Raw genomic sequence first — 109,226 nt, 5'->3', positions numbered from 1 at the left:
GTTCTCTCTCTGGAGGTGAATAGCATTTTTCATCATGGGTCCTTTGGAATTGTCTTGGGTCATTGTCTTGATTAAAGTACCAAAGTCTTTCCTAGTTGATCATCCTTACAATATTACTGTTGCTGTGTACAGTGTTCTGGTTCTGTTCACTCTGGATGAGTTCATATAGGTCTTCCCAGGTTTTTCTGAAATCATCTTGCTCATGATTTGTTATAGCACAATCATATTCTATCACAATCACATATCAAAACTTGCTCAGCCATCACCCAGTTGATGAGCATCCACTCAATTTCCAATTCCTTGCCACCACAAAAAGAGCTGTGATATTTTTGTATATATAGGTTCTTTTCCCTTTTCTTAGAACTTTTTGGGATACAGACCTAGTAGTGATATCGCTAGGTCAAAAGGGTATGACATTTTTATAGCCCTTTGGGCCTAATTCCAAATTGTTCTCTAGAATAGTTGGATCAGTTCACAATTCTACAATGCATTAGTGTCCCAATTTTTCCACATTCCCTCCAGCATTTGTCACCTTCATTTTGTGTCATGTTAGCCAATCTGAAAGGTATGAGGTGGTCTCTCAAAGTTGTTTTAATTGCATTTTCTAATCAATAGTGTTTAGATCATGCTTTCATGTGACTTGATACCTTTGATTTCTTTTTCTAAAAACTAACCATATCCTTTGACCATTTATCAACTGAGGAATGGCTCTTATTTTTACAAATTTGACTCAGTTCCTTATATATTTGAGAAGTGAGACCTTTATTAGAGAAACTTGCAAATTTTTTTGGTTTTCTGTAAAAAGCTTTTAAATTTCATATAATCAAAATCATCTATTTTATTCCCCATAATTCTCTCTTTCTCTTGTCTGGTCATAAACTCTTTCCTTATCCATAGATCTGACATGCACATTTTTTTACACTCCCCTAATTTACTTACGATATCAACCTTTATGTCCAAATCATTTATTCATTTTGATCTTATCTTAGTATATGGTGTGAGATATTGTTATATGCCAAGTTTCTGCCAAACTGTTTTCCAGTTTTCCTAGCAGTTTTTGTCAAATGTTGAGTTCTTACCCTAATAGCCTGGATCTTTAGGTTTATAAAACACTAGATTACTATAGTAATTTACTACTATGTTGTGTACCTAGGGGCAGCTAGGTGGTATGGTGGATAGAGCATCAGGCCTGAAGTCAGGAAGATCTGAGTTCAAATTTGTCTTCAGACTCTTACTAGCTATATGACTCTAGGCAAGTCTCTTAATCCCATTTGCCTCAGTTACTCATCTGTAAAATGGGGACATACGAGAGAAGAAAATGGCAAACTACTCCAGTATCTTTACCAAGAAAACCCCATGGAGTCACTTAGAGTCAGATACAACTGAACTACTGAACAGCAATTGTATGCTTAATCTATTCCACTGATTCACCACTCTGTTTCCTAGCCAGTTCCAGACTTTTTTAAATAATTGCCACTTTGTAAGATAGTTTGAAATCTGAACTTGCTAGGCCATATTCCTTAGCCTTTTTCACTGATTCCCCTGATATTCTTGACCTTTTGTTCTTCCAGATGAATTTTATTATTAATTTTTTTAATTCTATAAAATGATTCTTTGGTACTTTTGTTGGAATGACACCGAATAAATAAATTAACTTGGACAGGATTGTCATTTTTATCGGATTAGCTCGGTCTACCCATGAACAAATAACATTTCACCAATTATTTAGACCTGTCTTTGTTTCTCTGAAAGATGTTTGTAATTGTGTTCATATAACCCCTGAATTTATCTTAGCAAGTAGACTCCTAAGTATTTTATATTATTTCCCGTGATTTTAAATGAAATTTCTTTGTCTCTTGCTGCTGGGTTTTGTTGGTCATATAACAATGTTGATGATTTATGTGGGTTTATTTTACATTTTGTAACTTTGCTAAAGTTATTAATTGTTTCAGGTAGTTTTATAGTTTATTCTCTAGGGTTCTCTAAAATATACCATCATGTCATCTGCACAGAGTGATCGTTTTGTTTTCTAACTGCCAATTTGGATTCCTTCAACTTCTTTTTCTTGTCTTATTGCTACAGTTAGCAAATCTAGCACAATACTGAATAATAATAGTGATAATGGACATCCTTGTTTACTCCTGATTTTATTGAGAAGGCTTCAAATTTATCTCCATTACAGATAAAACTTATTCTTGGTTTTGGAAAGATTCTTCTTATCATTTTAAGAAAGGTTCTATTGATTCCTATGCTTTCTAGCATTTTAAATAGGAATAAGTGTTGTATTTTGTCAAAGGCTTTTTCTGCATCTGTGGAGATATGCATATGATTTTGTTATTATTGTTACTGACGTAGTAATTTATGCTCATAGTTTTCCTAATATTGAACCAACATTGAATTCCTGGTGTAAATCTCACCTGGTCATCGTATACATAATGTTTGTGACATATTGCTGGAATCTCCTCGCTAGTATTTTATTTTAAATTTTCATATCAACATTCATTAAGGAAAATGATCTGTAGTTTTCTTTCTGTGTTTTTGCTTTCCCTGGTTTGGGTATCAAAACCATATTTATGTCATAAAAGGAATTTGGCAGGAGTTCTTCTTTACCTATTTTTTTCAAATAGTTTATATAATACGGGGATTGTTACTTAAATGTTTGATAGACATTACTTCTATATCCATCTGGTTCTGGGGATTTTTTTCTTAGGCAGCTCATTGATGATTTCTTTAATTTCTTTTTCTAAGATACGGTCTTTTAAGTATTCTATTTCCTCTTCTGTTAACCTGGGCAGTTTATATTTTTGTAAATAATCATACATTTCACTTAGACTGTCAACTTTATTGGTATACAGTTGGGCAAAATAGCTTCTAATAATTTCTTTAATTTCATCTTCATTGGTGGTACAATTACGCTTTTCATTTTTGATACTGGTAATTTGGATTTCTTTATTTTTAATCAAATTAACCAGTAGTTTATCTATTTTATTAGGTTTCCCCTCCATATTTATTAGTTCAGTGGGATTTTTTACTTTCAATTTTATCTTCTCTCCTTTGATTTTCAGGGTTTCTATTTTTGCGTATTGTTGTTGTTGAGTCATTTCAGTCATGTATGATTCTCTGTGACTTCATTTGGGGTTTTCTTGACAAATACACTGGAGTGGTTTGCCATTTCCTTTTCTAGCTCATTTTACAGATGAGGAACTGCAGTAAAGAGGGTTAAGTGACTTGCCCAGAGTCACACAGTTAATTAGTGTCTGATGTCAGATTTCTATTACTACTGCTGCTGCTGCTACTGCTGCTGCTAATACTGTTGCTGGATTTGTAGTTGGAGGAACCAGGTTTATTTTCATCTCTAAAATAATGGCCCCCAAACCCCTTCTAGCTCTTAATTTATGAACCTATTAAGTACTTACTATTTGCTAGGCATTGTACTAGTCAGTCAGAGATAAGAACATGAAAGAAGCTATAGACCACAGGCATCTAATAAAGTGATCACTTTAGGCTGTTATTAAAGAGGCATACAGCTGTATTAGGTCAGGTCATTCCTAAAAGGAAAGTTGTTTGATATTTTGACTGATCTTTTGTTTCTCTTCTGCCTTGGAAGTCCATTCAAACAATGCTAAGAATCATTTACAATGCTGGAGGGAAGGGTAGGTGGGGGAGAATAGCCTGGGGGAGAGTTGGAGGAGGAGAGGGGAAACAGAATTTGTGAAGAAATTATTCTGGAGTCAGCTGAGAAGGCACTATTGCTCTCTACCCTAGGGCTTCAGGTGGATTATCAGAGGTTTTGACTTATCCTAACAGATTTAGAGACTAGGAAAGTTGAGGCCCACCAAGGTGAAGTGATTTGCCAAAGATTACAGAGAAAGGTAAATAGCAGATTTGAGATTTGAACAAACATCCTTTGATGTTAAATCCAGCCCTCTTCTCACTGTCCCATATTGTCCTCAGTTCAAAATCTGAAGATTAGTTAATGAGCTAACTTCAGATTCACTGAAAACACTGAAAGTAGTTGACGAATACCCAATAAAAGTGCTCCTCTGCCCAATTTTTTTTTAAATTTATTGCAAATTTAATTGGAACATTTTCTAGAACACTTATCAAACTTAGTGTTAATCTCTTATTTAGAAATTTTGTTTTTATTAAAGCACCTGGGTCCCACACAGGCTCAGCTGACTCTTGTTATACAATACCAAAGTTTTATGCAACTGTATGAGTAAGTTGAGAGAAAGGAATGAAAACATAACAAGAACATGTGCCCCATTATCTTCCTATAAAACTGGTGAGGAAACAGCCTTCCTAGTTTTACTAGGGCTAGAAGGTTTCCCAAACTGATACTCAGGACATACTTTAAAGTAAGTAAAGTCTCCCACCCCCTTTATTCCCTCTTCTGTAATCTTGACCCCTGGCTGTCTGACGTTGACTCTCTGTCTCCTGATTGCCCCCAGTCCATCCACTCTGACTTTGCCTTCAAGCCTGTTACACCCAAGCTTCAAAATGACCTCCACCTTTCCTTTTCATCCCACTCTATGCACCACCTCCACCAGATAAACATAACCCAATTCCCCTTCTTTCAGTATTAAGATCTCACCTGTAAATTAAGAGCATTAAACTGAGTTATGAAGAAACTTTTTAAACCCAGATGATTCCCTTATTGGAATTTCTAGTGGTATAATAAAGTGAGATGACTAACATATGCTGATGGTGGCAGGTAGGGAGAGATCTGGGGACTTAAAGGTCCCAGTAAGTACAGGTGTAAGTGTTTTCTCCACTTCCTGTGAAAAGCAGGTCTATGAGAGTTTATACTCAAATGGAAATCATTTTCGAGTTTCTAACCTTTCTATCAGATAGGATACCATTTCCACATCTGAAAATTTTATTTTAATTCAGAATATGAGTTTGCAGAGCAAGAAGTACTAGAGAAAGTATCCTTTCCCATAGTGCTTAAGGGTAAAGGAGAAATAGACCTGGTTTAAGAGTCAGAAGGTATGATTTTGAATCCAGTTTCTCCCATTTCATTACTATGCTACTCCTTGGAAGTCACTGTCTTAAACCTTAATTTACACATCTGGGGAGGGAATTAGACTAAATGATCTCTAACAACATTCCTCCTGCCAGTTTTAAAAACCTTTGATCTTATTGTAAAGTACAGATCTGTCAATATAAGATGTGTATGTCCATATAAGTAATCTAAATAGGCTCATGAGAGGCAATGATGGATATTTCTGGAATCTTGCCCACTGCCCTCCATGGGAGACAGAGATTCTTACCTTAAAGGGAACAAGAGAAGGGTTGCGAGGCTATTCCTTATTCTTTCAGTATCTGAGAAGGATACTGAGCAAGAATTATATCTATTTCCTTAAATAATTTTGGTCTAGGGGCACATTTTTAGGATTCAAAACAAAAAGCCAACTCCCTGGTCACTAGCCCTTAGCTTCCAGCATCTGACTTGACTCCCCATCAAATGTCAGTTACACAAGACCATCACAAATAGTGAATAGTGAGTAAACCCATTTCTCCCAGAAAAATAGAAATTATAATTCTACAGATTAGAGTATAATAGAAGATACCCAAGAGTAAATAAATTCTTCAGTTGAGCAAGTTGAGAGCTCAAAGCTCATCCAAAAGGGCATCCATGATCTCATCTACGGGGAAATTCCCCAAAGTTTCTGTGGATAGAAGCTTGAAATCAGGGGCATGTTGGGAAAATGATTTGTTCTACATGTTTAGAGAATCCGGTCTTTTTTTCTCTCTCTGTTTCTCTGGAGTTTAGTCCCAAAAAGCATATGGCACCATATGTGACTTTCTCAAAGAATGAATGTCTCTCACCTCAACTCCCCCCTCACTCAGGCACACAATGTCATATCTCTACCAGTTTGGACTCATAAAAACAGCATGTATATTTGAAAACCTGAGTTACATTCTGATTACAAGATAAAGAAAAGTTTAGCAACTAGAAGCAGAATCTTGATAACTAAGAAGTTTTTTAGATTGTATTATCTATAGCAAAGGTTACAACAGGTAAAGCAGAAACCAATACTTAACAGAGAATCTTAAAGTTAGAATGACCCACTGAAACAATTTAGAGAGAAATCAGAAATAAGGGAAATAAGGTCCATAGAAGTGAAATAATTCTCCTATGGCTACATAGTTGGTTACTACCTATTTTTAAGTGTGACAATCTCTGATATTTCTGTAGAGGGCAAGCATAAAACATCTCAATAAGGATTGAAGAAGGTAAACAATGAGACCTTTCATTAGGATTTTGATTATATCTTCATTGAAGTGAGGAGTATTCTTTGCCCGGTACTCTAAAGTTTAATAGTAATTTACATTTTCAATAAATGCTTTCTGTCATTCTTTAGAACTTTAACACATTTATTTACAATTTTTGGGAAGCAGATAGTTATAAATATTACATAAAGGAATATCTCAAAGCTTCTCAGAGAGTTTAGAATTGTTGTGTCTGCATATGAAAGGGCCAAGAATAGGTAGAGTAGATTCAATGACCTTTTCTCCTGGATTTGCTTGTGTCTCTCCCTTTTCTTTCCCAGTCATCTATATAGGTGAAAGGAAGGGTATTGTATTTGGAAAACTGGGAACTCTAAACCCCCATAGTTATTAAGCAATTATCAGGCAAAGAACCCCTAATTAGTTTATAGTCTAGCCCAGGGCTAGGCAAACTATAAACAAAGGATCAAACCTGGCCTCCTGTTTGTTTTTGTAGGCCAGGTCTGCAAGCCAGAAAGGGTTTTTACATTTTTTATAAATAATAAAACTTTATTTGAAATATAAACAATCTTAGCTCATAGAGCTGTAAAAAAAATTGCTCCCATATGGTTTTATAACTAGGCTTGGTCCCACTTCTTGTGTGTGCTCCATTTCAAGTACCCATTCTCTATATGTCCACTTTTCCCACTGTTGTGTATATTTGTAAGAGTGTGTACTTCAGGTGTTTGGATGGGAAATGATCTGTTGCAACTTTTTTTTACTGTGACATTTCACCATCACATGGGGAACTGGCTAGGACTGTGCAATAAGGACCCAGATAAGGACCCAGACCTTAGATCATGCACAGTATGCTCAGTCTGGTATGAATCCACATGTCTTTTTTTTGTTTTGTTTTTTGAAATGGTGAACCACTTCTAGAAACACGTGATGTGATGGAGGGGTCCCACCCAATTTGGAGCATGGACAGGTTTCTTGTGACTCTTTCCTGTTGCTTTACTGCTACTGAATGGAAAAGCTTTTAATTGGCTGCTGAGTGGGTAACTTGAGTGACATACGAAAGAGTACTCTCTTCCCTGGTAGTTTTTGAGTGAGGAAGAACTATTGTAAGCTTCTGGGTGGGGAGAGAAAGAGGTAATGACTGCCTTTAGCTCCAACCCCTGCCTGCCATGGGATATCAACTCATGTTTGCCTCTTTTTCTTCAGTCCTTATTGGATTTATTTTTTCTGAGCTTAGGTTTATAAGTATTAGAGATAGAACAGAGTAGATTATGACACTGTGAGATTTGTTAGAAGAGCTACCAAATGTCCAACAACTGGGGGTCATGATGGAGTCTGCTGTGGCCACTGCAGCTGAAGGAATATTTCATATCCCTTGAATAAAGTAATTTCACTCTGTCCTTTTGGTGACCTCTCAAGGAACATAACATGCGCGAGTTGGCCATGCCTTAATGTTTTGGGAACTAGCCACTCCCAGAACACATAGATAATACTTGGAGGATCTGGCTAGTCCTCCCAGTATATTATTAATTAGCTTATATCTTGTGGCCCCTGTATGATATGTCCTTGACGAACAAACACTTGCATTCCCATGGCCATGTGCCTGACCAGCTTGGAACAGTGTGTGGAGCCGTTGGCAAAAAGCCTTCTTTGTCTAGGTCCCTATAAAGTCCCCCCGCCTAGTGTAATTCCTCAGAATCTCACCCATGGAGAGGACGCTCTGCCTGGGACCTCTTTGCTCCCAATTTGGACCCTGAACGCTGTATCCCGGGATTCCCCAGCTGATGAAATTCAGGTGTTGGTGCTCCCCGAATTGGTGATGTTTTTCTATTTCCTCTTATATCTATATTAATATTGCTATAATTATATTAGTATTAGGCTATATTAATTATTTCTGCTGTAGCTCTAAACTGTTCATGCATTTGCCTTTTCTGTAAATCAATAAAATATCCAGCTTCTTCTTCTCAAATGTGTCTTATTGTAGGTGCGAATCTGAACCATAAATTTCCTTAATCATACATAATTGGACGAATCCCAACCCCTTTTGAAATCACAATACAGCAGCCAGGGCAGGTCAAGGGCCAGCTTTAAGGAAAGACTAGCTTGATGGAGCCCAGCAGTAACCGACACACCATTACCTGCAAGCAAATGAACAACACATCCACTAGTCACTACTAAATCTGGTGGGAGGAATGTGAAATGGAAGATACCTCCACAAGCTCTGACTTCAGAAGGGCCCCTACATCACATCACACATTTCTGGAAGAAGGCCTATCAAGGGTTAACACCACACAGAGAATATTGGACATGTTATAGGGACTGGGGCCTTATTGGCCAGCATCCTGTTACAGTTAAATGACTTTACTTTTAATGAAGTCACCATGAGTGTACCTCCTCACTCCCTAACCTCACTTCATTCAATTTCTCTGATCCTGCTTCCAGGACGGTGAGTGTTCCTTGAGAAAGCCACAAATTACATAAAATTTGAGAATTGGAAGGAACTTCTGCAGCCATCTACTCCAACTCATACACAAAAGAATCACATAATTTAACATGGCTGACAAGGACCCCTGCAGCCTCTGCTTACAGACTTTTCAGGGGTAAGAACCCAATTTTACACAGTTCTAATTAATGGGGATTGTTTTTACCAACAGTGAGCCTCAACTGAGCTTTTTGCTAGTTCTACTCACTGCTCCTAGCTCTATCCTCTGGGGCCAAGCAGGTCAAAGTGTACTCCCTCATGACAGCCCTGAAGATAGTTATCATGCCTTCTCCCCACCCCTCGGCTAAACATCATGCTTCTCACAACTACCCCTGGAGGGTAGGTGCTGTTATTATCTTCATTTTGTAGATGAGAAAACCAAGGCACACAGAGCTTAAGTGACTTGCTCAGGGTATGCAACTAGTGTCTGAGGCCTCACTGAACTTGGGCATTCCTGATTCTAGGCCCAGTGCTCTATTCAGTGAGCCACCTCGCTACCCATTTCCTTCAATAGTTTCTTATATATCTTGTATTCAAAGCCCCACCAACCTGGTTACCCTCCTCTGTGCACCCTCTAAATTATCAGTGTTCTTTTGATTTATTTATTTTTTGTTTATTTAAAGTTTTCAACATTCATTTCCATAAAATTTTGAGTTCCAAATTTTCTCCCCATCTCTCCCCTCCCCCACCCCAAAACGCCGAGCATTCTGATTACCCCTTCCACCAATCTGCCCTCCCTTCTAATATCCTTCCCTTCCCTTATGCCCATCTTCTTTTTTGTACTGTAGGGTAAGATAAATTTCTATACCCCATTACCTGTATTTCTTATTTCCCAGTTGTATGCAAGAACAATATTCAACAGTTGTTCCTAAAACTTTGAGTTCCAATTTCTCTTCCTTCCTTCCTCCCCACCCATCCCCATTGGGAAGGCAAGCAATTCAATATAGGCCATATATGTGCAGTTTTGCAAATGACTTCCATAATAGTCATGTTAGTCAAGACTAACTATATTTCCTTCCTTCCTATCCTGCCCCCTATTTCTTCTATTCTCTCTTTTGACCTTGACCCTCCCCAAGAGTGTTGGCATTTAATTGCTCCCTCCTCCCAGTGCCCTCCCTTCCATCATCCCCCCAACTCTGCTTATCCCCTTCTCCCCCACTTTCCTGTATTGTAAGATAGGTTTTCATACCAAAATGAGTGTGCATTTTATTCCTTCCTTGAGTCAAATGTGATGAGAATAAGCTTCACATTTTCTCTCTCACCTCCCCACTTTTTCCCTCCATTGAAAAGTCTTTTTCTTGCCTCTTTTATGAGAGATAATTTGCCCCATTGGATTTCTCCCTTTCTCCTCCCAATGTATTCCTCTCTCACCACTTAATTTCATTTCTTTAGATATGATCCCATTCTATTCAACTCACCCTGTCTCTCTCTGTGTGTGTGTGTGTGTGTGTGTGTGTGTGTGTGTGTGTGTGTGTGTGTAATCCCACCAACTACCCAGATACTGAAAAAAGTTTCAAGGGTTATAAATATTGTCTTTCCATGTAGGAATGTAAACAGTTCAACTTTAGTAAGTCCCTTATGATTTTTCTTTCCTGTTTACCTTTTCATGCTTCTCCTGATTCTTGTGTTTGAAAGTCAAATTTTCTTTTCAGCTCTGGTCTTTTCATCAAGAATGCTTGAAAGTCCTCAATTTCATTGAAAGACTATTTTCCCCCCTGAAGTATTATACTCAGTTTTGCTGGGTAGGTGATTCTTGGTTTTAGTCCTAGTTCCTTTGATTCCTGGAATATCATATTCCATGCCTTTCGATTCCTTAATGTAGAAGCTGCTAGATCTTGTGTTATCCTGATTGTATTTCCACAATACTTGAATTGTTTCTTTCTAGCTGCTTGCAATATTTTCTCCTTGACCTGGTAACTCTGGAATTTGGCTACAACGTTCCTAGGAGTTTCTCTTTTTGGATCTCTTTCAGGAGGTGATTGGTGGATTCTTTCAATATTAATTTTGCCCCCTGGTTCTAGAATATCAGGGCAGTTTTCCTTGATAATTTCATGAAAGATGATGTCTAGGCTCTTTTTTTTTTGGTCATGGCTTTCGGGTAGTCCCATAATTTTTAAATTGTCTCTCTTGAATCTATTTTCCAGGTCAATTGTTTTTCCAATGAGATATTTCACATTATCTTCCATTTTTTCATTCTTTTGTTTTGTTTTGTGATTTCTTGTCTAATGACTAATAAAGTCATTAGCCTCCATCTGTTCCATTCTAATTTTGAAAGAACTATTTCCTTCAGTGAGCTTTTGAACCTCCTTTTCCATTTGGCTAATTCTGCCTTTAAAGCATTCTTCTCCTCATTGGCTTTTTGAACCTCTTTTGCCAATTGAGTTAGCCTATTTTTAAAGGTGTTATTTTCTTCAGCATTTTTTTGGGTCTCTTTTAGCAAGCTGTTGACTTGCTTTTCATGATTTTCTTGCATCTCTCTCATTTCTCTTCCCAGTTTTTTCTCCACCTCTCTTACTTGATTTTCAAAATCCTTTTTAAGCTCTTCCATGGCCTGAGACCATTGAATATTTATTTTGGATGTTCGGGATACAGAAGCCTTGACTTTTATGTCTTTCCCTGATGGTAAGCACTGTTCTTCCTCATCCAAAAGGATGGGAGAAGATATCTGTTCACCAAGAAAGTAACCTTCTATAGTCTTATTTTTTTTCCCTTTTTTGGCATTTTCCCAACCAGTTACTTGACTTTTGGGTCCTTTGTCAAGAGTAGGGTATATTCTGGGGATCTGTAAGATCTCAGTTCCTCCAAGGTGGCACAGTCAAGCATGTACACTGGTCTGGGAGCAACCAGAAACTTTTGTGCCCAGAATCTGTGAGTAATAGAGTTTAACCTCCACAGTCACTTGGCCTCCAGTTCCACCAAGCCAGCCCTGGGGGCTGAGATTCAGGTAAGCTGCTCAATTCCCTCAGGGACTTTCGGCAGGGGCAGGGCCACCATTTAGTATGAGATAAAGATCAGCTGCTCAGTGCCCCTGTGGGTTTTACGACCAACAATGGATTCGTGCTGCTGTGGGAGGTGCTGTTGCTCTATGCCATTGCTTGAGGCCGTAGCTATGGGAACACCCTGCTCCCTTCTTGGCCAGCTAAAAAAACCCTCTCACTGACCTTTGGCACCTGTGGGTTGAGAGATCTGCAAACCACTGCTACTACTGCTGGGGATTCCGCCCCTAAGGCCTGCTTGGGTCCTCCTCCTGGCACCATGCTGCACGGCCAAGGCTGAGCTGTGCTCCATTCCACTTCCAGTGTGACAGACTTTTCCTGTCAGCCTTTCAGGTCACCCTGGGCTGGAAATCTCCTCCACTCCATAGTTCTGTGGCTTCTGCTGCTCTAGAATTTGTTGAGAGTCTTTCTTCACAGGTATTTTATGGGCTGTGGGGGAAGAGCTAGTGTATGTGTGTCTTTCCACTCTGCCATCTTGGCTCCACCCCCAGTGTTCTTTTTAAACCATGATACCAGAATGCAACTAAGTATTTCTGATGAAGTCTGTCAAGGGCAGAATACATGGGACCAACCTTTTTTCCCTAGAAGCTGAGTTCCTTTTGAGGCAACCTAAGATCTCATTAGTTTTTTGACTGCTACATCATACTGATAATTCATATTCACCTTGCCAGCCACTGAAAACACCAAATCTCTTTCAGAACAAGTGCTATCTAACTATGCCTCCTCTATCTAATACTTGCAACACTGATTATTTTGTACCCCACTTTTACATCTCTTCTTATTAAATTTCATCTCATTAGATTCAGCCCAATACTCTCCTAGACCCTTTTGGATCCTGATTTTGTCAATCAAGTATCTTAGGTGTTGCTCCCAGCTTATTGTTATCTGCAAATTTAATGAGGATGACACCTATACCTTTATCTAAGTCACTGATAAAAATGTTAAATAGCTTTGAGGAAAGCAAAAATCCCCGAGGTGCTCCCCAGGAGACTTCCCAGCCACTGAGATATTGCATTAGCAATTAATTATTCTTTGATTCTGCAGATATACACAGTTCAGAATCCTGATTGTATTATCATTTTTGTCATCTTTATCAATCTTATGAGTGTGAAGTAGAACCTCAGAGTTGTCTTAATTTACATATTCTTTATTATTAGTGATTTTTCTTTTTTTGAAAACTGCCTGTTCACATTTTTCAACATTTTGTCTTTTGGGATTTCAAGTTTTTTGAGGGGTGTGTGTGTGTGTGTGTGTGTGTGTGGGGGGGGGGGGGGGGGTGGGCTAGGCAATAAGAGAGAGGGGATGACATGGTCAGACCTTTACTTTTATATACATTTGAATCATTTTCCTATATATCTTGACTATTAGACCTTTATCAGAGAAATTCTTTGCAACCTTTAAAAAATGTGTTTCTCTTTCGAGTTTAACTATAATAAATATGTGCAAAAACTTTTAAATATTATATGATCAAAATGTATAGATAAATGTCAATGAAAAGAATAGACAGGATGACACAGAAGGATGAGTGATAAGCCCCTGGATGATAGCTTTAGCATGAAAGTATTGGACTAAGAGAGGCAGGTGCCAAAATGGTGCCAAATAGAAGTTTGCTTAACCTCTTAAAAAATCAACTATGTCATAAATTTGTCTGGGTCTTAACCTAGCCAGAAACAGGAGCAAAAAGTGAAAGTGGCAAAGAAGCAAAATCAGACTAAGTGTAAGCAAAAACATCCTAACAATTAGCTGTAGATATCAAAAGTGGGATGGTTTGCCTTAGGAGAAAGTGGATTCTTCCTTACTGGAGATCTTCAAAGACTGAGAATATTAAGGAAGGGATTTTTCATTAATGTATGAGTTGAATACTGACTGTCCATCTCTAAATCATGCCACCAGCACTATCTGGAGTTTTCCTCCTCCCACTAGAATTTTTACTCCACAGGTAGGGCATTGGTCCTGCTTCCTAATTGTATGCTCCCAGACCCATTCTACACTTCCTGATCAGTTGTTTTCAAGTCTTCACTCAGGCTCTCTCTTCCTTCCACTGGAACTCAAGCTTTCACCAAGGGCCCTAAGCTCCAATAGGTGATCTTTCACCTTGTCTCACTATACCCAGTCTCTTATGCACTACTACTCATCCTCAGCCTCTCCTCATATCCTCACTTCTACTCACCTTTCATCCCCTTTAAGTCCTGTCTTTCCCTATTATAATGAAAACTACTTGAGAGCAAGATAGGTGTATCAAGGACCCCAAGGGTGAAGGAATACAAACCAAGGCAGATCTCTGGAATTTGAGAATCATTTCACACAGGTTCCCAAAGTGGGAGGGGCAGTAGTAGCCTCAGGGGCAATTGAGCAGCACTGAATAAAAATAAGGGGAGGTAGAAGCATAAGGAAAGAAGAAGAAAATTCTGAAAAACCATTCATACATGTTTCATCTGTTGTGTAACCAAGTTAAAGTCATAGTGATTACACAGTTTTCCAAATAAACACACAAAATGCAAGTTATAACTGATCAGTGGTCAAGTCTACAGACAGGTCTTAACAAGCAAGTGTTGGCAGGCAAGAATGTCACACATTGTTAGGAAGTCCAGCATGTGTCAGCAGGATGTGTGAGTGTAATGACTTGTTTACAATACAATACTATATGGTTACATGGTGCCAATATTGGATTATCAAAATTTCAATGCAAACTCCACCCCCAATTTACAATAAATTATTAGATTATTGAATTTAAGATGCATTATTTTAAAAAATTATGTATTTTTGTAATAACACTAATTTCAAAAAAAAGTTAAAGGATTAAAGAAAATAGATTTCCAGGGGGGGCACTGAGTAATTTTTTTTTTTAAAGGGGGCAGTAGGCCAAATAAGTTGGAGAACCTGTGGTCTAATAACTATCCTGAAGAAACTCTTTTATTTATTTGTTTGTTTTTTGATTTGGCATTTGAGAAGCCATCCAGAATTTTGGTACATGAATTTTGCTGTGATTCTTTGATGCAAGTCATTGGGAAAGGCATTTGAATAGATAAGGCTAAATTTTCCCCAGGACCCCAGTGACATTTCTAGAGTTGGAGATGTGGACAGTTGTGTCAGTTGTACCCCATTTAATTATCTGTGGACAAGTAGAGATGCTTTTTCTGTTTGAAAAGTTTCTATCCTTGTTCCTAAACTATAACTCTGTCTCTCTCCCTCTGTGTGTCTCATTCTGTTTTTCTTTTTGTCTGTCTCTCTCTCTCTGTCTTTCTGTCTCTCTGTCTCCATCTCTGTCTCTGTCTCTGTCTCTCCCTCTCCTTATCTGTGTTTCTCTGGAACTTTTAGGAAGTACTTCTAGCAGAGTACAGAGTACATGATGAAACCACAGGTACTGGCTTAGAGGTATCTTTTTGCTCTGTATCTTTTCCCCATCACTGGCAAGCATAGCCAGACCCTAACAGTAGTATACCCATAGCATTCCTGCAGTGCACAGAAGGCCGGGGGCCATCTACCTCCCCAGCAACCTCCTACATGAATCTGCCTTGTAGAGGTAGAGGCTAACCTCTGCAATAGCAGTACAGTTATGCCCAGGCCTAAAACAACACTCTATCTATCCTCTCACAGGTCAGAAGGGATCAGGCCCTAGGAGTGGTCATTGTCCTGCACAGAACAGGAGGCAGCAGGCAGAGATGCAGGCCCCAGTGGTTAAAGACAATAACGGATCACCCAGTGACAGAACAGTGCGCACTAGTATATGCAATAATAAGCAGATCACTATAACCCATCACTTACCATAAAGTAAAACTGATTGGCCCCTTCACATTGCTGCCAATATAATGCCCAGAGATTGTTTGATAACATCTTCCTGGGGAGGGCCTGGAGGTTAAAGGGGTGACATTGTTAGGAGGAGGTTAGATTTCTGGTAACAAAAAAGAACTGAAAGTGTCTAATTAGACTCGTATAAGAAGGAGACAGCCTCTCAGGAGTAAAGATTTTGTAATCCCTCCTACTGCCATAGGGCTCCCAAGGAGGAAGAGCTTGTGGACCAGGGAACATTAAGTGGGTGGTGGCATAGGGCAGTTCTCCCACCAAGAAGATCCAGGCTACAACAAAGATGGTGGCACCTCCTTCATAGTCCCTGATCTTGGTGTTGATTCTGCTAATGGCCATCTTTTTACATGGAGAGATCTACAGTGAACCATAAAGATTTGGCATGATCAAAGAATGGGATCATTTAGACCTTAGGACCTGAGACTTGAATTCCCATACTCATTTTCTTCTGGGACTTTCCTAGACTCAGTCACTCCTTCAGGATGCTGTTCTACTCTTTGATTTGGTATTGGGTTTTTTTTTCTTTTTTGCTCTTTTTCTATTTTAGTTTTTCACTCCCTCTTAAAGTATTACCTAAAACAGGCTTATATTTCATGCACATGTTATTAAACACTGACTTACTCTTCCCAGTTTTGTTTTTATGACCACCTACATTATAAACTCTTCAAGGTCAAGAAGTACCTTCATCTTCTTTATTTATCTCTACATTGTTTGGCTGAGTATAGTAGACACATTAGGCCATGCTATGTTGAAATTTCATACTAAAAAATTGACCATTAACCATGTGTTAACCATAACCATTGACCATGTGTTAACACATAACAATTCAGAACAAGCATAGTCTACTTTTGGATTTGGATGTATTTGTCTGAATCCTGATCTTGCTACTCTAGACCCTATGTTATCTTAGAGAAGTCATTCAAATTGTACAGGCTTTAATTTTCTGCAAGGGATTGTATTAAATAAATGATCTTTAAGGTTTCATTCTGAGAGGTTTCATCTGAATCTATGACTCAGGAGGTGGTGACCTTGCACAACCCTCCCTCACTCAAAACCAAGTCAAGTGCAAGTCATGTCATCATTTCTCTGATGTAATGGTCTTCTTTGAAAACAAAGGATGAACATGACAACTAAGGTGGGGGGTAAAGATGGCAAGGAAATAAGCATTTACATGGGGCCTGCTCTGTAATAGGTATTGTGCTAAGCCCTTTACTAATATTGTCTCATTTGATCCCAAGGAAATAAATCTGAGAAAGGTAAGAAATCAATGACCAGAAAGAAACTCCATAACCTACATTCTTTTTCTGAAGTTAAGTCTATTCTCAATGAAAAAAACCTCTTTCTCTTGTAAGCTGTTTTTTCTACAAAATCACTGATTTGATCACTTCTGAGGTGCAGGGAAAATAGTTATCTGGGTAGAAAAATACCTAGTGATGGACAAGGAAAAAGTCCTCCCATCCTTACCTGCCATGCCCTTTAATGTACCTGGGGAATGTAGGAGCTGAAAAACTATATGTACTCTCCTGTCATGACTGTGGGAAGGACAGGTAATACCTACCCAACCACATCCCATATATACGAATAAAAGACTTATCCACTACCCTCTTCGGGTTTGCGCAAATCTGTCTTTTGACCTGAAAGTCAGAGAACCTGCTTTTCTGTTTCATACCAACATTGCATCAGTTTAAAATTAAGCCAAGGATGAATGGTGTTTTCAGATGACAGTTGGTTGATGAATGAATTGTTGCTTAATATTGTTGTTTTTTTTACATTTTTATTGGGCACCCACAATATGTTAAGTAATTTCAGTTCAATTTCTAATGTTTGGCTGATCATTCAGTTTCTCCTTGAAAACATTTAGTGAAGGGGAACCCACCACCTCGGTGACAGTCAATTTCACTTTGAAGAAGTGCTAATTATTCAAAAGTTTTCTATTATCTTTAGGTGAAATCCATTTCTTTCTTTGTAACTATAACATACTATTATTTCTAGTTCTCCCTGTTGGGGCTAAGAAAACTAAGTCTAATCTATCTCTCTCTCTCTCTCCTCTCTTTTAAAAAATTCTAAACTTAACACCAATTAGTATTTCTATACACATTATAGAAGAAAAGGAAAGCATTCTACATGAAACTATGATTGCTATGCAGAACCTGCCTTTTTTTGGTAACCATATAATAAATTCAACTCTTATGTTTGGAAGCTATGTTGCTTGTCTGTAGCTCCTTTCATAGGTCTTCTATTACCCTTAGCCTTGCCTTCTACTTCCCAAATTAAATAAAAGCACAATAATATTAAATTAATTTATATATCATGATTTGTTATTTCCTGATTGGCACCCTCTTGGTTAGTTCTTTGTCACCACAAAAAAAGGCTGCTATAAGTACTTTTATAGATAAGTAAGACTTTTTGTAAAAAGTCTTTTTCTTCTTTCTTTGAGATCTTTGAGGTATAAGCCTAGTAGTGGTATTACAGAGTTAAAGACTATGTCCTGTTTAATTACTTTTGGGGGCAAAATTCTAAATTACTAACCAGAATGGTTAATCTTATCACACTTCCACATGACAGTATTTAAATAAGTGAAAATAACTATCATATGCCATCCTTCCTAAGTCTCTAGGCAGCTAGGTAGTACAGTGGACAGAGCACTAGATCAAGTGCTACACCTGCAGTCAGGAAGACCTGAGTTCAAATCACTTAATTGATCACTCAAAATTGATCTGTGCTCTCAATGAGCTTATATACTATTTAGAGAAGACAATGTACTATCTGTGTGTGTATATCTATATTTATATATCTATATATAGATACATATATATGTATACAGAGACAGAGAGACAGACACAGGGAGAGAGAGAGACAGAGAGTAAAGACAAAATAATTATGGGTGGGGAGGTACTTGCATCTGAGGGTTGAGGAAAGGTCTCATGTAGGAGGTGTCATTTGAATTGAGCTTCATTTGAAGGAAACTGAGGTTCTAAGAACCCAAATCAAGGAAACAGTACATTCCACAGGACAGCATTCTAGGCATTTGGGACAGAGCCCTAGATATAACAAAGAGCATTGTATGTGAGAGAAAGAGAGTCATCTTGGTTTGATTTTAGAGTAGGTCAAAAGGAATGATAATGTAATAACTTGGAATGGTGTAGATTTGAGTCAAATTTAGAAGGTATTTAAATGCCAAGCAAAATAGCCTATAGTCAATACTCTCTAAACTTGCCTGTTAAGAATATTACTCTGGCAGCTGTAGGGAGGATGGATTGAAAAGTGGGGAAATTTGGGGCAGGGATATGAATTAGGAGATTAAGTTAAATTGGATGAAGCATTTGTTATGGGCCATGTACTGTGCTAAGCCAGTTGCCATAGTGGGCAGTGTTGGACCTGAATTCAGGAAGATCTGAATTCAATTTCAGCCTTAGATTCTACTAGGTGTGCGATCCTGTTCAAGTCAGTTAACCTCTGCTTGCCTTAATCCATTGGAGAAGAAAATGATGCAAATCACTCTAGTACCTTTGCCAAGAAAATTGTAGTGTCTTGTTATGGTCCACCAGTCACTGAAAATTTGGTCACAATTGAATTACTAAAGAAGAATTATGCTAAAGACAAAAAAAAAAAAGAAAAAGGATAGTCCCTGACCTCAAGGGACTTACTCTAACAGTTTTCCTGATGGAAGAGGGTAACAGAACAGGAGAGAACAGAAAAGGGACGTGGGGAAGGAGCATTAAAGTAGTCAGGAGAAATAGAGGTTATTGTAGTAATCTGGGTAAAGGTGATGGGAGCCTGAACTAGGGGAGTGGCTGTGTCAGTTGAGAGAAAGGGCCTGAGGTGAGATTGTGCAAGAAGAATCAAGAAGACTTCACACTCTTCACAAACTGGCTCCCTCCTGCTTTTCCAGTCTTCTTACACATTGTTGTTGGTGGTGTTTAGTTGTTTTAGTCATGTCCGACTCTTTGTGACCCCATTGGGGTTTTCTTGGCAAAGACACTGGAGCAGTTTGCCATTTCCTTCTTCAGTTCCTTTTACAGATGAGGAAACTGAAGCAAATAGGGTGAAATGACTTGCCCAGGGTCACACAGCTACTAAGTACTTGAAGTTAGATTTGAACTCAGGTCTTGCTGACTCCAGGACTAGTACTCTATCCACTGTCACATTTATCCCCTTCAAAATCTCTTCAGTTCAGCCATACTAACTACTTTTTGTTCCATATACTTGACATCCATCTGCTGCCTCTGAGTCTATGCCCTGGCTGCTGTCCTTGACCAGAATGTCCTTCTTTTCCCTTTAGTCTATTTAGAATTTCTAGCTTCATTTCTTGGCTAAAATGTCACCCTCTACAGGGGGCCTTTCCTGGTCCTCCCAGATGCCAGTGTCTTCCCCTCTAAAGGTCGCCTTCTGATTACCCTGTAAGACTCTTGTATGTACCTATTTAAATACATATTTTATCTTTTACTGGAATATAAGCTCCTTCAAGTCAGGGGCTACTTTAGCTTTTTTTTTATTTTTTAAATTTTCTAGAGTTTTGCAGTTTGATTTATAGGAAGCATTTAATAAATGCTTGTTGATTGACTTCAGAGGTATACTAAAATCACCTCAAATCTGTGCTTTCTTTACATTCCATTTAGAGAAAACAACACATATTCAAGTATATATGTAGCAAATGGTTCACAGTATGAATATTTATACCTTGGAAATCCCCAAATGCCACAAATTAAGATTTGATTTATTGATTGTTAATTGTCTAGACTTAAGTGACAGAGAAAAGTGTTAATGCACGTTAAACTTAAAAGTGTGCCTAACAAAGGGGAAGAGTCAGTTGTTAAATATTTACTGCACACTGCTGATTGAATTAGCAATAGACTATCTATGTAAAATAAGAGAAAATGAGAAATTGAGGTTGCAAACCCAGTATAAAATTAATTAGAGAATTAAAGATCTTCTCCACCCATTAATGGGCCTGCCCGTTAAGAGAAGTTTGATTAGGGAAGATATTTTGTAGAAAGGCCTATACTTTTTGTTAATTTCTAATGAGGCACTGATTCTCAAGGGTCATGATGCCCTCCGGCTCTGGAAATATATACTCTGAGGTGAGGTTTTACTTTGGGGGTTACTCATTGAAAGTGTTTGTTTGGCCAGAGGAGACTCTGGGTAGCCACTAAGGAGCCCTGGGCTTTGAAAACCCAGATGTTGGTGCTTCTCTCTCTGGTAACTATGAACATATGATCAGACAGTTGGATCTGTCTGTTAATCTGTGATGAATGGTCAGAGAGTTGGAAGCCTTGTCTGTTGATCTTTCTGTTTGTGATTTCTGTTTGTTTGTATTTTCCCTGAAGTTCAGGGTGCTTACTTTTTCCCCTGAACTAAATGAATGATATATGTGCTTGATTGAAGTAGATTGTTGACCCCTCAAAAGCTGCTTTCCTTTCAGAAAAGCAGATTTAAGAAACTGTACAGCAGCCCCTCCTATGTGTGCTGGGGTCCTTGCTGTTACACCCAGGAGACCAGAAAGACAGAGGTTCCTTTGACAAATAGGAAAGTTCAGAAGAGTATTGGGTAGGAGGAATGATAATCAACATGAAAGTGAACTAGCATTTATTATGTGTTTACCACGTGCCAGGCACTATGTGAAGTACTAAGGATTCAAAAGAAGGTAAAGATAGTCCCTGTCTTCGAGGGAGCTGCGGTCTTACTGTGGCAAAAGCATGCAAACAACTGTTCACAAACAAGATATATACAGGATAAATTGGAGGTAACCTCACAGAGAAGGCATGACAGCCCCTTGTATTCCTTCCTACTCATCATCCAAGAAGGAGCAGGAAAGGCTTCCTGTAGAAAGTTGGGATTTTAGCTGAAACCTGAAGGAAGGTAGGAGGCAGAGGTGAGGAAGGGAGAGAATTCCAAACAGGTGGGAAGTCAGTGAAAACGTAGAGTCAGGTTATGCTGTCAATTGTGGGAAGAACAGCAGTCTGGCCTTTGTCGCTGGATTCTACAGTAGGTGGAGTGGAGTAAAGGGCAAGGATGGAGGGGACCAGTTAGGAAATGCTTTAAAGTCAAACAGGAAGTTCTCTTTTGGATCATCAAGAAAACCAATAATCAAATAAACATTTAAAGAAGGAATAAGCTAATATATAAAAACCTTTCACATATTATACAAACATTTTAACGAAGTAGGTTCAAATTTAAAAATTGTTTGTTCTGTGTCTCCAGACTGAGTCTGTCAAAAACTACCAGTGGATATGATTTAGACCTAACTAAGAGTTTTGGTTCCATAAGATTATCTAAGGGGAACAGAAAGAATGAAAGTGGAATTGGGGGTTGAGGGAACGGTGCAGCAAAGGCAGGGGAGGGAATTTTGCCTGAAAGGAGAGAGAAAATGCTTATCCTCTTTTGATGGAGAAGGGCAAACAGGATAGTCAGGGATCAATCTTAGTGATAGGAGAACACCAACTTGATGGCTAATATTTATATTTGTAGTAGCTAGCATTTATATAGCACCTTACAAATCTATAATTTTAATCCTTACAATAACCCTGGGAGGTAGGTGCTATTATTATCGCCATCTCACAGACAAGAAAACTGAAGTCCAAGTGACTTGCCCAGGTTTACATGCCTCTTAAGTGCCTGGGGTAAAATTTGAACTCCAGTCTTCTTGATTCCAGGTCCAGTGGTTTATTCATTGTGCCACCAAGCTGGTGGGGAAGAAACTACTGGAAAATCTTAAGAGTTTGTTTATGGGTAGAAAAGGGACAGAGGTGCTTCAGTGTCAAGGGCAAGGTAATGCATTTGAAGGAAAACTATGCATATGGGGCTTTCAGTCAATATTTTTGACCTAAGAAAGGAATCATGTGGAGTTATCAAGACTGTTCTCTGAAGATATTTACCCTAAAGTCCTACAGAAATCCTGGGCATCATCAGGAATGGTATCTGGAAAATTATGTGGATATTTGGTTGCTGTGTAAAGAAAGACACATAAGACACTGTAGGAAGTCTAGAGGAGTACTGGCAGTCGGGTCAGCTGTAGGGAGTGGGTGTAATAGTGGGCTAAGTGAATGAAAAAGCTAATGTAGGCTAAACATCATCTAAAATGATGAAACCTCTTCAATTTGGAAAGAAGGCTAAGAAGGAATATGATTGGAGGCCATAAAATCCCAAAGGGCATATAAAGGAATGCAGAATTGTTTATTAAACCTAGATCATAAGGATTGGAAGGTAGGGGAGGAGCACTCCTTGAAATGTAACAGAAGTGATTTTAGAACAAATAGAAGGAAATGTGACTTTATTTATCAGGTAGTAAATTTATGGAACTCATTGTTTCATAATGTTACACAGACTTAAAATATCAATAGGTTAAAAATGTTCGGATAACCAATAATCATTTATTGAGTACCAACTATGGACATTAAATCTATCCTGTGCTACTAAGGAATATGTATACCTTACTTGGGTAGCTAGGTATAGCAGTGGATAAAGCACATGCCGTAGAATCAGGAAGACCATAGTTCAAATCCAGCCTCAGACACTTACTACCTGTATCATCCTGGGCAAATCACAGTTTCCTCATCTGTAAGATGAGGTGGAGAAGGAAATTGCAAATGACTGCAGTATCCTTGTCAAGAAAACCCCAAATGGGGTCACAAAGAGTGGGATATGACTGAACAACCTGTTAAGGTTGCTATAATAAGGAGCAACCAGCTTCTCCCACAAAATGTTATTCAGTTCCTTTGCAGGAAAAATTATGCCATATTAGTTGGCCCGGTATGGTAATTCCTGTAGGACAGTTAACCTCTAACATTGAGTCACTTGGCAAAATTAAGTTGAATTTAGAGATGTCTCCTTGTGCCTAAGTCCTTGGGAGTATACTTATGTCTACGATGGTACCCATCACATATCTTACTGCACATATGTGTTTATGGCTAAATAGGGGAAAGTAATGGCAACCTGACATGAGCCTCCAGAACACCAAGCTTGACTGGAATGTTACAGATTGCTGCCTCCCTCATATAGAGCAGAGTGTTAACCTGTAGAGAAACAAGTTATGACAAAGCATACTAGTTGCCTGAATCACTGAGACTAGAGGCAAAAAAAAAAAAAAAAAAAATCAGGCTCACTTTCTACTATCTCTGAATTCCACCCACACTTCTCTTGGCACTGTCATCCTTATAAATGGATTTGACCATTCATTTTATTCATCCATTCAGCAAACATTTACTGGAAACTTGACTGTGTACAAGAACTATAATGAAATATAAAAATGAATAAGTCACAGCTCCTTAACGAGCCTATAAATCCATACTAGTTGCACGCTAGTCTTTTTTGGGGGGGTTACATGGGTTGTATCTGTAACCAACGGTGACTAGTACAGGACTTTTCTGTTATCTAAGCAAATCAGATTCCCGTGTTAGGAAAAGGCACTCTACCTACATCTTTGTCTACACGTTTAGTTTGTGTGATCTTCCCAAGGAAATGACTTCTCCATTCTGAACCTGTTTCCTCTGCTGTAAAATGTGGATAATGATTCTTACGTTACTGTCTTCCATCTGGCGATAAGGAGGGTGGTCCATTCTTAAACCATAGCCCCTTCTGGGGGATCCTATCTGGGGGATATCAGATCTGAAATTCTGGAGTTTCCAACTTGTGTGGAAGGGGCGGTGCAGCGATCGGGGTCAGAGCCCGTCTCTGGGGTCACTTAACCTCTACCTCCCTCAGTTTCGGCATCGGTAAAGTGGAGATAACACTAGCTCCTACCTCCCTGGCTGGCTGTGAGGATCACACGAAATATCTGGATTCCATGGGGATGCAGAGGCTGGCCAGAGGGGGGCATCCAGCGTGCTGGGCAGACCCCGTGGGGGGGAGTCCCGCGGGAGGAGCAGGCACGCGTGGCTCCGGGCCGTCCGGAGAGCTGGCGGGAGGGAGGTTACCGCCGCGGGGCTGAGTCACCCCCTCGGTACGCGGCCCTGCAGCGAATGCTTCGGAGGATGGGGCTTGGCGGCCCGGCTGGGCAGCGCCGCTCTGAACGGCTCTCGGCATGGACCGTCCAACGCCGCCAGGGACCTGAACACGGGTCCGCCTTGCGCTCCCAGGGCCGGGACCGTGGGGCGGAGCCCACTTAGACCCCACTTCCTTTGCCCCCCAAGCGCCGACAGCCCCTGCGCTCACGTGTCCTCGGTAACCCGGCGCAACCACAAGCCGGGGAAAGCCCCGGCATCCGGGGGAAACCGAGGGCTCCGATTGGCTGAGGAGGGGAGGGCGGGACCTAGCGGCCTCGGGGGTTCACCAATGGGCAGGGCGATACGGGCTGGCGTCACGCGCGTGACGTCAGAGAGGGACTGCAGCCGGCGTGGGGGGGCGGGGGCGGGAAGGAGCAGGAGTAGTCCGGGAGCTTTATCAGCTTGGCCCCCGGGCCGGCAGCGCCAGAGTGCACTGGGCTTCGGCGAGCCTCTGGGGCACCCACCGGCTGAGGAAGGAGCCACGCTCGCTCGCCGTGTCCGGCAAAGCCTCCGCCGCCCAGGTGAGGGTCTCCCTTCCCTCCCCTTTGCCTCCTGGGCAGCCGGCGGCTGTCCGAGCTCTGTCCGTTGCGCTGGTCCGCGGGATGGCGGCGGGGGAGGGGGCGCCAAGGCCACGGTCCCCATCTCCGCCTCCAGTCCTAGGGGATCGGGGCCCGGCCCCGACGAGCGGCGACCCTCAGCTGGAGCAGGCGGGACCGACGCGCAGGGATTTAAATTCCGGCCACGTGCCGGGACCCCCCGCGGGTCGCTCCCACCGCCCTAGGGAAAGTTGTGCCGGAGCCACGGCCAAGCCCGAGCCCTCCCCAGGTTTGCAGAAGCCCGTGGCCCCCCACGTGCTACGCCGCGACGTGAGTGAGGGTCGGGAGTCCGGAGGCCTGTCGGTGCGCGCGGGGCTGGGCTCCCGTGGCTTTCCGAGGAGACCCGAGCCCCCTTTGGTTTCTTCGCCGACTTGTAATCTCGGTGCTAGCCGACCGGCTTTTAGAGAGTGCTTTAAAGTTACGCGTGGCTTAAGCCTGGACTGTTGGGCAAAGGGAATTTTTGGGGTACAGAGAAGGGCCACAGAAGTCCCCCAAAACTTGCCAAGGAGCTGTCTAGTCGGGGAAATGCATTGGTAAGCTGTGTAACTAAGGGACAGGCGGCGTAAATCGGAGATAATCAGTAGAGGAAGCCCGAAGGTGCTGGGGAAAAGCTTGGGTAAAAAAGCTGAGTCTGGGAGGCATTCAGGGAAGCCAGGAGGGATCCGTCTGTGAAAAACGTCCAACTTAGGGGGGGCTAGGAACGCTCATATTAAGTAAATATAGGCCTGGCATAGTTGGCAGGAGTTAACATTTAACAACCTTCTCCCTGTATGCTACAGTCGCACCTGTTTTTCTTTTCCATTTATGTTCTTGGAGACACTAGTTGAAGCACAGTTAGGGGGTGTCTGTGAATGACTTGGCCATAATGACCCGGGATCAGGATATATTGATGGGGGGTTGGTGCTAATGTAAGTAAATGAAGACTGAAGGGCTTTAGAAGGATAAATACAGTTAATAATGGGTGCTCCTGTCCCAGCTTCTCAGCTTGTAAAAAGAATAAGTGTACATTGTTTCTAAAAAGAGGAAATATCTATGGTTGCCTTACTTGGAAGTATGTCAAAGGTGAGGTCTTTGTTTGCTGTGGAAGGTGTGTTTGCCCTAACGAGATGGGAATACCAACTTATTGTCAATACTTGAATTATACTCATTAACTCTTTCAGCATTTCATAAGGAAGTCCTAGAACTCTGCAAGAGCAAATAACCGGAGGTATTTCAAACTAAATTTGAAAAAGATCAGTCAAGTGGCAGGCTTGATATACTTGATACAGTTACACTAGACTCTGGATATCCAAGTACAAAGAGAACAGGTGGAGTGTGTGGTAAGAGAGGGAAGGCTGGTTTGGCAAAATTGCAGTGTGAGAGGGGGAGTCATGTCCAGTGAGGACGGTAAATTGAGTTGGGGCATGACATGCTCCAGAGGAGAGTATCCATCCAGAAGATGAGGGTGGTGGGTAATAGCATCACGAAACAGAGAAGGATTAGGACTCAGAAGAAAAAACAAAATATCGGATTTGGATAATTAAGAGACAGTTGGTAGCATTGGAGAGAGCTGTTTCAATTGAGTGGTGAAGTGGGAAGCCAGATTTTTGAGAAGTCAGAGAAAAGGAAGTGGAGGCAGGATGTGTAGGCAACTTTTTCAGAGTTTGACTGGAAAAGGGAGGAAACATTTAGGATGATAGTTTGAGCAGTTAGTTGTATCTAGTGAAGGGTTTTATTGTTTGTGTTTTGTTTTGTTTTTAAAGGATGGGAGACCTATGAATATTTGAAGTCAGTTGGTTCAGAGGCAGTTGCTAGAGATGGAAGAATGATTGAGGATGCAGTCTGCTGGATAAAATGCAAGGGATCAAGTGCAAGAAAGGATGGGAGAGATAATATATGAAGGGAATGGGAGAAGAGGGCAATCACATCAAATGGTTTCAATTTTCTTATTAAATTAAGAGGCAAGATCTTCAACTGAGAGGGGAGAGGAGGCATGGGAGGCTTGAGGAAGGAAGGAGTTTCAGAGTAGTTTCTAGGAGGCGAAAGGAAAGAGCCAGTTAAAGAGTAATAAAACAAGCCTTGTTGCATGCAGTGAGGGTCCAGTTGAGGTTGGATAACATGAATTCCTTATTCTTCTAGCCTCCATGGTTGGGAGACTTCAGCTGCATTTTTTTTTTACTCTTTCTTTTAAAATTTATTTTTTTATTCTGTACTTAACCAAAAAGAGCATTTTCACATACAGAATAACAGATAACAGAATAACAGAAAAAGGCATGAAGCCATTATTTGCTTTATACATAGCTTTTTTTTAAATTTTAAAATGTGAACCACACATGTTACTTTCAAGGTTGTCTTGCTTGTTGTCTCATTCCTTCTGAACTTCCTTTTCTAATTCTCTACATTTCTTTTAACTGATTCATTGACCCTCTTTTTTTGCCATCTCTTTGGCAACAGTGTTGCTAGTTCCTCATTCTCCCTTCTAACACCCCCTCCCCATTCCCCCAGTGGAAAAAAAGGAAAAAAAAAGATCCTTGTAACAAATAAGCATAGTCAAGCAAAACACATAGGTCAATCGTAGGAAATTGTCTCATTCTCTTCTGGTGTGCACCACCTCTATGACAGGTGGTGAATAGCTTGCTTAATCATCCATCCTCTAGATTAAATAAATATTTGTGCTCTCTGCAAGGCTTCATAGGTGGGCCCTGGAGATAGACACAAAACTACCCAGCCCCTACTCTGTGAGAACGTTCATTTTACTAGGTGGATACCACATATATACTAAATCCTGTTAATCTGAGGAGGGAAAGGAGGTTTAGTAACTGAGGGCTTCAAGGACAGTTTCTGAGTTGAACTTTGAAAGAAGAAGCAGTCTCTGAAAGGCAGAGGTAAAGAGGGGAATGTATTTCGAGCACCCACAGAAGTGGGAGATGTGGTGTTGAATTTGGGGAACAAATAGTCCAGTTTGACTAGAGTGTACAGTTTATGAAAGTGAAATAAGGCTGGAAATTTAGATTAGAACCGGATTGCAGGAGATTTGAAGTGCTAGATAGATCAATAAAGTATTAAGCTATATGCTAGCGAGGTGCTAAGTGCTTACATAAACCTTAAGGCCTCAGTCCACAAGACATTTACATTTTAGTGGCAGAAGATGCTAAGGGGAGATTAGAAAGAGAAGGTATTGTGTGGTTTGTGTGGTGTGGAGATGGTGGGAAGTGGTCTGGTTCTGGGCAAGATGAGGTAATGACCTTCCAGCCTAGGTGCAGAGTCCAAGGTGTTGGTGGGAAGGGGATGAGGATGATGGCTGGAGTACATTCAGATTGCCTGGCATGGAGATGACAACATGAAAAGCTAATTAGCTAAGCTGATGAGTTTGTATTTTATTCTAGAGGCTGCAGGGAACCACAGAAGATTCTTGTGTAGGGAAGTGATGTGCTAAGATGTGTGCTTTCGAAAGATTATTTTGACAGCTCTCTGGAAGATGGGTGGGAGAAGTAGCCAGGACAACCACCAGGCAATTGTAGTTATCCAGGAGGAGAGTATCAAGGGGGAGGAAACAGTGAACAATATTAAATATTTAGGGGAGGATAAGGAGGTTGTGGACTGAGAAAAGGCCAGTGTCACCAATGACTTTAGAATGAGTTTGATGGAGTGGAGGGGACATAAGCCAAATTGAAATAGTCAGGTAATGGAGTGGATGTTGAGGAAATTTGTCTGTGAAAAGAAGAGAGAGTAGGGATGGCTAACTTTGATGGACTTGTCTCTTCTTAGCAATGTGAAGATCCAAGACAATTCCAAAGGACTCATAATGTAAAATGCTGTCCACATCCAGAAAAAGAACTATGGAGTCTGAATGTAGATTGAAGCATATTATTTGCTCTCTCTCTTTTTTCTCTTTTTTTGTTTTTCTTCTTGTGGCTTCTCCCATTGGTTCTTATTCTTCTAATTCAACATGACTAATGTGAAAATAGGTTCAAAATAAGAATATTATGTAGAGCCTATATCAAATTACATGCCTTCCTGGAGTGGGGAGAGGGGAGAGATGGGGAGAAACTCAAAATCTTATGAAAGTGAATGTTGGAAGCTTAAAATAAATAAATTTAAAAAAAAGAGAGAGCAGAGTTAAGGTTTTTTGTTTGTTTTGCTTGATTTCTTAGCCGTGGGAAATTTGAGCTCATTTGTAGGCATAGAGAAAGTTAAGAGTGTAGAGGGAGAGATTGAAGATGAAAAGAAATAGTAATTCTTGGCAAGAGATTTTGGAGAAGAAATTAGAGTAAGGCTGCATAGGTAGAAGAACTTAGCCTTGGAAAATAGGGCCACGTTTTCCTCTGAGATAGCTGGAGAAGAGGACTGGGTTAAAAACCACAACTTTTAGGGTATGCAAGAGGGAGGTTGAGGGAGTTATTTCTTACTTTAATCTGGGTAAAGGAGGAGTTGAAGTTATCTGCTAAGAAAGAGGGTTTGGGGGACTTGGGAATTGGAAAAAGTCTTTTGATGTTGGTTTTAAAGGTTGTCCTAAAAGAGAAGTTGAAAAAATATTTTGGCAGGACTGTTGGAATAAGTGTGGGTCCTTTGAGGGAAACTCCTTGGAAAATCTTACAAGAATAGTTTTAGGAGACCTAGAGGTCAGAGTATTCTGAAGTTGTTAAGGATATCTAAAGAAAAGAAAAAGAAAAGTTCTGGGGGAGGTGAAAAGGAAGGTCAGATAAAGAAGGATCACTACTTGAAAGGGGAGGAGTGACGCCAATGGACAGTGGAAAGAAGATTGAGTTGCTCAGTTCTTCTTTTCCTTTAGTTTTCTTTGCCAGTAGTCCTTAGGTTGTAAAGAACTATTAGGAAGTAAAAGCCTGGCCTAGATCATCAGGAAGATAAGAGTACCCTAGCTTCCCTTATGACTTCTAGTCGTCAGGCTTAGGGAGCAATTTCTATCCCAGTGTATTGAAAACCAAAAGGTATCAAAGGACTAGAGGATTTTCAAACAGGGAAGAGAATAGATTTTGCTGAATGAGTTTCGCCAATGAGTTTGTCATCTGTTTCTGTCTAGCAGATTTCTTGAAATCTAGAGGGTAATTACTGAACATCTCAAAAAGGAAATCATCTTTATGAAGAAAAAGTATACAAAATTGACTTACCTTTTTTTATGAGGTTATTAGATAAGTACATAAGAGAAATGCTATAAGTATAGTTTACAGAATCATAGAGATTAAATCTAATCTCTTGATGGTCTCAGCTTCTACAGATTCAACTATCATCTCTTTGTAAACGACTCGCATATCTGCATCTCCAGGTCCCATCTTTCTCCAAACTTTGCTTCCATCTCCATCTGGGTGTCCCCATGAGCATTTCAAACTCAAATGTCCAAAATAAAACAGAGTGTCTTTTACCCTACCCTACCCTTGTTTCACACTTCCTTATTTTTAACAAGGGAAGAACTATCCTAGTCACCCAACTTTGCAGCCTATGAATTATTACTTTCACCTATCTCTTCTTTAACCCCACACAGGCATTTGCTAGGTTTGTTGACTGTGCCTCTACATTATTCTTTGCATCTGTTCCCTTCTCTGCTCACTAGGATAGTGGCCACTATCCTAGTTCAGGATCTTGTCTCCCTCTGCTTTCTAATTGATCTCCTTTCATACCATTCTGGGCTCTTACAGTCCTCGTTAGTGAGAGCCTCACCCTAACTGACAGGCTCAGATTCACTATAATGTTTGGGCGATCTCCCTGGCAGTGCGCTGCCTTCTTTATACCACAGCTCCTTCCACCTTCCACCTCTTGATCCCAGCATTGACATTCCTTGATAGGGTTTGTCAATCAATCCGTAAAGATTTATTAAACGTCTACTATGTGCCAGCATTGTCAGTTGCCCCATGACACCACTCATCCTTCCCATCTCTGTATGTATTGTCTTCCCATAATGAAATGTAAGCTTTTCAAGGGCAGGGGTTTGTCTTGTTTTTTTAATTTATATCCATGTATATATATTATGCACTTAGCACACTTTCTGGTGCATGGTAGCTGCTTAAATGCTTAAAAGCTGCTTAAATTTTTATTCATTTTCCACACAGATGCCACTTTCTACAGGAAGTCTCTCTTAATTCTAGTGCCTTCCCTTTATTAACTATTCCTATTTATCATGTATAGAGCTTACTTTGTATGTATTTGTTTGCATGTTATATCGTCTCCCCCATTAGATTGTAAACTTCTTGAGGCAGGGACTCTGTTGCCTCTTTGCATCCCCAGTACTTGGCAGGGGAAGAGGGGGAAGCCTGGCAAATAGCAGGCACTTAATGTTTGTTGATTGGTTGATTCTAAAGTGCTTTCCTTAAGTATAAATGTGATCGTTCCCCTCTGCTCCCATCTCTTTCCCTACCCAAGAAACTTCGGTGGCTCTTCATTGCTTTGGGATAAAATACAAATTTCTGTTTGGCATTTTAGACTTTTCATATCCTGGTTGTGATCTATTTTTACTTTCCCTAGAGGTCCCAAACTCCAGTAAGTGCTGGTCTCCTCTTCAAGTTTCCTCATCTTCTCCCTACTCCCCTTCCCTTTCATATAATATTGTTTCCTGCCTCTGTCTTTGCCCACACTGGAATATTCTTTCTTCTCTCTTGGGATCTCGTTTCCCTTAAGGCTTAACTTAATGTACTATCTACTACAAGAAGCATTTCTGATTCTGAGTTATTAGTGTCTCATTCTCTACCCCTACCCTCAACAAGCTATGCATTTATTTTATATAAATCCTGTTGTTTGTTTATCTGTGAACAGGTTGCATATCCTTGAGTGTGTAAGCTCTTTAAAAGTAGGCTTACTTTTGTATTTCCATCCCTGGCACTATCAGTTAATAAATACTTGTTGATTAAATTAGAAGGGATCTCATCAATCATCTCATTGTACCTGTGCCTTAAAAAGAATCCTCATGAGTATAATTGGTTATTTTTTCAGGGAGTATGGGTAGGATTAAATGGCCAACTGAGATCCCTAATACTCCTAGAATTTTATAATTCCATAAACTATTTCTATTATATAAGATTCAGTGAGATAGTATACGTTCAGCATAGTAACTATTATTATACTCCAACATTTTTATTAGTTATTTAGACAGTAACTTTGTTGACATGCTTATCAGTAATTCACAGTTGATGTGATTAATCAGTCATCCACAAGTTGAGAGGGTGTAGTTAAGATGACTCGGATTAGAAAACCATGGAATTTAGTAAAATGAAATTTGATAGAGTTAAATGTGTCTTTATATTTGGGGCCAAAAAAAATAAATTTCTAAACAAGATGGATGTAGCACAGTTAGTTTAAAAAAGATTTAAAGCCTTTAGTGGACTAAAAGCTCAATGTGATACTATATATACCCAGACTAATGTACTTCACTGCTTTTGGAGAGGCAAAGCATCACTGAAGGAGGAGGCGATAGTCCTCTACTCTGCCCTGGGCAGACTGTATTTGGAGTACTTGTGTAGGATACATGATACTTTCATTAAGTATTCTGTTTTCTCCAGAGAGATAAAACCACTGCGGATCTTCAGGTCACTCTCCTTTTTCCTCGTGAGTTTGGTACTCTAGTCACAATTTTTCTCCCCTCCCCAACTCCTGCCTTTATACTAGGAGACTTTAGCACACACATTGACTTTTCTTTCAAAAAATTTAACCACTCAGCTCCTCAACCTACTCACTTCCCATGAGCTTCTTCTCTACCCCACCTCAGCCACGGATATACCACCTCCATGTTCAAGAAGTCTAAAATCCCCTTATCTGACAATACAATCTATTGGCTTCTCTTCCTTTTCTTTCTCTTACAAAATCCTACTCTTCATCCACACCATGATCTCCAGATGATCTGGCCATCTCCCCTGAGTTAGCCCCTTTTTCCCTGCCTTGATCACTTGATAAATCAACTTCACATTTTCCTCCAGAAGCAGAAGAGATTAAAAGTTATCAAGAATATGCAGAAAAACTATACAAGAAAGATCTTACCATCACAGATAATCAAGATGGTGTGGTTACTGATCTAGAGCCAGATATCCTGGATAATGAAGTCCAGTGAGCCATAGGAAACATTGCTAAGAATAGTGGAGGTGTTTGAATTCCAGCTGAGCTATTTAAAATCCTGAAAGATGATGCTGTTAAAATGCAGCACTCAATATGTCAGCAAATTTGAAAAACTCAACAGTAGTCACTGGGTTGGAAAAGATCAGTTTACATCCAAATCCTAAAGAAGGGCAGTGTGAAAGAATGTTCAAATTACTGATCAGTTGCACTTATTTCACATGCCAAAGTTATACCTAAGATTCTGCAAGCTAAGCTTTAGCAATATAAGAACTGTAGTAGAAGAGTAGACTGAGTTTTCAGAGGGAGAGAAACTAGAGACAAAATTACCAACATTTATTGGATTATGGAGAAAGCAGGGGGCTTCCAGAAAAACATCTACTTCTTCTTCATTGACTAAACTAAAACCTTTTACTATGTAGATCACAACAAAACATGGCAAGTCCTCAGAGATGGAAGTACCAGATCATGTTACTTGTTTCCTGAGGAACCTGTATGTGGGCCAAGAAGCAGTAGTTAGACCTGAACATGGAATTGATTGACTTAACATTGGAAAAGAAGTAGGACAAGGCTGTATATTGTCACCTGTATTTAATTTATATGCAGAGTACATCATGCTAAATGTCAGGCTGTAAGAATCAAAACCTAGAATTAAAGTTCCCAGAAGAAAAAGCAACAATCTCAGATGTACAGATGATACCACTTTTATGGCAGAAAGTGAAGAGAAATTAAAAAACCTCTTAATGAGAGGGAAAGAGGAGAGTGTAAAAAGATGACTTGAAGCTTACTATCAAAAAAACCCCCTAAGACCATGGCAACTGGTCCCATCACTTCCAGGCAAATAGAGGGAGAAGAAATGAAAGCAGCATCAAATTTTATATTCTTAGGCTCAAAGATCACTGCAGACATCGACTTGTGGCCATAAAGTTAAAAGATGCCCCTTCCTTGGATGGAAAACTGGCAAATCTGGACAGTATACTAAAAAGCAGAGACATTATCTTGCCAACAAATGACTAAGCTATAGTTTTTCCAGTAGCAATGTATGGCTGTGAGAGTTGTACTATGAGGAAAGCTGAGTGTCACAGGATCAGCACTTTCAAATTGTACTAAAGAAGACTTGAGAGTCCTTTGGACAGCAAGGAGGTCAAATCAGTCAGTACTTAAAGAAATTAATTCAGGCTATTTACTGAAAGGTCAAATGCTGAAGCTATTTCGTCCATATAATGAGAAGATAGGACCTCTGATGCTGGGAAAGTTTGGAGGCAAAAAGAAAAGGGGACAGCAGAGAAAGAGATGGAACAGATAGCATCATGGAAGCAATGAATATGAACTGGGACAGACTTTGAGAGATCTTGGAAGACAGAAGGGCCTGCCTGCTATGGTCCACGGGGTCACAAAGAGTTGGACACAGCTGAACAACAAGAACATCCCCTCCTTGACGCTACCCTCCCTTTTCTACCACGTCCTCCATCCCTATCCCAGCCCAATCACTTACTTTACTGTATTTCTATTTATAGTCCTTTTATTTATTTGATTTTTAAAATATCTCCTTGTGGAATTCAGTTGATCAAGAGATTTCATGAAATCTCTCCTTTTTTTGAATAATTTCTCTTAGAACCCATGATACAATAGAAAGTAAAATTTTCCCCCTCACCTACATTTTTCCTTCCTTCCTTCCTTCCTTCCTTCCTTCCTTCCTTCCTTCCTTCCTTCCTTCCTCCCTTCCTCCCTTCCTCCCTTCCTCCCTTCCTTCCTTCCTCCCTTCCTTCCTTCTTCCCTTCCTCCCTCCCTTCTCCCCTTCTCCCCTTTGGGGGATATAAACTCTTCATAATTTCTCCCCTTTCCATTTATTTTCCTTTCTTTAATCTGTTTTGCCCTTTGAATACTCCGTCCAGCCCATTTTTCTCCAGGTGAATGCTTGGAAGTCATTACTTCTGTTAAATCTCATCTTTTTTTTTCTTGTTGAATTATACTTCGTAGAATAAATTATTCTTAGGTACAGCCCCTTTCCTTCACCTTTTGATATATTATTTCTGTCTTTGCTTTTAGCAGTTGATGTGAAATTGTATAATCCTGATGGGGATTCCTTGGTATATGATCTGGGTCTTTTGTTTTTGGTACTTCCCCTCCACCCCTCAAGATTTTAGACTTGCCATTCTGGGTATGTTATACCTGGGCTTTCTCTCTGGTGAACTGTGGGTCTTACCAGTCATAGAATTGTAGATTTAGAACTATCTTGTCCAGCTCCCTCATTTTACGGATGAGGAAAGTGAGGCACAAAGTGGAGAAGTGACTTAGGTAGGTAGTTCTTAGTAAATATTTGAGGCAAGATTTGAATTTTGGAGTAGAGGATAGTTGGAAGCAGAGTGTGGAGCTAGTGGAGAGGGTAGCGTTCCAGCACAGGTACTCTGCTGGAATAGATCCTCGTCCCAATCCATGCTTCCCCATTGCGTGCAGTCACGGTATATGTTCTTCTGTAAAGACCTTTGTAGCACATCCTTCCAGTGTGCTAGTGTATGTAGTGTGTGTTACTATTCTCTCATTCCTACCATTTCACTGGCTGACCTGGTTCAGCCAGTCACTACTCTGGTCTCATTTTGTGTGTATTTAACAGTCTCACAGAAGTGTATTGCCTCTTTTAATTCTGAACTTTGATATTCTACTCTTTAACCACAACTCCTTGTCTGTGAACATTTCCCACTCTACCACTCCCTACATCTGGTCTCTAGCTTTATGTAGATCTGTGATTCTTTGACCCCTACCCAGCTAGTATACATGTCAATGATTTACTCTTCCCTTATTCCTGATTTGCTAATCCTAGTCTCTCTCCCCAACCATCTAGTTTCTGTTTCTGGGTTGTTAAATATTATGGACAGGGTCTATTAAACAATGATTTCATCCAGGGGTATATAAAACCTCAGATGGACGCTTCACTATTGACAGTCTTCTTCCCTACTGTTAAATGGTTCTAAGATATTTTCCACAGCTCCTGTTCCAAACTCTTTCTCAGCTTCAACCCCCTACATACATTTCTCTTCCCCTTCCTAAAGTTTATGGTAGAAGAGTTATTTCACTGAAGATTCTCCGCATCATCATCTGTCTTCAGTTATGTCCCTCTGTTAAGAGAATAAGGTTCTTCTACTGGTTACTAATCCTCCAAGATTAGAGCATATTGTGTTTCTATGTAATGAATAATTTTTGCTTTCTGTGTGGGCTAAAACTGAGTCATCTATAAAATGTGATTTAATTTTTACAGGTTAGGAACAGTTGTAGAAAGTCTTCAGTCTACCTCTGCATGTCTCTTCCATTACACAGATAAGGAAAAAGGTTAGAAAACTCTTCCATCGTGTCATTTGCAAAACCATCATCATCATCATCATCATCAACATTTTTATAAAGTTTACATTGTGCCAAGCACTTTATGGCTATTATCTCATTTGATCTTCACAACAGTCTTGGGAGGGAGGTGCTTTTTATCCCTGTTTTACAGATGAGGAAATGGAAGTGCAAACAGATTGAAATGATTTGTTCACAGCTAGTGTCTGAGGCCAGATCTGAACTTGGTTGTCTTTTGACTTCCAGGTCTGTCACTCTAATCTAACCTCTGTACCCTGGCTGCCCATACAGTAATAAATGGTCATAGAATAGTTTTCCTATGCTGACTGAAATTGTAGGATGGTTCCCAAAACGTTTGTGGCCGAATTCTGGGAGCATTTGAACAAAAGAAAAGCATCTGAATTAGTTATGAATTGTAGTAAAATTCCCTTTAAACATCTATATGTAGCTATAATGGGATTTATTCAATATTTTCTTTCTTTTTTTTTTGGTTCAGTATTTTCTTGGGGGCCACATATTTGAAGGTTGTACTGGAGAAGTTGTATGATGAAAATACTTCCTGTGACATCTTGAAAACCAATTATTAGCGACTGTTAATGATCATGTGATTTTCATTTACTAGCGTACTATATGTAGTTGAGTATATAAACTACATATAAGTGTGTGTGTGTGTGTGTGTGTGTGTGTGTGTGTGTGTGTGTGTGTGTGTATATATATATAGTATCTAGTCTGTACTAGGTATTAGGGTTACAAAGACAAAAATTAAACAATACTAACCTCTAGGAGTTTGCTTACATTCATATGGATAAGTATATAAAATATGTGCTAAATGAGTATAAGGTTATGTGTTTTTTTGTTTATTTTTGGTGGGAGGGAGAGACATCCTGGGCACTAACCTGGGAGAATCAGGAAGAGATTCTTATAGGTGCTTGAGCAAACCTTGACCTGGGAACTAGGGATTCTAAGAAGTAAGGTAAAAGGAGAGTATTCCAGGCATGGGAGGTAGTCTTGATAGTCTGTACAACAGTGTGAAATTGGAAAGTATAATGTCCTGTATAGTGAACAAAAAATAGGTTCATTTGGTTGTCATGTGGAGGATGTGGAAGGCATTATTCTGTAACTGTCCAGGTTTATTCTTCTGGGAAATAACATTCATACAGATAAGCAAACAAAACATATGCCAAGTGAATATAAAGTTATATGGGTGTGTGTGTGTGTGTGGTGTGTGTGTGTGTGTGTGTGTGTGTGTGTAGCTCTAACCTGAGGGAATTGGGAAAAAATTTCGCGGGATTTCTGTAGTTAGGAAGTTATTGGTGACTTTAGGGCATTTTCTCACTTCCTATTCACCTCTCAGCTCTTTCTGATTTGACTTCTGCCCATGACAGGGGAAGTAGACACCTCCAGTGCAAATAACTTTTTAACAGGAAAGAGTATAGCTCTAGGGGAGGTGGATTAAGTGAAGGTTTTTGTTTTTGCTTTTTTAAGGAATAGCTGAGTTTTTTGGCTTCTTTGTTTTGCTTGGTGCGCTGAGAAGTGAGTTGCCCAGGGTCACACAGACTTTATATCAGAAGCAGGAATTGAATCCAACTTTCTACTGCGCTGCATTATCTCTTGTACAGTTTTACCGACTATCTCCTTTCATCTCTTAGATGTTAAAGCAAAAGCAGAGCATTATATCCCTCTGTGTGGCACTTTAAGAGGGAACACAATGGGAGCTAGTAGGCACGTGAGGGGGGCTGTCTTGTTCAGGTCCCTTCCCCATTGGGGTACCTTCTATTGACTCTACAAAATCAGATCCACTTTAACCTTGGAGGGGATGACACTACTAGCCGGATAGTGGTACGATCTAAATTTTTATGGAAGCCAGGAGCTCCTAGATCTGGAGAATGAAGAGAGGAGAGCATTCTAGGCTTGGGAATTAGCCAGAGAGCAAACCTAAGAAGGAAAAAAGGACAAGTTAAGGAATAAGGAAAGATCAGGAAAAATGAGAAACTGAGATGGATAAATAGTGAATTAGTAAATGAAATCAGAGGACCTGAAATTAACAGGAGCAAAAGGAAACTTGCTGTTCCCAGTATTACATCCCCACTCTGCCCTGCCATTTTTGGTAGCCGAGTTAGGAGGGCTTGGAAGGGCAAATGTCTTCCCTTAAACAAGAAGAGTTAAAGGGAAATGGCTGCTGAACTTTGGTAGTAAGGAACTGCTAAAGTATAACTAGCTGACAGTCTCCCTGTCTGCATTTGAAACATCCCATAATCCAGGTATTTTGTTTGGAAATAACTCATAGTGTTACGGGCCTGGGCACTGAAAAGTTACCTGACTTGTGTGGGGTTAGATAGCCAGGTTGTGGCAGTGGCCAGACTTGAATTCAGTTTGTCCTGAGGCTGGTTCTCTAGCCACTGCTGTGTTAGTGCCTTACTGTCTGACTGGGTCAGTAACTAGAGTAGGTATGTCTTCTCTATTTAAAAGTTATATATACCTTCCTGTTGGGGGAAAGAACATGGCCACTTGCTGTTTGTTGAGGTTTCTTGGAGTTTGTCATGGCAGCTAGTTGGTACAGTGGATAGTCCATTGAACTGGGAGTCAAGAAGACCTGAATTCAAATCTATCCCCAGACTCTGTCACTCAGGGCAAGTCACTTAACTGCCCTTGGCCTCAGTTTCCCCATCTGTAAAATGGGGATGATAGTAATAGCACCTACCTTCCAGGGCTCTTGTGGAAATCTAATGAGATAATATTGTAAAAACACCACCTGAATGTGTGCTGCTCCATCCTCACTTTCCAAACTTCTCAGTCTACTTCCCTGTGACTCTACACCTTTTGACAGCATGACTATGGTCCCCTTTTGGGGGGCAGCTATGTGGTACAGTGGATAGAGCACCAGTGCAGGAGTCAGGAGGACTTGTTCAAATCTCACCTCAGACACTTGACACTCACTAGCTGTGTGACCTTGGGCAAGTCACTTAACCCCAGTTGCCTCATCCTGGGTCACCTCCAGTCATCCTGATGAATATCTGGTTACTGGATTCAGATGACTCTGGAGGAGAAGTGAGGCTGGTGATCTGCACAGCCCTCCCTCACTCAAAACAAAGTCAAGTGCAAGTCATGTCATCATTTCTCTGATGGCATGGTCTTCTTCACATATGAAGGAGAAACACACACACACACACAAAGTCGATTAAGAGTATTTATATGTAGATGGAAATGACAATGTGTAGGAAGATTTCAGCCAAACATCTGCTCTGTCCAAATGTCAGACTTAATCTCCTCCTTGTCATTTGCATTCTAGTCATCCTACATGATGGTGGGTGAAGAGAAATCTGTGAGAAATCGCTGGCTCACATCCAGAGAAAAAGATGAAGAGAAGAGAAATGCGCGTAAAGAAGAGACTCCACAGACACTGCAGGAGCCCCTTTGGAGGCCAGACAGTGGTGAGTGCATCTCTGTCATTTTGCACTAATAGTTTTGGAATAGAAAACAAGAACATTATCTTAGGGCAGGTCAGCCGTTTTGGGGAGGATTGATGACCATCACCAGTTGTTTCAGAGATTACTCCTTCACACCAGTGTCATAGGTTACTCTCTGGGTTAAATGGTGTGGATAGTTGAATCACTTTTTAAAGTTTAATGACAAATTACTTTCCAGAATGGTTGGCATATTTTCGTATCTGCACAAATAGTGCATTATCTTTCTGTGCCTATCTTTCTTTAGATCCTCCAACATGACCTATTTCTATCTTTGGTCAACTTTGCCTTGCTGTCCTTTTAAGGAACTCTTAAGAATCAGCTCTTTCTTAATGGTGTTTCAAGAATGTGTGTGTTGGGATCAAGGTCCATCCCTAGATGAGTTTTGGCAGAGTCCTAAGAGGGTATCTTTGTGGGATAATGTGTTTTATAATCAGAATTGTTATGCACATTAGAAGTTAATAGATTTTTGTTTTCCTTTTAGTGGATCATCAGGTCAGATTTATTAGTTTTTAAAGGGATCATAGAGGCCATCTAATCCACATTACCCATTTTACACTTGAGGACACCAAGGTCAAGAGAGATTAGGTGATTTGCCCAAAGTCAAACAGATAATTGGCAACATTTGGATGAGAACTCAAGTGATCCAACTCCAGATTGAATAATTTATAGGTTTTGAATATATCCTTTTAAAAAAAATCAAACTAAAAACAGCCATACTGTATAAATTAGGTCCACAAAATGTGGTTAGTTAACTCAAGGTTAGCTAACAGTACAGCATTTGAAAGGAGGACATTGATGCGCTGAGTTGGGAAAAGGAGCCTTGATCAGTTTCCTGTACCCATTTCAACTCCTGTGTATTGTGGCAAGTAGCTCTCCAGTGTGTGATTATGTGGCACTTTACATTGGAGAGGGGGAAAAGGAAGCCCACAAGGCTCACATGTCCAAAAGAGATTTTAAATGCTCACCTTACCAGTCAACTGAACATAGAAGTAGGATATTGTAGACCTTCAAACCTGTGCCCTAAATGGGGAGGTGTGGCGGCTGCTCTGTGGAGGGCTTCCCAGGTTTCCTTTTTGGTCTAGAAAAAAATCTGTCAGAAATGATCCTGTCCTTTCAGGCCTTCCTGGAGGGTGGTTGAATGAATGGAGAAAGCATTAAATACTTACTAGTTATGCCAGGCCCTGTGCTAAGTACTAGGGACACCAATAAAAAGACATTTGCTGTGCTCAGAGAGTTCAAAAGATAATGTAGGGGAACCCATGGAAGGAAATTTGCTTTGGGGAGTCATAGGTGAATGAGGCAGTTGATTGACGCACCCTTTGCAAGAGAAATAGGGGTATTTGTTCTTTTCCACCTCTGTTCTTTGGGATCTGTGAGCACAGTGATTGATTGAGGGGAAATTAAAGTACAAGATTGGATGTTTCCTTTTATACTCAAAGTTAACTAATAAGCAGGATGTGGAGCCATCCTATCTTGGCTGCCAAGTGCTCTGGGACTCTGAATATTTATTAAGTTATCGTTAGGGAAAGAGGGTAAGACTGAACTGGTTTTAGAGGTGAAAGCAAGAAACAATGATCACTTAGAGGATATTGGCCACTTGGCAGGAGGACACTTGAGATATTTTCTCAAGTTGAGATTTTATGGACGTTCCTGTAAGTTTACTTGGGATTCTGTATGTGAATGAATACTACCTTAGACTCCATAGGGGAAAGGAAAATAATCATCAAGTATACCTATAACCTCACTAGAGCAAAAAAAGTCTTAATTATTAATATAGATTTATATCAATGTGTGTGTTCTATAGCAAGTAATAGTACTCACCTCATTTTCATTCCCGAGAGGGAAGGTGACAGAAATTCTGAGAAGCAAACATATACTTCTACGTATTACAAAAACTAGCACTTCTATAATAATTGAAGGTTTTCAAGCACTTTAAATATATTATCTCATTTGATTTTCACAACAACCCTGTGAGGTAGGTGCTGTTATGATTCCTATCTTACAGCTAGAGGACTGAGGGAGAGAGGTTGAGGACCTGCTTAAGATCTCACACATCTGGTGTCTCAACCCTAGTCTTCTTGACTTCAAGGCCAGCACTCTATCCACTGTATCTCCTAGCTGCCTCTTAGACCAGGAAACCGCAAGCCACTAATTGGGGCAATTGTGGTTTTATAGACCCTGTCGCTCACTATGTTTTTGTTGTTATTGACAGTTCTTGGTCTTTCTTTCAGAAGTAGCTTTCTAACTGGGTATTTAAAATTGTGCCAGTCTTGAAGATGCTTCATTTTAAGAATCATTTCTTGCATCAAGCTGTTTTTCTGTCAGTGTTTGGCAAGAGTCCCACATTGACCCTAGTTTGAGGAGTTTATATAGTCCGGAAAAGTAAATTTGATAGAACTTCTTAAATTGTATTTACTTAGAAAACCTTTGGGAAATACGATCCTTTCTGTGTTTTACTATGGTGGACCTTTCTGTGTGGTTACTGGCATAGTCTTCCAAGTGTTTTCAGTTACACTTAAAACTGTTTCTTGCCACCGCTCCCTAAAGTGATTATTGCAGGTTTTCTACTTGATGTATTTTATGGAAGAGACTTTTATAAACAGGGAAGTTTAACAACTCTTTATTATCTCTGTGAAGAATCTAATATTTTATACTGAAAAGTTTCAAAGTTCAAATCAGTTGTAGAGTAGTTTTCTTTACACTTCAATGATCTTGATGAATTAGATTTTAAAGTGGTTTAATCACTTTTTCACTAATTTTAGTACTGATTGATTTTTCTTTTGTTCACTTTGATGCGCCCCCCCCCCCCCCCCCCCCCCGGCATTTCTTATCATGTAGTGTGGATTAGGAATCACCTGCTGGACAATGGCAAGAGCCTCCACTTAAAATCCATCTCTTGTCTCTGCCGCCTGAGTGTCCTTCAGAGGTCCCTGAGTCTCCTTGGGCTTTAGCTTCCTCATTTGTAAAAAGAAGGACTTGGACCAGATGACTTCTGAATTCCCTTTAGCTTTGAGTTTCAGGTCCCTGATTTTCTTGAGTGTTATAATGTTGCAAGCTTTGTGTTTGGGGGGGTCTTTACTTCCCTGAAAAATTACTAGAATTTTAATAGGAAAACTTTTGTGCATACTAATAAAAATACTATAAATAGATTTTGTATCTCTAGCATTAAGATTTTATTTTCCTTTAGGTAGTGTCCATAGGAGTAACTTGCTAAATGTTTAGTATTGTATTTTTAGGTACAACCTCTATATGCTTTGCTATCCTTATAGGCCTACAAGAAACTAAAGACTGTTTTGAAACTGGGTGTGAAGCTGACTAGAAGTGTCACATTAAGACAGAATTATAGAGAAGGGTGAAGCCAAGATGGTAGAATAAAGGAAGGGGACCCGCTTGAGCTCTCCCAAATTCCCCTCCAAACATTAGAATCACACCTAAAAATGAAATCTGGATCGGCAGAACTAATAAAAAGATAAAGTGAAACAGTTTTCCAGCCCAAGACAGCTTAAAGGTTGGCTGGAATGAGAGTGGAGTGCAGGCCATGTCTCAGCAAACCAGCAGCAGCTTTTGGAGCTTTTAACCCACAAATGTTAAGGGGAGTCAGAAAACTGGTCAGAAGGGACCCTTTCACATCACTAGGAACAGGACTCTGTGGATTGTTCATATGTGGATCTGGGTCACAGTCCTAGGTCGGTTTCAGTCTCAGGGCAAGTAGGAGCACTAGCACATCAGAGCTAGCAACAGAAGGAGAAGAGGGGACTCTGGTCACAGTTCTAGGGTAGAAAAAAATGCTTGTGGTTCTGCACAGGCCAGAGCACAGACTAGGAGAGCAGTGACCACACATTCCACCTTAGAAGAATTGAAGACTTACAGATACCCAGAACTAGCTCTGAAAACAGCACAAAATACCTAAACCTTGGGACAGGGCCTCTTCCACTTCTGGAATAGAGTCCAATTTTAGCATAAAGTTAAAAGTCAAGAAATACGCAGGAAAAATGAGCAAACAGCAAAAAAAGAACCTGACCATAGGAAGTTACTATGATGACAGGGAAGATCAAAGCACAAAGCCAGAAGACAACCAGATCAACACTGCTACATTCAAAGTCTCAAAGGAAAATGTGAATTGTACATAAGCCCAACAAGAATTCCTGGAAGAGCTCAAAAAGATTTTTAAAAATCAAGTAAGGGTGGTAGAAGAAAAATTGGGGAATGAGTGATAAAAGAAAATCAAGAAAAAAGAGTCAATATCTTGGTAAAGGGAGGCTCAAAAAATACTGAAGAGAACTTAAAAAAAAAAAAAAAGCATAATTGGCCAAATGGAAAAAAAAGGTACAAAAATTCAGTGAAGGAAGGAACTCCTTAAAAAGTAGAATTGTCCCAAATGAAAAAGGAGGTACAAAGCTCTTTAAAGAAAATAATTCCTTAAAAATTAGAATCGGGCAAGTAGAAGCTAATGACTCCATGAGACATAAAGAAACAATAAAACAAAATCAAATGAATGGAAAAATAGAAGAAAGTGTGAAGTATCTCATTAGAAAAACAACTGACCTGGAAAATAGATTGAGAAGAGATCATTTAATAATTATTGGACTACCTGAAAACGTTGAACAAAAGAAAAAAAGTTTAGAAATCATACTTCAGGAAATTGTTGAGGAAAAATGCCCTGATATCCTGGAACCAAAAGGTAAAATGGAAATCAAAAGAATTCACCCATCATCTCCTGTAAAAAAAATCACAAAAATGAAAATTCCCAGGAATATTATAGCCAAATTCTCAGGTCAAGGAGAAAATACTGCTTATATACAGAAAGAAACAATTCATACATCAAAAAGGACTGGAGGGCTTGGAATATGATATGAGTGGGGGTGGGAGGATCACTAGGATTACAACCAAGAATCACTTACCCAGCAGAAATAAGTGTAATTCTTTAGGGGAGAAAAATTGGACATTTGGTGAAAAGGAGGCTTTCAATCATTCCTGATGAAAAGACCAGAGCTGAAAAGAAAAATTGACTTTCAAATACAAGACTTGAGAAGCCTAAAAAAAGGTAACCAGGAAAGAGAAATCAAAAGGGAATCAACAAGGTTCAGCTGTTTACATTCCTGTGTGGGAAGATGATATGTGTAACTCTTAATATTTTATCATTATTAGGTTATTTAGGAGGAGTATAGATAGAGGTCTCAGGCATGAGTTGACTATGATGGGATTACAAAAAAAAAATTTAAGGGGTGAGAGAGGGATGCATTGGGTAGAATGGGGTAAAATATTTCACATAAAAGAGGTGCAAAAGAGCTTTTACAGTGGAGGAGAAGATGGGGGTAGGGTAATACTTAAACCTCACTGTCATCAGAATTGGCTCAAAGAGAGAACAATACACTCAGTTGGGTGTGGAAGTCTATCTTACCTTGTGATGGAATACTGTTGTGCTATAAGAAATGATGAACCAAGATGCTTACAGAAAAAAAAAAAACCTGGACTTAAATGAACTGATGTAAAGTGAAGTAAGTGAGGAGAACATTGCACATAGTTACAGCAATATTGTATGATGATCAGCTGTGAATGACTTAGCTCATCTCAGCAATACAGTGATCAGGACAATTCCAAACAACTTGATAAATACTATCCACCTCTAGAGAAAAAACTGATGAAGTCTGAATGCAGATCAAAACATAGTTTTTTCTTTTTTTTGTCTGTGTTTTCTTAAAGCATTCTTCTCCTCATTGGCTTTTTTTTTTTTAATTTGTTTATTTAACTTTTAACATTTTAACAAAATGTTGGGTTACAAATTTTCTCCCCTTTTATCCCTTCTCCCCCCCCAAACACCAAGCATTCTAATTGCCCCTATGACTAATCTGCTCTCTCTTCTATCATCCCTCTCTGCCCTTGTCTCCATCTTCTCTTTTGTCCTGTAGGGCCAGATAACTTTCTGTACCCCTTTACCTGTATTTCTTATTTCCTGGTGGTAAGAACATTACTTGACAGTTGATCCTAACACTTTGAGTTCCAACTTCTTTACCTCCCTCCCTCCCCACCCCTTCCTTTTGGAAGGCAAGCAATTCAATATAGGCCATATCTGTGTAGTTTTGCAAATGACTTCCATAAGAGTTGTGTTGTATAAGACTAACTATATTTCTCTCCATCCTATCCTGTCCCCCATTACTTCTATTCTCTTTTGATCCTATCCCTCCCCATGAGTGTCGACCTCAAATTGCTCCCTCCTCCCCATGACCTCCCTTCCATCATCCCCCCCACGCTGCTTATCCCCTTATCCCCCACTTTCCTGTATTGTGATATAGGTTTTCCTACCAAAATGAGGGTGCATTTTATTCTTTCCTTTAGTGGAATGTGATGAGAGTAAACTTCATGTTTTTCTCTCACCTCCCCTCTTTATCCCTCCACTAATAAGTCTTTTGCTTGCCTCTTTTATGAGAGATAATTTGCCCCATTCCATTTCTCCCTTTCTCCTCCCAATATATTTCTCTCTCACTGCTTGATTTCATTTTTTTAAGATATGATCCCATCCTCTTCAGTGCACTCTGTCTCTATGTGTGTGTGCGTGTGTGCATGTGTGTGTGTGTAATCCCACCCAGTACCCAGATACTGAAAAGTTTCAGCAGTTACAAATATTGTCTTTCCATGTAGGAATGTAAACAGTTCAACTTTAGTAAGTCCCTTATGACTTCTCTTTGCTGTTCACCTTTTCATACTTCTCTTCATTCTTGTGTTTGAAAGTCAAATTTTCTTTTCAGCTCTGGTCTTTTCATCAAGAATGCTTGAAAATCCTCTGTTTCATTGAAAGACCATTTTTTCCCCTGAAGTATTATACTCAGTTTTGCTGGGTAGGTGATTCTTGGTTTTAGTCCTAGTTCCTTTGACTTCTGGAATATCCTATTCCATGCCCTTCAATCCCTCAATGTAGAAGCTGCTAGATCTTGTGTTATCCTGATTGTATTTCCACAATACTTGAATTGTTTCTTTCTAGCTGCTTGCAATATTTTCTCCTTGACCTGGGAACTCTGGAATTTGGCCACAATGTTCCTAGGAGTTTCTCTTTTTGGATCTCTTTCAGGTGGTGTTCTGTGGATTCCTTGAATATTTATTTTGCCCTCTGGTTCTAGAATCTCAGGGCAGTTTTCCTTGATAATTTCATGAAAGATGATGTCTAGGCTGTTTTTTTGATCATGGCTTTCAGGTAGTCCCAAAATTTTTAAATTGCCTCTCCTGGATCTATTTTCCAGGTCAGTTGTTTTTCCAATGAGATATTTCACATTATCTTCCATTTTTTCATTCTTTTGGTTTTGTTTTGTGATTTCTTAGTTTCTCATAAAGTCATTAGCCTCCATCTGTTCCATTCTAATTTTGAAAGAACTATTTTCTTCAGTGAGCTTTTGAATCTCCTTTTCCATTTGGCTGATTCTGCTTTTGAAAGCATTCTTCTCCTCATTGGCTTTTTGAACCTCTTTTGCCAATTGAGTTAGCCTATTTTTCAAGGTGTTATTTTCTTCAACATTTTTTTGGGTGTCCTTTAGCAGGGTGCTGACCTGCTGTTCGTGCTTTGACTTCATGTCTCTCGTTTCTCTTCCCAGTTTTTCCTCCACCTCTCTAACTTGATTTTCAAAATTCTTTTTGAGCTCTTCCATGGCCTGAGCCCATTGGGTGGGCTGGGACACAGAAGCCTTGATTTCTGTGTCTTTGCCTGATGGTAAGCATTGTTCTTCCTCATCAGAAAGGAAGGGAGGAAATGCCTGTTCACCAAGAAAGTAACCTTCTATAGTCTTATTTCTTTTCCCTTTTCTGGGCATTTTCCCAGCCAGTGACTTGACCTCTGAATATTCTCCTCACACCCACCTTGCCTCCTGATCCTCCCAGCCAGCGCTTGGGGTCTGAGATTCAAATGCTGCTCCCCAGCCTTGGGGCTTCGGCAGGAGCAGGGCTGCTATTCAGTGTGAGATTAAGTTCAGGTGCTCAGGTGGGGGCAGGGCCACCTCTCAGGCTCAGTTCCCTCAGGGGGTTTATGCAGAGACCTTCAACAATGGATCCAGGCTCCTGCCTGCTTGGGGAGCCCTGGTCTGCCGCTGCCTCAGCTTCTGCCTCCCGAGGGGGCCTGAGTTATGGGGGCACCCCACTCCCCTCTTGACCCACCAAAGAGACCCTCTCACTGACCCCCGTCACCTGTGGGTGGAGGGACCTGCGCGGCCGCTGGAGATCCTGTCCCTGAAGCCTGCTTGGATCTGTTCCTCTCGGTGCCGTGGCCGCGGCAGGGCTGGGCTGGGCTCCGCGTCCACAGTGCAACGGACCTTTTGCGAGAGGTTTGCAGGTCCCTCTGGAACAGAAATCTCCTTCGCTCCACTGTTCTGTGGCCTCACTGCTCCAGAATTCGCCGTGAGTTACTTTATACGGATGTTCTATGGGTTGTGGGTTTGGAGCTATGTGTATGTGCATCTTTGTACTCTACCGTCTTGGCTCCCCCCCCCCCCCCCCCCCCCCATTGGCTTTTTGAACCTCTTTTGCCAGTTGAGTTAGCCTATTTTTAAAGGTGTTATTTTCTTCAGCATTTTTTGGGTCTCCTTCAGCGAGCTGTTGACTTGCTTTTCATGATTTTCTTGCATCTCTCTCATTTGTCTTCCCAATTTTTCCACCACCTCTCTTACTTGATTTTTAAAATCTTTTTTGAGTTCTTCCATGGCCAGAGACCATTGCATATTTATTTTGGATGTTTGGGATACAGAAGCCTTGACTTTTATGGCTTTCCCTGATGGTAAGCATTGTTCTTCCTCATCCAAAAGGATGGGAGAAGATATCTGTTCACCAAGAAAGTAACCTTCTGTAGTCTTATTTTTCCCCTTTTTGGGGGCATTTTCCCAACCAGTTCCTTGACTTTTGGGTCCTTTGTCAAGAGTCGGGTATATTCTGGGGACCTGTAAGATCTCAGTTCCTCCAGGGTGGCACAGTCAAAGGAGAGAAGTTTATTCCTCAATCCCTGCCACACCAGCACTCCTCCTTACCCCAGGACCATGTTGAGGGCTGAGATTCAGATCAGCTGCTGAATTCCCCCAGGGATTTTAAGCTGAGGGCTCCAACAATGGAAGCTGGCTGCTGCCTGCAGTGGTCACCACAGCTGCCACTGCCTGGGGCTGGGGCTAAGGGGAGGACCCTACTCCCTTGTCACTGAGGTGAAGAAACCCTTTCACTGACCTTTGAAGCTTTATTTGGCGCTTGTGGGTTGAGGGATCTGAGAACCTCTGCTGCTGCTGGGGATTCCGCCCCTGAGGCCTGCTCTGGTCCTGCTCCTCCCATTGCTGCGCAGCCAAGGCTGGGCTATGCTGTACTCTGTGTACCAATGCGACAGACCTTTCCCATCAGCCTTCCAGGTCACCCTGGGCTGGAAATATCCTCTACTCCGTTGTTTGTGGCTTCTGCTGCTCTAGAATTTGTTGAGAGGCATTCTTAACAGGTATTTTCTGGGCTGTGGGGGAAGAGCTAGTATACGTGTGTCTTTATACTCCACCATCTTGGTTCCGCCCCCATCTGTGTTTTCTTTCACATATGAAAATATGTTTTGCACAACTGCACATGTAAAACATATCAAATTGCTTGCCTTCTCAAGGAGGGGGAGAATTTGGAACTCAACATTTTAAAAAATGAATGTTATTTTTATATGTAATTGGAAAAATATTTTTTAAACAAACACTGAATTATAAGATACTTGTCCAAAAACCTCTCAGAATGGTAGAACTGATTCTTGGCCTAAATAAATCTCCATATCTAGATGCATAGAATTATTCTAATAACACTTGTTTGCTCCTGTGTACATACTGTATATCTACATTATTTAATCTAAGTGTCAATTTGGCTTCATGAGTATTACTGACGCTTGGTGTGATGAAAACATGATTGGATTTCAGGTCTTTGAGACTGTATTTTATACAAAAGAAACTAGTTGAGTGAAAGCAGGCTGGTGTGTGGGTGGGAGAGAGTAGTATGGTATACGAGGAGTGCCAGGGAAGGGACAGAAGACTTGATAGAGAACATTTGGGTGAAGATCAGTGGAGGCAGAAGTAATGATATCATGAGACTATTCTATAGACTACCTAGAAAGAAAGAAGAATCTCTGTCCTCATTTTTCTTTTCTGTCATTCTACTTCCTCCACACCTCTTCTCCCCCACAGACTACAGAACAGCTGATAATGTCTTTATTTATTTACCTTAGTTATGATTTTAACTCTGGGAGTGTGGTACATACATACATGTATACACACACCTTCAGAAGAAGAAATGGTTCCAAAAATTAGGATAGTGTTTAGGCAGAGTAGTCAGTGTTAGGTCAGTGAAATCTAATGTACTGGTCTCCAGATCATCAGTTAAAAAAAAAAAAGGGTTGAAAAAGCACCTGTGGTATATGGATATGTACGCATATATTTACAAATTATATATTCATGAGCTGTTGTCCTAATATACAGTGTGTCCCTCAGTGGGGATTTAAGCTTTAATAATTCACTAATACTTGGAAGTATAAATATTACTTTTAAAAACATTTGAAAGTTTAAATTTCTTTTATACTTTTAAATTTTGTGAATTTTGAATAATATTTTTAAATGCATTTTATACAATTTATAAAATTGTAGTGTATTACAAATGTATTACAGAATAATACATTTAAAAACAATTAAATACATTTTAAAAATTTAACAAGACAGAGCACCTTGTCATTATGCATTGAGTATATGACAGATTTTGGATGACTCTCAGACAAGTGGATTGATAGAGGAGAGCCTCTTGCTTGCACCTTGGTCACCTGAGTTATCTCCATTTTTTGGTGGGGTTGTGTCAAATTGTCATGCGTCCATCAAAACCTCATTTTGGATGATGCTAAAACTAGGATTACAATCCTTTCAGGTTAGTGGGAGATAGATCACCAGCGTCTTATAAAGAAAAGTCAAAAAATGAGAGCTAGTTTCTCCAAATTTTATGGAGAAACTTCACTTGAATGTGAAAAAGGAGAGTTCACTAGGTCAGTCAGAAATACCTTGCCTAATGACAGGCATAGGAGTAGCTATAATTATGGTAGAGAACATCATTGGCCAAAATTAGAGACTTTCTCACGAGAGGAAGCATTCCCTCTGAGGAGCAACTATGAGAAATCTGGATTACATGGGTGTCAGTGACAATAGAATTGGAAAGATTTTGATGCAGTTAAGAGAAATAGGCAGATGGAGAGCATCAGTGGAAAAGTTCTTTTTATTTTATGGGGTTTAATAAAAGCATCATGGCAGACTTGTTTATGGAAATATAAAAAATGTTTTGGGAGTGGCCAGACATCTAAATAGACTTATTCTATATTTGTGGGCTCTACATTTCAATGAAGAGGGATGAAGTTTAGTGTTCTGCATGGATATAAAATTAAGGATGTTGGTAGAGATAGGGTAGTAGAGGATGAGATTAGATTGGAAGTTTGCAAGGGCTTAAAACTGCAAGAATCTAAACAGAAAATAGGACAGTTTATATTTTTGTTGGTGTGTAGGAATAAAGGAAATAAGATTTAAGTAGAAGAGGAGTTTTTGAAGGTAAAGATTTTGTGATGACAGAATCTTGACTTGAAAAATATGCATTGTTCTATATTCTGTTTAGATCATTTTTTTTTTTCAGCTAAGTGGCATGGTGGATAGCATGTTAGACCCAGAATCAAGAAGACTTGATTACAGATCTGGCTTCAGTTACTAGCTGTTTCTTGCTGGTCATGTCACTAAGCCACACCTGCCTCAGTTTCTTCATCTGTAAAATAGGGTTAATAATAGCACCTGCCTCCCAGAGTTGTTGTGATAAAATGAGATAATTGTGAAGCTCTTCACAAATCTTAAAGTTCTATATAAATGCTTGCTCTTGAAACAGGAACTCACATAAATACTATCTAAGGGCAAAGAACTTTTTCTTGCTTTTTTTTTCCTAGAGCACTACACTTATTTTATAGCAAGTTATTTTATAGCAAGCAGTATGAATTAAAATAAAGAGTTCAAGGGAAAGAAAGCTTCAGTTACCTAAAGAATTGACGCATTCAGAACATTACATTTTCCATCAATGTCAGATAGTTGACATTTTTCTTAGTGTAGAGAACTGTTACACTGGTGATATAAGTAGCTTAAAAGCTAAAACCTCTTAGGAATTAAATTAATAAGAAGAGACTTAATGAAAGTCTTAAATGGCCGTATTTAAAGATTATTTATTGTGACATTATATTTTGGTTAGAAAATAACAAATTAAATTCTAACGTTCTCAGGCAGTGATATCTGGTCAAGGCAGTTAGATCAAACATGACACAACCTTCAAAACCTGGCTTATCACTGTTTCAGGGTTGACTGTGTTTTGAAGCCTTGGGTTGACTTATGAGTTAAGCATGCCGCTGGCTCTTTTAAAGTATTGGATATTATCTCTGGGCATTTTTGTTTAGCTTTATAGACTTGCAAGAAATTCGGATAACAAGAAAAGAAAATGTTTTTCCCCCGAATCGTATAAGATTAGTTTTTTTCAGGGTGAAAAATGGAATTTGACTTTTTATTTTGTTTATGTTTTTATTTCATGTTTGTGACTTTAATATCTTATTTTTAATCAACATTCAGAACAAAGACCATTTTAATTTTTAGGCTCGAATTCTCCTGGGGCATTGTTGTTTCATTTTCATTGTCGTCTTCCTAAACTTCCTAATACTTTTGGAAGCATACTGTCAACTTGTGGTTGAGAGTGATGGGCTTTTTTTTTTTCTTCAAGTCTAAGGCAAAACATTAAAGCACTTGGCTTGAATAGCTGAATTAGTTCAGGAGCACACTTTACATTTGTGTAATATCTACTCTGACGTAATCATAGTGAGTGAAACATTGGATGTAGAGGCCTATTTCCAGTTGGAGGAAGGAAGGAACAAGCATTTATTATGTACATACCACGTGGCAGGCACTTTGCTAAGTTATGGGGATGTGAATACAAGGAAAAAAAAACTGTCTAGACCACATGTAGAAAGAACAGAAATGAGGGGAATGGGGGATGAAGTCCAGAGGAAATAGAGAACAGGGCCAGGAGAAAAATGGGGAAAAATGTACTACTTACCTTTATGAAATTGGACAAGGTATTTTGATGACATTGTGAGCTGCATTTTGTAAACTTAATCAGTGATACCTTTCTAAAAAATCAGTAGCCTGTTGTCTTTTGTGCATTTATAAATGATTTGTTAATGTACTGATGAAAGGGTAAAGGAAAGTACAAAAGGTTTTTGGGTTTTTTTTGTCAGCATTACTGGAGGTGGCATTCTATCTCTTTCCCACCCCCCCCCATCCCAATTTGTTGAATAATTTAACTTCAGTTTCCATATCGCTTGGAAACAGGGAATAGAATATGGCAGTATTAGAAGCAACAAGATATTCAGCTAAAAAGTTAGATTGACATACTGAGAATGGAGCCTAATAGACTAATAGGATTTTGCTTCTCAAGAGTCATTGAACAAAGTTTTTTCGGTTTGTTCTGTGTGGTTTTTTTGGAGGGGGGAAGTGGGCAGGGTAGGAAATGCTTCAGGAAGTTCTTTTATCGGCTTGAGAGTTGATCTACTTCTTGAAGCCTCAAGGCCATTTCCATTAGCCTAAAATCTGCAATTCATACTGCTTGCTATAAAATAACTTTTCCCACTTAAAAAAAAAAAGTGTATGGATAATATTGAGATCTTTATGCAATTATGTTTATGCTACTGTTAATAATTCTCTACTTTAAGATTTAAATGAGAACAGTAAAAGCCTTGTTTTATGTAGCCCCTTTTTCAAAGCACTTTCACAGATGACTTATAATTTTTATTGTCTTAGTTATGACAGATAACTAAAAATGAGCTAATGAAAAATCACTGTAAAGCCTTGGATTTTAAAATGACTCTGAGGTACTAGTTCACACCTATCAGATTGGCTAATATGATAGAAAAGGAAAACGACAACTATTGGAGGGGATTTGGAAAAACTGGGACGCTAGTTCACAACTGGAGTTGTGAACTTCACCATTCTAGAGATCCAACTATTCTAGAGAGCATTTTGGAACTGTGCCCAAAGGGCTGTAAACTGTGCATACTTTTTGACCTAGCAGTACACACTAGTGATCCACATCCCAAAGAGATCCAAAAAAGGGGGAAAAAGACTTCCATGTACAAAAATATTTATAACAGTTCTTTTTGTGGTGGCAAAGAATTGGAAATTGAGGGGATGCCTATCAATTGGGAAATAGCTGAACAAGTTGTGGTATGTGATTGTGACGGAATACTGTTACATTGTAAGAAGTGATGAGCAGGATGATTTCATAAAACCTGGGAAGGGTTACATGAACTAATGCAAAGTGAAGTGAGCATAACCAGGAGAACGTGGTATGCAGTACCAGCAATATTGTAAGGTTAATCAACTGTGAATGACAGCTATTTTTAACAATACAGTGATCTAAGACAGTTAGAACTCATGGAGTCTGAGTGCAGATCAAAGCATGCTATTTTTAAAACTTTATTTTTCTTGATATTTTTATGATGGAGGAATCTGTGTTTTCTTTTGCAATGTGACAAATATGGAAATATATTTTGCATGACTATACATGTATAACCTATGTTAAATTGCCTTCTCAAGGAGAGGGGAAAGAAGGGAAAGAATTCAGAATGCAGATTTTTAAAAAAGTGTTAAAACTTGTTTTTATATGTGTGGGGAAAAAAGATGAAAACTTTTTAAAAATGAAATCTTGGGTTTTTCCTCTTCAGGTCAAGTTGACTCTGAACAGCACCTGACACGGAAGATACTGTTAACAGCAGAAGCAGAGGTAAGTAACCCCTGGCTTCTCTCAGAACTAAAATGTAACTTTTGTGCAAAAATGATTGTATTTGAAGTTACAGGAATTGAGGGTCAAAGTGTGAAATCAGGTTAGACATGTCTAAGGGTATTGTACCTAAAGGGAATTGCTAAATTTTTTTTTCTGATGTCATTTTTGCCTCCTGCAATGGATAAAACCAAGGCTTAACTCTTCCGTGAGAAGAAGAAAGTTCCTATCCCAGTCACCTTCTTACAGTTTTTGGTGAAGGTTAGTAAAATGTAATTAGATATAGACGGTTGGGCTTTTGAGACTTTTATTTTAGTCTTTGTGCTGTCTGGAAGATTTTTTTGGTAGTATCATGACCCTAGAGGCCATGAAGTCCAGCCACCCTCATCTTATAGGTGAAGAAACTGAAAAATAGAAAGTGACTTTCCTGACATCACTCAGCTAGTTAATATCTAAATAAGATTTGAAACCAGGTCTTTCTGGCTCAATCCCATGTTCTATCGCCATGTCTCTCTTCTTTTCTCCAAAAAACCCCAAAACTTTTGATTTTGTCTTTCCTGTTAAATTTCTCTCCTTTATAGAAAGGAGATTTCAAACCTGAACTTGAGTTTAAAGAAATACCACACTTATCTACAGTTTAACTTAATCGCCTTCAGCCATATCCATATTAGCCATGAACAGCAGAAAAGGCTGTGGAGCATTCAGAAAAATAGTGGCTCCCCAGACCCAAGTACTTGACCAGAGATAGATAGGTAGACAAATTCTGAAGGATATCTGTTCATGTATTGTTTATAAAAAATTTACTGATTTCACAAGTTTGATCATCAACCCCTCTGGTGATTCTTCCTGATCTCCAACTGAGAGATTAGAGAAGGAAGGGGGTGGAAAAGAATTACTGCCAGGAGCAGACTAGCTGATGTGGATGAGTAGGCAGAGACCCTGAGGTCCAGTGCCTGAGTGAACCCTAAAGACATTGTTACTGTGTTGTGACACAGTCATGAGACTGAGTCTTCAAATGAAGGTCTGTGGAAATAAAACACAGTGTTAGCATTTAATATGTGTAAATTTCTGGTTATCTGGAAACTTCACCTATCTGAAATAACCTCATTCTCTAAAAGTTTTTCTGATTGATTGGTATCCTCTCCGTTTCCAATTCTTTGCTGCTATAAAAATGGCTGCTGTAAATGTTTTTGCACATAAGAGTCCTTTCCCATCTTTCTTTGATCTCTTTGGGTATATAGACCTAACAGTGATATCTCAGGGTCACAGGATATGTATAGTTTAATGGCTTTTTTTTGGGCATAGTTCCAGGTTGCTTTCTAGAATGATTAGACAACTAATTCACCATTCACAACTCCACCAACCTTACATTAGTGTAACTATTTTCCCCATTTGCTCCAGCATTTGTCATTTTTGGGGGGAGGGGGGCATCTTAGCCAGTCTGTTGGGTATGAGGTGGTGGTACCTCAGAGTTATTTTAATTTGCATTTCTCTATTAGTGATTTAAAGCATTTTTTCATGACTACTATTAGCTTTTAAAACTTCCTGTTCAAATCTCAGTCAGTTGGGAAATGGCTCTTAAGTCTCATAAATTTGATTTAGTTTCCTTTATCAGAGAAACTGTTTACAAATATTTTTCCCCCAAAGAGTTTTCCTGCTTTTCTTTTAATTTTAGCTGCATTGATTTTGTTTGTGCAAAACCTTTTTAAGTTCTTTGTAGGCAAAATTGTCCATTTTACTGCCTATGAACCTCTTCTCTCTCTCTGACGAATTCTTCCCTTATCCATATGTCTGACAGGAGATTTGTTCTGTGCTCTATTAATTTGCTTATGGTATCACCCTTTATGTCTAAATTGTGTCCCCACTTTGAGCTTATCTTGGTAAACAGCTTCAAATGATGATCTCTACCTAGTTTTTACCGGACTGCTTTTCAGTTTTCCTAGTAATTTTGCTCAAATAATGAGTTCTTGCCCAAGTAGCTGAGATCTCTGTGTGTGTCAAACTCTAGGTTACTGTGCTCATTTTATTGGCTTCTGTTTATTGTATACCTAATCTGTTTCAGTGATCAACCACCCTATTTCCTATCCAGCAACAAATTTTTCTGTGATTACAGGTTGATAGTAAAGTTTGAGATGTAGTACTGGAAGGCTCCTGTCCTTCTGGTTGTTCTCCTCCCCCAACCCCTTTACAATCTAACAGGAAAGAAAGCATGAAAACAAATATATGCAAAACGGTCTATAGACAGGATAAATAGAAAATAATTTACAGGAGGGCCCTAGCATTAAAAGGGATTGGGAAAAGGCTTCCTGTAAAATAATGGATTTTAGTTGGGACTTTAAGGGATCCCAGGAAGCCAGTAGACAGAATTGAGGAGGAAGATCATTAATGGCAGCATGGAGTGGAGAGATGGACTCTTACTGGTGGACTAGCCAGGAGGCCAGTGTCACTGGATGGAAGAGTGCATAGTGGTGAGGAAAGTGTGAGAAAACTTAGGAAGTTAGGAAAGGCCCAGTTACCAAGGCCTTTGAAACCCTAATAGAGGATTTTGTATTTGATCCTGGAAGTAGTAGGGAGCCATTGGAGTTTATTGAATAGGAGGGTGATGTGATTGGACCTGCACTTTAGGAAATTTAAGTGGCTGAATTCAGGATGGATTGGGGCAGTGGGGGGAGCCAGACAGCCAAACTCACCAAACACCTATTGTAGTCATCCAGTTGGGGGTGGTGAAAGCTGCACTGAAGATACATGAGATGTGGAGATATCAAAGAGTGTGGATATGTGGAGGGTGAGAGAGTGAGGACTCCAGGATGACTTCTAGGTTGTGAGCCTGAGATCTGGGAGGATGATGTCACCCTCAGGACTAGGCAAGGGAGGAGGAGAAGGGAGAAAGATAGTAAGTTCCGTTTTGGACTTGTTTAAAGTGTCTTATGGACATCCACTTGGAGATTTTTAAAAGGCATTTGCTGACGTAAGACTCGAGGTCAGCAGAGAGGTTAGGGCAAGGATAGGTAGATTTAAATATCATTAGCATAGAAATAGTCATTAAACCTATAGGAACTGATGAAATTATCAAGTGAAGTAGTATAGAGGGAAAAGAGACAAGGGCCCAGGACAGAACCTGAGGACACCCACAGTTAGTGGTTGTGACTTGGATGAGGAGCTAGCAAAGGAGACTTGAGATGTAGTGGTCAGATAAGGAAAACCAGGAGAAAGTGGTGTCCTGTAGAGAACCCAGTATTAAATAAGAGAAAGTGAGTGAGCAGCAGTGTCAAAGGTGTGCAGAGGTCAAGCCGTCAAGTATCTGAGTGCCTTTACCCAGGGAAGAGAAGCACATTTAAAAAACAAGCGAACAAAAAGCACAGGTCACAGTTACAACTCTGAAAAGGTTCACTCTTTGAAACAAGGTGAGCTGTACTTGAAATAAAGAACTATATGTGGTATATTCAGACCCCCCCCCAGATATCCTGTTTTAGTAGGTAAGCTGTTTTGTCATTAACTTACATCTAGGACATATTTATATTCTCTGTGCTATTTTTTCCTTTGATGAATATGAACTTTCTGGATTAACTCAATGAGTCCATCCCCCAGTGTGGGAGTAAATGAGAGGCATTTCGGTTCAGGGGAAAGGGCCCTGGCTTCGAAGGCAGGGCCTGGGTCAGACTCTCCATCTCCCATTTTTTTATGTGACCTTGGGCATCCTTTTCAGTAAAGTAAGAGGATTGGACCAGCTGGCCTATGAGCTCCTTCTTGCCTGCAGTCTGTGATCCTTTTTTTGTATTCTGATTTCTATTAAAAATATTTCTTTAGAACAAGGAGACAGTCTTACTTCACTCAGCATTTTAAATCGATGTAGCAGAGGATATTACACAATTCAATAAGTGACCAAACTGTGAGTAAGAATCGGATGACAGAGGGAGTTGCAAATTAACACAGCTCTTCTTTAGTACTGACATTCTGAGTAATACATTTGGAGAGGTTTCTTTCCCCCCCAGAGAGATTGCCTGAAAAAAGCATGTTTACATGATTTGATAAATATTTGAAGTAAAGATTGTATATGAATGTAAAATAACCTGTATATTAAAACTTAGAGTACTTAAATCTTAACAGAATTCATGTAGTTGAGAGGCAGGTCTGGTGCAGTAGTTTCCAGGTATTTTTGGGCTAGAAACATTTCAGCATCTTTCTCTTTCATAATATTCCTCTAACTCTTGTTAGTTGTGTGTTAGCCTCTGCTTTTGTCCCATGAAAGTGTGGCTTTGCCTTTTCCCCTACTTTTTTCTCTTCTGCCTGATTTCTTCTTGTTTAGCATGAATATTATGTAAATGAGTAAATCTGTAAAATAATTTTATGGATGTCTTTATGATGAAAATATTGTTTCCGTCCCTTGGAGTTGAATTTATCTAATTAAAATATTAGGTAACTGGTATGGCACTATACCAGGAACCTTGTCCATATTTGAGTTTTATTGGTACTCATTTTTCTTACTGGTAGGAGGATCTTGGGAAAGTTGCTTATAACCTCATTCATTTTTCTTCCCTGTTCCTTCTCTCATAGTCAATAGTCTTTTCATTACTGAGTATTCTCATGTCTAAGACAGGGATGGTAATCGTCTTCACAGGGATGTTGTATCAAATAAGATTGTGTTGGCACTTTGAAAAAGTGCAAAATGACATAAAAGTCACTTGTTAAATGGATATTGAGAAATATTTTTATAGAGAGAAATACAAACTTTCTTTAGGATTTCTATTTTGGTTTTATGTATTATTATTCTAACATTTTAGCAAGAGATGGAGTATTGAAAAAGCTAGATGAAGAGTAAATAATAAAAAACCACAAACTTGGCCAGAGAAGCTATGGTGCCAGACAGGTGATAATGATGATTTCATTAACTGTTGAGATGGATTAAAACGTGATTGTGTATAGAATGTTGTAATCTAGTTCAAGTTTGCGTGGCAAATAGTGAGCAAAATTCAGATTTCATCAGTTGTTAGTTTGTATTCATACTTGTGAAGATCCTCAGCCCATGTAGGAAAGATCTTTTTTGTAATTGATACTGAAATTTATTCCTCAGTATTAGGTTTTAGGTGCCATTTTTTCTCTGCTTTCAAACTGATTGATGGAAGGAATCTTTCTTCCTTTCTTCCTTCCTTCCTTCCCTTTCTCACTTCCTCCCTTCCTGCGTCACACACAGCTCAACATTTGAATTTTGATTTGAACTTGGGTCCTCCTAACTCCAAGGTTGGTATCTCTGTGCTACCGAGCTGCCCCTGTTTGAGAGAAATCTTCAGCTTGCCAGATCTAGAGCTGAACTCTTATCTTTCTCTCCAAATTCTGCCTTTGCCAAATATCTCTGTCTGTCAGAGACACCACTTCTTTTTAGTATGGAATCTTGGCATTGTCTTGAACTCCTCTTCCTCATCCCACGTATGCCAGATGTTGCCATTTCATTCTTTGCAATATCTTTCATATCTGCCCTCTCTTTCTCACACAGCTGTCACATTGGTTCAGGCCCTCATCACCGCTCACCCAGATTCTTACAGCAGCCTCTTCATTTGCCTCCAGTCTCTCACCACTCTAGTACATCCTCCACATTTGGCAGCAGCCAAGTGATTTTCCTTAAGTGTCTTTGTGACTCCCCTATTAATCAACTCCTGTGGCTTTCTATCACCTCAAGAATAAAATAGAAGCCCCTTCATTTAGTTTATAAACTCCTGCTTATATTTTAAAACCCTGTACAACCTGGCCCCAGCCTATTTTTTCAGCCTTCTGTTTTCCACATTCCACAACCCAGCCAAATTGACTTTCTCTTTTTTTCTTCATATACCACATTGTATCTCCCATCTCTTTGCTTTGTACTGGCTGTCCCTCCATACTTGGAATGACCTCTTTCCTTTGTTGTTTGGTCATTTTCCAGTTTCGTCCAACTCTTTGTGATCCCATTTGGGATTTTCTTGGCTAAAATACTGGAGTGGTTTGCCATTTTCTTCTGCAGCTCGTTTTACAAATGAGGAAACTGAGGCATACAGGATTCAGTGACTTCCCTGAAGTCACAAAGCCAGTGTCTGAGGCTGTACTTGAATTTGGGTCTTCTTGCCTCCAGCCCTGGCATTCTATCCAATGTGCCACCTATCTGCCCTTCCTCCTTACCTTTGCCTAATAGCATCCTCTTTTCATTTAAAGTACACATCATCCATCTTCTACTGCATGAAACCTCTCTGGATTCAGCCCCTCCTTCCGAAGCTGTTAGTGTCCTGCTGCCTAAACGGTCTTGTATTACCTTGAATGTATTTGTTTTAGCTTTATAATTATGCTGCTTGTGTTTTTATATGTACTTATTTCCCTCATTAGAATGTAAACTCATTGCGAAATAGGGTTTATTTCACTCTTGGTACTTGTATCTTACAGTACTTGAGAAGGTGCTAAAAACATTTGTTGATTTTGATATGATTTGAAACACAGATTTCCCATAGCAACAATTGCAGTAAGATCTTCAGAGGAAATGGTATTGGCCAAAAAACTTGGCTGAAAGCCAGTTTAATTCTTAACTGACTTTCCTTTTTTCTATTTAAGGTAGCTTGCATCCAATTAGCCTGTTTAATAATACTTTATTCAAAGACTGACATTCATCCAGACACTTAGAGTACTTGAAGTAACGATATTATAATTCTTATAATATCCATTAGGTAGGAAGGAACCAGATGAGTATTATTATTATCATTGAGGGAATGAAGATATTCTTATAACTAGTCGTTTCTAAACTTGAGGCAGGGCCCAGGAGCTAGGCTGTAGAAACAGACAGGAGATGAGGATAAAATACTCTGCAGTCCTGGCTATAAGTCTCTCCCCCTCTATCCCTCCTCTCAGCTGTCACATTAATCTTACTAAAGCACAAGTCTCACTATGTCACACCCCCCCACTCAAACTCCAGGGTCAAAGGTAAAAACTTTACTCTTCCCCCACTCTCCCTTCATACTCTGCCATCCAGAGACACCGGCTTCTTGCTTTTCCTAGGACACCTCCATCTCCCACTCTAAGCATTTTCTCTGGCTGTCCCTCATGCCTGGAACACTTTCCCTCCTCATCTCTGCCTCATGGCTTCTTTCAGGTCTCAGCTCTAGTCCCTCCTTCTTCTAGAAGTCTTTCCCAGTCCTCCTTAATCTTAGTGCTCTCCCCCCACCCACCATTATCTCCAATTGATCCTGTCACTATCCTGGTTCTACATAATTGTCTCCCATGTTTGACTGAGCTCTCAAAGGTAGGGATTGATTTTGTTTTTCTTTGTATCCCCAGCTCTCAACACAGTGTCTGACACATGGTGGGTGTTTTAATAAGTGTTTATTGACTTGGCTTGACTATGGGGCAAATTTATGGTATTTCCATGCATGCGACTGACCATGTTCCTCTTCTCTTTCTCAAAGAATCTTTAGCAAAGGCCCATGTCTAGTTGGAAAAGTGCTAGATTTGGAATCAGAAGAACTTTGCTGTGTATGTGTATTTCTACAGAGCTTAAATGAGTAAAAAATGATGAAGCATGTTTTAATTCTGCCATTGAGAAGACAGTGATGTTACAGTTTAGGTGTTGATTTTTTTTCTTCTCAAAATCAAGCAAATAGACAAGTTTGTTTAACAGAATTTGATTAAATACCTCCTACATAGAAAAATTCTGTCCTATACATTAGGTATATGAAGAGTGAACCCAGACCTTGTTCTCAAGGAGTTTATAATCTAATTGAGCTTACATACAATTTTATTAAGGCCTTAAGTAATCATTCAGCCTCCACTGAAGTACCACGGATATGATAACTTATAAAGAGAGTATTGTCACATAAATTGTTATTGCGTTTTAACATGTCAGTTTTGTAAAAATGCAAGAACAATTGGTATTTGATGTGAAATAAGATTACAGGTCACTATCAAAAGACACATGTTCCTGGCTTATGGACCCACATGTTGCTTGTGAGACTAAATTTTTCTCAATGGAAACTAAACAGTCTAATTGAAAATCAGAGAGATATAACCTTATTCTGTTTTATTTTTCAAATAATCCCTACAGTCACATGTACCACATATTGTTATGTTCAGTTTGTGAAGTCTTAAATCTTGTACACTGTTTTACAAATTATTGAAATAGGGAAGTAGAAGAAGCATAGTTTCATGAAATCAATCAGCAGAATTCTGCCTTCTCAACTTCTTTCCTCCCTATTCCAGTGGGAAACAAAAGAAAAACAAAATGCCTGTTACAGACATCTATATAATCAAGCAAAGCAAATTTCCACGCATCTGTCGAGAGATGGGTAGCGTTTTTAATCATTAGTTCTCTAGTCATTACATTGATCAGTATTTCCAGTTTTTTCAGAGTTGTTTGTTTTTACCATATTGTTGTCAAAGTCTAAATTATTCTCCTGGTTCTGTTCAGTTCTGTTCTTTCTCTGTCAATTTGTAGAAGTCCTCCCAGATGGTTTGAAACCCTCTTCTTTCATCATTGTTTGCAACATGATAGTACTTTTCCACACTTACTGTAGTTTAGTTAGCCATTAGATTCCCATTCTTTGCCACCTCAAAAAGAGCTATAAATGTTTTTTATACATCTTTAGAGTTTATTTTGATTAGGACTAACTTAATTTACTCTTCCTTTAATTTCATCTTCCTCCATTTTCCACTTTTCCTCCACCTTCCCTGTCGAATGAAATGTATTTCTGTGTCCAACTTTGTGTGTATGTATTTTCTTCCTTTGACCAGTTCCATGAAATGATTTTGAAGTGTACCCCCCACTGACTTCCTCCTCGTTATTGTATAGATGCCTAGTTTCACAGCTTCATTATGTGAGATAATTTTCCTTAAAACTTTCCTTTCTTCTTTCCTCCCCCATCACCATTGTATTCCTCTTCTCTCTTTCTGTTCTTCTCTTAAAATCATCAAGACATTACAGAACCATTAGTTAAACTCTCTCTAAGAACCCTGATGATAGGGTTCAGAGGGGACACATATCATTTCCACATATTTAAATGTAAGCCATTTCTCTATAGTCAATTATCATTGTTCATTTGTTTTTATTGTTTTAGATTTCTCTTCATTCCTGTGTTTTTGAACTTCATAATTTTTACTCAGTTGATAAACAGATGAACAGTAATCTGTTCATCAAGAATGCTTAAAAGTCCTCTATTTCATTAAAAATAATTTTTCCCCCTGTAGGATTATACTCAGCTTTACTGGGTAAATTATTCTTGGCTGTAAATCTATATATCCTTTGCCTTTCAGAATATCATATTCCAAAGTCTTCTCTCCTTTATCGTGGTGGCTGCCAAATTATGTGTGATCTTCACTGTGGTTCCTTGATACTTGAATTCTATTTGCGGTATTTTTTCTTTGACCTGAAAGCTTTGTATTTGGGCTATGATGTTCCTGGGAGTTTTCATTTATTTATTTCAAGAGGTAGACAGTGGATGCTTTCTATTTCCACTTTGCCTTCTGGTTTAAAGAGATTTGGGTATTTTTCTTTTAAGATGTCCTGAAACACAAGGTGTCTAAACTCAACTTTTGGTCATAGGGTTTAGATAGTGATTCTAAATTTTTTTCCTCAGTCTGTTTTTCAGGTCATTAATTTTTGTTTAGATATGTAACGTTTTTCCTTTTTTTTTTTTTTTAAAGTCTTTTAACTTTGTTTTAATATTTCTTGTTATCTCATGGAGTCATTAGCTTCCATTGTAATTTTCAGGGAATTTGTTACTTGGGCAAGGCCTTGTATCTCTTGGGCCAAGCTATTGTCTGTCTAATTATTTCTTCCACTGCTGTCATTTCTTTTCCTATTTTTCCTCAAGTGCTTTCATTTTATTGATAAAAACATTTTCTACCATTTTTTTTCTTTTAACATATTCTTTCATTTTCAGGAATTCTATTTGAATTTGAGCCTGAGCTTTGTTTTTCATTGAGACTTTGCTTTTCACTGAGTCTTTGCTTGTAGATGGTTTGGAATCATTTTCTCCTGTATGTGTCTTGAGTTTTCTTGCCACTACAATACCTCTTTATTGTGATGTTCTCTTTGCTGGCTCATTCTTCCAACCCACTTCCTTGGACTTTAAGCTTGATATTAGGACTGGATTCTGCACCTTCCTAGAGGGAAGGTCTGAACTAGTTCTCTTACTGTTTCCTTGGTCAGAGTCTGATTGCTGTCCTCTATGTTTAAGCTCTCCAAGTTTCTAGGTTTCATTCTCAACAGCAGCAGGATGCTGCTGGACTCAGGCCCTTGGAAAGTTCTTAGAGACAGAACTATAGGTTTCTCTTTGGTCTGGTGTTCCTTCACAGATTATTCTTTGGCAAGCTTTAGATTGGTCTAGAACTGAAGAGCCACTCTGCTCTTGGGAGCTGAACCTCGCTGTTGCTGCTTTCTTTTGAACTTTCTCCTCTCTTTGTACATCTCTCAGGGCTTCCCTGCCTGAGAACTCCACCCTGACTCTGCTTTCCTTTGTAGTCTGTCCTAGATCTGTGACTCAGATTTGGGTGGCCATTTGACCTCTGTTGTTCATCCTTTCTTCTTGAAGAGGACCAGTGACATCATGAGGGTGATGTCTCCACTTGACTTTTGATCCAGTTGGATTTAAGTGACATGGAGATGAACAAAGTAATCAGACTCATTATCTCCTTCAGAGTCTTGCAAGACAAAGGTCAAGATGACTGGTGATGGCATGGGATGCAATAGATAGACATTGGTCTTTTTTTCTTCTACTTTTTTATTTTTCCAAATCTATTTATTTATTTATTTATTTCCAATTTTCAATAATCACTTCCATAAGTTTTAGATTTTCTCCCCCTCCCTCCCCAAAACGGCACACAATCTTATATGAACTTTACACATACATTCTTTTTTTTTTTTTTTTTTAACCAATAGTGTTTTAATGCATCTCTTTCCCTGTAGTTCATTCAGCATTTATCATTTTTCTGTTTTTGGTCAGCCTTGCCAATCTGTTGAGCCTGAGATAATACCTCAATATTTCTCTAAATTACCTTTCTCTCATTATTGGTGACTTGAAACATTTTTTATATTAATTTATTTTTAGTTTTCAACATTCACTTCCACAAGATTTTGAGTTTCAAATTTTCTCCCTATCCACCCCAAGACATTGTGTATTTTGATTACCCCTTCCCTCCCTTCTATCACACCCCCTTTTCTTACCCCCATCCCCTCTATTTTCTTGTAGGGCAAGATAGATTTGTATACCCATTGCCTGTATTTCTTATTTTCCAGTTGCATGTAAAAACAGTTTTTAACATTCGTTTTTAAAACTTTTGAGTTCCAGGTATTTCTGAAGTCTGCCTGTTTGCCATTTCACAGTGGTTTTTCATTACATTCGTGTACCATAACTTGCTCAGCCATTCCCCCATTGATAAATGTTGTGGGGAGGGAGGAAAAAATTTGAAACCCAAAATCTTATAAAAGTGAATGTTGAAAACTGTCTTTACATGTAACTGGAAAAATAAAATACTATATTAAGTAGAAAAAAAACATTATTTTTTAAATATGCTTTTTTAGAGTTGATAGAAATCATGAATTGCACAGGACAAAAAGTAAATTAAAGCAGCCCCAAAATATAAGTAACCAAATATTATATTCCTATGGACAGAGCACCCACATGTAAAGATATGGCATCCCAAGTGGAGAGAGGGATCACATGTGGTGATGTGCTGTAGTTATATGTGGCTGCAAGGGAGGCAGAACAAACATCTCTCAACTCATCTCCCTGTAATCTTTTCCAAGAGTGACTTTCATTCTTGCCAGGTGCTTTTTTCAGAGATAGTTCTGGGGGTCTGCAAGTCCTCAGTTCTTCCATGATTGAAGGAGAGGAGTGGTCATTACTCTCCTGGCCTGTGCTCTGGTCTGTGACCATTCTTCTTTGCCCTGGAACCATGACCAGGGCCCCTCTCCTCCGCCCATAAAAGGTGGATAATAATAGCACCTATCTCCCAGGGTCAACTGAATGGACTGTGGTTATTGGAGCTCTGCTTGAAGATATCCAGTGTAGGGAAACCCACCACCATTTCAGTGTCTTTGAACAAATCTTACTTCAAATGATCCTCTGAAAAACTACTGAAGGACTTTAAATACCAAACACAGAACAAAGGCAAATGAGGGTAAGTTTAATGTGAAACAAAGAACAGAAATAAAGTAACTAGATAGAAAGAATTAACAGCAAGTTTGTGACCTTCCACACAACTATCACTTTACTCATTGTCAAGTCAACAAGTGCTTATTACTATCCTTTCTTCCTTCTCCTTTCCTTTCCTTTCCTTTCCTGTCCTGTCCTGTCCCAAAACCTTAAATGCACTCTGAAGCAAGCCCATAGATTAGACAATAGGTCCCTGCCCAAGCTTCACTTAATGCCTGTTTTCTCGACACTCCTGGCTTCAGAGTGACTATCAATAGTAACTGTTGCTCTTTCTCTCCCACTTTGATTTACTTATATTTTTTTCTTTTGCTTATTAAAGGGGCCATTCCCTGCCTCCTTCTTAAAGAGGCCTATTCCTTGAGTGGGCGTCACCTCACTCTAAGTGAGTACCTGAATAGGTCTTAGCCTAAAAAGGCCAAGCTCTCATATTGCATCCTGGGCTGTCTCCGGTCATCCTGATGAATATCTGGTCAGTGGATACAGATGGCTCAGGAGGAAAAGTAAGGCTGGTGATCTTGTACAGCCCTCCCTGACTCAAAACAAAGTCAGGGGCAAGTCATGTCATCATTTCTCTGATGTCATGGTCTTCTTTGAAACCAAAGGATGAACACAACAACAACAAGCTTACATTTGCTAGGCACTGTTCTAAGCTCTGGGAAATACAAATTTTACAGGTGAGAAAACTGAGACAGACAGAGGTTAAGTGACACCTGAGATCTCCCAGTAGGTGCCTGGGACCTCCTCTAATGCTGGTGCACTCAGTGTCTCCAGGGCCCTGGAGTGCTCCATGTGTGGCATGCTCCTGGCCCAACCTGGCCCCAGGGTCCTCAGAACTTTCAGTCTGTCTGCCTTTACCTATTTTTGTTTGCTGTGGTTAGCTTTATAAGATCTGTTTGGGAAAGTTGTGTGGGCACTGTGGGAGTTGGGGAGTGCTTCCTACAACTCTGCCATCTTGGCTCCACCTCCTTTATTTTGGTTTCTGTGATATAAAGGGCCTCTTTTCAGTGTTGGTAACTTCTTTCTGCCCTAATTTTGGGAATGACGAATGAACAGAAATGGAATGGTTATACTTTTGACTGTAATAGCAAAGGCTAAGGTTTTTATAATGATTTAAGGTTTGCAAAGCACTTTATACATGTTAATTCATTTGATCCTCTCACCAACTCTGAGGTAGCTGTTGTTATCATCATCCCTATTTTATGGATAAGGCATTGTAGTCTGACAGTAAGTGCCTTGCCCAGGCCCCAGGGTGCGTGTCTGAGAGGTTTCTGGTCTTCTGTCTTCTGTTCCATGGAGCTTTCTGCAGCCTCTAATATCACTGAAATAGAAGTGACCAAAAGCATTGAATTGTGCTAAGTTATGACTTAAAATATTACTTTAACTTTCTGGAGTTTCCAGTCTTCTCAGTTACCCAGGCTCAGTGTAAACCTAAAAGATCTCTCCTTTTGGCTCTTTCTTGTCCCCCATATTTGAATAGTTGGTTTCACTTCAATCTCTTTCTTTCCATTCTCATTGCCACTTGCCCTAGTTCAGGCCTTCACCAGTTACCTCTCACCTGAACCATTGCAAAAGAGCCTCCTGAACTAATCTCCCACCTACACTCTCCACCTGCTCCAGGACACCCTTTACATCCTTTTCATCAGAGGTGCCAAAGAGAAGACCCATGACAATCCAGACTGCTGCCCAGCCACATTAAGATGTAACTGGAAAATATTTAACAATATCAGTATCAGCCCATCAATTGGGGAATGGCTGAATAAATTGTGGTATATGAATGTAATGGAATACTATTGTGCTGTAAGAAATAATGAACAGGAATACTTCAGAGAGGCCTAGAAAGATCTATATGAACTGATGCTGAGAGAAAGGAGCAGAACCAGGAGAACTTTATACACAGCAACAACCACAGTGTGTGAGGATTTTTTCTGGTAGACTTGTAACTCCATTGCAATGCAAGGACTTAAAAAATTCCCAGTGGTCTCTTAAGGCAAAATGCCTTCTGCATCCAGAGAAAGAGCTATGGAATTTGATCACAGAATATAGCAGATCATTTTCTTTTGTATTACATTTTGGTTGTTTTATGATTTCTCCGATTCATTTTAGTTCTTCTTTGCAACATGACTAAGTTGAAAATGTATTTAATAGAAATGTATGTGTAGAACCTATATAAAATTGTATGCCAACTTGGGGAGGGAGGGGGAAAAAATCTAAGTTATATGGAAGTGATTATAGAACACTGAAAATAAATAAAATAATAATAAAAAAACCATAAATACAATAAAGCATAATGTTAATATTTAGTTTTCTAAGTCAGTATGCAGCCTATGGGGATTCTTATGTATGGTTTATGTCTCCTGTTCCTATTTGAATTTGACACCCTTACTCTTAAATGTACCACTCTGATCAATTTCTGGCTCAGAAACCTTCAGCTGCTTTAGCTAATTTATCAACTTTTACAGGGAAATTTTAGAGCAGAGGCTTGCAACCTCTTTAGCTCTTAGAATCATCAACAGTGTCAGTCATCTAGCTCACTATTTGCCTGGCATTGTGCTAAGCCCTGAGGATATAAAGAAAGGTAAAAGGTAGTCAGTTCTTGCTGTCAAGGAGCTCACCATCCAATGAGGAAACAATAGGTAAACGACTATGTGCAGGATAAATTAGAAGGCACTAGCATTAAAGGAAATGAGCAAAGGTTCCTACAGAAGGGAGAATTTTAGTGGAGACTTGAAGAAAGACAGGAAAAGTGAGAGGCAGAGATAAGAGAATTCCAGGCACAGAGACAGCCAGTGAAAATTCCCAAAGTTGGGAGATAGAGCTCTCCCTCTGGGATGCTGGGAGAAGAGTTAATTCCTCATCTTTATTCTCCCCTGCTTTCTAACCTGCTGTTTCTATTTATGGAATCATCATTTTTCTAGTTACTTAGGATCAAAATCTCAGTCATCATCATCAGTTTCCTTTTCTTCATCCCTTGACAGCGCATCACTCACCATGTCCTAGTTTTTCAGCCTGTCAAGCAGCACTCTGGTGAGAGGGATACAGATATGGGTACCACATGAATCTCTACTCTCAGAGAGTTTACATACAATTATATTTGCAAAAGAAGTACAAAATAAATATAAGGAAGTGAAGAAAGGGCACCATCAGCAGTTGTGGGGTCAAGAAAGGTGAGGACCATAGAGCTGTGTATAATGAACAGGGAAAGCTAGTTTCCCAGATTACAGTGTACAAGAAAAGGAACAGTAGTGAGACTGAAAAAGTGATTTGGGGCCATGTAGTTGTGAGGGGCTTTAAAAGTAAAACAGGAATTTATGTTTGATCCTAGACGGAATAGCAAATCAGTGGAATGGAGGGCTGCGGGGCCAGCAACATGATCAGATCTACTTTGAATGAAATCATTTTGACACCTTTGTGGAATTTGCTTTGTAGTGAGGGAAGAGACTTGTGGCAGGGAGAACACTGAGGAGGGCATTGCAGTATTCCAGACAGTGGAATGATGAGGGCCTGAACTGAAGTGAAATATTCATTCTAACACTTCAGTATCTCATGCTTATGTTTCTTCTTTCATTTGAGGGTAAGGGAATGGGCGTTATCTCCAGAGCTTTGCATAATACTTTGCCCGTAATAGAGACAGCTCCATTCATATCACTTCTGTACTTTCAGTAATTCCCTGTTGCTTACTTGAATTAATTACAAATTCCTTAGCCTCCATTTAAGACCCTCTACAATTTGGGTCCAGTCTCCCTTTTTAGGTTTCTCTTGCATTGTTCCTTGTACAAAGGCTCTATGCTTCTTCAGTCAAAGTGACTTACTTAGCATTTTCAGAATTTGACCATCCTTTTATCTTTTTGTGTCAGCACATGGGATATGCTGTCTGGTTCAAGGTTTAAAATCATGGAATAGCCAGAGAAGAATCAATTTTTAGAGGAGGGTGGGATTTAATGTTAACTCTTTTCATTTTACTATTTTTGTTAGAGTGAACAGGCTTCATGATGTAATAGAAAGAAAAATGACTTTGAGGACAAATAGCTGGGATTCTAAATCTGCCTTTCCCCTCCATCACTAGTTATTTGACCTGGGCAACTTGCATGAGTCCTTTTGAGCCTTCATTTCCTTTTCTGTAAAATGAGGGAGTTGGGCTAGACAACCTCTAAGGTCCTTTCTAATTCTTAGCTTTCTGGGAGACTATATTAACTTGATTGTCCTTCCAGCAGATTAGATTTTACGGCTCCATTTAGAGATAGACATTTTTCATCTTTCACTAGCACTTCACTCAGGCAAAACTCTGCAGCTCTGGAAGGCCATCGGTGATCAGCAGTGACAGACCACGGAGTCTGCCGGCTCCAAGCAGGTAGAGAAGGGAAAGCGGAGGATGTCTAAGCACCTATTCGCGTATTTGCGTATCTTATTTTCCTCTCCTCTTTCCTCCATTTTTGCCCACCTACATCACCCTGCACTGGCAGGGTGCTTCATCCTTCCTTTCATTCCCTTCCTCATCTTGTCCTTTGGTAAAACCATTTAGCCCTTTCTGTTGTTCTTTCCAGTGCCTTGACCCCATGTCCTGTCACTGATCTGACCTTGTCATGCCACCCCTCAGCATCCTCTTGTTGTTCTCTGCCTTTTCTTTTGCTCAAGGGCTGCTGGATAAAACTAGAAAACCACACTGACTCAGTCCACTACAAATTTCTTACATAATTTCATCTGGACCTTCTGTCTTCAAAAAGTTTATAGCCTGATAGTCTGGTTAATTAAAATGTGATTGCAATAAGGGTACAAAATGTTATGGGGAATAATGTAAAAATAAGCAAAATCCTATGACAAAGTGTCGTAAATAGATATGAAATGGAGATGAGATTGGGGAACAGGGAAGTAGTCTAGTTTGCTCAGAATATAGAGTATGTAAAAGGAAATATGATATGAGCCTGGAAAGCTAGGCTGGATCAGGCTTTTATTTTATTGGGGAGGTAATGAGAATCACTCGAGGTTTTTTGAGATTTCTTTGACATCCTCAAAGATGGCTTAGAAATGGGGAGAGACTCAGACCAGGAAGCTATTTAGGACATTAGTGCACTCCTCCTTCCAAGGTAATACCTTTACACAATGAGATCTGGGAAAGACTTCTGTTTAGGAAGGCTTCAGTGTCATCCTGGGCCATGACCAGTCATCTTGGCTTTTGTCTTGCCACTTGCTTTCCATGACTTCAGAGGAGGCTTCACTTAAATCCAATTCATGCAGAAATCATGATATCACCCTTGTGATGTCATTGGTCCTCTTCTGAGAATGATGGGCAGCACCACTCAAAACTTACATCTCTCATTTAAGTTCTGCGGGGCTTTTGTTTGTAAGCTTAATTATTTGGTCTAGTATATCCTACCTCGATCCATCTTCAATTAAAGAACCCTTCAGAGTGTGGTCATTGTACCACAAGCACATTGTTTCCTTCAGCCAAAGTCTATGGTTTATCATCACGTGAAGAAGTGATGATGTGCCAGCGAAGCACCACTCCTGGCAGGTCTTACTAAATTGGAAAGGCCTTGGTGACTGATTATCTTCTACTTAATTGTCAAAAACACTTGTAGACCTGAGGCAGCTTGAGTTAACCTCCCCACCTCCAATACCACCAAACAAAGCTATTGGGAGTCAAGATGGCATGGATAGCCCATGCGCATTTTGAGTTGATTTTGCTCCAGGGAGATCATTGTGAAATCAGATTGTGAGCTCTTTTGAGTGAAGATACATAATTCTCACTCTGACTTGAGCAGGCAGCTTCTGAGACATCCCCCCTCCCACCCACCTCCCAGAGCTACTTTGACTTGAGGGTCACTGAGTATGGGTTGTTGTTGTTGTTTTTTTTAAGTACAGTAATTATCTCTCTGAACCTTCAGTCTTCTAGTGTGCCAGATAAGGAACCCCCTCCTCATATAACTGGTTTAGCTAAGTGTGAAGAAACATCACCAGAAGTTTGGCCCCAGATAGCAGTGCTTTTATGTTATTTGACCATCTATGAAGGTATCAAGGAATTTAGGGTTGTATTGGTGGAAAGTGTACCTATACTGATAAAATTAATATCTTTGAAGCAACTGCTTTCCTTTATTTTCTCTATTTCTGTAGCAGTTGAAGCCATTTTTTATGAAGGAAGTAGGCAATCATTTTGATGAATTTGTGACCAGTCTTATTGATAAAACAACCTTACTGGATATCTCTGAGTCTTCTCCATCCTTTGCTGTTCTCCATGGAGAGAAAACTAACCACAGAGCTAAGTAAGTGTGCTTGCTTTTTCTTTCCTCATTAAAACATTTGCCTTGTGCTCCCTATTATAGCACCAAGTTTCTAGTAGCTTTTTACATACTTAATATTTCTTGCTCTTTGCCAGGGATCTAAGAAATCGTCCCGAAGAAGGAAAGCTTTTTGTTGTAAGAAAATCGATGTTGGAGTGAGTATCTTTTACATTTGTCTTTACAGTGGATATGCTAATGGCACGCATATGCCTCAGATTGTGTGGAATCTACATTTGGTAATCTCTTGTCCTAGTCTCCCTCCTCTCCTGTAGTGTCACCAGCTGAAATGTTCCATGTGCAATAGCAAATAATAACACTGTGTTCTGAATTTAAAAGTGAGGTTTTCTGGTTAACCATTATATAGAATATATTACCAGTCTTTTAAGAAAACTGTTCGAACACAATTACAAAAACGAAATTTTTATGTCAGTATCTTAAAACCCTTAGTATGCTTTAGTCAGTTACTGAAGTTATTCTATAGGGGATTTGTAGCGTATAACTAAGGAATGAAATTTCTGACATGACTGGCCCTGAGAACACCAGCTTGGGATAAAGCAGCCAGTGTGGAGATGGAACAGAACTGAGAAGTGAGGAAAGTGGCTTAGGCTTCTCATTATATCATGGTTCTGGGCATGAACTCGCCAGTCATCTCATTCAGGAATTGGCGGTCTCTAACCTGTGTGCCAAATCTGACCTACCACCTATTTTTGTAGAGCCTATGAGCAGAAAATGGTTTTTACATTTTTAAATTACTGAAGGGAAAATCTCAAAAGAAGAATATCTTTTAGCACATGAAAATTATCTAAAATTCAGATTTCATAGTCCATAAATAAAGCCACCTTCATTCATTTACATTTGTCTCTGGTTGTTTTTGTCTACCAGGATGGAGCCGAGTAGCTACAGTACTTATGTGACTAGCGCCCTGCTACTTAGTATATAACAAATCACATCGACCTATTCTAGCTCAGTAGCATTTTGAATGCCTTGCGTATTACTGCAGTGTGATTTTTTTTTTATCATCAGTACATATACCCATCATGTCAAAATAAGAAAACAAAGAGATGTATTATGATTTCTTTGAACTTACAGTGGACATTTAAATTTTTCTGAATGTGAAGAACTGCCTTCAGCCACTATTATTGAACACTAAACAGTTTTGCAAATTAGCTTTTGCTGCAGATTTGATAATTTTTCTTAATGAATTCATCCTAAAATTACAAGCAAAACAGTGCTTGTATGCAAAACTTATCCTGCAGTAAAGTCAATTTGATAACAATTAATGTTGTTTTAATCACAAGAAATGTCAAGTTGCTTTATATCCTTGCTGTGTTGTCAAAAGTTAAGAAATGAGATCTCCGTTCCCACATACATTTGTAGCACAAATATTTTCCAAGTTCAAACTGCAGTCTTAGCATCTTTTTTCAGACCTTAGTGTAAGTACAAAAGAAATGTTCATATCTCAAAATCTATTTTATTGTAATTGAGGAACTTCCATCTAATCAAGTGGAAGTGATGAATCTGTATTGCAATGACATGATAAAAGACAAATACCAAAAATATACTCTTAATAGAAATTTATAAATGCCTTTCAAGTGATGAATATACTCAATTAAAATCATATCCTTGTGAACCGATAGCAGTAGTTGGGTGGTACATATTTAGATGAAAAGATATTTTCAAAGGTGAAATATGTAAAATCTCATTATAGATTAGTATTGAGATGAGCATTTGCATCTGATTTTGATAGTAGAGAACACTAACTTTGAACCTAATTAAGTGAAATGTTATCCTTCAGAAAAGAATTACATTCTTCTCCTTAGTAGACCTGTATTACCAAAAAAAATTGTACTCTATTATTTTTATATTTTGAATTTCGTCAGTAACTTTTTTGGGGAAAATTTAAGTAGCTATGTAATGTTTGATTTTGCCTCTTGGCCTGAAAAGCCTAAAATATTTACTGTCTGCCCAGATAAGTTTGCCAACCCCTGATCTAGTTGACCTCAGTGTGGAGTCATTGTCAGTGGGATGAGGTAGCCTGTTGATGAGGCTGATTGGAGAGTGAGTAGGGAGGAAATGGAGTATAGTGGCTTGGATTTCTAATGATAAAGGCCAATTCCAAATAGCTTTCCAGAATGGCTGGAAATGGTTCATTGCTCCACAGCTGTGCATTAGTACCCTTATTTTCCCACAGAACTTCCAGCATTTGTCATTGTCTTTTTTTTGTCATCTTAGCCAATCTGATTTGTGTGGGGGGCAGTATCTGGGTAGTATCTCAGAGTTGTTTTAATTTTCATTTGTCTAATTATTAGTGATTTAGAGCATTTTTTTTCTGGTGGCTATTGATAGCTTGAATTTCTTCCACTGAAAACTGCCTGTTCAAATTCTTTTTACCATATCTCAGTTTAGGAATGGCTCTCTTTCTGGTAAATTTGACTCAGTACTCTATACATCTTAGTTTTCTAATATTTAAAGTGGGGTAATGATTTCTGTTCTCAATCATAGAAATATTAGAATAAACAAAATATATTGAATTGTTGAACATTTTATGAATGTAAGGTGGTAGTAATTGGTATTTTAATGACATTTCACTTTCAACTTTATTTTGCAGTGAGCTATTTGAGGTAGAACATATTCGAACAATATATCATATATTTATTGCCGTCCTCATCCTCTTCATTCTCAGCACACTTGTAGTGGACTATATTGATGAAGGAAGGTAAGATAATATGGAAAAAATGGTTGAATTTGAAAAGAGAGCTGTGTTAAATTTAAATTACAGAAATAAAAACTTGAGTAATAAATGCATTTGACAATGGAATGTAAATGTCTTGTAGACAGAAAAGATACCTTTGATAATTATTTGTGGCCTAGAATTAAGCATTAGCTATATTTATAGAGTAGAAAGCACAAATAACTAATTTAAGTGCTAACTTTTGAAATGGAAAATCTCATCTTTTCTTGATGTATAAGTATTTTTTTTAAAATAAAACTTAGCTTGTATTTTCAAATTTTGTGTATTATTTTAAGAATATAAGGCTAGCTAGCTATAGAAAGTTTTCAGAAGCACAAAACCTGGAGATTTAACTTTCTAATTAGAGCCCTGGAAAACATACAAGTTTAAAAAATCTAATTTTTTGTGTTTATAGATTTAGAGTCAAATACAAGGTCATAAGTATTAAGGTAGCTTTTTCTATAACCATTTGCCGCTTGGAGTTCCAGGAACATTATTATTTCTTTTATTGTAGAGACTGTCAGACTATGAATCAGATGTGGTCTCTGTATAGCAGAAGCATATTGAAATTAATTGTGGTAGGATTTCCTATTATAAAGTGTTTAAACGATTGACAGACCTGAGGTGGAGCAGTAGGTTTTTAATGACGACCTGAATATTTGTGGATAGTTTATTTAACTTTACTCTTGTGTTTTACATAGTTTTTTCTTCCCTTCCAGGCTGGTCCTAGAATTCAGTCTCTTCACTTATGCTTTTGGCAAATTTCCAATTGTAATTTGCACTTGGTGGGCCATGTTCCTGGGCACACTTATCATTCCCTATTTACTTTTTGAACGCTGGGCCAGAGGATATGCCACGAGTTCCCGTCCAGTTGTCCGTTCCATCTTCTTTGGCATGCTTTTCATGCTTTTCCAGATTGGAGGCTTGGGAGGTGGATCAACTTATGTTGTATTGGCCCATATGTTGCCACCAGCTTCCCGATTTATTGTTATGCTTGAACAGGCAAGTATCCTGGAATTTCCCAAACAGGTTACATTTGCATTTCCTAACAAAATAAAAAATGAGTTGGTTGTGTTTTAGTTTGGAAGTTAGGAAAGCATTCTGTCAAGACTTTGCAGGCTTTGAAGCTACATGCTGATACCCTTCTTTTTTATAGTGGCATCTCTGAAGATAGGGGCAAGTTAAGAATTCTAGGCCTGAAAGTCAGGTGGTTTTATTGCTTTTTCTTTTTTGTGGTTATTTTTTTTAAATAAGTTAAGAACAAACAAGTTTTAAAGCAACAAAACCCCCATATACTTTAGGTTTGTTTTTAAAACTATGCTTTTGTATCTCTAATGCTGTAAGATTTATAAATTTTAAGCTCCATTTTTGTCTAATTAAAATTTTAAATTACAAATTAATGTACATTTTAAAATGAAGAATGGTTGGACAGGAAGATATTTAAAAATTCAGTATTGAAGATATGTGCTTCTAAAGCCATCTCGAGTAAAAAATATTTACTATGGCTATTTTGTTCTCATTTGTTTGTTCACTTAGCTAAAGGAACCTTCTAATTTTTGGGGGGGGGGGGGAACCAGTTGGTTTCTTAATTTGGGATGGTACCATGGCTAATGCAAGGTAGAAATAATAATGAAAAATACCTTGGATCACTAGTACTCATCTTCAGAGATGACTTTTTTATTTTGGTTGTTTTTAGAATGAACTTGCTACAGTTATTTGTAAAATGAACCAGAGACATGAGAGGTTTTCATTATTGCTAATAAGTCACATTTTCATAACAGTGGTGAGAGTTATGAGAACAGTGGAAGATAGTTGAATATTTTCCTTTATAGGTTCGCTTCGTTATGAAAGCTCATTCGTTTATTCGAGAGAATGTTCCTCGGGTATTGGATGCTGCTAAGGAAAAATCATGTAAGTAATCCTCCTACAAACAGGTTTGAAAATGGAACTATTTTGTACCTACCCTACTAGTATGTATCATAAATTCAATAACAGTTTACTCTTAAATTTTGATTTTAAAGTGGTTGCCTTTGTAAGGATCCTAAATTTCTTAATTTGGGGTGCCTTATTTGGATTCTTTTAACTAAAATGGGTAGAGTATTATTTATATTCTAATTTCCCACTTTCTCAGTCTACTGAGTTGCCTTGTCCTTCTGCTCCTCCATTCAACCTCCTGTAGCAATTTAGTTACATATAGAGATGGTCATGCCCTTGATCTTGCCATATTGCAAAAATATTCCACTACCTGTTTCATAGATTGCAAAAATTCTTAATATTTCACATTTCACCTTTAATTATGCCTTTCTGCCCCACCTATATTCTTTGTCTTCTGAACCCTTGTCCCCTCTGTCACCTCTGTATTGGCTATACTTTCCTCCCTTCCCAGTCTCAGTCTCTTGGTAGACCATTTCAACTTTATACTCTCCTCTGCTCTCAAATCCCTTGCCCCTTGTCCAGTCTCCACTAACACCATGCCAAATCAAAAAACCTCTTGCTTTCATCATCCACTTCTTTCATTCCTATACATATGATGCTCAATGGAGCTGGGGAATGGTGTGTGAAAACATAATAATTGAATCCCCTATAAATTTGTTCATCTATCCTTCTCTAATTGACTCTAGATCCCTTTCTCTTCAGATTTCTCCTCATCTTCCTACCTGAAAACCTTGCCTCATACTTCAAACAAAAAAATTGAAGCTATCCACCTCAGGTTCCCTTGATATCATCCCATTACTGTCTTATCCTTCATTCCTTTCTCCTATCCATGGTCAGTCTCTGTGGATAAACCCTGGATGGCATCCTTTCCTGTTTTCTCCAGCAAATTGCTTTCACAACTATCTTTGCTGTTTGCTAATCATTAGTCTCTTCCCATTTGCTTGACACAAGCAAAGCAGTTAATAAATGTTTGTTGCCTTGCCTGTTGGCTAAAAATTTAACCTCAGCTGTCCTGTCCCAGAAAAGCTATCCTTTTGATCCTACAATCCCCACTAGATAACACTCTGTATCTCTCCTTTCTTTTGCAACTAATTTCCTTTAAAAGCCCCCTGTACTTGATGCTTTTATTTCCTTTTTTTAAAAAATTTGTTTTCAGTTTTCTATAATCACTTCCATAAGTGTTAGATTTTCTCTTCCTCCTTCCCTCCCTGAGATGATGTGCAATCTTATATAGGTTCTGCACATGCATTCTTATTAAATATATTTTCACATTAGTCATGTTGCATGGAAGAATTAAAATGAATAGGAAAAAACATGAGAAAAACCCAAACAAAAAAATACTTAACACAAGAGAAAATATTCTGTTTCATTCTGCTTTCTAATTCCATAGTTCTTTCTCTGGATGTGAATGTCATTTTGCCTCAAGAGTCCTTTGGGAATGTTTTAGGTCCTAGCATTGCTGTGAAGACCTAAAGTCTACCAGAAAAATTCCTCGCACACTGGTTGTTACTGTGTATAATGATCTCCTGGTTCTGCTTCTTTCACTCAGCATCAGTTCATATAAGTCTTTCCAGGGCTCTCTAAAATCTTCCTGTTCATCATTTCTTATAGCACAATAGTATTCTATTACATTCATATACCACAACTTATTCAGCCATTCCTCAATTGATGGGCATCCCCTCGATTTCCAGTTCTTGGCCACCACAAAGAGAGGTGCTATAAGTATGTACATGTGAGACTCTTTCCCATTTTTATGATTTCTTTGGGCTACAGTTCTAGAAGTGGTATTGCTGGGTCAAAGGTTATGCCCTTATTTGTAGCCCTTTGGGCATAGTTCCAAATTGCTCTCCAGAATGGTTGGATCAGCTCCACCAACAATGAATTAGTGTTCTAACCCTCCCACATCTTCTCCAACATTTATCATCTTCCTGTTTTGTCGTGTTAGCCAATCTGATAGGTGTGATGTGGTACCTCGGAGTTGTTTTGACTTGCACCTCTCTGATCAATAGTGAGGCATTTTTTCATATGACTGTAGACAGCTTTAATTTCTTTCTCTTAAAACTACCTGTTCATATACTTTGACCATTTATCAATTGGGGAATGACTTGTATTCTTGTACATTTGACTCAGTTCTCTATATATTTGTGAAATGAGGCTTTTACTTGCTTTTTAAGCCCATTGTAGTCTGCCTTCTGATTTTATTTTAACTTAATTAAAACTGCTGTCTTCCATAGTTATCAGTGATCTCTTAATGAGCCAGTTTTGTGGTTTTCTCTCAGTTATCATCCTTCTTGACCTCTTTCTACCTCTTTTTGTAGCATTTGACAGTATTGTTTCTCTCCTTGATATTCTCTCCTGTCATAGTTTTAATGACAGTGCTCTCTTGCTTCTTCTCTTAGCCAAGTGACCACTGCTGCTAGTCTCCTTTGTAGGAGTTTCAGTCTTGTCATGCCCCAGAATCGTGGAAGTTCCTTAAAGTTCTGTCCTTTTTGTACTGTCTGTTTCTCTTGGTGATCTTATCAGCTCCCGTGGTTTCAGTTATCTTTATACACATAGTTCTCATATCTGTCCAGCCTTAGTCTTTTTTTCTGTGCTCCACAACTGCCTTTCTAACTTCCTACTGGATATTTCAATTTGACACTCCCATAGGGATCCTATACTCATGCTGTGCATATCAGAACTCAGTATTTTCCCCCCAAAAAACTGTGCCGTCACCAGGGTGGACCCTGCCATAGCAAAGCTGAGCAGGAAGCCCCAGGGGAATCAAAGACACTAATGCAGATTGGGTTCACCAACTGCTTAGCTTGCTTATGCTAGCTCAGCAGAGGAGACCTCCTATGGCCAGACCACCCCTCCCCCATACTTAACGCAGCTAGCTCCAGGGTAACTCCAGGGAAACCAAGAAAGATTTCACCAGGCCTCTGCTTTCCACACCAGCCAGCTCAGCACCAAGTAAGCGTCAGCATTTTAGCTTCTAGCTAAAAGAACCAGAGGCCGCAACACACAAAGCCTTATGTTCAAGGCACAAGAACTGTGAGGCACTCTGTGCCCCAGAAACAGAGATCTACTTTAAAAGTCAGGAAAAGGGTGATCATCATAAGCAAGAAGCAAACCAATAAAAAAAGACCATAAAATCTTTCTGTGGGGACAAGGACCAAAACACAAATACCAAAGAAGTCAGCATTGATACAGTACTTCCAGGTGAAACTCCAGAAGGGAATGTGAACTGGTCTCAAACCCAAAAAGCATTCTTGGAAGAGCTCAAGAAAGATTTTAAAAGCCATTTAAAGCCATTTTAAAAGAGATTTAAAAGCCAAAAAAGAGAAATAGAAGAAAAACTGGCCCATGATTTTAAAAATATGAAACAAGTTCACTGAAGAGAACAGCTCCTTAAAAAGGAAAATTAGACAAATGGAAAAGGAAGTACAAAAACTTAACTGGAGAAAATAACTCCTTGAAAGGAACAATTGGGCAAATGGAAAAAGAGATGCAAAAGTTAACTGAAGAAAACAATCTATTAAAAATTAGAATTGGGCAAGTAGAAGCTAATGACTCTATGAGACATCAAGAATCAGTCAAACAGAATCAAAAGAATGAAAAAATAGAAGAAAGTGTAAAATATCTCATAGGAAAAACAACTGACCTGGAAAATAGATCTTGGAGAGAAAAATCTAAGAATTACTGGTCTACCAGAAAGCCACGAAGGAAAAAAGAGCCTGGACAGTATCTTTCAAGAAATCATCAGGGAAAACTGCTTTGAGGTCCTAGATCCTGAGGGCAAAATAGTCATCAAAAGAATCTACCATTCACCTCCTGAAAGGAATCCCAAACTGAAAACACGAAGGAATATCGTTTCCAAATTCCAGAGCTATCAAGTGAAGGAGAACATACTGCAGGCAGCCAGAAAGAAACAACTTAAATAACAAGGAGCTACAATCAGGATCACACAGGACCTTGCAACTTCTGCATTAAAAGATTGAAGGGATTGGAATATGATATTCCATACGGCAAAGGAGCTTGGACTACAACCAAGGATCAATTACCCAAGAAAACTGAGCATAATATTTCAGGCAAGGAGATGGGTATTCAATGAAATAGGGATTTCCAGACCTTCTTGATGAACAGGCCAGAGCTCCATAAAAAATTCGATCTTCAGATACAAGTCTCAAAGAGACATAAAAAGGCAAATGCGAAAAAAAATTTTGTTATTCAATATCGGCAAACTGTTTACATCCCTATAAGGGAAGATGATACTTGTTAATATTGAGAATTGTATGCTTATTATGACATTTTAAAGGGATATATATAGATAAAGGGTGTGGGTATAAATAAAATGATGTGATGATAAAAATGTGATTTAAGGGTGCAAAGGGATTGTGACAGGAGATATGAAAAGGAGGAGCCAGAAAAAGGTAAATTATGTCACAGGAAGAGGCACAAAAACATATTGCAGTAGAGGGAATGAGGGGAGGGAGATGAGCATCGATTGAGATTTACTCTCATCTGATTTGGTGCAAGGAGGGAACAACAAACTCAGTTAAGTATAGAAATCTAACTAGCTCTATAGGCAGTAGGAGGGAAAAGGGGAAAGAAAAGGGAGGGGAGGCTAAAAGCTAGGGAAGAAATAGTAAGGGAAAAGGGGAGTAAAAGGGAGTGGGACTGAAAGAAGGGAGAGGGAAGACTGAGGAGGTGGTGATCGAAAATTAAAACTATTCTGGAGGGGAAGGAAGAAGGGAGAATTAAAAGCATAAACGGGGGATAGAGGATAGAGGAAAAGACACAGGTAATGATCATAACTGAATGTGAACTGGATGAACTCTCCTATAAAATGGAGGCAGATAGTAGAATGGTATCCATTATGCAACAATATGTTGTTTACAAGAAAACATTTGGAGCAGGGGGATACACATGGGGTAAAGGCAAAAAGTTGGAGCAGAATATATTGTACTTCAGCTGACATAAAAAAAGCAGGGGTAGCAATCCTAATCTCAGACAAAGCAAAAGCAGAAATAGATCTAATCAAAAGAGATAAGGAAGGAAACGATATCCTGCTAAAAGGCACCATAGATAACGAAGCAGTATCATTACTAAACATATATGCTCCAAGTGACATAGCATCAAAATTCTTAGAGGAGAAGTTAGGGAGTTACAGGAAGAAATAGACAGCAAAACTATACTAGTGGGGGACCTCAACCTCCCACTTCTGAACTTGATAAATCTAACCTCAAAATAAACAAGAAAAAAGTTAAGAAAGTGAATAAAACTGGATAAGGTAGATATGATAGATCTCTGGAGAAAACTGAATGGGGATAGAAGGGCATATATCTTTTTCTCAGTGGTACATGGCACATATATAAAAATTGACCAGGTACTAGGTCATTAAAAACTTCACAATCCAGTGCAGGAAGGCAGAAGATAGTCAATGCATCCTTCTCAGATCATAATGTAATAAAAATTATATGTAATAAACGACCATGGAAAGATGAACCAAAAATTAATTGGAAACTAAATAATCTAGTCCTAAAGAATGCGTGGGTTAAACAACAAATCATAGAAACTATCAACAACTTCATTCAAGAGAATTACGATAATGATACAGCCTACCAAAACTTAGGGAACTGCAGAAACATTTCTTAGGGGAAGTTTTATATCACTGAATGCCTACCCAAATAAAATAGAGAAAGAGGAGGTTAATGAATTGGGCATGCAACTGAAAAAGCTCAAAGAAGAACAAACTGAAAATACCCAATAAATACCAAATTAGAAATACTGAAAACCAAAGGAAGGATTATAAAATTGAAATTAAGAAAACTATTGAACTAATAAATAAAACTAAGAGTTGGTTTTAGGAAAGAACCAATAAAATTGATAAACCTTTGGTCAATATGATTAAAAAAAGAAAGAAGAAAACCGTATTACCAATATCAAAAATGAAAAGGGTGAATTCACCTCCAACGGGGGAGAAATTAAACCAGTAATTAGAAACTACTTTGCCCAGCTGTATGTCCATAAGTTTGACAATCTAAATGGGATGGGTGAATATTTAAAAAAACAAAAATTGCCCTGATTAACAGAAAAGGAAGTTGAATGCTTAAATAACCCCATCTCAGAAAAAGAACAAACCATCAGTGAACTCCCTAGGAAAAAATCTTCAGGGCCAGATGGATTTACAAGTGAATTCTATCAGGTGTTTAAAGAACATTTAATTCCAATACTATATAGACTGTTTGGGAAAATTGGTGAGGAAGTAGTCCTACCAAATTCTTTTTATAATATAAATATGGTTCTGATACCTAAACCAGGAAGAACCAAAACAGAGAAAGAAAATTGTAGACCAATTTCTCTAATGAATATAGATGCAAAAATTTTAAATAAGATATTTGCAAAAAGAGTATAGCAACTTATCAAAAGAATAATACATTATGATCAGGTAGAATTTATGCTAGGAACGTAGGGCTGGTTCAATATTAGGAAAACTATCAACATTATTGATCATATCAACAACAAAATTAGCAGAAACCACATGATTATCTCAATAGATGCAGAAAAAGCTTTTGACAAAATACAACACCCATTCCTGTTGAAAACACTGGAGAGCATAGAAATAAGTGAAATTTTCCATAAAATAATAAGCAGTATCTACCTAAATCCATCAGCAAGCATTATATGCAGTGGGGATAAACTAGATGCATTTCCAGTAATATCAGAGGTGAAACAAGGATGTCCATTATCACCACTGTTATTCAATATGGTACTAGAAATGTTAGCTTTAGCAATAAGAGAAGAAAAAGAAACTGAAGGAATTAGACAAAGAAGAAACTGAGTTATCACTCTTTACAGATGATATGATGATATGCTTAGAGAATCAAGTAGGAAACTTCCTGAACTAATAAAACAACTTTCACAAAGTTGCAGGTTGCAAAATAAACACAGATAAATCATCTGAATTTCTATATATTACTAACAAAGCCCAACAGCAAGAGATAAAAAGAGAAATCCCATTTAAATCTATGGTAGACACTATAAAAGATCTGGGAGTCTTCCTGCCACAACAAACCCAGGGACTTATATGAACACAGTTACAAAACAAATAAAGTCAGATCTAAGTAAGTGGAAAAACATTAGTTGCTTGTGGGTAGGCTGAGCTAATATAATAAAAATGACAATTCTACCTAAGTTAATTTACTTATTCAGTGCCATACCAGTCAAACTACCATGTAATTATTTTCTGGAGCTAGAAAAAATATCAAATTTATCTGGAAGAGCAAAAGGTCCAGAATATCAAGAAAACTAATGAAAAGAAATGGTAGGGAAGGAGGCCTAGCCGTCCCAGATATCAAATTGTATAATAAAACAGGAATCATCAAAACTACTTGGTACTGGCTAGGAAATAGAGGGGTAAACCAGTGGAATAGGTTAGGTATTCAAGACAGTGAATATTGCAATCTACTTTTTGATAAATCCAGGGAGCCTGGCTTCTAGGATAAGAACTTACTGTTTGACAAAAGTTGCTGGGCAAACTGGATAAGAATGTGGTGGAAACTGGTCATAGACCAATGCCTAACACCATACACAAGAATAAAGTCCAATTGGGTACGTGATCTAGGTATAAAAACTGATACTATGAACAAATTAGAGAAGCAAGGAATATAGTGTATTTGTCAGATTTATGGAGAATGGAGAAATTTTTGACCAGACAAGATAGAGAACATTATGAAGTGCAAAATGGATAATTTTGATGACATTAAATTGAAAAGTCTTTGCAGAAACAAACCCAATGCAACCAAGATTAGGAGGGAAGCAGACAGCTGGGAAAGAATTTTTGCAAGTAGTATGTGTGATAAAGGCCTCACTTCTAAAATACATAGAGAGTTAAGTGTATAAGAATACAAGTCATTTCCCAGTTGATAAATGGTCAAAGGATATGAACAGGCAGTTTTCAGAGGAAGAAATTAAAGCTGTCTATAGTCATATGAAAAAATGCTCTAAATCACTATTAATTAAAGAGATGCAAATCAAAACATCATACCTATCAGATTGGGTAACATGACAAAACAGGAAGATGATAAATGTTGGAGAAGATGTGGAGGGTTGGAACACATTCACTGTTGGTGGAGCTGTGAGCTAATCCAACTGTTCTGGAGAGCAATTGGGAACTATGCCCAAAGGGCTACAAATAAGGGCATAACCTTTGACCCAGCAATATCGCTTCTAGGACTGTATCCCAAAGAGATCGTAAAAGTGGGAAAGGGTCCCACATGTACAAAAATACTTATAGCAATTCTCTTTGTGGTGACCAAGAACTGGAAATAGAGGGGATGCCCATCAATTGGGGAATGGTTGAGCAAGTTGTAGAATATGAATGTAATGGAATATTATTGTGCTATAAGAAATGATGAACAGGAAGACTTTAGAGAGGCCTGGAAGGACTGATATGAACTGATGCTGAGTGAAATGGGCAGAACCAGGAGAATTTTGTATACAGCAACGTAGCGTACGAGGAGTTTTTCTGGTAGACTTAGGTCTTCACAGCAATGCAGGGACCCAAAGCATTCCCAAAGGACTCAAGGCAAAACGCCTTGCACATCCAGAGAAGGAACTATGGAATTGGATCACAGAATGAAGCAGACCGTTTTCTCTTGTGTTTTGTTTTATTTTGTTTTATGATTTCTCCCATTCATTTTAATTCTTCCATACAACATGACTAATGTGAAAATATATTTAAGAAGAATGTATGTGTAGAACCTATATAAGATTGCATGCCATCTCAGGGAGAGAAGAGAAGGGAGGGGAAAAAGTATAAGATATATGGAAGTGATAGTAAGAAATTGAGAACAAATAAAATAATTATTATTTTTATATTTTTTTTACTTTATTTTTCATTTTCAGCATACATTTCCAAAAGATTTTGAGTTCCAAATTTTTTTCCCCATCTCTCCCCTCCCCTTACTCCAAAACACCATGCATTCTGATTACCCCTTCCCCCAATCTGCCCTCTCTTCTATCATACCCCTCCCTTCCCTTATCCTTATCTTCTTTCTTTTTTTACAGGGCAAGATAGATTTCTGTACCCCTGTATTTACCTATATTTCTTATTTCCCAGTTGCACATAAAAACAATTCTCAACATTCATTCCTGAAACTGAGTTCCATCTTCTCTCCCTTCCTTCCTCCCCACCCATCCTCACTGAGAAGGAAGGCAATTCAATATAGGCTATATGTGTGTAGTTTTGCAAAAAACTTCCATAATAATCATGTTGTAAAAGACTGACTATATTTCCCCCCATCCTATCCTACCCCCTATTTATTCTATTCTCTCTTTAGACCTTGTCCCTCCCCTAAAGTGTTTACTTCTAATTACTCCTTCCTCCCATTAACCTTCCCCTCTATCATTCACTCCATACCCCACTTATCCCTTTCTCCCCTACTTTCCTGTAGTGTAAGATAAATTGTCATACCAAATTGAGTGTGCATGTTACTCCCTCTTTAAGCCAGATGTGATGAGAGTAACCTTCACTTTTTCCCTCTCATCTCCCCATTTTCCCCCTACATTGAAAAAGCTTTTTCTTTCCTCTTTTGTGAGAAATAATTTGTCCCATTCCATTTCTCCCTTTCTCCTCCTAGTATATTTCTTATCTCACCCCTTAATTTTATTTTTTTAGATATCATCCCTTCCTATTCAATTCACCCTGTGCCCTCTGTCTATATATGTGTATATAATCCCTCCAACTACCCAAATACTGACCAAAGTTTCAGGAGTTACAAATATCATCTTTCCATGTAGGAATGTAAACAGTTCAACTTTAGTAAGTCCCTCATGATTTCTCTTTCTTGTTTACCTTTTCATGTTTCTCTTGATTCTTGTGTTTGAAAGTCAGATTTTCTATTCAGCTCTGGTCTTTTCATCAAGAAGGCTTGAAAGTTCTCTATTTCTTTGAATGACCATTTTTTCCCCTGAAGTATTATACTCAGTTTTGCTGGGTACGTGATTCTTGGTTTTAGTCCTAGTTCCTTTGACTTCTGGAATCTCATAATCCAAGCCCTTCAATCCCTTAATGTAGAAGCTGCTAGATCTTGTGTTATCCTGATTGTATTTTCATACTACTCGAATTGTTTCTTTCTGGATGCTTGTGTTGTTTTCTCCTTCACCTGGGAACTCTGGAATTTGACTACAATATTCCTAGGAGTTTTTCTTTTCAGATCTCTTTCAGGAGGTCATTGGTGGATTTTTTCAATATTTAATTTACCTTCTGGTTCTAGGATATCAGGGCAGTTTTCCTTGATAGTTTCATGAAAGATGATGTCTAGGCTCTTTTTTTGATCATGGCTTTCAAGCAGCCCCATAATTTTTAAATTGTCTCTCCTGGATCTATTTTCCAGGTCAGTTGTTTTTCCAGTGAGATATTTCACATTGTCTTCCACTTTTTCATTCTTTTGGTTTTGTTTTGTAATTTCTTGGTTTCTCATAAAGTCATTAGCTTCCATCTGCTCCATTCTAATTTTTGAAGAACTGTTTTCCAAATGAATTTTGATATTATTTTTTCTAGCTCTAGAAAATAATTATCTAATAGTTTGATTGGTATGGCTGAATAAATTAATTTAGGTAGATTTGTCATTTTTATGACAAATTTTATGACTCAACTTTTCATGATTTTCTTGTATCGCTCTCATTTCTCTTCCCAGTTTTTTCTCCATCTCTCTTACTTGATTTTCAAAATCCTTTTTTGAGCTCTTCCATGACCTGAGACCATTGCATATTTATTTTGGAGGTTTGGGGTATAAAAGCCTTGACTTTTATGTCTTCCTCTGATGGTATGCATTGTTCTTTATCACCTGAAAGGATGGAAGAAAATATCTGTTTACCAAGAAAGTAACCTTCTATAGTCTTATTTTTTGTTCCATTTTTGGGCATTTTCCCAGCAGTTACTTGACTTTTGAGTTCTTTGTCAAGAGGAGGGTATAATATGGGGGGACCCTGTAAGTTCTCAGTTCCTCCAAGGTGGCACAATCAAGGGAGAGGAATTTACTCTTCTTCTGGCCTGCTCTCTGGTCTGTGAGCTACCGCAAGCTTTTCTGCTCAGCATCCGCAAGTAGAATTCCCTCTCCAGAGCCTCCACCAGCTCCACCACACCAGCAGCCAGTGCTCCTCCCCACCCCAGGGCCGCCACTCAGGGCTGAGACTCAGATCAGCCGCTCGATTCCCACAGGGTTTTTAGGCCGAAGCTACAAAAATGGATGCTGCTGCCACTGCCTGGGACTGGAACTAGACCACTTTTGCTTCTCACCCAGGTGAAAGAGCTTTTTCACTGACCTTTGAAGCTGTCTCTGGCATTTGTTGGTTGAGGAATCTGGGAATAGCAGCTCCTCCCTGTGATTCCACCCCCTGAGGCCTCCTCCTGTCCTGTCCCTATTGTGCCGTATGGCCAAGACTGGGCTGGGCTCCGTGGGCCACACTCCATTCCAAGCCTGGTGTGATAGACCTTTTCTGTCAGCCTATCAGGCTGCCTTGGACTGGAAATCTCTTTCACTCTGTCGTTTTGTGGCTTCTGTTGCTCTAGAATTTGTTTAGAATCATTTTTTTATAGGTATTTTATGGAGTGTGGGAGGAGAGCTTTTGCAAGTCCATCCTTCTACTCTGCCATTTTGGCTCCACCCCCAAATAAAATGATTATTTAAAATAAAATTATGCTGTCTCCTGAACTTCTGTGTTACTTTTGAAAGTGCCATCATTTTCCCAGATCTCCAGGTTCCCAACCTCAGCATTGTCTTCACTCTTACACCACATAAGCCACTCAGCTGTCAAGTCTGGTCATTTCTACCATTACAACATCTCTTGCGTATATCCCCTTCTCTGCACTCATATAGCTGCTACCCACTCACCTGAACAATTGCACTATTTTTTAAAATAATTTTTGCTTAATGCTTTGTTTTTTATATAATGGCAGTTTCCTCCTGTATCCCTTCCGCTCCCCATCTACAGAGTCATCCCATATGATAAATATATCTTTTTAAGACAAAAAAAAGAAAAGAGGGGAAAAAATCAGTCTGATGAGTTCATTGTACAATGTGCAGTGCTTGTGGACCTCCCACCTCTGCAAAGGTGTGGTCTAGGAGCATCTTCTCTTCTTCTGATCTGCACTTAATCTGCATAATTGTAGATGACATTCACTTTTGGATTTTTTGTTTTCATTGTTGTAATCATTGTGTATATTCGTTTTCTTTGCTTACTTCGCTCTGCGTTGGCTTGTGAAAATCTTTCCATGCATATTTATGTTCATCGTTTCTTATACTGTAGTAATCTGTTGCTCTCACAACAAGTGCTGCTATAATAGTTTGGGGTATATAGAGACTTTCTTACCAGTGGCCTCCTTGAATGTATAAGTTCAATAATGGAATCCCTGAGTCAAAGGGTATGGATATTTTAATCACTTTATTTGCATAATTCCAAATTGCTTTCCAAAATGATTGTATTGAGTTACAGTTCCACCAACAAGGCACCAGTGCATTCTTCCAACAATTCGTCCACCATTGATTATTGATATCTTTTGTCATTTTTACCCCAGTTTAATGATAATTAAAATTATTTTATATGTTATCAAAACCAGAGAGTTGTTTTGACTTGCTTTTCTCTTATTATTAGTGATTTTGAGATAATTTCATGTGGTTATTAATAGTTTGTAATTCTCCTGTTGGGAACAGTTTGTTCATGTCCTTTGACCACTTATCTACTGGGGTATTTAGGGTAGCCTTATAATCGTTCTCCCTGACTTTGGTGTCTCCTCACTCAAATTTATCCTCTGTACAGCTGACAAAAGTGATTTTCCTGTCAGTATAGATCGAACAATATGGATCCCTCCCTGCTCCGTTTCAGTAAACGCCAGTGACTCCCCAATATAACGAGGATAAAATAGAAATTCTTAAGCATTGCTGTTCTTCATAGTATGCCCCCTTCCTACTTTTTGAGTCTTCTCACACCTGACTCTTCCTTTCTGTCCTCAGTGATGCTGGTCTGCTTGTTGTCCTTGTTCATGACATTCCCATTTCCCATTTCTCTGCCTCTGCACTGGCTGTCTCCCATGCCAGGAAGTTCTCCCTCCTCATCTCTGCTGCTTGACATCCTGTCTTCTGTAGAGTGAACTTCAGCTTAGTCCCCTTAGCCATCAGAGCCTTCTCTTCCAAGGCCACCTTTCTTGTGTACCTATCTTGTATCTAGCTCTGCAGTAACATGTCCCCCTCATTAGTAGGTTAACTTCTTGAGGACAATTAATTGTGTATTTTTGCCTTTTCTCTATCACCAGAATTGACACAAAAGTAATATTTTTTCCTTAATTTTTTTATAACCTTTTAGTTTTTTCTCCATTTGCATGTTAACACAATTAGCACAAAGTAATTCTTTAACCAATGCTTGTTAAGTGATTATTTAAATCATCCTCTTCAGAGATTACCAGCATTTATTTTGTTGCATTTTAATTGTTTCAAATATGATGTATCTTTTCATGACTTTCTGAAAAATTTTTTAGAAAAGTTTAGTCCTACATAAGATCAGTCACTAATCAAGCACATGCTCTCTGTGGGGTACCATAAATGTTATACTGAGGTGGGACCAGGGCAGGGGCTGACTGTTACCTAGTTAGAGGCAACAGTTTGTACCCTGAGCACCCGGGGCTCAAGAGGAATAAGAGGTCATTGAGAGACTCCCATCTTTACAGGATGAATGGGCAGGATTCAGGTAAGCAAAGAGGGAGTGGGAGTCAGAGGAAGGGTTGAGGGGAGGAAATAATCTTTCCTCCTTCCTTTTACACTGGTCTTCACCTTGCCTTCCTTTCAGTGAAGCAGACTCTAAGGGCTCCGACATTAAATACATTTATTTATTTATTCATTTTACCTTTTCAGGCACTGTCCCGATACCCCAAGTCAACCAGTACTTATACTTTTTGTTTGCTCCTACTCTCATCTATAGAGACAGCTATCCCAGGTAACAGTGGCATGAAGTATGAGTGGGGGTTCTGGGATACCTGGAAACAGCTATTGATCGTTCATCAGCAGTTTTTTGTACCAAGTTAAGAGCATTGGAGGCAGTATAATGTTCTAGGAAGGCTCTGAGTCCTAGCAGTTGTCAGAATAAAAACTTTTTATTAACCAAGTTTTCTTATGTAAAGTATCCTGGCCAACTGGATCATTACTTTACTAGAAAACCTCTTTTGTCTTCACTCTTTGGAAAATCTTTATGAAATATATTGTTATTTTTTTTCTCCTTGTAAGTACTTACAGAGTAAGTATATTGAATCTTTCTTTGAATTAGAATGCTTTATTGCCCCAGTGCTCTGAACTTTTGTTTTTGCGTGGTACAGATGGTATCAGTCATTAAATTAGATGAGTATGTGATGTGATAATGTGACATGGTTATAAAGACATTACAAACATACCTTACCTAGCTTCCTTGCTTTTCCTTGTATGTGGCCCTCCTGCTGCCAATCTTGAGCATTTTCTCTGGCTATCCCCCCTACCGGGAACACTCTCCTTCCTTATGTCCACCTCCAACCTTCCCTGCTTTACTGCACTGGAGTGCCAGAAGTCTTTCTCAATCCCTCTTGTTTATCTTGTGCAGAGCTTGTTTGCACGTAGTGGTCTATCTGTATGTTGTGTCCCCTGTTAGGCAGTGAGCTCCTTGGGAGCAGACATGGTTTTTTGCCTTTCTTTGTATCCCTAGCACTTAGCATGGTGTCTGGCACAGAGCAAGTGCTTAATAATTGCTAGTTAACCTGATTGATCTGAATGTTCTGGACTCTGCAGGGGGTCTGTGTCCACTCAGCTGTTCCTTTCAATGAAACTCAGTCTCCTTAAACTGTTTTGCCTCAAATTATGTTTCTGTGGCATGAAATTTGGGCCTTGGGTTAGGTGTGCTATTTGTATTGTATTTCCAAAAGATCTTAGAGTCAGAGGTTCAAATCGTGGCTATGACGCTGACTGCCTTGGTGAGTCTCTTACATCTGCTGGGTTTCCCTTTCTCGTTGGCAAAATGAGGGGTTTGGATTGTAGATCGTCTTTATGGTCCTTTCCATTTCTGAATCTATGATCCAGGTTTTTCTTTAAAAGATGAAAATCCTAAACATATATAAGCTGGCACAGAAAATAAATTCCAGTTAACTGATTGCATCTTAGTCCCAGTTTATTGAGGTTTTACTGTGAGAATATATTCAGGTTATTAAATTTTGGGCCTGTTGTATTCTTTTCTTTTCTGCTTTGCCCAACTTCTTTCAGCTTATGGACCTAAGGAGCTAGTTAAAATGCATGTGATACAATTCACCAGGCAGACCCTGAACTATAATCAGAAACTACATTTACAACATGCTACTATGTGCACAGCTAGGTGGTGCAGTGGATAGAGTACCTGCCCTGGAGTCAGGAAGATTTGTCTTCCTGAGTTCAAATCCAGCCTCAGACACTTCCTAGCAGTATGACCCTGGGCAAGTCACTGAACCCTGCTTGCCTCAGTTTCCTCATCTTTAAAATGCCCTGAAGAAGGAAATTGGTGAACCATTCTAGTATCTGAAAAAAACAAAGCCCAAATGGGGTCAAGAAAAGTGGGACACAACTAGAGAATGACTGGCCAACAACAGATTTAAGTAGAAAAACCAGGACTTACTCTCTTGAGAGAGATGCTTTGTAAACCTTGTAAATGTAAAATATAAAAATGGAAGCGCAGGGTTGGCAGAACTAGCAAGACTTGTCTTTTAGAATTGAGGGTATAATTATTTCTTCAAAATAATTTCCCAAGTTTAAATTGATCTCATAGAGGATCATCTTGCCCCAATTTAATAATAACAAATGATTATTTATGGTCAAAGAAGATGCCTATTCATATTTAGTGATTGAACACGCAAGTTCAAAAAACAGATTCTAACTCTATTATATTTTCTTCTCCCCTTTTAGGACTCCCACCATCAGGTGGAGTTATGTAGCTACTCAGTTTGCACAGGTGAGCAAAAAGATACGATCAGCCAATACTAAGTTGGATTGGTGGTGAGTAGAAATAAAATCGTATGTATCATAACTTGTTTCTGGAAATGCTAAAACACTGACCCAGTATATATGAACTGGAAAATAATGGTACAGTCTCACAGGAGAAAAAGTCGTCTAACGGTTCTTTATGAAGGAAACAATTTTCTTATTACCGAAATCATAATGATTCTTTTCATACTAAAGTAATTTCCTTTTGGAAATCTGACTCAAATTGATTTTTTCAAAAAGATAGTCCTTATTAATATCAGTTATTGTTAAATAATGTGTGTTTGAATGAATTTCCTATCTAGATTGGGCTGACAGAGAATAGTGCCGGACTTGGGAGTCAGGAAGACCCGAGTTCTCACACGCTGCCTTAGAAACTTATTAGCTGGGTGGCCCTGGCTGGGCAAGTCATATATAATCTCTCTTGGCCTCAGCTTCCTTGATAAAATTGGAATAGTCATAGTACCTTCTTCACAGCATAGTTTTGAGGCTCTGTTGAGATAATGTATACACAAATGTTTTACAAACCTTGAGGTGACATATAAATGTTATTATTAATATTATTATAAAATAAACATTTATCCAGAAGGATGCCGTATTTAGTGCTTACCTACATCAGATTTCCCATTGATAATCAGAGCATTCACATACTTCAAGCATTCGTCATCACCTTTTGCATGAACTTTTAATAGTGCCTCCTGCCTGGTTTTTCTGAATCCATTTTCTTCCATTCCCCAGCTTATTATTTACATAGCTGCCAAATTCATCTTGTCAGTGCAAATTCTGATTAGGTTGTTTCCTGCTTAAAAAATTTTCAACACTTCCCCATTGGTAACTAGATAAGATCAATATTCATTAGACTTGCATTTAAGACTTGTTACTTTCTGGCTCTGAACCCCCTTTTCAGCTTGATTTTATCCTCTGTTGCTTCCTATCCTCTACATTCCAGCCACACTGGATGACTAACTCTTTCCCTGATACGGTCCGGCCTGCACCATCCCTCCTTCATCTCTGTATTGTTGAGAGCCTTCTGAGTCTTCAGGATCCGCTGTGGGTGCTAACTTCCATTTTTCTTTAGTCTCTTTCTCCCCTAGTGTAACTGAAAATGATTTCTCTGTCTCCAGATTTTCTTTTTATACCTTGGTTCTCTTTATAATTGTTCCTTGTAGCTTCCTTACTTGTGTATGTTACATTACACACATGCACACGCACGCATGCACACACACATGTGTGCATGCACACAATTTGTAAATGACCATGCAGTTTTTTCAACTTTATGTTCCTAGTGCCTAACATAGAACTTTGCTTACAATTGGTATTTAATAACATTAGTTGAATTAAGGTACATATTCTATATCTATGTATTTTGTTCAGACTTATTTATAGGTGTTAGAATAATCTTATCTTTTAAAATATCATTTGGGGAAACATTTGGAAAAGAACTGTGTCAAAAATGGCCAAGGGGTAAAGTGGATAAAATAGTGCAAATATTAAAGGATGTTTGTTTACCTTTGCTGATAATTTAAATGAGGTCTGCTCTCTTGCGTTGTAATTGAACATGAACTCTACTTTGCTGGCATCCTATGTAACTTTTCAGAGGATATGTGGCATAGTGGACAGAAAGCTGCTGTTAGAGCACAGAAAACCTGGATTCAAGTCCAGCCTTAGTCACATGCTGGCTGTGTGACCTTGGGTCAATCACTTAACATTTCAGTTAACCTATCAAACTGTAATTTTCAGAGAAGGGACTACCCTGTTTTGATAGGGAGAGTTTCCCTTACCCATGAAATCATAGGTCCAGTCTCCATATCCTAATGACTAGATTCATTTCCCTCCATTCCTCCAAAGGGGCAAGGAGCAGGAGGAAAGGTAAAAAAAGCCCAGTGATTTTTGTTTTGTTCTAGGTTTTTGGTTGCATGTTTTATGCATATTACATCTTTGAAAGACTCTGTATTCCCTTGTTTCGGAATATCAAACAAGAGCCCTTCAGTGTTCGGGTTTTGGTCCTGTGCATCTTCAACTCCATTCTGCCGGGTAAGATGAGTCACCCTTAGAGGGCCTTTGGCTGGTTTGGATAAGCAGTCCAAAAGAGAACCTGAAAGATCCTTTCATGCTCATGTTGGTGACACAGTTCATTTTTTCACATGTGTGTTGTGAAATCTCTCCTCTGCGTCATTTGGGTGTAGCACAGTCTTAGTTGACCAAAATGAACATTCTTAAGGAAAGCTATTCTCTGAAGTTTTACATACAAAGATTTAAGTAAACACTTAATCGTGTCACTGCAAGGTAACTATAGCCTTGAATGATGACTTTGAAATAATTTTCCAAAGATGACAAACTTAAAGTGGTGTTCCCAAAAGACTATTGTGTAATACCCTTCTGTAAAAATTCATAGGGCAACTAGTGCCAGACCTGAAGTCAGGAAGACTCCTCCTCCTGAGCTCAAATCTGGCCCCAGACACTTACTAGCTGTGTGACCCTGGGCTAGTCACTTAAACCTGTTTGCCTCAGTTTCTTCATTTGTAAAATGAGCTGGAGAAGGAAGTGGCAAACCACTCTAATATCTTTGCCAAGAAAACCCCAAGTGAGGTCACAAAGTTTGAGACGCAACTAAAATGAAAAAATTCATAGGCACATGAGAGTAACAAAATACAGGATTTTGGTTTTAATAAAGTATACAGAGTAGATTCATGCCTTGTATTAACTATTTCAAATATATAATTAAAAATCTAGAGAAGTTTTTCATTAGAATGATAAAGTTTTTGCTATATTAAAAACATAAAAGGTGTAAAATCCATCATCAGTGTGCCTGCTGCTTGTCTTTGTAGGGCATGTTGTCAAAAAAATCTTAAGAGTTGTGAAGAGCCTTAGAAAATGGCTGTCCAGTTTCCCAGCCAATGAGAGCATTCTGGGCAGTTAGCCATCCGTCCTCTGGTTAGAATACTTCTTTTGAAGATGGTACACACTCTCTTTTCATACAGTTCATTCCGTTTTTGAATAGCTACAGTTGTCCAGAAGTTCTTTATATTACACCAGAATCTGCTTCCTTATAACTACTTACTTTGAGTCTGTAACTCACATGATAACCTTTCCAGTCCTTAACTACTACCAGCTCATTATTCTTCCCTTTTCTTCAGTTAAAACACTCTGTTTTCTTTGAATGAGCCTCATATACCCCTCCCCCATATTCCTACCTTATATTGACTTATTTTAAGCTTGTCCTTAGTGTTTGACAGCTTTTTTAAGTTTTTTCAGTACCTTGGATGTTATTCTGCTGGGGTAAGAAATTTGATTTCATTTAAAATGACTTAGTTTTCTTTTTTGACTGCTTTACCTCTTGAAACTTTTATGTTATAAGGATCTTCTCCTAGATGGTGAAGATCAAAACAATGTTGGATTGCTCTGCCTTCTTTCTGTCATTTTCTGTATTTTTCATATGTCATCCTTTTCTCCTTATTCTGAATACATAGCTTTAAGATTACTTTTTGTTGTCCTTAGCATTTTTGGCCGCTTCAGCTTATTTGCTATCCTGACTATGTTCTAGGTTTGTGCCTCTTTTTATTTGTGTCTATGTTAAGGCCATCCTTCCATCTTTTTTATCCCATGGTGAGCCAATGACTCTGTGTTTAAACTCTAAGTTTCTTTAGGTCTGTCTTCCTTGTCTTCTTCATCAGAGTGTATGAATCCAAGACAACCAAATGACCAATAGGAGAAAGGGACAACTCTAAATAAAGTGGAAGCATAATTAGGCTTCACTTTCCTGTATGCAAAGAAATGTTGATGATGCAAGAAGTTTAATAGTGTTCTTAGGTACCTGTCTGGGTTGTACTTAGGAGCAGAGCTAAAAATTTGCACAAATAACATTTAGCCATTTTATGGAAAATCGATAAATAGAATGGCTTTTCAACAAATATTACTCTCTGAGGATAGTTGAATGGGTAAAAGAGGGGTTCTGGGGTTTTTTGCTTGTTTGTTTGTTTGACTCAAATGATAATGTTTTATTCCATTGTGCAATATTAGCTCTCGAGAAGGAATCTGACACTTTATCTAATCTTTCCAGGTGTGCTGATGTTATTTCTTGGCTTTTTTGCCATATTGCACTGTTGGCTTAATGCTTTTGCAGAGATGTTACGCTTTGGGGACAGGATGTTCTATAAGGTACGTGACTAGACAGAAACAGATAATGTCTCATTTTCCTTTTTTTATTTGTGTTATTATGCCCTTGTTGCTAATTCTATATTTCATTAGCATCTGTTAGCTTACGTAAACTAATATAAAAATTGAGAACAAACTCAGTCTTTTACACAATCTTGCCAGCAGTAGAATTAAGCTTAAAATAGTTGTAGCTTGCTCCGTTTCTTTTAATCCTGATTTGCATAAGATAACTGTAAAGTTTCTTAATACGTCTTGTGAAGCTGGACTTCTGATTAAAACAGGATAAACTTGCTTCATAAGCATGATGAGGTTTTAGTAGCAATTATTCATAACTCTTAAATTGTCACGGTCATTAAAATGACTTCGCAAATTTCTTCATGAAATGTTTTCAGAGAGGCAATGAGGGGAAAAATATTTATGCCTTTATTTTGCTTGAAAAATGCCTTATGTGTAGAGTGTCTAGCCTTAACATACAGCCTAGTCTTCTTTGCCTTGGTTAACCCCTTCTCTTAAGGGAGGCAGCTCTAGTTCTCTTAGCCCCTGGGCCTTATATACAAAGAAAATTTGTTCTGCATATCAAACTGTTACTCTTGCATAGTAACAGATTCTTGTCTTTGAATGGTTCTGGGGTGTGGAGAAAGGTAGTTTTTTCTCCGCTCTTACCTCACTGTTTGCTCTCACCCTCCAGTCCCAAATCTTTTATCATTTTAGTCTTTAGTCTTTATGCCCTTAGAATAATTTTACCACATTCTTGGGGCAATAACGTCCTTGTCCTTTACTGGAGAAAACAATAGACTAGAACTTGATGGCAGTACACTTGTGGCCTTTTTGCTTGTTCAGTTATGAAACTGAATAGTGGTTTTTATTATAGACATCAATTGGAAATGATTTCCCTCTTTAAGTTATGCTTTTGATTTTCTTGGGAAATCATCAGTATGACATGGTTTAACCAATAACTGATGACCATGTTTAGAGGGGGGAAAACCAATCATGTTCAGTATAGTCTGTGATATATGGGTAGAGTTTGTAAAAGTCAGTATGGTTTTTTTCCCCTAAACTGTACACCCTCACTTTTTTTTTTTTTAAAGGATTGGTGGAACTCAACATCATATGCCAACTATTATAGAACCTGGAATGTGGTAGTTCATGACTGGCTCTATTACTATGCTTACAAAGACTTCCTCTGGGTGAGTTATAAACTTTAATTCACACTGCCTTCTTAAGAAATTAGGATGTTTTCAAAAAAGCTATTAGGACAGCAGACAAGTAGTAGGTAACTCACCTCATGGAGAAAGGGACTATTTTGGTTTGATTTTCTTGTTCGGTATCTCTTTCCCTGTCTCTAGATCTCTTGTATCTCTACCTCCTTCTACCTACTAGCCTCCCTGCCTTCCCCAGTCCCTCTCCACATTTTGTATTACAATTATATGTGTTCCATGAAGGAAGGAACTGTCCTTAATCTTTTTTTTTTTTTATCTCCCACAGTATGTAGCACAGAGCTGTATATGATGTGTATGAAGTATGTATTAATAGATTAATTGAAATAGTCCAATGGACTCATGTCACTTCGGGTACTGTCCCTAACGACATGGATGGGCTCATGGCAGTATGTCTAAAAGTTTAATAGTCCCTAGTTGATAGCTTAGTTCTGTCATGGAATAGTTGCTTTAACAAAAAAGTATCTACTAATTAATATTTCTAGAAATATAGTCAACTTAATTATAATAGATATACTCCTGGAAAGTTTGAAATAAATTTTTGTAAATGGAATTGGATTTTGCCATTGACGTAACATTGTAGTTTCAGATATGCTTTGTTTTCTGATTACTCAAATGACTATATCTTCTAAAAAATTATAAATTTCCATGATCCTAGCCCAGGAGTGGGGAACTTGCAGCCTTGAGGCCACATGTGGCCTCTAGGTCCTCAAGTGTGGCCCTTTGACCAAATCCAAACTTTACAGAAGAGGCTAGCCTCTTTGCGTTGACCTGGGATATTATTTCTGAACAATCCTTTGCAAGTAAATGATTGTTGCCTGGCCTATTTTGTCAGATATTCTTCATATTGCGGCATAACTGTGCAGTGATTTTATAATGTATCTCAGGGATGGGGAACCTATGGCACCTCGAGGCCACATGTAGCCTTTTGTGTCCTTGGGTGCCACCTTTTGACTGAGCCCAAGTTTTATGGAACAAATCCTTTAATTAAAGGGACTTGTTCTGTGAAGTTTGGATTCAGTCAAAGGGCTGCATTAGAGGCTGCAGGTTCCCCACCTGTTAATGGTTTCTTGAATAGCTTTTTTAAAGAGTAGCTTGTTTAATTTGTGAATCTTAATCCATGTACCCTTAATTAATCATGTTCATTTAACACGTTTCTTTCTTCCCTTTTTCTTCCTCTTCTCCTCTTTCCCCAGATTCTTGAGTATGGGATCATATTTATTTCTTAGAGAATAATCCTTTACCTGCAGGGAGCTTTTTGACTATAGTAAAAAGATTTCCCTGGATCTTTTAACAGAAGGACCCTAAAAGTCTTTTATGGATAAGACCAAGAATCTCTTAAGTGTATGTATGATTGATGTCCGAGTTAATTATTAAACTTTGTCTTTTTTTCCCCAAGTTTTTCAGCAGGAGATTCAAAACGGCTGCCATGGTGTCTGTCTTTGCAGTGTCTGCCGTAGTCCACGAATACACCCTGGCCCTGTCCTTGAGCTTTTTCTACCCAGTCCTCTTCGTACTTTTCATGTTCTTTGGAAGTAAGTTTTCTATAAAATTAGAGCAAAGGTTGCAGTGCTGAAAAGAGTTCATGATCTTGGGACTATTATTAACAGCCCCTCTACTGTGCTGATACTATTGAGACCTTTCCTGATCTGTTTTTAATTATTACTAAATAGATGGATTCACTGTAATGCTTCATTTTTATTCCTTGGACTCTTGACCAGAATGAAAGAAGCACCAAATACTGAGTTGATACTCAGTCATAATAAATGTCTTGGACCTTAGGGAAGATAACCTTGATAACTGCATTTTTCTTGTCTCCTTTGCTTCTAAATTCCAGTGATTTTCAATTTCGTGGCCAATGACAGTCGGAAAGGGCCTATTGGGAATGTCTTGATGTGGACATCTCTGTTCTTGGGACATGGAATCCTACTGTGCTTATACTCTCATGAGTGGTATGCACGTCAGCGATGCCCTTTAAAAAATGTGAGTAATCCAAGGGGCACTAACTAACACATCTCAAAATTTTAAAAACTTGGGTACTTGGGAAAAGAACAGAGAAGTAGAGCAACAGAACAAAATGGAGTCGAGAACCCAGAAAGAGAATTCAAAACTGTTACTAGATAAACCCACATACTCATCTAGAAAATAGAATTTCTATTCAGTTAGAATTGTTGGGAAAAGTTGAATAACAAAAAACAGATTTGGATCCAAATCCATGACATTTGCTACGATATATACTTGCTTAGTCAGTGATCTAAAGCTTAAAAATTAAAAAAAAAGGAAAAAATTTGTTTCAGTTATGGAGCAGGATATTTTCATCATCAAATAGAAGAAAGTATGGGAGACTCAAATGAGTGGGCCTTGATTATACAAAGAAAAGATTTTATATAAGAGAAAGCATTATTACTCAAAGTAAAATTTGGAAGAAGTATTTGTAGTAAATAAGTCACATTAAGCATATGCAAACTGCTAACTACCACGTGAAAAAAGATGTTCAGACTTGCTAATTTTTAAAAAAAAATACATTTGTCATCTTTTGTTTTTATGGCTCACATTTCCTATATGTACCTCCCTTTCCCCTTTCATTGAGAACCCTTCCTTTTAAGAGATTTACATTTTTAAGAGCTAGAGAAAAATTCAACAAAATCAGTCATCCCATTCAAAAACAATCTGATGTCCCAACCTTGTATATTGGGAGGGAAGTGCCTGCCTCCTGTATCTTTGCAGCTACGTTTGTTTTTTGTAATTTTGACACATTCACTTAACAGTTGTTTTTATAGTGATGGATCTCTCCATTTACAGCGTTGTAGCAGTGATTTTATTTTGTTTTCTTGGTTCTGTTTACTTTATTTCATACCCCAGAGATACAACAAACTCAGCATGTTCAAAACACAACTCATCATTTTCCATACAAACCCACAAACTCCTGCAAACTTGCCTGTTTTTACCTTTCCAGTCAGTCAGGTTTGCAACCTCTTGAGTCATCTTTGGTTCATCCCTCACTCTCCCCTCTCATATCTAACTAGCCGCCAGATTTTGTTGATTCTACTTCCCGAATATCTCTTCCATCCTTCCCTTTCTGTGACCTCTACACTAATTCAGTTCCTCTGCAGTTTTTAATCAGTGCTACTCCAATAGTGTCCTCTCTGATTCCTCTCTCTGATCCACTCTCTCTGCTATAATCAACTTGGAAAATAACGTTTTACAAACACAAATCTGACTTCATTATAACCTCTGCTCTGAAATAGGCTCAGGATCCAGCGGCCTCTGAGAAAAATCTTTAGCCTGGCACTTGAAGCTCCCCATGAAGACTCTCACCTGCCTTTCAGGTCTCATTTCAGATTTTTTTTGCAGGAATTCTCCATTTCAGTGAAAGGCCTGCTAGGTGTTTGCCACTCATATTTCATCCCTGTGTCTGTGCATTCATTCACATGTGTGCTCCCTCCCTCGCCCTGCTAACCTTTGCCTTTTTGTATCTTGAACTTCCTTCCAAGTACCTGTCAGGTGCTACCCGGCTATGTCAGGGACGAGACAAGACCTTTCACGAACCCCTGCTTGTTAGCACATACATGAGTCAGATGACTTGCTATCATTTTATATATGCTTTGCATTTTCTTATTTCTCTGTTTTTATTCTCCCAGTCAAAATGCATGTTTGCTTAAGAGCGAAGGTTTCATTGTGGAAAATTTATATTCTCAGCACAGTGTCTTATGTGTGGGGCACTTAAATAAAAATATTTGTTGAAATAAATTGACTTATTCCAAAAAGAACCTAAAAAAAGGACTCATCTGTACAGATGTATTCATAGCTCCTCTAGTGATATGAAAAATATTTGAAATCAGTTTAAGAATTGATAGATTACAGTATATTTAATGTAATTCCAGGCCATAAAAATAACAAATATGCTTGCAGCCTATAAGGAAATATGAAAAGATCTGTAACAGAATCCTAGCATCTCAGAGTCGGAAGGAAACTCTGAAATCTATTGAGTCCAGCTCCTCTTTGAAGCAGAATCCTGATTCAGTGGCCTTTAGCCTTTGCTTTTGAAGGCTCTGGGTGAGGAGAACCCATTAGCTCCTGAGCCAGTTAGTGCATCTCACTTCTGGAGAACTCTTAACTGTTCACATTTTTTTTCTCCTTGCTCCAAGCATAAACCTTCCTTTCCATGAAATTTCCCTGGTTCACATGGAGCTTGTAGTTGTCCAGCTATACCTAGCCTATCTCGTATTTGTGAAGTTGATTTTGTGAACCCAAATGCAAAGATGCAGGTACTCATTTTGTCCTGTTAGATTCAGCTTGGAGCCTTACCCTTTGGAGATTTTTTAAATTTTTGACTGCCATCGTATGTGTTAGATAACTTCTAATTCTTCTCCGCTTCTCCTCCACCCCCCACCTCCCCACCCCTGCAGCTTTGCGTCATCTTCAGGTTTGATTAGTGTGCTATTTTTCAAATTAGATCATATATTTAAAACACTTTGCACACTTATTTTTATATGTGTTCTTTTGTCCAAAAAATGTACAGCAGCTTAAGGCCCAGCACAAATTCCAGAGGCATTCCATGATTGAGCTTCTAAGGTGGTGATAGATTATTGATAACTACTTGTGGGTCCAGCTGTTTACTTACTTGTAAATTAAACCCACATTTTTCTCCTGTCTTTCATAAGAATTACATCGGAGACTTTCCCCTATACTTGTCTGAAATCTTGGTAAGCAGTGTCAGTAAAGCCCTGGTTAGTCACTGCTGCTCTTTGCAGGCGTACACCCTGTCATTTTCAGGCCTCATTTTCTCTCCCTCAGAATGACTCAGCAGTCATCTCTGCCAGTTCTTTAAGTCTATTAGGATGCTATTCGTCTGGCCAGCTGACCTGAACTCATTGAAGGCCCTACCTGTGTTAGGTATTAACTTGTATTATCTACTTTTTTCTGTTCTCATTCTCCTTGACAGAGTAAATGAGCAAATTAAGAGTTATGCTGTTCTCCGTCATTCATTACCACTATCTTGTCTACTTCAAACAGTGGTTATCTCTTTGATTCTGTTTTACCCCATTGTAGCCTTTAAAGAAAACATTTTTTTTTTTATTTTCTTCTTGCTCTCCAGCCTCTTAATTTTAGTGCTCCTAACACACCTGGACTCTGCTACTCTTCTCTAGTTATTTTTTGGGCTGCCTTTACAGCAACATATTGTTCATGTGTCTTAAAAATTTTAGTTGGTTAATGAGTTTCCCCATAATCCCTTCTAAAGAGATTCCTGTTTTCTTCATTAGAATTACTTCTTGTTGTCTCTTCTTTCATCCTTGAAAGTGTTAGGTCATTGGATTTCAGTTGTCCTGTTCTGAAGCCTTTGCAATCTGCCTTACTGAAATCTTAGGATAAGAGCTAATACATGAGGGACATCGACAGCATAGGAAAGAAATGGACTTGGGGACAAGAAATCCTGAATTCATGTTCTGCCTCTGGTAGGAACCAGCTATGTGACCCTGGACAGGTTATTTAAATCTCTTGCTGCTGCCCCAGGTAACTCTGCAGAGAAGGTGCTGACTTAATATTGGTAGCAGGCATTTCCTCACTTGGGTATTCTCTATACTAAGACAATCACGGGTGCAGTTCCTCTCCCCTTTCCCTACAAGAGGTCACATGGAGTGAAATTAAAGGAACTGAAACAGGGGCAGTGACTGCAACTAGATCGATTACAAAAAAGGAATCAGGACCAAATGTGGCAGAACTTCTGATTGACTTGGATGGGGACACACACAGATCCAAAAGGCTTTTTTTTTTTTTTTAAACTTATAAATTAATTTAGTTCCACCTTGTTAAAATTAAGTTTTGCATAAAAGTTCGCCCTTATTTTCTATCTTTATTTCTCTGCGTTGACAATTATTTAACTTAATTTTTTTAAATGAAGAAACTATTTGCCTGGAGTGTGAAATAACCATTCTCCAACATTGAATAGGACAGAGATAGGCAATGTTAAAGAGCTAGTTGTAAGGTTGAGCTTATTTAAGATTGAAACAGTGATTTAGGAGTGAGATAAGATATGAAATTTCAGATAATACATTCTTATGACTGTCTGCTTTTTGGATCTTTGACCTTCTAATGCTTTTATCTAATGCCTTCCAGTGCCTTTATTTTCTTCCCTCTCTCTCACTTGATCAGTCCCAAACTGAGTCTCAGCCTGCCAAAAGTAAGGCTGAACTGTTAGAGCTATGTTTATAATGAATGTGTCTTTTTAGTATCAGTCTTGATTGGAATTTATTAAGAGAGAAGGGTACCTAGTGGACTTAGTCAATCTATCACTTTGTATTATATTCATTCCTTCATTCCTCAAGTAACATGGATAATCAAGTTGACTGTACTCCAAAATGTAAAATGCTTAGCAAAGTAATTTGAATTATATTATTTCTTTGATATTTTTAAATTTGAATTTAATCAGTTATTTGCACAATTTTTGTCTAAAACCCACCAAAAAATCTGTTGGATGTTTTAGAAGTACATGATACAGAAATCTGCCTTCTCATTCCTCACTTGCTCCTATTTCTTGCAGCCAACATTTCTGGACTATGTAAGACCACGCTCCTGGACATGTCAATATGTATTTTAAAAACTTAGACATAAATTTTCTTTCTTGATTGAATGTGTGTGCCACCTGATTCTGGAAAAGCAGCTGCTTGAAAAAAAAAAAAAAGATATGCTGTGTCAAGTAAAATCGGATTGCTGCAAGTGACCCCATAGGTGACAAAGCCAGTTCCATGCCAGTCATCTAAAGCCAAGGTAATGAGTCAAGTCCAGTGGAATCCTGCTAAGGAGGAATTTGTATTTTCTTTTTGGGGATAACCTGTAAGGTACAGACAGAATTTTGGCTGAGTCAGATCCGCTCAAAGCTTGGCAGTCATATCCATCCATTATTTCTCTTTCTGTGCTCATTTTTTTAAACAGTTCATGTGTTTTCTTAGTTACCAAAAGAGCCAAAGCACACGTAAAGAATTCATGCTTTTAATATCTGTTGTTTGCAGCTTATTTCTGTGCACATTGTTATGTGTATTGATTAAAAAATGTATTTGAAAAAGAAAATAACAGTGTTAATGTGGAATAATATTTTAAAAGCATGTCATTGATTTTTACAAAGAGAATCCCCGCTCTTCAGTTGAAAAAAATTCTAAATTCAAGCTACCATTTCACATTGTTTTTCTGTTTTCTAACATAGGCCATCTTATATAGGTTCACATTTCTCAAATCTGCATCTATTCCTGAGCTGGCCCAGAGGTGGGAAGAGACAATGGAGGGTTATCTAACCCTCCTAAGCCATTTGTTTTCTTTTTGGGGGGGATGAATGAGTACTGGAATTATTCATTACTGATAGCAGGGGGGGGGCATAGATTTTTAGAGAGCAACTTACAGTCTGAAGACTTGGTTATGAACATTAGTAAGAATATAGCTGGCAAGTCTCTCTAAGTTGCAAAACAGTTGCTAGTCTAGAAGCTCCCTACATCCCAACCAGTGAAATGCCTTCTAAAACCAGAGACAGACTTCAGCCAATCAGCAAGTATTATTGAGTACTTACTCTGTGATAGGTACCACCTTAAGCTTTGGGGAGACAAAGATGAAACACGAAACAGTCCCTGCTCTCTAGGAGCTTACTGTTACTATTATCTAGTGATTTGGGGTATCTGGAAACTAAAGGGCACACAAGGAGTGCCATCGTAATTAAAGCTACTCAGATTTCTCTGTTGGAGAAAGTATTGTTGCAAAGAGTTTCTGCTGTTGATAAAAGTATATTTTATAACCCGTTTCCTCTTCTGTGACATGCTTCCTATATTCTTACGTTACCCGATATTCAGATACTACATTAATGTTTTTGGATATCTAGGACAAATCAACATTGTCTTCCTTTGTGCGTTTTCAGATGTTCTACATTATGATAGGAAAGTTAGCATTATAGCCACTAAATTACGGTAACAGGGATATAAATCATGGGTTGTTAGGAACAGACATGGGGCAGATTGAAGACTATGAGTTGAAGTTTGTTCTATCAAGTTTTGGATTAGTCCTAGAGACCACCAAAACTTTTTTTATAGGGAATATTAGGCAGCAGGGTTAGACTTGGTGTCTTGTGTTAGCTTGAGGCATTAATTCTGTGTGTACGTTTTACTAGATCTCTTATCTCAGCTCGGTGAAGGGGACAAAGAAGTAGCATTTTCTGTGGGAGCAGGAAGTTAATTCCAGAAACAGGAATGTTTAAAAAGTGGCCTGTTTTCCATGGTATGTGTATGTACCTGTGTGCTTTTTCTCCTTTCTAAGTTGTGATTCACATGATTCAGAATCAGCTGCCAAAGTGAGGAGGACCTGTATCCTACTTACTTCCTTTTTCCAAAAGTGTCTCTTTCATAATTTCCGTGTTTTAGTCATTTTTTTTTGCATTGAGTGAATATTTATTTGCTTTTGTTCTTTTAGTAGAACTTCAAGGTCAATTTGTGTTTTTTTTTCCCACTCCTCCTTGAGCTGGTCCCCAGGTTCTCAGTGAAGGACTCACTCACCTTTTAACTGAGCAACTTGTGTTGAGCTTGATGATGTTGCTTTCCCTTTATCTTAAGTGGTGTGTGTGTGTTTTTGTTGTTCTGTCTTGTTTCAGATACATTTGTCACTTGGGAACATTGCCCCTAATCAAAGTTAACATTTTAGCAGTAGAGGCAGCTAAGGAGCAGACGGGTTATCCCCCAGGGAGGCCCTTGATGCCAGAGCTGTAGCAGCAGCTTCTTTCACTGGGTTACTCACCCTTTGTACTTGATCCACAATGTTATTCCAAGGAAAACTGAGGTATACTTCAAGACTGAAGTTATTTTGACATATTTTTCAGAGTTCTGATCCTTTGTCTTCTGATTTTTCTGAATGCCTGATTTTTTTCCCTTGAATCCTTTGTTCAATGGTACCACAATTTGTTTAGTATTCATTGTACTAGGATTAACTTTTTAAACAGACAAGATACCTTTTTTAAACTTTGAAATATATGAGAAATGGAGAAATACTGCTCACATGAAGAATAAAATAAATATATTTGGAAAAATGCTGGATTTTGTGTTGTTATTTAAAATATAACTGAGTTCAGTTAAGTTCCCTTTATTTTTTTCTTAATGAAAGGAATTCAGTGCTTCATTGTAAAAGAGACAAGAGCCACATAAGGTTTTCTTATATATTTCATTTATGGTTCCTTCACTCAATATTTTAGATAGGATTATATTTCAAGTATGAAAAGGATAGAGTTAGAGAACAACAATGTTTTTTGTGTGCATGTGTAACTATATAGCATGTGTATAGACACGTACACCTTTATTAGTGTTATGAGGTTTTTGTTTTCTTCTTTACCAGAAATGTATCTGTTTATTAAAAGACATAAATAGCTAATAAAAGTGACTAGGAGCAAGATTTAAAGGAAAGTGAACTACATAGGCATTTGGTGGTCCCCTTAGGACAAACCAAAGATATTATAAGTTGCTATTTAACTTTCTCAATGCTGCATCTCCCCTGGAACTAATATGCTTTAAGGTTCATATACCACTTTACCTACAGCATCTTATTTGACTTTCACAACAACCCTGTGCTATGGCTATCAACCCAATTTTGCAGATTAGGAAACCAAAGCTGAGAGATTAAAGGACCTGCTGACAGTCACACAATAAGTGGTTGACTAAAGAGTCAAGCCAGGCTTTTTCTGACTCAGTCTAGTAATCTTTCTATTGTACCATGCTATCTTTCCCACTGAATGTTCCCATCGTTAACAAAGTAGCTTAGCAAGTGGAACTAGTACTTCAAAAGCTTAGAAAAATCAAGGCATTGGACCAAAGAGAAAAAAAAGAAAACTGATATGACTTTAAAAATTGAAATAAAAACCAAGAGTTGGGGTTGGGCAAAATAAACCAATCTAAGAAAACAAAAGCAGAGAGCAAGTATAAGGCCAAAGCAAATGTGCTAATTAATAATAATAGCTAATATTTATATAACACTTCAAACTG

The 109,226-nt window shown here is 38.7% G+C and overlaps 2 protein-coding genes across 2 annotated transcripts; one reads left to right on the top strand and one right to left on the bottom strand.

Moving 5' to 3' along the window:
• Positions 1-9,872: 9,872 nt before the first annotated feature.
• Positions 9,873-25,136, bottom strand: LOC140523185 (uncharacterized). The gene is made up of 3 exons (XM_072638184.1): positions 24,813-25,136; positions 24,253-24,768; positions 9,873-15,558 (listed from the first exon to the last, which is right to left on the bottom strand). The coding sequence occupies exons 1-2, from the start codon at positions 25,134-25,136 to the stop codon at positions 24,274-24,276; spliced, it is 819 nt and encodes a 272-aa protein (XP_072494285.1). The 3' UTR covers positions 9,873-15,558; positions 24,253-24,273.
• SOAT1 (sterol O-acyltransferase 1) lies at positions 24,780-106,290 on the top strand. Its single transcript, XM_072648525.1, has 16 exons — positions 24,780-25,015; positions 39,750-39,891; positions 54,686-54,744; positions 73,011-73,159; positions 73,273-73,332; positions 75,786-75,893; positions 76,628-76,910; positions 77,741-77,819; positions 91,736-91,817; positions 93,776-93,821; positions 95,755-95,884; positions 97,911-98,008; positions 99,094-99,192; positions 100,622-100,757; positions 101,060-101,205; positions 105,764-106,290. The coding sequence occupies exons 2-16, from the start codon at positions 39,759-39,761 to the stop codon at positions 105,818-105,820; spliced, it is 1,665 nt and encodes a 554-aa protein (XP_072504626.1). The 5' UTR covers positions 24,780-25,015; positions 39,750-39,758; the 3' UTR covers positions 105,821-106,290.
• Positions 106,291-109,226: the final 2,936 nt, after the last annotated feature.

The sequence above is a fragment of the Notamacropus eugenii genome, chromosome 2, assembly GCF_028372415.1.
Source record: "Notamacropus eugenii isolate mMacEug1 chromosome 2, mMacEug1.pri_v2, whole genome shotgun sequence".
Taxonomy (NCBI): domain Eukaryota; kingdom Metazoa; phylum Chordata; class Mammalia; order Diprotodontia; family Macropodidae; genus Notamacropus; species Notamacropus eugenii.
This window is presented reverse-complemented; position numbering and strand designations above follow the sequence as displayed.

Coding starts and splice junctions, on each gene's coding strand:
- LOC140523185 (XM_072638184.1), bottom strand. CDS start 25,136: ATGGGGACCGTGGCCTTGGCGCCCCCTCCCCCGCCGCCATCCCGCGGA. Junction 24,769..24,812: donor CCCTCTCTGACGTCACGCGC/GTGACGCCAGCC, acceptor TGAACCCCCGAG/GCCGCTAGGTCCCGCCCTCC.
- SOAT1 (XM_072648525.1), top strand. CDS start 39,759: ATGATGGTGGGTGAAGAGAAATCTGTGAGAAATCGCTGGCTCACATCC. Junction 39,892..54,685: donor CCTTTGGAGGCCAGACAGTG/GTGAGTGCATCT, acceptor TTTCCTCTTCAG/GTCAAGTTGACTCTGAACAG. Junction 77,820..91,735: donor TGCTGCTAAGGAAAAATCAT/GTAAGTAATCCT, acceptor TTACCTTTTCAG/GCACTGTCCCGATACCCCAA.